Source organism: Hemicordylus capensis, chromosome 5 (assembly GCF_027244095.1).
Source record: "Hemicordylus capensis ecotype Gifberg chromosome 5, rHemCap1.1.pri, whole genome shotgun sequence".
In the NCBI taxonomy this organism is placed as follows: domain Eukaryota; kingdom Metazoa; phylum Chordata; class Lepidosauria; order Squamata; family Cordylidae; genus Hemicordylus; species Hemicordylus capensis.
In genome coordinates, this window is record NC_069661.1 from 65,144,933 (window position 1) to 65,275,649 (window position 130,717).

Below are 130,717 nucleotides of genomic sequence, written 5' to 3' on the forward strand. Positions count from 1 at the left end.
TGCGCAGTATGAGATGATGCCCTTCAGCATCTTCCTATATTTCTGCTGCCCGATATAGGTGTTGCTTTGTTTTACATCTCTGCAATTACTTTGATTGATTGAATGAGTGAGAGAGTGAGTGAGTGCCGTCAAGTCAGTGTCCACTCTTAGTGATCACATTCCTTTGCACCTGGAATATTTATAACTCCAATTATAAAATAAAAATCACTTTCAGCCTTTCAGGTCTTGTATATGCAGGGTTTTTTGATATCAATATCAATTTAAGAAAGTATTCTCAGAAGTGCAAAAATACTTTCCAGCAATGGGAGGTGAACTCCCAATCTGAGGTTATGTTATCCAGCAACACATGAAAACAGAAATACCAGGGTGCTATCCAGACTAGACCCTACAACGGGGTCAGGATGAATCTCGGAAGTATGCTTCCACACTTCCTGTATTGTGATGTTCACATTTCCAATGCCTTGCTGTGAATTTAATCACTGCTATATAGAGCAAGGACGTCTTATATCTGGCATGAAAAATTTGCTATTTTTTCGGGTTATTAGTTGCTTCGAGACTGCTCCCCCTGCTTTTTACATTTCGAATGCGACTTGCCCGAACGGAGGCATTTTGCTGATGATGAGCAGCTAGTCTGTAAAGCAACCTGGTCAATGATCAGCTGGGCCACTTGAGGGATGCTTGGTAAGCAGCTTTGGGTGGGAATGAAATGAGCCTTCTGAGTCTGGGTATTAACTACTACTAGAATCACTGTGTTACCTTGTGATTAGGGATGTGCATGGAACCAGCTCAGTGCTCCCTTTGTGGAGCAGCAAACTGGTTTGGTCTGCCAGCATCCAAACCAGTTCGAAGGGCAGGTGTGTGTCAGCCATGAGCGTGGTGACAAGGATCGGGGCTACAAGCAGAAATGCTGCAGCCCAGTGCACCCACTTTTTTGGAGGGTGCTGGCAGGGGGAAAGTGGCAAGGTGGGGGCTGACATGGAGGCAGCACCCTCCCTATCCCTTAAAGCTACCCCACCCCCTGCCCTCCCAGAAGTGCATGAACTAGTTCCGTGCACATCCCTACTCAGGGGTGTAGCAAGGTTGGAGTGGGCCCAGAGACAAGATTTTAAAATGCCCCCCCCCCCACTGAAGCTCAGCTCATGAAGTAAAGAAATCTTAAATGAGGCTGAATAGTGGTAACAAAAAACATAGTAAAATATCTATATCTATCTATAACCTATGTGCCACAATAGAACACCATCCTAAATTATTATTTTTTTAAGATTTTGTAAATTGTGGACAATGCAAGTCATTTAATGGTACTAGAGAAATACATGCGGTTCTGGTAGCTCCGGGTCTTAACACTCACATCAGTTTTGGAGGATGAATACAACTGAAGGAAGCCTGGGTGGGTGCGCAGCTGAGGGAGTCAGTCATGTGACTTGCCTCGGGGGGGGCAGACAACTGTCTCCCTTTGCCCTATTATAGTTACGCCCCTGTCCCTACTTGTGATGGCAGGCAGGAGATCAGTGATGATGTTCAGAGAGATACTGGCCCATGGCCTCTCTGGGTCCCAGTTCCTCTGAACTCCTGTTCAGTTCCAGTGTTCATACCATCCCCTCAAACACATGGTCAACTCACACAACCATTAATCAAGCATTTTTCAGGGTGTGATAATTAGTAATTTTACCACATGGGATTACCTTGGGGTTACTTCAGAAAGTATTTTGTTATTCCTTACTCACACTCACTTCTTCCAAACTGAAGACAGATTTACAGGTTCCAGCCGACTAGGGATACCCTCATATGGATGTGGGTAACATTAATTAATGTCCAAGCATAAAACATTGAACAAAATGGCTCACAGTAGGATAATGGCTGCCGTGATTTAAATGGGCAGCTATAAGGTGTAAGCTACCTTTGACTCTATGGTTAACCTTTAGAATTCAGTTCATAGGGAAGCAAATAATGTGCTTCACACAGTACATTTACATACATGGAATCAAGACCAAAATCCATTCTGTGTCCAGAGAAAGTAATATGCGAGTCAGTCTTACTCTGATGATGCCACGCATATCCCAAGGTATCAGAGCATGAAGTACAAATGCACATGATTATACACACCCTCCCATCAGAATCAAAATGTGTTGGATGACATAGAGTTAGTACATACATTCTGGCCAACCTTGTTTTCTGAAGGGTAGAAACCCAGGAGGTGGCTAATCTTTCTTGGCTCTGCTGCTACCCCGATTAATCTTTCTTAAAACATTACTGCTTTATAGGTCATCAGTTACAGTTTCTCAGCTATTATCTCTGAGAAATAGGTCAATGATTCATTTACTGGCCAGCTTGTTAATGGATTTACAATGCTAGTATTAATCTGCTAGCTAACAATTGAGCCAGTTGTTTATTTATTAGTGGCTGTGTATATCAGGGTGCTTTATTCGACAGAAGAAAAACAAAGAGCCAAGCTAGACAGAAACTGAGGGGAAATGAAGCGCTAGGCTCCTAACAGCTTGATCCTAAACATGTTTACTGAGAAGTAAGGTGCAATGAATTCAGCATAGCTTTCTTCAAAGTAAGTATGCTAAGTTTGCTGCCAAAATCACTTAACAGACAAATCTTCCCAGAGCAAAGATGATCACCTTGCACTTTCCCAGGATACAAATAATGAAGCAAGCAGGAATTTGGCCAGGATTTAATCCAAGCCTGGCTGGCATTACCAGATCCTCTTCCCAGCACTTATTCTGAGTGCTAAAATATGTAAAGTGATATTTTAAAAAAAGTTTTACTAAAGAAGAATTTTTCTGAGCATATCAGCATCCATATGCAGAGTAGGACAGAGCCAAAGCTCATGTGGAGTGCACACCTTGCATGCAGCAAGTCATTTCAATGGCATCTGCAGGTAAGGTGGGAAAGACCCCTGTATGAAACTCTGGAGAGCTGCAACAGCATAGAATACTGAGCTAGAGGGATTAGTGGTCTGCATTGGGGAAGGAGAGCTGGTCTTGGGTAGCAAGAATGAATTGTCCCCTTTGCTAAGCAGGGTCAGCCTTGGCTTGCATTTGGATGAGAGACTGCATGTGAGCACTGTAAGATATTTCCCTTAGGGGATGGAGTTATAGCTCAGGGGAAGAACATGCAGAAGGTCCTAGGTTCACTCCCTGGCATCTCCAATAGAGCTGGGAGGGACTTTTGCCTGTAACCTTGTAGAGCTACTGCCAGTCATTGTAGACAATGCTGAGCTAGATGGACCAAAGGTCTGACTTGGGATAAGGAAGCTTCCTATGTTCCTATAAAGGCAACATGGTATGGGCAATATATTCAAAGGATAGAACTAGAGGAGACATCTGGAGATGTCTTTTTTTTTAGTAGCAGTCACAGGTGGCAGAAAGAGGAAGCAAATCCTATGGAACTGTGGTGTTGATATATCCCTTTCTAGGCTGAGCTGGGGTCTCCACTGAGGCCAGGATCCCGAAGTGGCATCTGGGTAGCTCCAAGGGCAAAGAAGTCAGAACCTCAGCTACTGCCAAGCAGGGACACAAAAACTAGATATGGCAAGATCCAAAGGATGATGTTCCAGTAGCATCTTACAGCAGACTGCCAGCTTTTATGACTGCTGCCCAAGCAGGCAGAATCAGCCCCTTTTCTTCTCTAAGAAAATATCTGCTTCTTGAAGGGTCCTTGCCTCATTTCTTAAATGCTGGCTCTGATGGGAGGGTTACCACTAAGACTGGCAGGAACCCCTGAGGACCTGCCAGTCTTAGCAGAAGAAACCTTCCCATCAAAGCAGGTCTCCTCTGAGACCAAGTATGAGGGCAAACATGTGTCCTCAGGTTGTGGTGGAGGCGCTGGCACAGGTTCTCCTGGTTCTGCGTGTGGGGGGGGGGGGCGGTCCTGGCAGCATGGAGCCACCCAAGGACTGAGTTATAGGATCCTCCCATCCCATCCTCTGAGCCACCTTGGAGTCCTCAATCTGGGCCATGACAGTTTTTCCCTGCAAATAAGAAATAAGGGGATGGCATTGTGGGAAAGGACATACTTTCTCTTCCAGCACCACGGGTGGAGCTCAGCCCACTCCCTGCAGCTTTTTAAGCCCTTGAAAAGTAGGTAGATCAAATCACAGGTATCCCAATATCATATCTGGTATGCCCTGAGTACCCACAGCTGGCCCATGTCCACCTTATAATATAATTAGGGCAGGGCCTCCCTCCCATAAAGCACAGACTCTGGTTGATGAAGCCCTAAATAATGAGATACCCAGCTCACTAATACAAGTCTTTCTCTGAGTGCTAAAAACTTAAACACACCTCCTGTAAGTTTTCTATTGATTTTTTTTTAAAGACATGATGACACATTAAGGTGCCTATGGTGTTTTTGAAAAATAAATGTACAGGTTGAGCAGGCACTATGGGGTGCAAGAGCAAGCTAAAGGACAGAATTAAATTCACAGTAACAGCACCACCAGCATGCCCCCACTGAAATCCAAATCCAAGACTTGTACATTTCAGCAGTTCTTTCATTCTGTCACCACTGAGCCATAGGCCTCTGAGCATGCAGAGAACAGAAGGGGCAAGTTCCAGCAAGACTGAAACCAGACTGAGGGTGGTGCACTAAAGAAGATTCCCCGGAAGTTCAATCCAGAAGTAATGAAGTTTGTCTGAAGGAATCTGGAGTGAGGATTCAGGGAAGCAGCACCAGAAAAAAGGATGGGCAGCCAGGCAGGCACATAAGTATGGAGAAGCTGGCAGTCAGGAACAAAGGCTGAGAACAAGAATGGAGAAGCAGACAAGGAACTCTAATCTCTGGCTATTGTCCAGGCAGACCCAGAAGAATTAATAATCAGGCCAGGTCTGTAGTTGGGCGGCCTAACTCATGAGGGTGCAGTCTGATGGAAACCTGAAGCTCATGGAGCCTCTGGTGTTCCCCAGTGGACTGGCCCTCTCATGAGAGGGCTAATCCCTGGCCAGCAAGCCAGCACAGGAGCAGGAGTGAGTTGGGGGTTTCTGAATTGCTTTGACCAGGTCTGCCATTACAAGAGCATCTTTGGTCACAGTGGACCAGAGCCCAGAATCCTTTGCCTGCACTTATATACATATTACCTCCTAGGAAGTAATCCTGATCCCTTCCCAGAGTAACAAAAAAATAGTGCACCTCTTCATCCCCCCATTACCAGTGGTCAGGCACTTGCCTGTGTCCCCAGTCTTCAACTGGCTTCCTTCCTCTGCTCCTGTCCAAAGCCTAATGAAGTTGCCTCAGAAGTGTTGGGGGGGAGAGGGTAATTGTCACCCTGTTCCTCCACCAGCTGTCAGGGCGAGGGGTCAGTCCGCTCCTTGCTAGGAGCCTCTAGGGCCAAGTCACTCCTATCTCCCCTGACCTTCTTCATCCCTGGCCATCCAAGCGCTAAATAAAGCCCTGCAATCAGGTGGCCTCCATCTTCTTGGCTCCCCCGACCAGGTGAATAATTGTTTCCTCCCATGTCCAGGTGAGAAATCCCAACACCAGTAATTGTTTGGCCCTGGGGGTATTGCAAGGGCAGCGGAGCAAGTGGTGTGAGGGAAAGCATTTAAATGCTCTTTCTTTGCCAAGAGCAGGTGGTCCATACCAAAAAGGCATGATCACACCAGGCGTGTCCCCTTGGAAATGTGGCCAATGTTGGGATGTCTCTGGTAAGAGATACCCTTCTATTATAGCAGAGTGCACAGAGGGAAAACACAACGGATTCTGCCCAGGCATGCATGTATGCTAAGCGCCAAAAGAAACTTGGAGCCAGTTCATAGTTTCAAATCAATATAAGTAGTATTTATTAGAGAACTCCATTCTAGATAGGAAAGTGGAGAGATAGAATCTCTAATCTATCTATCTAGCTGGATGCAGAGAGATGCTGTCTGCATCTCTGCACACATGGTGCAGAGAGAGAGGCGAGCGTGTGTGATAGGAAGAAGAAGAAGGAAGAGACAGAGAGGCAGGCAGGAAGTCCCTGAGAGTAGCAGTCTACATATCAAAGGGATAGTGTCAGAGCAGTAGAGAGAAGAGATGACCAATGTCTTGACCCCTCTAGCCCTCTGACTCACTAATCTGTCCCCCTCTGTCATTGAGACATGAGGCAGCGCAGAGTCCTTCACTTCCAACAGCCAATGGCTGTCGCCCTACTGACTTGCTGACACCTTGCCTACAGTCCGGCGATGCAAGTGCTACAGATTTTTATTTATTTATTTATTTAGCATATTTTTATACCGCCCAAAACTTATGTGTCTGGTCAGTTCACAACAAGATAAAAACAAAAGTAAAACATTAGTTAAAAACAAAAACAAGAAATTTAAAACACAACAATTAATTTTTTTAAAAGAAACAATATTCTAAGAACATTAAAACAATCAAAACAATATCAGTTAAAAGCCTGGGTGATCTTGCTGGGATGTGGCCTCAGGGGACCAAGAAGAGGGAGGGGCCCCTCTGCCCTGCAACTGTAGGTTGCCTAACTGGGATTGATTCCTGGGTTCAAGAATTAACCTCAGATTCGTCAACCCATGGTTTTACGCTATGTTTGAAAGCGGCCAATGTTTCTGATCTCTGCTACTTCTTTCTTGACCTCTGGCTTCAGATTTGTTTGTCCCTGACCTGCAACTTGCTGTGTGATCCCGATCAGCCCATCTAGTTATTCACTCTTGGCTTTGACTCTGACTCCCTCCTGCCCCTCAGTTCCCGATTGCCTGCCAGAGAGATCATCCCAGTCCTGACCTTCAACCCTGCACCCTTTAGAGGAAGCTGCCCACAGCCAGCTGTGACACATACAAAGACCTGCGAGAAAAATTGTGACCTGGTGGTTCACCTCAAGGGATTTTAGACTGCAGACCAATATAAAGGGACTTTATATTGGTTCACTTCAAAGGACTTTAGATTGCACTTCCATCTAGTCCTGATACATGCACCCTGCCAGGCCAAACTGGTTTGAGATTCTACCCTGGCAGATCAGAGTGACCCACATTTCAAGTGCTTGGAAAGGGAAACTACCCATTAGAGTGTCCCTTGGCCCCAGGCTCTACCACACCTAGGGGGGAAAGTCACTTCACATAACAGAATGTGAAGCATGATTCACTTGCAACTGCTTTGCCCCGCCCTTCTGTCAGCAAGATAACCCTTGTTACATTTGGCTGACACTGCTCACCACAATACTCAGAGGAATGGAAATACATATTTGGTAATATCTGTGTTTTCCAACTCAGGATATGAGCTGTTTTTGAGTAATTCAAGCCTGCAAATAAAACCATGAGACTAGTGAGCCCTTCTTTTCTTTCTCACACTTACAAAAGAAGCTGCTTGGCACAGCTGTAGTCAACAATATCCGGGAATCCCTGTTAGAGGGAACATTGTTTGCAGCTTAAACTTAGCTAGAGCTGCCAAGTCATAGTACAAGGGAGACCTGACTTTCAGTCCCCATTTGGCCATCATGTTTATTGGGGACCTCGGGCAAGTCACTGGCTGTCACCCAGACTAATGTCATGTGTGTGGAATAATGTTTTGTGGGTGTAGCAGGGGAGGCATGATTTTCACTGATACCCCTACTGAGGGTAGATCCCAGGAAAGCATAGAGTTACCCCTGTTTTGTCACACACACACCTTTCTCTGCAGTTGCCTGTGCCTCCTGAAAATATGTTCTTGAGGATCTCACAACTGTAAAGGTAAAGTGTACCATAGAGTCAGTGCCGACTCCTGGCGACCACAGAACCCTGTGGTTGTCTTTGGTAGAATACAGGAGGGGCTTACCATTGCCATCTCCCATGCAGTATGAGACGATGCCTTTCAGCATCTTCCTATATCGCTGCTGGTAAACGAACCAGCGGAAATTCAAACCAGCAACCTCTGGCTTGCTAGTCAAGTCATTTCCCCAGTGCGCCATTAGGTAGCTGTAAGGGATGTATTTTCAGGAGGCACAAATGAGCTGCAGAAGGAAGAGGGGGCAGGATCAGAAAATATATATCCTCCCTGTTTTTTCAAATAACACAAAACACTATTCTGTGTGCCAGATTATTATTCTGTGTGACGTTAGACTGGATGTCAGTCATTATATCTCAGCTTAATTTATGTTAAGAGAGAAGATAAAATGTGATAACTCGACCCTGAACTCTTGGAAGGAAGGGCTGGATTTAAGTGTGTGTGTGTGTGTGTGTGTGTGTGTGTGTGTGTGTGTGTGTGAGAGAGAGAGAGAGAGAGAGAGAGAGGAGTTTAACTGATTAATCAGTTAAAACAATTGACAAGTGTGCCCTGATTAATTGGGAAACTGAAAATAAATATTTTCAACACAAGAACCTATTACAACTGTAGATATCCAACACCATTTTAAGAGGCTTTTTAGTTTTTTCCTCACACAAGAAGCAAAGCTTCTTCTAATATGATGATGACTCCTGCAGCAAAAGTGCATCATCTAAAAACATAGGAAATGTTGCTTCTGCTTCAAAACTACAGTTTGTACTAATGCATATCTATGCAAAAATCAATCTATTGAATAATCAACAAAACCCATGTGATTAATTGACTCAAAATATAATCCGGTGATAGCCCTAACATCATATTAGGACCAACATATTTTCCACGGATGTGTGTGCAACTAAAACAGCTCTATCTAGGCTGCAATCCTAAACACTCAATTGAGCTCAGTGGGGCTTACTTCTGCTTATGACTGCACTGCTAATCACATGTGCATCTGCACAGGGAAATCACCACATATTAAGACAGACAGACTTTGGTGCATAAAGGAAATGTGGAAATTTGCCCCCAGTTGCTCACCAATAGGCTTCCGCTGTATATATTCATGTGCATAGCCCATAGCAGATCTTCATAGGGCTCAAAGCCAACAACAAGGTATCTTCCTCAGTCTTTTGGCTTGCTCACACAATCTTGGACACCCCCTAAGTACACAAAATAGGAGTGAGCTGGGAAAGCATGTAGAGCATTGGCATGTAAATGTTCACACCCAGCAACAATATGCCTATTAAACATATTGCCTGGGTGCCTTTGTGGCAGCAACAACCACTTTGGCAGAGAGTCAAAGCATATGGTGCACGTTGAGGCCTCGTGCTGTTGCTCTATGAGACGTGAACGGCTGAATAGGTGGCTGCTGAGCTTCAAGATCATTGCAGTTTTCAGCCCCTTCTTTGTGCCTTAATGGTCCATGGTGTTGCCCTATTATTTTGCTTCTGACTTATTTATGGGACTTTGTAGCAGGCAGAACACTGGGGAAATGAATGCAATACAGGTGTTTTCTTGACTTATTTACAAGACAGATAAAAGATGTGGCAAACAGAGCCACAGTGTCCCAGTACAATCTTCCTTTATCCGTGACTTTTCATTTGTGAATGGAGTGGCAAGCTGGATGCAGTGGAAAATAAATGCCCACTGTATGGCTGCTTTAGAATGGTTGTTGTTCACATTCTATCCTGCCGTTCCTCTGCGAGGCTCAGGACAGTGCACATGGTTTACTCCTTTTTATCCTCACAACAACCCTGTGAGGTAGGCTCACAGACCGAGAGATAGTGACTGGCTCAGAATAAACCAGTGAGCTTAATGACTGAGTGGGAATTTGAACCCAAGTCTCCTAATCCAAGACATCACTACACATCCTCGCTCTTCTGAAGGTGGCAATGCCTCTCAGCAATCCTTGACCAGAGATTCATTGCCTCCCTCATCTCTTGGAGTACACCAGAACCCAAGTATGACTAAGAAGCAGAAGCCAGGATGCTACATTTTATATACAAGAAGTTCTAGTAGGAACTAATCTGCCTACTTGCCTTTCACTGTAGTCTCAATTGATAACTACCACCTTCACAAGTTAGCCCACTTGCACCTCAAATGTTCAGGCATCTGCCATCTTGAAATGGGGTGGATGACACCACCACAAACTATGCCTTTGAGGTGTCCCTGTGTGTCTCTACAATTGTACCCAATTTGATTCAAATCAGGTAGCCGGTTCACAAGATAGCCAACTTGTGCATCAAATGTTCACGCATCCACTATCTTGAATGGGAGTGGATGACATCATCACAAACTATGCCTTTGAGGTGTCCCTATGTGTTCCTGCAACTGTACCCAATTTGGTTCAAATTGGTCCAGGCATTGCAAAGTTGATGAAGGGGAAAATACATGGACATAGAAAGCTGGGTGAGCTCAAAAACCTAGCAGGCTAATAATGATCACCATTGCTCCAGATTTCCTTCTGTATTCCCATGGCTTTGAGTGCTGAAGACTGCCTTCTCCCTTGTCTCTTAACACAGATCAGCTGAGAGCACCCGCTGAAGCACCACATCTATGCCATATGGAAGACTAGATTCCAGAAGGCCTCCATATTAGAGAGGGCCTATCCTATGACTACAACCAGGGAAAGCACTTTCTGTGTGTGACAAGTTAATGCAGCTATTCCAGAAAGCGTTCAAGGGCCTCCTCCCCAGCTCGGGGGCTTTCTGCCTCTTGAGGCTGACCAAATTCAAACATCGTTTAGAGCAGGGGCTCCCAATCTTGGGTCCCCAGATGTTGTTGGACTACAGCTGCCATAATCCCCTGCTATAATAGCTGAAAGCCTGCTCTAAAGGAGCTCTTCTTATTTCAGCAAGGAGTGACTGGTGATAAGAGTAATTTTAGTATTTTTGTTTGTTTTAAAATTCAGCTCAGATGTTTTCATAATTTTCTGTTAGTATTTAGCTTCTAAAAGTTTGCTATCTGGCCCCGATCGTTTGTGGGCAGAGTGGGTTATGTCTAGTCGGCACATCCACTGTGGATAAAGTTATAAGTCAACTTAATCTTCCCACATCCTTTGAGTGAAAAGGATGTTCTTAGCCTTTTCTCTTTCCCCATCCCTAGTAACCTGTTAAGATCGATAATGTTATTAACACCAATACCAACAGCACAACAAATATTTATATACCACTTTTCAACAAAAGTTTCCAAAGCGGTTTACATAGAGAAATAATAAATAAATAAATAAAATTGATCCCTGCCCTCAAAGGGCTCACAATCGAAAAAGGAACATAAGATAGACCCCACTTACAGTCACATCACCACCAATAGATCAGTTTTGTTAATGGACAAAAACACCATGGAAGGCTTTGCAACTAGATTAGCTAAGCATACAGAAGAAAAAATGTTTGTTTAAAACTGAGCAATCGTATCAACAGCATTCTAAAGTACCAATATTGCCTTAACCTAAATCTTCAGCGGTAGGTTTTCTCCTCATCGTACTTTAGAGTTTGATTACTGCAAGAACAGCGTCCTCTAGTGCCCTATAAGTCCTGCAACAGTTTAGACATGAAGCAAACAACTGCACACTTCAAGTGCTTGGAGTTTTTCATTATTATGACTGTTCTGGAAATGGAACCTTACCCAATGATATTAATTGCCCAGGGTGCAATTCCAGTCTCAGTCTCTGAAGTGCATGTTAAATAATACCGTTCTTTGTGAATAAGCCAAGCAATTATTTGAAAGTCTGGGGGAACAAGCTTAGTCTTTAGTTTAGAATTTTAAGAAGTGGATAATAGTTCTTAGTCCATCCAAGTCCCATTTGAAACTTGTGCAATTGGCTAAAGTTAGATCAGGTTTTATGAATTATGCTGGCCCAAGTTGAGCTTCAGGCAAGGTATTTTAGGACAGCAATAGTTTTCTACATGGTAAATGAGCGTTGTGTTTAAAAGCTGAACACCATAAAGAGATACCTATACACCTTAACAACGCAAGCCTATGTATGTTTACTCTGAAGCAAGTCCCATTAAGTTCAGCTAGATTTATTCCCAGGTAAGTGTGTACATGATTGCTGCCTAAATGACTTTGTGTAATTACTACATTTAACAGTTTCTCCCTAAATTCCTATATCTCTCTTTAGAACCTGATAGAACCCCATTGCTGTAGCTGCTGCAGACCCACCACCTCCAGATGTGGTGGCAAACCCCTCCCTGCTCACATTTACCACAGAACCTGTTGCCAAACTAAGGGGAAGGCCCAGGGGTCACCAGAGGCACCTTTGTAAAGGTGATTCTCTTTACTGAGCAGGGGGAGAGCAACTGGCCCTATTCTTCTCCAGCACAGCATCCCTCCAGTGGCTGTTGCTGGTGTCTATCTTGCCCCCCCCCCCGATTGTGAGCCCTTTGGGGACAGGGAGCCATTTTATTTTACTTTATTTTATTTATATCTGTGTAAACTGCTTTGAGAACTTGTGTTGAAAAGCGGTAAAATACTCACTGTATTCATATTCATACTAAGGGCCCTCTCAAATCTGCAGCCAGCCCTGCTCTTATCGCCAACTCCTAAGGGATTCAAGCCACCACTACCCAGGGAATACTATTCTAGCCAGGGGCGTAACTATAATAGGGCAAGGGGAGACAGTTGTCTAGGGGCCCATTGCCTTGGGGGGCCCCCAGAGGCAAGTCACATGACTGACTCCCCCAGCCACGCACCCACCCGGGCTTCCTTCAGTTGTATTCATCCCCCGAAATTGATGTGAGTGTTAAGACCTGGAGCTACCAGAACAGCATGTCTTTCTCTAGTACCGTTAAATGACTTGCGTCGTCCACAATTTACAAAACCTTTAAAAAAATAATTTAGGATGATGTTCTATTGTGGCACATAGGAGATAGGTAGGTAGGTAGGTAGGTAGGTAGGTAGGTAGATAGATAGATAGATAGATAGATAGATAGATAGATAGAACTTCAGTGAGGGGGGGCATTTTAAAATCTTGTTTCTGGGCCCACTCCAACCTTGCTACGCCCCTGATTCTAGCCACATGTTATGTTTACACTTATTTCATTTTCTACCCTGCTTCTTTTATGAAAATAAGCCAAAGCAGCTTGCGGTGGTGGGGGGAATGAAAACAATAAAACAGTACATTGTCCTTGCAGTTTAAGATATGTCACCTCAGCTAGTAAGCCTCCCCTCTCTCTCTCAAACATGCCTTTGAACAATATGAACACTTTGTCTACATTTGCAATTGTAGTTAACACAGAATGGAGCAGAGAGGAGAGCTATTTTTCATTTGAAGGTACTACATTCTATGTAGGTTGTAAGTTTGTGTTATGGAGTAGGGAAACAAAAACACTCTAAGGCTACAGTCCCATGTGTGAGTGTGTACATGCTGCTGCCACCTTGCTGAAACTAAACACTTTTGGGTCTGATCAATTTCTAAATGAGAGGCTGCCTGGGAAGCTTATGATGATTTGAGTGGGTTGCATGGAAGAAAGATGGAGAACAAATGTAATAACAAACACACACGCACACTCTTAGACGTATTCTTATGACCAAGCAAGTTAGTTCAAGGAGCAGCCAGAAAAGATTCAGAACCATGCACGCTCTCAAAAACTGCATATGTAGTGGCAGAAATCTTGGTCAGAGAGCCAAGAAGTGATCGTCTGCAAGGTACAATGCCGATGGCATCAGCAATCTTAGATCTGATGTCCGGTGGCTCAGTGTGGCACCTGAGTATGATTCCACCTCACACATGATCACTTCCCAATCCTCCACCTGGGATTTCTGCCACTAAACTGTTGGTGTGTGTGTGTGTGTGTGTGTGTGTGGTAACTTTCTTGATTGTAAGAATACAATCTTATGACTGCAGTCCTAAGGATGCATACTGAGGCGTCCCATTGCAATCAATGACTGACAACCTGGCTAAATTACTCAATAGTACTATTCAGTAGTTACTCTAAAGGATTAACTTGAACAGAACTGCTTGTAGTAAATTGAGTCAGGGTGTCAGCCATGGACACTTACTTCTGAGTAAACATGCATAGGTTTGTACTCTTGTTGAAATAAAATGCATTGAAATCACTGAGTTTCAAGTCCAAGTCAGTGTATTTATAGTGTCATGGGTAAAAAACATACCAAGTCCCATAGATTTCTATATGAGTTGCTAAAGATCTGGGAATTAATATGCCATACAAAAAGTCTGTCAAAAGCATAATGGAATAGGATTTCCACACACACTCACACCCTGCCCTGACATTAAGACCCAAGAACACAAGAACAGCCCGGCTGGATCAGGCCCAAGGCCTATCTAATCCAGCATCCTGTTTCACGCAGTGGCCCACCAGATGCCTCTGAGAAGCCCACAGGCAATAGGTGAGGGCATTGGCATTCCCCCTCTCTTGCTGTTGCTCCCCTACAACTGGTATTTAGAGGCCTCTGAGGCTGGAAGTGGCCTATAGCCACCAGACTAGTAGCCATTGATAGACCTGACCACCATGAATTTGTCTAAGCCGGGGCAGAGCCACCATTGGGCGAATGGGTTCAAAGAACCTGGGCCGCCACCAATCAGGGGCCATGAGCGCGGCCCCAGACACACACCCCGCGTCTGATGTCAGATGTGGGAGGTGTTATTTCGGTTCCAAATGGGGCCATGCAGCCTCATATAGGAGAGAGATCGGTCCGCGTTGCATTGGCAGCGTGTCTGGAATGGCTCTCCTTGCCTTTAAGGCAGGGAGAGTTGCTCCGGCTCGCGCTGCCCTATGCAGCACGAGCCGATCTCTCTTCCAAATGGGGCCACACAGCCCTGTTTGGAAGGGAGACCACGCCCCTGCATCTGATAGCAGATGCAGAGGTGTGGCTAGCAGGGCCCTGCATCTAATGTCAGATGTGGGGGAGGGGCCAGGGGCCGTGGGGGCGGCCACACATGGGCTGCCGTCAGCCTCCTTACTGGTCTATGCTCACTTTAAAGCCATCCAAGCTAGTGGCCATCACCATACCCCATGGAAGACAATTCCAATTCCACTAATAAAAGCACCATAAACTCTCAAAGAAAGAAAGAAAGAAAGAAAGAAAGAAAGAAAGAAAGAAAGAAAGAAAGAAAGACCGACCTGTGGGTAGCCAAAGTCACAACACTAGTTAGGAAGGATTGGAATATGGCAACTCTTATGACAAGCAGCATGATAAAGTAGCATGGGTCAACCAAGATGGAAGATCCCAATTCATAGTCAAGGTACACTTTTTATAATCCCACCCTACAAGAATGAAATTTTATTTATTTATTTATTTAGTTAGTTAGTTAGTTAGTACACCGCCCCAAACTTCCATCTCTGGTCAGTTTCCAGCAACATAAAAGTAAAACCTTAACACAATTAACAGCACAAGTCTAGTTAAAAGTTTTGGGTGAATAAATGTGTCATTAAAGACTTTTTTAAAAGTTATCAGAGATAGGGAGATTCTTATTTCAGCAGGGACCGCATTCCAAAGTCTCGGGGCAGCAACAGAGAAGTCCTGTCCCTCTGCAACCACCAGATGAGCTAGTGGCAATTGCAGATGAACCTCTCTTGATGATCTCAATGGGGCTCGTAATGAAGATGACGTTCTCTTAAATCCCCTGGGACTAAGCTGTTTAGGGCTTTATAGGTTATAACCAGCACATTGTCGTTTGCCCTGAAACTTGTTGATAGCCAGTGCAGCTCTTTTATATTAAAAGATATAATCTCTTCGAGATGACCCAGAGACCAACCTGGGTCATCTCAAAGGGACCATATTACTCCTATATTAAAAGAGCTGCACTGGCTGCTGCATTCTGTACCAACTGCAGTTTCTGGAATATGTACAAAGGCAGCCCCTGTTGGTGTGTGTGTGTGATTACTTCTATAGCAGAGTATTTCAGGAGCTAACTCACTCCCATTACAGAAGACATTAACAGGGTCTCAAGAGCAACAACTTGTAAATGATAAGCATGGAGATTCATGTAAAGTTAAACTAATCTACTTTATTCAGAAGTCCATGATGATAGGAAAAGAACTAACTTCTAACTTCATCTAACGTCTGGCTACATGTTGGTCAGAAAGAGACCTATAGAAACATGGTACAAAGAGATCTAGAAGCATTCTGGGAAGAGGAACAAGGAAGTCACTCCCAGGAAGTTCCTCAGTACATTCTATCAATAGACAGGTCATAGAGGCAGAGACAAATAGGAAAAGAGAAGGAGACCCTAACTATCTATCTTTACTCCCCATTAGGGTTACAGGTGCAAAAGGTCAATGCCATCGGGAGCTGGATCTCCAACAACCCCACATAGAGTGCATTGCAGTAGTCAAGTCTGGAGGTTACCAGCATATCTATCACTGTTCTGTACCAGTCCTCTGGTACAGAGCCCGATTTCAGGGATAAGTTAAATATTTTGGCAAAGAGGTCGGCAATTTCACATTTGAGTTCTTTGAGGACTCTTGGATGGATGCCATTCGGCCCTGGTGATTTGTTAGCTTTCAGTTTTTCCAGACAGTTTAGATCGTCATCCCTTGTCACTTCTATCTGACTCAGCTCTCTAGCCTCCATCCCTAAAAAGCCTGGTTCAGGAGCAGGTATATGCTCAGTATCCTCTGCCATGAAGACAGATGCAAAGAACTCATTCAGCTTCTCTGCAACCTCCATATCCTCCTTAATAATCCCTTTCACTCCCTCATTGTCTAATGGTCCAACTGCCTCCCTGGCAGGTTTCCTGCTTCTGATGTACTTAAAGAAGTTTTTGTTATTCCCCTTGATACTTTTGGCTAAATGTTGTTCAAACTCTCTTTTTGCCTCCCTTATTGTCACCTTGCATTTCTTTTGCCAGAGTTTGTGTTCCTTTCTGTTCTCTTTGTTTGGACAGGCCTTCCAATTTCGGAAGGAAGTCTTCTTCCCTTTTATGGCTTCCTTGACGGTACCCGTTAGCCATGCTGGCATCCTCCTGGACTTAGTGGTACCTTTCTTCCTTTTGGGTATACAATCTAACTGGGCTTCTAGTATTGTGGTTTTGAGTAAACTCCATGCACTCCAGAGCGAAGTGACTCTCCTGATTTTCCCCCTCAGCTTTCTTTTCAACATACTCCTCATTTTGGAGAAGTTTCCTCTTCTGAAATTCAAAATATCTGTGTTAGACATCCTTGGTAATTCTCTCCCCACATGTATGCTGAAATTGATGGCACTGTGGTCACTGTTCCCTAAAGGGTCGATGACACTGACGTCACGCACCACGTCCTGGGTGTCACTCAGAATTAAATCCAAGGTCGCCTTCTCTCTGGTCAGTTCCATGACCAATTGTTCTAGGGCACAGTCATTTAGCATATCTAGAAATTTGACCTCTTTGTCCTGACCTGACTGTGAATTTACCCAGTCTAAGTGTGGGTAGTTGAAATCACCCATAATTACAGCCCTGCCTCTCCTTGACGCCTCCCTGATTTCCTCCTGCAACTCCCAGTCACTGTCGGCATTTTGATCCAGAGGGCGATAGCACGTCCCCAGTAGCACATTTCCTTTCCAGCCTTGTATAGTCACCCACAGGGTTTCTGTGGAGGACTCCAGTCCACTTAGGTTTTCTAGCTTGTTAGATTCTATCCCTTCTTTAACATACAGTGCTATCCCTCCTCCAAGGTGCCCCTCCCTGTCCTTTCTATAGAGTTTATACCCAGGGATAACTGTGTCCCACCGGTTCTCACTGTTCCACCATGTTTCTGTTATGCCCACTATGTCTATTTCTGTGTTAGCAACCAAGCACTCCAGCTCACCCATCTTGGCTCGGAGGCTTCTGGCATTGGCATACAAGCACCTATACACTGAATCTCTCCCCTGATGTATGCTATTCTTTTGACTCTTTGACCTGCTGGCACAGGCTCCCGTCTGCTCTTTATGTGGTTCTGCTCTGTCCCCTTCTGTTTTATTTGAATTCTTTGCAGCCTCACACTTTAAAGGATGGCTTTTGCCAAATGGGATACTGCCCAGCTCCCATTGGCTGTTCCCTAGGTGTCATTTTAAAAGCTGCTATGCAACCTTTTTGATTTTAAGTGCCAGCAGTCTGGTTCCATCTTGGTTCAAGTGCAGCCCATCCCTTTTGTACAGGCCTTGCTTCCCCCAAAATGTGTCCCAGTGCCTAACAAATCTAAACCCCTCCTCCCGGCACCAACGTCTCATCCATGCATTGTAGCCCCTCAGCTCTGCCTGTCTCACTGTACTTTCGCGTGGAACAGGTAGCATTTCTGAGAATGCTACCTTGGGGGTCTTGGACTTCAAAATGTTACCTATCAGCCTAAATTTGGCTTCCAGGACCTCCCGACTGCATTTCCCCACATTGTTGGTGCCGGCGTGCACCACGACAGCTGTCTCCTCCCCAGCACTGCCTAGGAGCCTGTCTAGACGCTGTGTAATGTCCGCAACCTTCGCACCAGGCAGGCAAGTCACCGTGTGGTCAACACGCGGGTCACAAACCCATCTCTCTATCCCTCTAATGATCGAATCACCCACTACAAGGAGGCCCCCACCCCCCAGAGGAGTATCCCCTGTGCAAGAGGATATGGGCTCATCTTCCATGGAAGGGGTCCCTTCTAAAGGAGCATTTCCCTCTTCCTCAGACTGATGTCCTCCTTGCCCAAGACCTTCATTCTCCTTGACAGCAGAGGAGCTACCAGCCCTGGAGTGGGATGCCTCTATCACATCCCTGAAGGTCTCGTCCACATGCCTCTCTGTCTCTCTGAGCTTCTCCAGATCTGCCACCTTGGTCTAGAGGGAACAGATTTGTTTCCTGAGAGCCAGGAGCTCCTTGCACCGAGCACACACCCATGACTTCTGCCCATGGGGCAAATAGTCGTACATGTGGCACTCTGTGCAATACACTGGGAAGTGCCCCTTCCCCTGCTGACCTTCTATCTTCATACTGTTTTGGTTGGCTGTTTACAGTATTTAGGGAGCTTATTGTCCGTTTATTAGATAGTTTATTAGGATAGGTCTCAGCTGTAAGGGTCAACTATTTAACTGTCCAAACATTCTTTCCTAAGAATATGAGGGATACGAGGGAGGGATATATACTTACGTTCTCTTCTCCACCAGGCTCCTTGTGATCCTTGTGATTGCAGGGGCTTGTTCCAGGCTCCCCCGCACACTTCCCGCTAAACTTCTGCAAAACGCCTATGTCCTGTTTGCTATCCCTGTTCGCTATGCTCTCGGGCCTTCACCTCATATGTAGAGTAGCCTTCCAACTGTCACACAGGATGTGAGTCACAGGAAAGGAATGTGGGCCTCTCCCAGCCCTAGCTGACTCCACCCCCACCACTGAGTAAACACTGCCTTTAGGTAACCCTAAGAACTCTTAGCCCTGTGATATCTTAACCCTAACAAGTAACCCTAACAAGTAACACACACAGAGATAGAGAGACTAAGACCTACGCCTTAAAGAGAAACAGCCCCTGCAGAACTCCCCTCTTCCTGTTAGTTTGTTTGAAGGGGAAAAGGCTAGATGTTTAGAAAGGCTTCCTCACCTTCTCAGCTGTGTCTGCTCTTCCCAGAGTAGCCTTCCAACTGTCCTCAATAAAGAAAGGCAGCTGGCGTATCAACGGAAGCTGATAGAAAGCACCTCTGGCCACTTCCTCAACCGGAGGCACCAGGGAGAGGTTTGGATCTAGAAGCACTCCCATCCAGAAATTATCTCCCAATTTCTGACCCTGTACAATAAGCACCTCCATTTTATTTGGATTCATCTCAATTTGTTATTCTCCATCCAGCCCATCACTGCTTCCAGGCAAGCATTTAGGGAGGCTATGCCTTCTCCTGATGATGTTGGTATTAATAGATTTTGGTGTTATCACCTTACTGATAACACCCTGCACCAAATCTCCTGATGATATATCCCAACCATTTTATGTAGATGTTAAAGAGCATTGGAGACAGTATGGAGCCCTGCAGGACGTCATATAAAAGTTCACATTTTTAAGAACTGTCTCCAAGTGACACCATCTAGAAACTGCCTGAGAGATAGGAGCAGAACAAAGCTATGCCTCCCACTCCCAATCCCCTCAGACATTCCAGAAGGAGACTATGGTTGATAGTATCGAAAGCTGCTGAGAGATCCAAGATGACCAACAGAGTCATATTCCCTCTGTCAATTCCCTGTTGGAGATCATCCATCAGGCCAACCAAGGCAGTCTCCCAACCCCCGCCCCCAAATAGCCCTCCCAGAAGCCAGTTTGAAATGGGTCTAGTTAATCAGTTTCCTCCAAGACTGCCTGGAACTGGGAGGCCACCACCCGCTCAATTACCATGACCAGCCATGGAAGGTTGGAGACAGGCCTATGGTTCCTTAACTCTGAAGGATCCAATGCAGGCTTCTGCAGATGAGGTCTAATGATTGCCTCCTGAAGACAGGAAGGCATCCTGCCCTCTCTCAGAGAAGCATTTATAATACCTACCAGGTCTTCTACAACAACCTCCCATCAGAGAGTATAAACTAGTTTGTTCAAAGGTCAGGAGAACAGGTGGTAGGCCACACTGTTCCAAGCAGCTTATCCATATCATCAGGGCGTTTTCCACACTGGCCGCTGCAACACAGCCGAAACGTTTTTTTGAGTGCCCGTCCAGATTGCCTTCGGTGTCACCTCGTTGTAATAAGGGGGAAGTCCACATTCCCCATGCCTGGATTCAAATCATAATGATGCAATTTTGCCTTACCACACTTGTAATGTGTCGCAGGAAACTAGCTGTATTTTTCCGTAGTAGGGAGGCTTGATACGGACTTCAGGTGTTACAGTGTTTGGCAGCATGGACTTGCTTCTTTCTGCCTCATCAAGTGTTTAGAACTTATGACAGGGGAGGAAGAGTTGGCGGGCGCTGCACATGGTGAGGAGAGCGATAGTTTCCCTTCCCTTCCACCCCCACTACAGGATGAGGCCGTGAGGGGGAATAGTTTCCCTCCCACCTCTTGCTTTCTTTGCTCTCCACCCTCACCTAACCTCTCCGACCACTGCCTTATTATTTTTTAATGATCATGTAAGGGTTTTTGAACAAAGATGCAATCACTGATGCTTTCGGCTGCTGATCCTGAAAGCATCTGCTGCTATTTTCCGGTCATGTCAACCCTGTTTCTTGGTGAGCAGCTGGGTTAGTCAGGATCTGAAGTGGCACTTATCAACGCAGACAGCTTTTTTTCCCTTCCCATAGAGAGCACTTCAGACTTGCTTTTAGTTTTGCTCATGAGCCTTGTCAGTGCTTTCACTAATTAGACAGCAGGGGGAGCAAACACCTTTGGCCAGTTTTCAAGTTTGGGATTCCAGGGGGAGAAGGGGTCAGAGTTGGAGATGTTCATAAGCCAAGCCATTAAAAAAAATATATCTGTCAGTTTTTGTGCTAAAATGCCTAATTTATGTTCAAATAATTTATTCATCACTGCAATCTGTTAATAAAATCAGTCTATCTGATAATGACATTGCTTTCCACAGTTTTACAGAGTATTCAGTGGGCGGGGGAGTGGGGGTGGAATTTCCCTCTGTGTGTGTGTGTGTATTGCCAAAGGGAGACATTTTCCCACCGCATATATCTGCGCACAGATAGCTTTGCGAAAGCTTTCAAGATCAGAGTAGCTAGTGTGATTGCATCCTGCTGGGGTGTAGGTGTGTGGTTTCAGGGGGCATAAAGGTACTGCTTTTGTGTATGCCAGTCAGTGATAATTGTTGTTCCGGTGGCACAATCTGTCACCTGACCCAAGGCAAATTGACCTGCCCTTCCCCGTGAGAAGGATGCTTGAATTTGTCTTGTACTAAGACCAGATCAAAATATTTTTTTCTACCCTATGGAGATGTTCAGCCAAATCATAGCTTCAAATATCTACTGGGTGAGCAATCTCCTTTTCAATTTCAGCTGCTGTCCCAAGAGCGGATGCCCAGAGGTATCAGTAGCCTCTATCTATGCAAGATCTCAGAGCTAGTAAAATGACAATGGTGTTGAGGGATGGGAACTCACAAGTGCTCCCTCTTGAATAACAGCTTGGGGGAGTAATCTCTCTGCCAAGTGATGCAGGCAATTTTCAAAAGGCGAGGTAAGATATGTACACAATATTCCATAGAAAAGTGGAGGTTTGGGGGACTGCCTGATTTGAACATGCATGCCTGCTAATCATAGGCCATGAAAACTAAAAGTAAATCTAAAAATCACAAATGAAAAGCTGCTGACTGTTAGTGATGTGTTTCCCTACAGGTGCCAGAAAATGATGAGAGTAGACTAGTTACATCCATCTTCAAGTACTGACAATAAACTTTCAAATGAGATCATTGAGTAAGAGAGACACATATATGGGCCTTTCGCACAAAATTTATTGTGGAACAACCAGCAGACTGAGATGGCAGAACGACTAATTAGCTCTTACCACAAACTCGTTCATTGAAAGCTTGTGGCAACATTTGGCTGTAACAAACATTTTACAGCCCATTGCCTTTTTGTGTTTATGGAAGGAGAAAGCCAAGTGATTGGTTGAGTATTCATGGTGCCAGAGAGAGAATGTGCAGCGATGGGATGAAGAGTGAGTGTGTGTGCGCTCACCTGTTTTGCTCTGAGCAGCATTTATCCCCTCTATCTATGCAAGACGTTTGAGTCTATATGGGGAATGGGGTTTGAGATGGGATGTTAAGAGCTGCTTGACGCGTCTTACAGGAAACTGTAATGCCGGGCCCTAGGGATATTAAACTGCAATCAACAAGAGCCAGAGCCTTCTCAGTGGTGTCCCTGACTCTATGGAATGGTCTCCCAGATAATATCAGAGCTCTCCATTATCTTTTGACCTTTCGTAAGGCATGTAAGACTGAAATGTTCTGCCAGGTGTTCAGTCGCTGAGAAAGCTGGTCGCAGAGTGCTCGTGTAATCCATGATTATTATGTCATGTGGAATGAGTATTGTATGGGGTTGTGGTTTATGAGGCTATCTATGTAAGATATATTTTTATGAAATTGTGTTGTTGTGTATATTATTGCTTGTAAGCCGCCCTGAGTCCTTTGGGAGTAGGGCGACATATAATAACCAACTAAATAAATAAACTAAATAAAACTGCTGAGGAGCCCCGAGACATCTGGAAGTCATTATAAAGGGTGGCAGTGTGACTCCGCTACCCTTAAACTTCTTTTGTCTAAGGGTAATGTTGTCCAGAGAGATATCTCAATAGTAGCCTGAGGCACCATGGTGAGGGTGGGGCACTCATCCATTTTAATTCTAGCAACATTAATCCCCTCCATCTATGCAAGATCTCTGAGCCATCAAGGGACAATGGGGGTGGGTAAAGGGAAATCGCCCTTGCTCGGTTTTGAACAACAACTTTGAAATAGATTCTAGCAATGTATGGAAAGGTTGGAAAGATATTTAAGCAAAGCATCGATTAATAGAAAAGCAATGGTGTTTGGTGGAGGCATCCCCATTCCAGCATGTAAGGCAGTTTTCCTCCTTTAAACAAAAACAAAACCAGAAAAGAGAGGAAGCATTTGGAAAGCAAAAATGGCAACTCCACGGGAAGAAGCAGAGTTCGGGTGCGATATGGGCACATACATTGACACTTTTTAAAAAACACATTTTATATCCTGCTCTTCCTCTAAGGAGCCCAGAGCAGTGAACTATATACTTAAGTTTCTCCTCACAACAACCCTGTGAAGTAGCAGGTTAGGCTGAGAGAAAAGTGACTGGCCCAGAGTCACCCAGCAAGTCCCATGGCTGAATGTGGATTTGAACTCTGGTCCCCCCGGTCCAAGTCCAGCACTCTAACCAATACACCACACTGGCTCGGTCATATGTACACCACATATGGCTGGAGGGGGGGAATGTTGCAGGGGACCTTATTCTGGTGACCAGCGGTTCCTATTGCTGCATCATATAAGGCAGGCATGAAACCTGTGGATCCCCTTCAAAGCTTGCAGATGGTGGCTCTGTGGGTGCGGCTAGGAACAATTTCTTGAGGTTAAAGCAGGCATGAAAGAAAGGAGACCACAGCCCACGAGTGACCCACCTGCTGATTACTGAGACTCCTGCAAACAATCCTGAATTAGGTGGTCTTCTCCAGCAACACACTTTTGTTCTTCATCACTTAATACAGATCATGTATGCCATAGCTGTAAAGAGATATTGAAACTGCACTTTGCTTTGCATATTTAACATACATCAGTGGGTCCCTCAGGAATTCTAGTTATAAACTTTAAAAACCCAACCCACAAGGACTGCTGTCAATCATCCCTGAGCTATAGAACAGTCTTCTGCAGAACCCCATGTGATTTTTGGGAAGTCTCTTTGTTACAGTGTGTGTAAGGTACAATTAATTAGTAATGTTTTGAAAATGCAGCCAAGATCTTGTATTGCAAAAGAGAAAAGCAGCAGAATGGCAGAGTAACACATGTTCTGCAGTAATGGCCCCTGCTATCTGAGCAAAGAGCACCTTTAATGTGGTGATTCTCTTATTTAGCAAGGGGAGAGCAACTGGCCCTATCCAGCCCCAGCACATCATCCCTCCAGTGGCTGCTACCCTATGTTACTTTTTATATCACGAGCCCTTTGGGGACAGAGAATCATCTTATTAATATACCATATATAACATTTTCCTGTGTAAACTGCTTTGAGAACCTTTGTTGAAAAGCAGTATAGAAATAGTCATAGTAGCAGTAGTAATAGACTATTTAAAGCAGTACTTAAAAGTAGTCCTGTAGCAATTATCACAAGATCGCAGATGTGTACTGCGGTGTGCAACCATGAGAATAGTACAGTCTGAATCTTGCAGACACATGTGAGGCTTACACAATGTAATGTAACTAGCCAGAAGGCTGATTGGTAGGGGCCTACGGGCAGAATTTTCAAGTTGGGATGAGAGTTTAATAAGTTTGAAGGGAGGGGCTCAGCCGCTCAAGGACGAACAAGATGTGATGTTAAATGCAGTAGCTGCTTGCCTTAATGAGCCAGGGAGGGCCAAATGAGGCACAGCTGCCTCTGGTTCCCCGGCAGTCTCTTTCTCCCATCTTTCCCTGCCCCAGAATTAAGGAGAGCTGCTATGCTTGCAGGCTGGCCATTTGTCAGATAAAGTTACATGGGCTGGTTAATCATTGACCAGCTTGCAAAGCTCTATCTGATGAATGGCCTGACGGCAGGCCGCTCACCTCTCCTTAATTCCAGGGTGGGACAGAATGTGAGAGAGGCACAAGGGAGCTGCCATAACCAGCTGCACCTGTCCCTGCCCCCCTCCCCGGCTTGTTAAGGTGTGCCACTACTAGTTAAATGCCTCATCTTTCATTTTTAAAAGCTTTTTTTAAAGCAGCCATGCAGATTGGGAGTTTATCTGGAGAAGGAAGTTGGTGCGTGGAAAAGTGATTTAACCCTTCCATAGCACAGTCCCAATCTAATAACTTCTCAGGAGGGAAGTTGAAGACCATCTGGGAAGTTTTAAACTGCCTGGATGTTGTCCGACTCTCATATTAATCATTTTAAACAGTTGTCTAGATCTCATAATTAATATGGTCACCCTAGCCCCAGATATTATGATGTGTACACTGTACACAAATTGTACATGTGTTGAACATCATAGTCCTCTTCACACACTCAAAAAAACACCACCACAAAACACACACACACACACACACACCACTGGGGGTGAATCAGCATGTGGGGTGTCTCCTTAATTTTTCATATCATTACAGAATCAAACTGACTGTAAGTAGTGCGGGTGAATGACATTTTTGGACATGTCCAACCAGCTTGGACATAGAGTGCATTTCTAAAGAAAAATTAAATCAAAAGCACAACACATGCTGTACAGTTCTCACTCAGATCTTCTGGGTTGCAAACCACCTTGAGCATAGCGCATTTATACATTTATTTATTTATTTATTTTTCTTATATACTGCCTCCTCGAAAGACTCTAGGTGGTGGACAACAACAATACAAATCACAATTTTAAAAATATAGAATATAAAATAAGATAAAGGGCAAACACCTGGTGAAATATATATATTATATGTTCCAGAAGATTTTGTAATGTCCTGCCATGAAACAAGCCACTTATAGGATTCCCACCCCCATTTTTTTAAAATTAAAAATAAATAAATTAACACAATTTGTCCAATCCACTTCAATTTAAATATACATATATTCCTCCTACCCTGCCGTACATCACTGCTCAATACCAACACCCTATGCCAAGTCATTCCAGGTGATCTCAAGGCTGGGGCAGAAAGGGGGATGTTTTACCCTTTTTTATGAAGGCAAAAGGCAGATTATTCCATATGGGGGTGGAGGGGTTCAGTTCCAGACATTTTTGTAATTTTCTACCATAAAACAAGCCACTTCATAGGACTTTTAAAAAATTAAAAACCAAAAATTTCTCAATCTGCCCTACATTTCCCCCCACCCACGTCAAAGCCCTATGGCAAGTCAGTCCCTAAATATCCATGGCGGGGGAATAACCACAAAAAGTAAATCAGATTATACCTCCATTACTAAGCAGGCTAAGGCTGTGCTGGGCAAGGGCAGCCAGCGCTGGCCACTCTGCCCCCTTCCTTCCTTGCCACCTGCAGCAGCCAGCCGGCACTAGAGTTCAGGCTGCAGCAGGCACTAGATGCCTCTCTGGAAGCCCCGCCCACCTGAACAGCTGAGAGGCAGAGAGGGAAGGAGCTGCAGCAGCTTGCCTGGAGGGAGCCTTTCACTCCCAGGCAAGCTTGCACCACACAAAAAGGCCGGCCCTTGGCTGTGCTGGGACCGGACTTGGAAAGAGAGCAGGGCAGGCTGCAGGGGCCTTGCGGGGGGGGGGGGGAGCAGTGTTTCCTCTAACAGAGATTCCCAGATGTTGTTCACTACAACTCCTATAATCCCCAGCCAAAGTCCACTGCAGCTGGGGATTGTGGGAGTAGTAATGAACAACATTTGGGAACCCCCATTAGAAGGAACATTGTCCCCCCGGACCCTGTGGGCCTGGGGACAATTGTTCTCCCTTGCTCTATTATTGCTACACCCCTGCTCTTCTGCAGTCCATTTTGGATTTATAGCCTTCAAATTCACCAGATTTGGTAGCTTATTAAGAGTAACTTTTCTTCCTCATTTATGGACCTCCTGTATAGGCTCAAGGGTGTGTATTATGTTATATTGTTATTACTTGACTTGTTTTCTGAAGTCTCTTCCATGTTAATTACATGGTATAACTTTATTCCAGTTTAAGCAATTTTTACATTATTAGCCTACTTCCAAAGTGAAGAAGGCTTATGAGATTACAAGGCCAGTGTGTGTGCATTGAATACAATATGCATAGTTGTTATTATCTTCATGTCCTCCCATTGTTCTATAACTGCTTCCCTCATACACAAAGAAAACCTATATAGAACTAACAAAGTTTATTCAGAAACAACTATTTTCTTATTCCCCTCTCTTTTCCTATCTGACTCCACCCCACACACTCTATAGCAGGTATTCTCAACCTTCAGTCTCTACATGTTACTGGACTTAAACTCCCATAATCCTCAGGCCCAATGGCATTTGGTTTGGGATTATGGGAGTTGAAGTCCAGCAACATCTGGGGACCCAAGGTTGAGCACCCATGCTCTATAGAAGGGATTCTCAACGTTGGGTCCCCAGATGTTTTTGGACTTCAACTCCCATAATCCCCAACCAAAGGCCACTGGGGCTGGGGATTATGGGAGTTGAAGTCCAATAACATCTGAGGACCCAATGTTGAGAATCCCTGCTCTATAGGATCCCCACTGCGACAAATTTCTCAAAAACTGCACACACAAGATTACTAGATAGAATGCAACAACCAGAACTGAATTAATTTAAAGTTCAGTGACAGAGTCTTGGAATATTTCAGGTGCTCTCCTGTCTCACACACACTTTTCCTAATTCTTGGGTTCTCTGACAGAGGATTGTCCACTGGTCTTGTGGTAGCAAGCATGACTTGTCCCCTTAGCTAAGCAGGGTCCACCCTGGTGGTGCTGAGGACGGTCCACCTCAACATATCAGAACCAGAGGTACCAACTCAGAAGTATATGGAATATAGGCCTGTGTCTGATTTCATTTTATATTAAGAGTTCAATTAAATGCCTGGACTCAAGGTAAACTGATACCCAGGTCAACTGCTCTGTGAAGGAGGAGGCAATCCAGCATTGTACTGTGAAATGGCTACTCAAGGGAGTACAAAAGCCAGGCCTGAATGCTGAATGCTATATCCAAATGCTAAAATGTGACTCACTACCAGATAATGTCTGTGGAAAAGGCCAGGGGCTGATCTCCCCTCCTGTTGCAAGAAGCCAGCGTTAATCCTTGTCAACGATTAACTCAATTGCTCTCTATAGAGATTCAACATAGGTAAATTCTTACCTCACTGACAGGATGCTTCTGCCTTAGTAAAATGTATTGATTAACTCGCCTCACACATATGCCCCTTTTTGATGTTACTTTATAATTACACACTAGATAGGAGGTACACAAGAAATAATGTAATTGCTGTCTCACACAAACTCTCTCACTAACTCCTGACTTTCAACACCTTTTGGGACCAGGCTAGCACATCTGGGGCCCATTTGCAACTCAGAGATACAGATTTGCTTTGGGCAATGTCCCCTCCTCAAGATAGCAGCTAACAGAAGATGAGATTAAGATTTCTCTGGACTGATCAAATATCCTGAGCTAATTCTGGTAATTAAAAGACAATATTCAGAGGATAGCAGGAATAGATACCTTTTGTGATCCAGAAGACTCAAATGGACATCAAAGAATGGAACCACTATAAGAAGGAGTCTCTGGACATGGCAGATTAGCAATCTTGTGCCTACAGCAAGATCTGCTCACAGCAATGCCAGAGTTTGCTGCTAAGCCGCAGGACTAGAAGCAGGAACTCTGTCCATGGACAGGAACTGTCTCCTACAAGCAGTCTTTTGCCTACAAGCAGTCTTGCGCCTACAGCAAGATATGCTCACAAACAATGCCAGAGTTTGCTGCCCAAGCCGCGGGGCTAGAGGCAGGGACTCTGTCCATGGACAGGAGCTGTCTGTGACTTCTACTGCGCAGTGAGAGGTCAAGACTTTCCCAGCCATGGTGCTCTGGCTCTCAGCCGTGATCTGAGCAACTGCAAATGCTCCTGTCTCCTGCCAAAGGCCTCGCTCCTTCAGCTGGAAAGATCTCCGCTCTCAAGTCTCTGATCCTGGTAAATATGCTGCCCTTACAAGCCTGGAATCCCTTCATCCCTTCCCCCTTCTTCTGCTCCCTTCCCCTTGTCCCTATACTAATCCCTGATCTCCCCCAAACCATGCCAGCCCTCAGCCTTCCTTCCCCCCCTCTTTTCTGCCTGTATATTAGGCTTTAGGAAGATTTAATGCACACACATATGTAGTTAGGAACACTGGTTGAATACTGGTACTTGCTAGGATGTTCTGTTTAAATGCTGCTAGTAATATATTGATAGAGTGTTCTGCTTTCTGCTAGACTATGTGTTATTCTTTTATACTCAATAAAGCCCATTGAATCTTTGAGGACTGGTTTGATCTCCTTTCTTCCATGTGCCCAGATCCTACATGGTCACCATATAAAAGAACTTGGTCACTTGGTGACACTATGAGCCAGGCCTAATTTGGTATGCTAGCTAATAAGCATATTTAGAATATAAATCAGGCCTGGACTGTAACAGTTGCATATGAAAGGGAGACTAGAAGTGTGAGCACTGTAAAAGATTCCCCTCAGGGGATGGAGCCGCTCTGGGAAGAGCAGAAGGTTTCAAGTTCCCTCCCTGGCTTCTCCAAGATAGGGCTGAGAGAGATTCCTGCCTGCAACCTTGGAGAAGCCGCTACCAGTCTGTGAAGACAATACTCAGCTAGATAGACCAATGGTCTGACTCAGTATATGGCAGCTTCCTATGTTCCTATGTTCATCAGCCTCCTCTGGGAGGTCAAAACTGAAGGCAAAATCAAATTCCTTTCTAGTTCCTCTCTTGAGATCAGACTCCCATCCCTTTTGTCTCATACTATACATACTGGAAAGTCTCAAATTGTTGCATTTCTTTCCATCATCCAATATGACAGAATCTCCTTGGATTTGATTATTTGTTTTTGTCCACAATATTGGGAATATCCCTTTCTCACTTTATAAGGCAGCAATATTCAAACAACCCCCCCCCACCTGAAATGTTCTTTTTTTCTCACCCTGTTTCTGATCCACATACAATTTGTATTTTTGTTGCTTCTCCCAAGGGATGTTCACGAAACGGATTTTGCATTTTGTTCCAAGCTCAGAACAAAAGACAAACAGCTGAAACATTTTGTCGAAACAACGGCCGACCTGGCTGTTTCAACGAAACAAAACTCAAAACATTTTGTGTGTTTCAGCTATAGGAAACAATGGGGAAACTCGAAAAACCACATTGTTCCCATGGGTAGTTCCTAAGGACATACAAAACAATCCAAAAGGGGGGTAGTATTGTGAGGTACAATCAAAACGAATAGAATATCCAAATACTGCTGAATAGATATACAAAATATACTCAGAACTACATGTGATACTTCATACAATCTTAGAAAGAGAACCTGGATATATCTGTCTTTAGTTTTTATAAGTTTTAGTTTTTAGCTTTAAGATTTTAATTTGGAATTTTAAAAGCTAATTTTGATTGTGGTTTTAGCTTGGATTTTTAACTTGTTTAATTTGGTTATTTTTATTAGTCTGATTTTATATTGTAACTGTTTTATAAATGTTGTGAGCATTTATGTTTTAAATAAATAAATAAACACACACATTGAAAGTGAAAATTTTTTGTATATACTAAACTCAGAAAAATCATAACTGTCAATACAAAATACATCAAAATGGTGATCTAAATACAATAACTAATTGTCATTATAAAGGAGTAATGATCTAACCCAGCACAACTGTATGTCGATAGCTGAAATCAAGTCAAAGGTGCTGCATATACTGATGTATAGAAATGGCTGGAAGATAGATAGTGCTAATATTCTGTTTCATAATTTTCTTCAATTCCAGTATAATTTCCTTTCCTCAATATATTATATCAAATTTTCTTCTCTCTTTGTGACTCACAAGTCTAAATCTAAATCAACAAGTTTTTGTTAAAAATTATCATGATTATCTGCATAACATTTAATGATGTAATAAATATTAAGTTATATATAGCCAGTTATCAGTAGTCTTCTTGGAGTTCCCGGGTAAAATACCTATATAATCACTCTTTGTGATGTAGATTTTTCAAGTTTAAATGTACTTTGTTTCGTGTTCTCCTCATATATTGTATAAACTTATAACATAAATCATGCATGTATTAACAGGTTTTTTTTATTAAACCTCAAACAGATAACTCTATCTCAATGAGAACAAAATCGCAAGCCATTACCTTATAGTCTTGAAGACCTATTGCTTCTACTGTATTGTCTCTTCTAACAAATGCACTCCTCTAGCTTTGCTAATGTGACTCTTATATAGTTAACAAACATGATAGTCTTGATTGACTTGCTTACAGCTGAGAATAAGTTACACTACTTAACTCGCAAAGCTTAACAAAGCATTAAAAAGGTTGCCAATTAATCTTCTCTACTTCTACTCTGCCAATTTACATTAAAACAACCTCAAAAACCCCAAAACAATATAATGACTGTTTACAAAAATACTGAATAGTCTATTTTATTCTTCATTAGGAATCATACTATTAATTTAAAAAATCAATTTAGTCTCTTTCTGTGTTAATACCTTCTGTTGAATTGGATTGCAAATGTCATATATTTGCTAATATGCCCATAAACAATTTGCAATTGTATTCCAAAGACCTGGAAGATATTCCACCTGGAAATCAAAATCCAGGAGTCTGCTGATCCATTTGGCTATTTTTGCTTGATGACCCCCAAGTAGCAAATAAATCAGACAGGGGTTTATGGTAAAGTGAATTTTTGGATTGAACTGGTTTGGGTAGCGATGCTTGTAAAGGAGAATCTGGTGAGGATTCCCTAGTTACAAGCAAAGGGGATCCCTAACTCTAAAGGGGTTCTAGAGCTCCTCAAAACCAGCTCCTCAATGGTCTTGCCAAGCATTAAAATGTCGTCCTGAAAGTAAGTGATGCTATCCGTAGTCCCAAAAATTGCATGCATCATTCGTTGAAATACTGGAGCTGCAGAGGCTAATCCAAAGGTCAGTCTTTTGTGTTGTCAGTCTTTTGTATTGAAAAAGACCCTCTGGAGCCATGAAGGTTGTCTATTTGCAAGAACCCTTGAGCAAAAATTTAATAGGCCAAAAACAAGTCCAAAGTTCTGAGCACTGAGGCCTCTAAGTAAGCAGCATTTCATTGATATTGGGGAACGGATGATAATCCACTACCATGTGGGAGTTCACATCTCCTAAATCTATGCACATTTGAAATGTACCGTTTGATTTTCATACAAGAACAATGGGAGAGGCCCATTCTGATGAATCAACAGGCTCTATAATGTTAGTTTCTCTTGTCTTAATATCTCCTCTCTAAGTGGTTGGTGCAATGCTATGGGTACATTCCTCACGTTGTGTTGTACAGTTATTGTATTTGCCCAATCAGAATTTTATGTTTGGAATGTATGGCAGTGCCAGGATATCAGCAAAAACATTCATGAAATCAGCAGTTATAGCAGCATATGGATGCTCCATCATCTATAGACTCCATGCTATTTGGGTCTACACTATCCATAGATCTTTTATAGCCATAAATGTTTTATAGCTGCTTAAAGGTTTTATAGCTGCTTCTCTCATAGACACAAAGAAGTCTTATTTAGATTTAACTAAGAGTTTATTCAGCAACAACTCCATTTTTCTCCTTCTCCTTTCCCTTCCCTTCCCTTCCTGATTCCATGCCCCAGACTCTCTATAGGATCCCCAATGGGACAAACTTCTCAACATCAAAGCATAAAAGATTACGAGATAGAATACAACACCCATCTAGTAACTTTTGCATCTGCAGTCCGATAGAAACCAAGTTCATAACACATGGAAGTGGATCCTAGGAGACATTGACGGCAATATTTCTCTCCCCAATCTGTTACGTTCATTTAAGTAGGCAGTCACCCAAAGTATATGCAACACCACTTTATAACCCATGTTCTGACAACAGGGTACAAAACAAATTTACAGAGCAAAGGAGGGGGGTTCTAGGTAAGAATACCCTGTTAAAAGAAGCAGAAAGTAGTTTTACTTAGAACTCTCTCTCTCTCTCTCTCTCCATTCAGTTGTGTCCGACTCTCGGTCACTCTATAGATCAAAGCACTCCATGCTGTTCTATCTCGTACAGCTTTCTTTAATTTGGCCATGGTCATTCCAGTGTCATTTTTTATAATATCCAGCCACCGAGTACAAGGCCGTCCCCGTCTCCTGATGATCATTCCCAGCATAATTGTCTTTTCGAGTGAATCAGCTCACATGACATAACCAAAATATGTCAGTCTTCATTTAGTAATCTTAGCTTCTAGTGATATTATTGGTTTGACTCAATCTAAAACTTCGTAATTCTTACTGTCCATGGGATACGCAACAGTCACGTTAGAACTACTTGTGTTTATCTACTGTAAAGTATGTGTACAAAACACAAAACACATTCGACTGGTGCTTGCACCACAGCTCACTACCCATTTTGAATCTTTCTCTTTCTCAGTCAAACCTACCTGAAGGTTATTAAGAATTTTAAATGCTGCTCTGAACTCAAGAAAGACAGGATACCAATGTATCACTGGAGTACACACTGAGCTCTGGATCAGGGATAGAATTATTGCATACATTTTTTTTAAATGCAGCACACGCATTGGCTATTGTTTAGCATCACATGCATGAGCAGAACTGAGGAAAGCCATTCTTCAGGCCTGCACACACCCCATTCCCCTCTGCATGCGAGCAGAAGCAACTGAAAACTTCTGCTTTTGTTTTAGGAGGAATAAACATCAGTTTCTGGGTAGGTTCAGACTCAGAAAATTGTGGTTTATTCTAGCTTCATTTAGTTATCAAACCAGGATCTGAAACTATGGCTTGATTCTAGTTTCAAATTCTTGTGTGAACTGTGGTTAGAATAAGCCTCCATTACCCAAGTTTACCTAACAGGAAACTATGGTTTATTCTAAACCAAAAATGGAAACTTCCAGGTCTTTCCGCAGGTGCATAGAGGAAGGGGAGTGGTGCACAAGCTCAAGGCTTAGCCTTCCTTTGACTCTGCATGTGCATGTAACACTACGATTTAGCATTATAGTGGCCACAAGCAAACACATCAGGCCTCACAACTTGTGATTCACCAAGACAAACCCTTGGGAGCTGGTGGCAGATCCCAGAGGTTTACTGAAGCCATTGTATGCTCCCATATTGATAGTGGACAGAGTTCAGCTTGGTAAGTCACAAGTTATACAAGCCTGTACTATATATTATTCCTCTTTTTAAAACATTAAACTAACAAATAGCATTCCCCTCTTTGAGTTCTTATTTGCATGCTGCATACTCAATGAAGTTCTCCAGATCTGCTAGGGAATTATGAAAAGATTCATTCAAGTCTTGATTTGTGAGAAATCTTCGAAGAATATCTAAAGCAGTCATAGCCTCATTCTTTGTTGGCAACAGGTGTTCTGTTCCTTGAGAACCACCATCTCCATTTTTTGCATACATTTCATCTGACATACATTTCTTGGGCTATAATATGTCACTGCTAGGGGCCATTTCACAGGTTATCAGATCATCATCCAAAGCTGCATATTCCTCCAAAGACAAGCCTTTTGGAAACGCTACTCCCGCTGCCAGTGCATATGCAGACAAATCTAAACTAGTTTCATCAGTTTCCATATATTCCCCAGGCTGTGAGGGAAACCCTGCTTCGCTGTAACTTTTGACAATAGTCCGTGGAGACACAGCTTTCCAACAGAGGTGCAGCATATAAATGGCATCAAGTAAAGTCAACATGAACTTCTTACCACCTGCTACATAGTCTACACATCTCTTGAGAAGAAGGTGCCGGTATCTGACTTTCAGACTCTAGATAATCCCTTTTTTCGTAGCAAGAAATCTGGAGGCAGAGCTAGGAGGAAAGAACACAAATTTGATAGACCTTAAATGCTTTATCTCCTTGTGAGCTGGGAAAGACTCTACAAATATGACCACTTGACACTGCTGTGTTTGAAATCTCTCATCAAGCTTTCTCATCCATTGCTCAAACACTTCCAAAGTCATCCACCCCACACCATTTGCCCGGAATTCCACAGGTAGTGATTTTATCCCTCGAAGACAATGGGAAGATTTATTTTCCCTGATAACCAGCAAAGGAAGCTTTTCCGAGGCATCCATATTTGTACCAACCACGACAGTTACTTTTTCCTGGTTTAATCCCCCCACTGAGCAGGTTTCTCCTTTAAGTGCAATAGTATGACTAGGCAACAACTGATAAAATAACCTTGTTTCCTGTAAATTAAATATATCATTAGGCTGATAAGTTTTTAAATAGCAAGGCAGGATGTTTTGGCACCAAGCAATTCCTATATTCACTGCATTGGTGGTAGTAGTAGTAGTAGAAGTGGTGGTTGTAATAGTAGGAGCAGCTGCTACAGGCTGAGATCGGAATGCTAGCTGTACCTTGATTTAAAACGATGCAGCCAGCCATAGCTGCATTTAAAATCGCTATGCCCCAGCTTCTGTGCAAAATCATTAGCTTTGAAGTGTAGCATTGGTCCATTCACTGGGACATTCAGGCATGGAGCCATTCTGTACCACTTCACCAGTGTTTCTTCCAAATCTGTATAAAATGCTGTTCTTAGCCTTTTTCTTTTAGGATCAAATTCCAAAGACTCGAAGGCTTCTAAAACTTTATCTTTTTTTTCATAATGGAAGACAGAGAATTTTTCTTTATGCCATATTTCTCTGCAACGTCTGTCTTCTTCTTGCCACTTTCTATTGCAGCAATTATACCAATTTTGTCCTTAATTGATACACTTTTCTTCTTTCTTTCTGCAGGCGAAAGTGAGAGAGCATCTGAAGATGAAGCCATGGCATACTCAGGACTCCTTTGCAAGCTCAAATGCACATAGATAGGCTTGTTCTGTCACTTTGATATCATCAACTGCCTTAATTAGGTTGGCTTTCAGAGCAGTATCCTGAAGTCGGGCTAAAATAAATGTGACCGTGTTAGCCTGGCAACATCATTAGTATATTTCTGCATGTCACAAGCACATAGTTACAGAATTAGCAGAAACAAACCCTCTTAGCATCTTTGTCTAATAGAACTCATTCTAGTAACTCATCTAGATTAGATAGCTTAATTAATAGTCATCCCTTGAATGTCATTTAGGAACTACCCCCTTTCTCTGTCAAATTGGAAAACAAAATACAAAGCATAGTTTCATCTATATTGATATAAAATTCTTCAGTAGAGCTGTTTTATTTTTGGAATTCTGCTGACTGAATTCCAAAAATATGCTTCTATTTGTTACACTAGCTCTCCTCTTGTTGTAAAATGTACCTCTGGAATTCTTCTCTGTGTGTTCTCTTTAACACTACAATCCTATTCTTGAGTTACACCCCATGGATATTGATAGGTTCACCACTTAAATCCTCCTATGCCAGCTAGACTTGATATACTAACATTACATAGTGAACCTTTTCTCTCTATACTCTACTCTCTCTATACTCGTGTGTGCATGTATGTGTATGTGCACACACTCATACACACCTGCTAACTGAGGATGTCATTTCATGCTAACAAGGTAAAGATTAAGAGGCAGCTTTTAAAGTAGTGGCTGGCTTGCATTTAGCAGGAAAAGAGCAAGGCTCCCTATTCAACCCAGCATAGGCTCCCTTCCAGTGGCTGTTCCTGGTGTCTCCCTTGTGTTCCTTTTTAGATTGTGAGCCCTTGTAGGACAAGGAACAATTTTATTTATTAATTATTATTATTATTACAATTTTATAATTTCTTTTACTACGTAAACCGCTTTGGCGTTTTTCACACAGCAGGCTTTACCGTGAGTTTACTGAGAATTCAAAGTTGCCTAAAAACAACAACGCAAAAAGTGGATTTTTAAAATCCTGGGGATAAATCAGGCAACACTCTAATGCGCAATAAAAAACCTGAATCATGTGTGAAGTGCTCTCCAAGAGCTCACAGGGACTTCGGGGTCAATCTGGCCAATATGTGAACACACACCTCCATTCCAGAGGAGATGCGAGCTAAAAGCCCTGTGTGGAAAATACCTTTTTGTTGTTGAAAGGTGGTATATTTATTTTTATTTATTTATTGTTTGATTTCTATACCACTTTTCATTAAAATAATCTCAAAGCGGATTACAATATAATTAAAACCATGCACAATTAAAATATAGAAAGTACAGGTATTGAATATAAATCTTCTTTATATTTATTTCTCTAAGACGTACCCATGGCTAATCCCATGTGTGGCAGCTCTCGCAAGAGTTCGGAGAGCTGCCTGATAGCCATGGCTATAGGCAGGAGGGAAGAAAAAGGTGGCGGCAGCCAGCCAGCTGAGAGACAAAATGTGGAGATGGCTGGCAGGCCAGAAGGTGGGGGGAAGAGAGAGGGCAGGTGAGCAGAAAGCAGCAGTGGGCGGGGGAAGCGGCAGAGGCAGGCAGGGGAAGCGGTGGGTGGGGGGAAGTGGCAGCGGTGGACGGGGGGAAGCAGCGACGAGAGGAAGGGAAGCGGCAGCAGTGGGCAGGCAGGGGGGAAACAGCAGCGGAGGTGGGCGGGGAAGAAGATGGTGACGACAGCGGTGGGGGGGGTTGACAGCGGCAAACTAGAGGCTAGGCCAAGCAGGAGAGCCTGAGGGAGAAAAAACTGGGGCAGGGGGAGAACCAAATGGGGCTGAAAGGGGGGGGGAGAGACAGGAAGACCAAGGGGCACAGATGCTCTGCACCAGGTCAGCTAGTATAAAAATAATATCTCTATTTAAAAGCTTAAAAACCTATCTAAAACAGAAACACAGAAAGCACAAAGCAGCAGCAATAAAAACGGTAGTCTCATATAAAAGCCTGGGTGGAGAGCCACGTTTTAACTTGTTTTCTAAAAACTGTAATGGAGGCTGAGGAGCGGATGCCAGCCGGGAGACAGGCCGGTAACCAGCCTCAAAAAAAACTTTCTTTCTCTGTTGAGTTGCTCAGGACACACAAACTGCACCAACGAAAAAAAGAGCACTGATACAGATTATTATTCTCATAACAGAAATAGCTTATTCTCATAATAGTTAGAAATAGCTAGGTGAATAGCTATTCTCATAAATAGCTTATGCCAACACAGACTTGTGTTATGCCTTTTTAAAGTCTAAGCTTGCATTTGCATGAAACTGTAAAATAAGTGGTGCCTCAGAGGTGAGGTGTTCCCCCTGTATGGGCATCACATTGCCTATCAGGGATGCTTATCCACCTCATGAGTGACAAAGATTTAGCTGAAAAAAAAAAAGGAGTAGTTGCTATTCTATTGTGCTATTCTGAGTTGCTATTCTATTGTGTCCACTGGGTGTCAGTGTCATGCTATTCCTAGTACTCCCATCCCAACCTTCTGTTTAGAAGACAGAACAGCTGCATATCAGTTCTTCTGCCCAGTGAAGGTCTTCCTGCAGCCTGGAGGGGATATCTATGGTCCAAGGAATGCCTGGGTGGGCCAGCTGAACCCTCCTTGTGGCATCCTCCTGGAACTGGTCTGTCTGTGCTTCCTTGCTGTCTTGGGAGAACCCTCTTCCTGCTTTTCGCTTTGGCATTTTCCTTCTCCCTCCTCCTTCACATTCTCTGTCACTTTTTAATGCCAACATAGTGCAGGGGGGCAATGCCAGCCCCACAGACAAGTCTCCACTCTTCTGCAGGTCCTCCAACACAGGCATACCTCAGAGTGGCAGAGAAGCAGGGGCCATAGGGGCCTGGCCGGGCCGCTGCAAGCTTCAACATACCCAGCCTGTTTCTATGACCTCATCTTTCTCCAGAGGAGGCCAACAAGATGGGTCAATGTTGTATTGTGGGCTGCTGAAATGGTAAGGGCAGTATCTAGCATTGTACTCTGGCAATTTGGCAGGGCTGTCCTTAGGGCAAGACAAGCAGGGTGACCATCCCAGGCCCCGCTCTCTTAAGCCCCTTTAAACTTAACTGGAAGGGGCCCCGCACTGGCTGATTTGCCCCAGGCCCCACACCCCATCTGGGCTCCCTAAGGACACCCCTGCGATTTGGTTTCACATGGTATCTCACCACCTCAGTGAGGCTAGATGCAGCTTCTCTGCAATTATGAAAATGAATACAAATACAACAAATATTTATATACCACTTTTCAACAGTTCCCAAAGCCGTTTACATAGATATAAACAAGCAAGCAAGCAAATAAATACAGTGGCTCCCTGTCCCCAAAGGGCTCACAATCTAAAAAAGAAAGAAAGAAATATAAGATAGACGCCAGAAGGGATGCTGTGCTGGGGATGGATAGGGCCAGTTGCTCTCCCCCTGCTAAATAAAGAGAATCACCACTTTTAAAAGGTGCCTCTTTGCTCAGTTAGCCAAGGAAGTTAAAACTCTGCAACTCTGCTCCTAAAACAAAAGGGTTATCCTGTGAATAATGACACCACAAGATTACAGACCATTTGATGCTCAGATAGTTACCTTCCTGAGAAAAGCTTGTAGCTCAGGAAGGCGTATTCAGTCCCCTCCTGTTCCTGTGAAAGGACAGTGTCCAGCCCCACCACTGATGTGTCTGTCTGCAGCTGTAATCCTCACCTTCCCACTCAGCACCTCTCTGGTTACGAATGAGACGAGAGAGCCCGAGCTCAATTAAGTGTGAGAGGGGTGAAGAATAATACAATGAAAACCCCCGATTAGTGATTGGCAATCTCACCCTACTCTGATTCTGTCAGGGGTAAATCCAGTGAACTACTTTTCAGATATATTTAACCAGAACTGGGGTCTATTCAACAAAAAGAAAGAGGAGGTAGTGGGGAAGGAAAGATAAAATGAGTCCAACAAACATATAGTTGAGCCCACAGCAGTGAAACCCCTTAGAGTCCAACAGTTCAGTTGAGTCAGACCTGGCCCTCACTTCACTCTTCTCTTGAAGAGAGCTGATGTAGTATTCCTGCTTGTCTTATCTTCCTGCTTGACTTCTTTGTCTTACATCGATCCTCTCACTCCCGAACTTAAATGTATTCCTTTTGTTCTCTTCTCAGAAAAATTATCCTCAGAACATCTCTACAGCAGCCCCCAAGGACCAAAAACCTTCCACCAGAATGCAACGAGTTCACCAAGGGGCGACACTCATAGGCTGGATTCAGCCATAATGGGGGACTGGAGGCAGAGCAGCTAGAGGTCCCCAAACCTCAATGTCTGAATGTGGGAAAACACAATTTGGACCCAACTCAAACCGAGGGTTCACTCACCAAACTCCAATTTGAACCCTCAGTTTGATGTGAGGTTCTCTGCCCCAGTCTCCAGTTTGTGGCTACCTCTATTACGTCTGAATTCAGCAATGGAGGCAGCCTTCCCTGGGACCAGAAATGAGGGAAGGAAGCTCCTCCCTCTCTCCATCCTGATTGGCTGCCGCAGATGTCCATCAAACAAAGGAGGAAGCTCGAATGCCACTTCCCCTTCCTCTCTGCAGTCTCGTGGACTGCAAAGAGAGGCCAGCACTTACAGCTGAATTCAGACAGGTAAGCATGTGGAGCGGGGGGAGCAGAACCGAGGTTCCATTGGACCGTTGTATTGTGTTATGTCTGAATGGGCTCATAGGGTTACACAAGGAAAAGGTAAGGGAGAAATCAGGCTCCTTCAGGGGTCATGAGAGAATGTTGAACAGCTTATGGAAGGCTGGCAGACAATACTTTAGCTCTGGGGTGATACAATCATTCTTTGACTTTTCTGTCATAATACTACTTATGTTTAATTTAAGTAACAGCTGAGTTGGCTTGCTAGGCAAAGCCAGTTTCGTAGTTGCTGTATGTACTGCTGGACTTCTTCATCTGTTGATTCTGGTGGTACTACCTGTTTTGGGGACAGGACATCAAGAAACCCCTATAGTATGCTCCCATGAAGCGGGAAGAAGGGTAGCATGTGTTTCCTGAATTATAAATAAGAGAGGACTGAGTAAGAGGTCCCATTGTATAGCAGGTGCCACATTTCCACAGCATTGTATTCTGGGTTTGGTAAATTTACCTTCCCTCTTCAGTTAATTGATAATGTGTCTTACTTACTAAAGGCATTTTTTAACAAATTGTGGAGTATGCAGAATCCTGTGATAACTTTATTCTAGCCTTGCCTTTGTTTGTGTCCACATAAGTAACATGAGACTCAAGCCAGGCTTGACATTTCAGAAGCAAGTAGTATCCCTTCTGTTTCCTGACTGACAATACCTGCCCACAGCTGCTTCTGTGTAAACCAAAGTTAGGCTTCAGCTTTCAGCAGGATCATCATCAGTCATCCACATGGATTACTAGTGTCCCTGATGGAGAAGCTGTACCTAGCTTACAGGCATGGGACAATGTGTAAAGATGGCATTACTAGCTTGCATCAACACCCTAATGTTCCCTCTGGTCTCATACATGCAACGGTTTCCTCAGTCATAACAGAAAAAACAGCAACAATTTTCAAACAAGTGGGGAAGTAATTGCCAGTAACTTCTGAGTCTCCCAGTATTGAGGAAGTTAAGCAAAGTCACATTGCACACTAGGACATTGCACAGTAACTGTGGTTTTCCATAATTCTATGCATGACATGCCAAGATCAGATAGCCACAAATATGGTCTCCACTGCCAATGGAAGTTTTTATTCTGCTGATCTGCAGGGAAGGTCTCCAGTATATTCTACCACAGGAATATCCTGGAATAAGCAGTTTTAAAGAAACCTTATTTAAACAAGGTACCCAGACGCATCTTCTGCTGTGATGCAGAAGTTTCAGTGTGCTGCTGGATATGTAGGTAGGGATCTTGTGATACAGCCGCATCTTGTTCACAGTGTGCTTTATACACTATATGACACCAGGTCTCATCAGTTACCAAGGAGTTTCCAAGTGTCTTAAAGGAGGACAGCCTGTCTTTATAATTGTGGAGGAAGCATACAAATGAATGAGGCTGTTCACGTGACCTCATGCTGCCACTGGGGAGGTCTACAGGGAAGGCAGGAGTTCACCTGCCTTCCCCATAGAGACGAAAAGGGGTAACTTTGCCTTTGCAGCACTGCAAACCCACGTGGGTGGTGGCCTGACAAAAGCAAGAGCTGGGAGTGGGAGGACATCCCCGTCCGGCATCCCAGAGTGCCCTGAGCCACAAGAGTGATGGCTGCTCTTAGTACAGCAGCTGCCTTTGCTTCCCCGCAGCTTGCTGCCGGAAATGGTGGCAAGCAAGGCGGTATTATTTTTACCTGGGGGCCATCGTGCACACAATTGCCTAGTGAGGTAAAATGAACCACAGGTTCGTTTTACCACGTTAAAATGCTGGATAAAGAAAACCAGGGCCGCCCTCTTCTGGAGCAGTCAAGAGTGGAGGGCTCCCAGCGCTCAAGACGACATGAGCTGCCTGGGTTACCCCAACATGCTCGTGTTGTGGGAATCGCCTCAATGTCTTCCTCTAGAATGGTTGGCTGGGAGGGGTTGCTCCATCCTACCCACTAATTATGAAGCATGAGGAGCCTATTATATATAAGCTATGAAACCTCCCAAGAAAACACCGTTTTCTTTAAAAGCCCTTTCAATAGAACAATGTTTTATTTGAAATTTCTCCTTTTAATTTGCAGGAGACAGAATAGCTTTGCTTTTTCATTATATCTTCACAATAGTGTAAACTATTTATTTCAGAGTATCACCAATGAAAAAAGTTACCTTTAGAGCTGTGCTCGATGTCGCCAGTACATAAACTAGAACTTCTAATGGCCAAAAAGATGTTACAGGACATTAAAAGGAGAGGGAAAGTATGTGAACTAATTAGTACCACGAAAAATACAGAGAAACTGGGTGCCTTCAGGGTCAGGAAGGGTGTTTAGATGTAACACTAAAGTCTCTCCTCCCCAAATCCCAGTAACTTGTGTAGGTGTGAACCAGTGACTGTAGTAGCCTGCGGCCTCCCTCCCTAACTGTAGCACTTATATTTGTGTATGTGTACATACACACAAATTTAAATGTTATAGTTATGAGGTAGGCTACTCCAATAACTGGCTTATATTCAAATTAAGGTAATCATAAGCAGTCTTATCAAAATTAACAGGACAAGTTTACTCTGACCGTGTGTGTGTGTCCTCCGCCTTTCTCTCAGGTATATCTGAGCAGAAGGACTGCAACATAGTAGGGCTATTCACATGACTCGGAGAGTGCGTGGGGGCAGGGGGAAGCAAGGACGAACCTACTTTCCCCCAGATGATCATCATTCCATTCTTCAGTGCACAACCATACTCCCACACAATCTGCACTACTCCTGGCAGCATGGCTCTCCGGAGGCTGGGACAATGCATTCTGGCCTCCGGATGTCCCACAATGCACTGTGCAATGAGCACAGTGCATTGGGGGATACCCCTATGAGTCAGGCGAGTCTTGCAGCCTGAGCATACACACAACCCCTACACTAGGGTTACGGGCGCGCTCATGCCATAAACCCTGGCAAAAGGCTGAGGTAAAAAGTAGGGATAGGTGGATGGGCAGTGCTGGGATCTGCATGGATCCCAACACTGCACACGAGCAGCCTAACCCCTAATGTGCTGCCCTAGCCTGGGTTGGGCTGCTCGTGAGAATAGGCTTCATGTCTTAACATTTTCCACACATCAACCAGGTGATTAGCACCACCTCCTCAAATCTGGTGCAGACTCATTGGAAAATGTCCCAGCTACAGCAGCTTAAAGGTCAAGTTCAGTCCTTTATTTGCAAAACAATCCATTGTGTACTTTTTCATTTGAATTGCCCATTGTGATCAATGCAGATGGGCATAAAGCATGCATTAATGTTTCTTAAGAGGAGGCAGATTGACTTCCTGGTTCTCTCCCTCCCTCCCAAGGCCTCAGTGTTGTGGTAGAGTGAGGGTTTGAGGGGGGGGGGAGTCAGGCTTGAGTCCCTCAGCCTTCTCCTCTCCTCCCCCTGGGAGCCTGGAGCCAGCACACTGGCTCTGGGTGTAGTGTGTGTCCCCAAGGCTAACAAGAAGCCTCTTCCCTTCCTCCCTGAGGCTGCAGGAAGCAAGCAAGGGGGCCTCAGAATGCCAAGAATAAGTTTTCAGTGGAAGAGAAGGAGGAGGGGAATGGCCTTCAGCCTTGTCCTTTCATCTGCACACACTAGGCTGGGGAGGGGTGCATCCAGGAAGGAGGAATTAAAGAGGCCCAGCATCCCCAACCACTTCCTAGAGATGCTCCTGATGAATTGTAGCCTGATTCATCTCTAAAAGGCACCGTGTGCACCACAGCCCAGCTACAATAATTTACTGCAGATAAACCTGTTCGATTTGTGTCTGATGCACCCCTATGTCAGACACAGTGCTTTCCCAAAATGACACCAACTATAGATATAGTATCTATCTCACAGATATTCTGACTGTAGATATGAGGGCTCCACTCAGCCACCATGGGTAAGAGTCACGTTAAGCTTCCCCTTTTCACAGAACCTAGTCAGAGTCTCCTTTTCAAAAAGCCTGGAGATTCAACAATCCAAAAACTTTTGGTTTAAGATGAAAGTTAAGATGTTTTCAGTTTTCAATCGTATACATTTTGGAACACTGTTACTGAAACTGCTCTGGAGTGCTGGCTGTGCACTCCAGACTAACCTTTTGGGCACATGTGGGGAATCAGCGGAACGAGAGTGAGCCGTTCATTACAGAATAAGTTTGTGCAAGGCTTTGGTCTTGGGAATTGATGGCAGAGAGTTGACATCAAAATATACTCAGGGTAATGAGGGTAGAGAAAGGGAAAATTGATTAAAAAGCAATACGATATTTACTGATAAGACTAATAAGACTAAATTGAAGCTCACGAAGGCTGGCCAGAGAAACGGGCCTTTAGAAAACAGCTTTAGACTTTAAAGAGAGAGAGCAAAGAGGGAGGTGAGCAAAAGAGTTTGGAGCAGAGATGAGTATACCTGTATCCTTCTGATGGTGTGTTGGGCACTTGTTGCTCAGTGGGTGCTGTTGGACCTCTCTCCAGGGACAAGCAGGAAAACTAGATGCAAAAAAGAGCCAGCGTGGTGTAGTGGTTAGAGTGCTAGACTAGAACCAGGGAGACCTGAGTTCAAATCCCCATTCAGCCATGATACTTGCTGGGTGACTCTGGGCCAGTCACTTCTCTCTCAGCCTAACCTACTTCACAGGGTTGTTGTGAGGAGAAACTTAAGTATGTAGTACACCGCTCTGGGCTCTTTGGAGGAAGAGCGGGATATAAAATGTAAAAAATAAATTAAAATAATAAATAAAAGTGGAGACAAGCATACCAGTTGTGAGTCAAGAAGCCAGTAAAAGTCTAAAGGTGGTCTGATTTCAGGAGACCAGTTCTCTGATGCAGTCTAGCATGCTGCGCAGATTGGACCTGGGGACAGGTTCAATTTGGAGGCTGAAAGTGGGATGGGCACAAGGGCCAAGGCACAGCCGGATGGGACAGCTTATGCCAAGACACAAGTCCACGCAGCAGGTGAATCCAACAAAGACACATACTGTTGGATGGGGTTTGTCGTACAAATAGGCAGAATCCTGCCTTGGGGCCAAATGTGGATCACACCTCTTTGCTATGAAGGTTGACACTCATAGTGGACAAAAGAATACATTCTGTCCTGTTCAATCCTAGGTGAGTGTGCTGTAAAGCACAATGAAGTGAAAAGGTTTGGATGTGTGTGTAAAAATGAATAGGCGGACTCAGAGCTTATTTTGTGTTGGGCAGACCTTCCAGGTGGAAGATAGGTATTTCTTTAATATAGTAAGTGCTTTCCCCATGCTTCATGCCAAACATTAATGCATATGTTAGAGGGATGAGCCTGTTGCAATCTTATCTTTTCTTCCTGGGAAGGTGATTAGCTAGAAGGCTAATCCTTTGTGCCAACATCAAGGGGAGTTTTGTCTAAATATTCCTCTAAATAACTTCTCATTAACTCAGGTCTACCTTAGCAAGCTCATCTGTGGTTGGACAGAGAGGAGAGCACGGGAAACAGTTCCCCTTTCAGTCATGTGTTAGGCTTGACCTGGAGTTAGCTTCCCATGCTGCCTGCTAAGCGACTGACCCTCAGGAGTTAGTCCATATAAGCAAATGGTGAACCCACAATCCCATGGGTTCAGACAGTCAAAATGGAACCTACAACCCTGTAGTTCCAAATCACATATAGGGGTGCTGATGGGGGCCCCCAAACAGGCTGTTCTCTTAATAACACCTAGGAAAACCCAGGGATTTGAATGAGTTTGTGTGTGAACCAAATACACTTCTCATTAGCAAGTCCAAAGATTGGTCAGAAGGCTCCTGATGCAGTTCTGCTGCTGAAGCTAAACTGGCCTGGTCCTATAAGCTACTTGGACAAGAAAGCCCTGGGAACCAAATGGATCCCCTCTGAACTCTTCAGAGGAAGTGCAGAGTGTATGCATCCCAACTAGATGCCACACAAATGACTGAACCATCATCTTTCAGGCCTTACTATATGCCCCAGCATTAGTTTCTCCCCGACTTTATTTACATTAGCATCAATGCATCAATGTTTAAAAGGCTGAGGAGTGTGGAGTCAGCACTTGGTCAAACTCTGCAGCCTTGAGCAAAGAATATGGAATGGGAGAAGGCGTCCTGGAAGAGTGGAGAAGGAGAAGTGAGTGAGAGGCAGAAATGTCCCTGCTGACAGAAAAGGGCAAGGAGAGCAGCCCTTTTAACATGCAAGAGGATTTTGGAAGTCAAACAGAGACATATAGGGCTGAGATGGCATGGAGTTGTGAGCTGCAGGGGTAATGAGGGATTGGGGGCAGGAGTGGTGCTGGTGAAGGGCTTTTGGCAGGCAAGAGGTGGAAGGTGGAATTGAAGGCCATTTTGTGAAAGATAAGCACTGGTCCTGCTCCTGGTTTCCTCTCCATCAAAGCCAATAGTTGCTATTTTTGTTGTTTAAAAAAACCCCACACACCTGGGTACATGCTGGATGGAGAGTTTGGGTCTCCGGGGAGTTATTCACACATGGCTTCATGCTGCGGGGTAAAGGTTGAGTGAAGCCACTTCGAATTACAATTGCAGCATTGAGGGAAACAGCCCCTCCCTTCTACTCTTGGGTTTTGTTTTGGTGCAAGTTCACATTGCATGCCTCTGTGTTTTCCTTCTAGCCAATGGTGTGTGGGGGGGTGAGATTTCTAAAGAGCTATAACTGCATTTCTAAAGAAAGTAACCTTCTTATCATGCTAATGATTCTGTCAGGATGCCTCTGAGTACCAGTTGCGGGGGAGTAACAGCAGGAGTGAGGGCATGCCCTCAACTCCTGCCTGTAGGCTTCCAGTGGCATCTGGTGGGCCACTGTGTGAAACAGGATGCTGGACTAGATGGGCCTTGGGCCTGATCCAGTGGGGCTGTTTTTATGTTCAGTGCCTCTCCCTATTTCCTCCAGCATTTTCAGAAAATGTAGCTTAAAATCAGCATTTTAAAAACCTGGAAATACATTGAGATGACCTAGAATTTGGAAGACAAAGCCCAATTTGTGTGTGGAGTGCTTCCAAAGATCTTGAAGGGACTTTGGGGTAGCTTTGGTGTGTGTGTGAGCGCATATACTCTCTTCTGAAGATTCGGAGTAACAGGCCTGTCTGTAAAGCCTACAGTTTACTTTTGATGCCCCCTTTTAAACCCTTAATGTCTGGGGGGAAAACAAGTTAGCCTTGTGTATAAAGTCATTGTTTGCCTCTCAAATGATTCATTACTGGAATGTGAATTTGCTTTCATATGGCCTTCCTTGCTTACACTGACTTGCACAATTTGATTCCTTAGTTTTTCCTTTCAAGCAAATGTCACCATCGTTTTTAATAGACCAGGTTTTTAAAAGGCAGCTATCAAGCATCAGAGATCAAGAGCTCGAAATAGTTAGGGTGACACCAAAGACAAAGAGTGCTTTCATGAGTTTATTGACAGACAGACATATCTAGCTCCTATCATAGAAGAGGTCCTGGATCTTTCTTGCGCTGTTCCCTCTGGTCATGATTGCTAACGTCCCCTATCATGGAAGATGCCTGGTGGTGATTAACAACTAATGCAGAGATGGACTTTCCAAGCAAGGACATTATTTTTTCCCTCCTTTCCAGTAGTAGTATGTGGCACAGACACGTACATACCCTATCCAAAAAAAAGCAAGACAGAACCCATTGTTAAAACATGGCTCCTTCGAGTGTCCAGCAAAATGCCTTCATCCTAATTCACTTGATATTTGCTTCTGTCCCGAGCATTTACGAAGCATAAGATGATTGCCCAATGTAACGCATATAACACCTATTTATTTATTTAACACATTTGTATACCACCCAAAACACAAGTCTCTGGGTGGTTTACAACAAAACAATGAAAACAACCGATAAAAAGATTTAAACATTTCAGTCATTAAAATTTAAAATGTTAAAACTATTAAAAACAAAATTAAAACAATTTCTAATTAAAAGTCTGGGTGAACAAATATGTCTTGACTGCCTTTTTTAAAGTTGTAAGAGATGGGGAGGCTCTTATTTCAGCAGGAAGTGTGTTCCAAAGCCTTGGGAAAGCAGTGGAGAATGCCCGTCCCCGAGTAGCCACCAGATGAGCCGGTGGCAACTGCAGACGAACCTCCTCAAATGATCTCAGTGGGAGGTGTGGTTCATAGCTCAGAAGATGTTCTCTTAAATTACCTTTCTTCTTCTTCAGCGGTGCGTCGTAGATTTTCCTGCACCTCTTGTTCCTCCTGCTTGGAGGAACTTTGCGAAACTTACATTCTGTTGCTGGACTGCTTTTGCAGCTTGACATCTTCCTTGAGGTTTCAGGGATCCAGGAGCAGAGACATAATCATTTGACCATGTGTGGCCAGGCTGTCTGCTCTGATGTTACATGAGTTTCTGAAGAAGTTGTGCCTGGACTCCCACTTTTATTAACTCAGGAACAATGCAACACATTGTTACTGTGTCCCTTTGTTGACTCATATATGACCATATATAGTAATAACCAAGTATTGATGGAGAAATATAGATATGGTTGGTCAAGTCCATATTTTGATTACCTCAACAAAACATTTACCTGAATTTTGTGTGTATTGTTCCAAGTCCAGCAATTACCAGGTTTTAAGGAAGACCAGAGCTTTGCTCTCTTTGTACAGCCATATAGGGAGCATGCAGTGCTTAAATCTCACCCCAGAGGACAGCTTGCTGGCTTCACCCAGAAGACATGTTAGGCCTCCACAGCACCTTTAGGACCCCAAGAAGATGACACGGTATAGGTGCAGGCCCCCTTACTACAGCAGACGCAAAAGCGGGTAGGGGGTTGGAAAGACCAGTGGTAAGGGAGAGGAGGAAAGAAAAGGAGAAGAGATAAGAACTCATCCCTATGGCTCTCTTAATGAAGGCTTGGGCTTTGCCACTTGGAAAATAGGCATTTATTGTTTGTTTGATTTATATACCACCCTTCCAAAAATGGCTCAGGGAGGTTTACATCAAAATAAAAACAAAACAATTAAAATCAAAACTAAATTAAACAATCAAAATCATTTAAACATTAAAATAATTTAAAACCAAAATTTACAATTTAAAACCATAAATGTAATTAAAAGCCTGGGTGAATAAATGTGTCTTCAGTGCCTTTTTAAAAAGTTGCCAGAGATGGGGAGGCTCTTATTTCAACAGGGAGCACATTCCAAAGTCCGGGGCAGCAACGGAGAAGTAGCGTTCCTGAGTAGCCACCAGACAAGTTGGCGGCAACTGCAGACGAACCTCTCCAGGTGATTTTAACAGGCGGTGGGGCTCATGGTGAAGAAGATGTTCTCTTAAATACCCAGGGCCTAAGCTGTTTAGAGCTTTATAGGTAATAACCTATATATTAGGCAATAACCTATATTACCTATACATTTGAATGCAACAACCTATAAATTTGAATGCAGACAGCTGGTTTGCCAATATCAAGCTTTATGTGTGCCTTCTTGAATATACCATGCATTTGTTTGCTGATTTCATTCATAAATTATCAGCAGACATTAATGTTTGTGTTTATGGGGGTACAAGCATCTTCCAATATGTTGTTCTCTTTATTTCCACAGCATTTGTAGCTCAGACTGTGTACTACTACAGGAAGGTGAGATAGCCATTGCGAGCCTCCCTTTTCCAATGTGCAGCTGTTTGGGGAATGTCAGCCAGCACCAACAAGATTATTTCCGCCATAGCTCCAACAGAGACAGATGGACTGACCTGCAAAGATGCTGAAGTCCTTCAGAGAACAGCAATTAAACCTGAAGCCACAATGTCCTTTCTGACTGGCCTGTTTACTTTGATGGTTCTTGCTGATTTGAGGGCTGGGGTGTGCAAAGAACTGGTTTGGTTGGTTTGGTTTGAATTCGGACCGAATTCAAACCAACCCAGCCTGGTCCAGTTCTGGCTAAACTGGGTCCCGTTCGGCCACTGAACCAGGCCACACTGGTCTGCAGGCTGGTTCAAGGAATATACCTGTAAAGGGGAATCTGGCAAGATTTCCCTTCTGCAAGTAAAGGGGCATTCCCAGAAATTCTACAACAGTTTTTACACATTAATATTTTGCTTTCCAGTTATCTCATTCATGTTTTGTTCATTGGTCTTCCTGTCTCTTGGCTTAAACTGCTTCTGATCTTGACTCTACTGCTAATATTTCCTTTAGGCTTTAATCACATTACACCTTGTGATGTTGGGGGTCAACTTGACTTTCAATGGGCTAGGATCATTGGCTGGGAATATGGGGCAACGTAGGCACCACCAGGCACAGATTTTTATTTTTAGTAAGTGTGATACAGTCCTGAGATATGTCACTCCATGTCCAAGGCGCTTCCAGCCCCTTCCCTCTTTTTTGGTTTGAGGGCTCTTTGAGGCACCTTGTTACAAGACAAGTCTTCCTGGGTTTCCCCCAGTCTTCTCACATGGGGACCTCTGGTGGCGGCTCGGGAGTATGTTACCTCACACAGAACTGTCTGAGTCCTGTAGCCTGCTTATGCCTTCTTCTCACCAGGGCTGACAGGAGTCCCTGAGCTGCTTTGCCCAAAGTCCATAGGTTTTCTCCCTGCTGGAGTCCGGAGTTTGAAGAAGCACTCCTCCTCTCTCTGAGCACAATGGAGCCTCATTTCCTTGCCAGCACCACGTTCTTGCCAGCCCCCACATTCCCTCACCAAACATACTATCTCTTCCTCTCTGTCCTTCCCTCTGTGTGTCTGTCTCTCTTGCTTGAATGCTGCTTTTGCATTTTCACTGCTTGCCAGTAGATGGCCCTACCTGTTGGTCTTTTTTCTAAATTCATTTAGAAAATGAATTTGGGATCTGTTGCCCCCAAATGAAGTAATTACCATATTTAGTCACTACCCAAATTGCATATTTAGTGCCCCAGCACTGGCCAGGACCTGCCTTTCTTTTCTTTTCTTTCCCTTAAGGACTTCCCAGGGTCCTTCTAGGCAGACTGAGCAGACTCGCTGGAGATTTGTATGCAAAATGGGAGCACTCTGTCTGCAAACTGAGTTCAAAAGGTAGGTGCCCTGGGTATCTTTCTCCAGTCTCCCCTTCTTCTGAGGGAAGCCATCCCTTTTCTCCTCACTCAGCACCCTGAGTTGCTGAGTGAGACAAACAAGGCGTTCTAACTGAAATTGCTAACTGGACAATTTCAGACTTCTCCTCTTTGAAATGTGTGTGTCTTTTATGTGGAAATATTTGTTTTTATTTCTTAAGGATTCTGATATTATTGCCTTCTCTTCATGGGCAAACTAACAGGCACAGCTTGGAAACCAGGCCAGACCAAATTAATCAAGTAGAGTTTATGCCCATTTTTGTTTTCTGTTGGTTATTTTGTGTTTTACAATGAATCAAAAATTGTAATTTGTTTCGTGTTTGAATAAAGACCTGTTGTTTTTATTTGAACATGAATGTAATCTGCTCAAAACCAGGTCAATTAGATTGGTACTTGATTAGATTCTAAGCGAATCCAAATTGTACTGGGGAGGAGGAGAGCCTCATTTCAGCCTTAAAAACCAAAAACAAAGTAGCACCAGAGGCACCCCAAAATTACCTTTAATGCGCAGAGCCCACAGTCGGGGGGGGGGAGGCGACCTGACCTGCCATCCCCCTTTGACAAAGTAGAGGCATGGAGGCGCCTTGCAGAGCTGACACCAGCACCGGCTGGGAGACAGCAGTGACCTGACCGCCTGGCGCCTGCCATCCCTTTTGGGAAGAAGAGGTGCAGAGGTGCCTTCTAACTGCTCCTGGCAGGCGTGGTTAGACTGCAGAGCTGGCAGTGGCGGGAAAGAAGCGAGCACACCCAGCATCCCTCCCTGCGGCTGGCCACTCAAAACAAACTGACACAGGGGTATTAATCCTGTAAATGGCCTCTGTGCAGGTGTGGGGAGGCAATTTAAAGGGATTGCCCAGAGTTCTTTTAGCTAGAACATCAGTGCCACCAACCGCTCTGCAAGGCATCTCCACACCTCTACTTTGTCAAAGGGGAATGATGGGTCAGGCCGCTGCCTCCCCCCCCCCCCACACACACACACTGTTGCGGGCTCTGCACATTAAAGGTAATTTGGGGGTGTCCCTGGTGCCTCCTTGTTTTTGGTTTTTAAGGCAGCAATGTGGCTTCCCTCCCCTCCCTCAAATCAATTCTTGAATTGATTCAAATAGATTTAGCTCGAATCTGGTTGATTCATTTTTACTAGATCTAATCACCCCCTTTAAGGGTGATTTGATTCAAAGTCAAAACACTCAAATCAACCCATTTTGCACATCTATAAGTAATAGCTATAATTAGTAGTATTGAAAGTATCGATACTATAAATAGTAGTATTGAAAGGCAAGATCCTCCAGCATAAGTTCTTTGAAAAAGTTTGTGATTTATATGATTTAATTTTCAATTTTGATAAAGGATTATCCCTATTAAATGCTACATAGAACTGCACCCAATTCTATACAGTTTATTCTAAGTAAATATTGTGGCTTACTCCCAAGTAATTGCTGTGTGAATAGGATTGCAGTCCACGGGCATATTTATTTATTTGTTCATCCAGCCATCCATTTAAATTTGTAAACCACCTCAAGCTCCAGTCTCTGGGTGGTTTACAACATAAAACAAACCACCATGAACCATTTTGGAGGGGTGGTATACAAATCAAAACAAACAAACAAACAAACAAAACAAATTAAAATGAAAACCACTTAAAACAATTTAAAACCACAGTACAGTTTAAAAGCTTGGGTGAAAAAACCAAGTCTTTAGAGACTTTTTAAAAGTTGTCAGAGATGGAGAGGCTCTTATTTCAGCAGGGAGTGAATTCCAGAATCTCAGGGCAGCAACAGAGAAGGCCTGTTCCTGCGTAGCCACCAGATGAGCTGGTGGCAACTGCAGATGAACCTCTCTGGATGATCGCAATGGACAGTGGGGCTTTATAACTAGCACCTTGAATTTTGCTTGGAAACTTATTGTGAGCCAGTGTAGCTAATATGGTCTCTCTGAGATGACCCAAAGACCAACCTGGCTGCCATGTTCTGTACCAACGGCAGTTTCCGGACTACCTACAAAGGCAGCCCCATATAGAACTGTTGTGCCAGAAGGCACGATTCTTTTCTTGGGTCCGAGACTAAGAGACACACACACAAGTGGAAGGTGAATAGATGTCATAATAATCAGAGAAAGATAAAGGGGTAAAAGGCTTACATCCGTCAAAACACACACTACTGGGAATCCCATTGCAGTAGGAGATGTCCGAGGCACTTGCACACTAGTCCATTGGTGAGCTCTAATTAGCACTCTGAAGGGGCTGCCTTTTATAGTTGATTACAAATTAGCTTCACTTGCTGGCGAAAAGACACACATGAGCAAAGCATGTCCAACACAGGTGCACAGTGAGACAGTATAATGAGCAAGGTTCTCACACAGAACACTGATAAGGCGATGCAGCTAATTATATCACTAACCAAACCAAGGGGCTAAAGCAGAGACGAGAGGAAGAGAGAATGCTTTATACAAGCCACTAACTCTCAAGCAAGATGGCTGTCCTGTGCCTTCTACACAGGGACTGACACATTACACTACATTTCATGGCTGAGATCCTCACACGGACACTAAACTTTCTCTCCTTGTGATATAATGGTCTTGAGCAAGGAGATCCTTCTCTACCATGTCACTACAAGAGTGCATTGCAGTAATCAAATCTGGAGATTACCAGCATATGTACTACTGTTCCGAGGTCTTTTATCTCAAGAAATGGACACAGCTGGTGTATCAGCTGAAGCTTATAGAAAGTACCTCTGGCTACCGCCTCAACCTGAGTCTAGGGATGTGCGAATCAATTTGGGTACAAAACGATTTGTACCTGAATCTAGCTGATTCAGGTGATTTGTAGACAGAGCAAACCACCCCTGTGCTCAATTGCCCATTTTCAGGTACAAAATGAATTATTCCAGATTTGGATCTGAAAAATTCAGAGATTCGGACCTCCATTTTGTGACCAAAGTGGGTTGGATGGTAGTGCCCAATGGGTGGAAGTGACCACCCAAATTTCAAAGAATTAGGCAAACAGGTGATTTTAATTTTTTGAAGTTGGAACGCCTTTAAGCTTTTTCCCATAGGGAATAATGGGGTTTCATCAGCCTTAGTTATAACTCCAGGGGGGTGCACCAGGGTGGCCCAGAGTGGATTGTGGTGAGTGGTAGTGCCCAATGGGTGCAAGGAAGCTACTACCCAGATTTCAAAGAAATTGGGCAAAACTTTTTTTTTTTTAAAGACGTTTAGAAGTTGGCATGTCTTTGTGGTAGATTCGGGGCAGAAAAAGGGTTCTGGGATCAGAAGAGTGGGTTGGGTGGTAGCGCCCCAATGGGTGTCTGCTACCACCCAGATTTCAAATAAATTGGTGAAAGGGGTGGTTTAAAAAAAATTAATTTGGCGTGTCTTTAAGATTTCCCCCCCATAGAGAATAATGGGGAATTTCAGCAGCCTCATAACTCCACTTGCGGGCACCAGGGTGACCCAGAGTGGGTTGTGGTGTAGTGCACATAGGGTGCCAGGGGCATAACTATGGGGGGGGGGCACGTGCCCTGGGCGCCACCCCGGCGGGCCACGTGGGGGGCACCAAAAAGTGGCTCCCCCCCTGCCGCCCCCCCTGGATTGCCCACCAAGTGTGGCGGTGGGCATGCGGGTGGCAATTCAGCGGTGGGTCGCCCGCCGCGCCGAGTGCGGTGGTGGCTGGTGTGGTGGCTGGCCTGGCAGCGATGGGATGGCCTCCTAAGGGTAGCTGTAGCGGCCGAGCGGCAGCGCGGAGTGCAGGCAGCGACACCGAGCCTGCCTTCTGGCCCGGCGTCGCTTCTGCGCATCCCATCGCCGTGGGCACAGTCTTTTAAAGGGGCAAGTGGCACAAACTGCCACTTGCACTGAAGTATTTCTGCTTCAACAGCGCTGCAGTGGGCCAGTGGGGGCTTGGAGGACAGGCAGGTAGGACCTGCCCGCCTCCTCTGAAGGGAACCCCTTACCCTGCGCCGAAATGTTTCGGCGCCTCTCCAGAAGCAGATTTAAGCCAAGAGACAGGAAGGCCAATGAAAAAGAAATGAATGAGAAAACTAGTTACCAAAATATTAACGTGTAAAAGCTGTTGTAGAATTTCTGGGCAATCTTTGTGAAACCAGGGTGAGGCTATTCCCACGATCACTGGAAAGAGAGCTAAGGGAGCTTGGCCCGCTTTCCAGTGATCGTGGGAACTACCAGGTTCACGGGCGGGCCCGGTGCTCCCAAGGTGTGGCTAGCCAACCTAAAACACCCTCCTCTTAAATGAGGTTAACGGAGCAGGTGATCTGTTAACCTCATCTTCCTGTTCGTGTGCTGCCACGGCACATGGCAACACATGAGTAGACCTCGGACTGGGGGGCTACAAGCAGCCTCCCGGAATCGGGGGTCCCCCCTGAATGTCTTGCCCAGTTGCGCGGGGCATCCTGGGACTTCTGAGGGCCATGTGGCCCCTGATCCCTGCAGCCCCCACTGGTTCCATGTTGGAGCTGGCAGTCATGTGGGCGGCCAATCTGGCCGCCCAGGGCTACACATTTGATTGTCTGTGGGGAGATCATGAAAAGAGCTTCAGTAAATCCTTAAAAAACTGCCAAAAGCTCTTGAAACTCCATTGCCCCCAATCCAGCAAGAATTGGCAAAGTAAACAGGCCAGTCAGAAAGGACATTGTGGCTTCAGATTTAATGACAAATTGCTGTTTTCTGGAGGACTTCAGCATCTTTGCAGGTCAGCCCATCTGACTCTGTTGGAGCTATGGCGGAAATAATCTTGTTGGTGCCGGCTGACATTCCCAAAACTGCTGCACATTGGAAAAGGGAGGCTCACAGTGGCTATCTCACCTTCCCGTAGAAGTACACAGTCTGAGCTACGAATGCTGTGGAAATAAAGAGAACACCACACTGGAAGATGCTTCTTCCCCCATAAACACAAACATTAATGTCTGCTGATGACTTATGAATGAAATCAGCAAACAAATACACGATATATTCAAGAATGCACAGATAAAACTTGATATTGGCAAACCAGCTGCCTGCATTCAAATTCCTATTTTCCAAGCCCAGGACTTTGTTAAGGAAGCCATGAGGATGACTTCTCTTACCTCTTCTCTCTTTCTTTCCTCTTCTCCCTTTCCTCTGGCCTCCACTACCCCTCGCTTTGCTGCGTAAGGGGGCCTGCACCTACACTGCGCCATCTTCTTGGGGTCCTGAAGGTGCTGGGGAGGCCTAGCAGAGAAGCATGGCTTCTGGGTGACGCCAGCAAGCTGTCCTCTGGGGTGGGATTTGAGTCTATGAAACTCCGCTGCCTGCTGTGCTCTTACTTAAAGGGCTGGGCAATTATGAAATCGCACCGCCAATAGGGCAACCTCTGTGCCTTCACCATAATCATAGATGAGTGGGCAGTTTTCTGTCTCTTTCCAGGACTGTTAGCTGATTTAAAATACTTTTAAATACTTTAAAAGCATTTAACTGCTAGAGCATGCATTCCTTTTTCTATAGGTATTGTATGAGTAACAGTTGACAACAGAATGAATTCTGAAATTTAGGGGAAATACCCATTTGTATGGGAGCCACTGAAATGCTGAGGACAGAGAAGGAGACCCAGAACCAGCAGAGGGCACAGCAGAGTTTCTGACCATACATACAAATGGGAGAGAGGAGGCAACAACAGAGTGGCTTGGCCAAGAGAGCCATTTCATCACCACAGGATGTGCCCTGGACCTGCAAAAGGGCCCACTACTGATTCCTGACCACTGCTGATCAGCATCAGGCTCTTCTAAACATCCAGGGCCCTCAGCAGCTGTCTCAGGATTCCGACCTCTAACACTGCCCCTAATCATGAATGAGAACGTACAATAATTGGAGGAGGAGGAAGGGAAGGGTGGCAGTGCTTCCTCATTTTGTTACAGATGTAGGCACTGTGATCCCACAAAGAGATAACACGCCGTGATTTACACATGACACAACCCTAGCCCAGTTGTCATTTAAAACATATCATAATACATGATGTCTTGGGATATTATTATCTCTATTACATGACAGTTATATGGTAAAAACTTAATATCCCCCGCTTTAAACTTGAGAATTGCATGCTCCCTATATGGCTGTACAAAGAGAGCAAAGCTCTGGTCTTCCTTAAAACCTGGTAATTGCTGGATGTGGAACAGTACACACAAAATTTAGGTAAATGTTTTGTTGAGGTAATCAAAATATGGACTTCAACAACCATATTTATATTTACCCATCAATACTTGGTTATTACTATATATGGTCATGTATGAGTCAACAAAGGGACATGGTAACAATGTGTTGCATTGTTCCTGAGTTAATAAAAGTGGGAGTCCAGGCACAACTTCTTCAGAAACTCATGTAACATCAGAGCAGACAGCTTGGCTGCATAAGGCCAAAAGATTATATCTCTGCTCCTGGAATCCTAAAACCTCAAGGAAGATGTCAAGCTGCAAAAGTAGTCCAGCAACAGAATGTAAGTTTCGCAAAGTTCCTCCAAGCAGGAGGAACAAGAGGTGCAGGAAAATCTACGACGCACCACTGAAGAAGAAGAAAGGTAATTATTAGGTGTTGTATGTGTTACATTAGGCGATCATTTTATGCTTCATAAATGCTCAGGACAGAAGCAAATATCAAGTGAATTAGGTTGAAGGGATCATGGCTGGACACTTGAAGGAGCCATGTTTTAACAATGGGTTTGATTTGCTTGTTTTGGATAGGATTTGTACGTGTCTGTGCTACATACTACTACTGGAAAGGAGGAAAAAAATAATGTCCTTGCTTGGAAAGTCCATCTCTGCCACTAGTTGTTAATCACCACCAGGCATCTTCCGTGACAGGAGACGTCAGCAATTATGACCGGAGGGAACAGCACAAGAAAGATCCAGGACCTCTTCTATGATAGGAGCTAGATATGTCTGTCTGTCAATAAACTCATGAAAGCACTCTTTGTCTTTGGTGTCACCCTAACTATTTTGTTCTCTTGATCTCTGATGCTTGATAGCTGCCTTTTAAAAACCTGGTCTATTAAAAACGATGGTGACATTTGCTTGAAAGGAAAAACCAAGGAATCAAATTGTGCAAGTCAGTGTAAGCAAGGAAGGCCATATGAAAGTAAATTCACATTCCGGTAATGATTCATTTGAGAGGTCAAAAATGACTTTATATACAAGGCTAACTTTTTTGTTCCAGACATTAAGTGTTTAAAAGGGGGCATCAAAAGTATTAAGGGTTTAAAAGGGGGCATTCAAAACTGGAGTCCCAAACTCTCCATCCAACAAATGCTCAGATGTTTTTAACACAAAATTAATAAACATTGGCTTTGATGGAGAGGGAACCAGGAGTGGGACCGATGTTTATCTTTCACAAAATGGCCTTCAGTTCTACCTTCCACCTCTTGCCTGCCAAAAGCCCTTCACCAGCACCACTCCTGCCCCCAATCCCTCATTACCCCTGCAGCTCACAACTCCATGCCATCTCAGCCCTATATGTCTCTGTTTGACTTCCAAAATCCTCTTGCATGTTAAAAGGGCTGCTCTCCTTGCCCTTTTCTGCCAGCAGGGACATTTCTGCCTCTCACTCACTTCTCCTTCTCCACTCTTCCAGGACGCCTTCTCCCATTCCATATTCTTTGCTCAAGGCTACAGAGTTTGACCAAGTGCTGACTCCACACTCCTCAGCCTTTTAAACATTGATGCATTGATGCTAATGTAAATAAAGTCGGGGAGAAACTAATGCTGGGGCATATAGTAGGACCTGTTGATAAGTCAGTCTCTTTCAAGGCATGGCTTCCTAGCCTTGAAGATGATGGTTCAGTCATTTGTGTGGCATCTAGTTGGGATGCATACACTCTGCACTTCCTCTGAAAAGTTCAGAGGGGATCCATATGGTTTCAGGGGTTTCTTGTCCAGGTGGCTTATAGGGCCAGGCCGGTTTAGCTTCAACAGCAGAACTGCATCAGGAGTCTTCTGACCAATCTTTGGATTTGTTAATGAAAAGTGTATTTTGGTTCACACACAACCTCATTCAAATCCCTGGATTTTCCTAGGTGTTCCAATATGTATAGAGTTGGATTTGGGCCTGGGTTGAAATTTATTTTATTTTATTATTTAAAATATTTATACCCCTCTGCTCCAGTTTACTACTGCTCGGGGTGGCTCACAACATTTATAAAATAAATACAATATAAAATCAGATTAATAAAATTAAGCAAATCAAATTTTAAAAGTTAAATATCCAAGCTAAAATCACAATCAGAATTACAGTTTTTTTAAAGTTTCAAATTCAAAGTTATTTAAAAAGCTATAAACTAAGAATTATAAAAGCTAAAGAACCTACCAAATTTAAGCAACAGGTAAAACAATAAAAAGCCTCTTTAAAAAGATGTTTTTAGTTGTTGTTTTTAAAAACACTGAGGGAGCATGGCAAAGCACTTCTGGAAGGACATTCCAAAGCAGAGGCGCCCCAGCCAAAAAGCTTATGTCTTTAGTCCTGCCAACCAGATCCCTGTTAGTGGCAGGGCCATGAGTTATGAGAGAACAGGGCCCGAGATGATGAGCAGAGGGCCCTGGCAGCTTCATATGGGTGAATGTGGTCCAACAGGTACTGCAGTCCCAAGCCATGTAGATAGCAGCGCTCTTACTTTTGGACTTCAGGGCTGAAGTCCAGGACCTCCACATCCCCTGCCCCGCCCCCATCCTCTTTAGTCTGTCCTGGGTTGTATTATGCCCTCACCTGGGGATTTTGAAGAGGATTAGGGGGCAGGACTTCTAGAGTTGTGTTCGAAAGCCTGAGTCATCGGATATTTACTCGGACTGTGGTGCTTTAACTTATTGTTTCTGTATTCACGGTGAGACTATTTGTTGAGACATGCCATTTACCAGTAAAGCTGAAACTTGAGCTGCAACTACAACTGGCTATTGTGTTATAAATCAGTGCCTTCAGTTGGATGAACTTGTGACAGGTTGTCTGGTTTGTGCCCTCAAGAATCTACGTGTTTAAAAATGCTTAACTTGCAGCGGGTGGGGCCTCCAAAGGCCTTTAGGTCCAGGCTCCAAAATTACCTACCGTAAGTGCACCTTTGCATGTAGAGCTTTAAAGGTCAAGACCAGCATGGTAACCAATGAAGCTCCTGCAGGATAGGTGTGATACTTGTGAAGCAACTTGCACCCATGAACATTCTTGCAGAAGCATTCTGGACCAGCTGAAGCTTCCAAACCATCTTCAAGGGCAGCCCCACGTAGAGCACATTGCAGTAGTCCAATCTGGATGTTACCAAAGCATGAGTGACTGAGGTCAGGTCCGACTTCTCTAAGTAGGGTCTCAGCTTGCATACCAGCTGTAGCTGGTAAAAGGCACTTCTGTACTCTGCCGCCACCTGAGCCTCCAAGGACATCATTGGGTCCAGAAACAGCCCCAAGCCGCTGACTTTGTCTTTCAGAGGGAGTGTAACCCCGTCCAAGGTCAGATTTACCTGGCTACTCGGACGATCCGTTTTAGCAACCCAGAGCACTTCCGTCTTATCTGGCTTGAGTTTCAGTTTGTTTGTCTCCATCCAGTCCAGAACAGCCTCCAAGTGAAATTTTACTTCTGTCATCAAGCAACAAGGGGAAGTTACTATCTCTGCCCATTTCCTTATTTTGAAAATATGACTGAATGTGTGAGAGAGAGCTCAACAAACCAATGTAGTTTCCTTTCAGTGTAGGCCTTTCAGGGAGCATAGGAAGTTGGAATGGGTTAGATGACATCAATGATGTACCATTCTACAAGATGGGCACCTTACCTTGCCACTTCCATGCTTTTTACAGCACAAGTTTCTGGATTACTGAATATGACTTCAAAGTTGTTCACCATTGTAGTGATCAGCCTCCTTGCCCTCTAAAGATTTAACAGGGAGTGAACCCTCCTCTCAACTGACAGGCTGATGAACTCCAGGGCAGCCAATCAGTACACCAGGTGGGTGGGACCTAGATAGCAGTTGCTGGGAATTCTGGGAACAAGAAGGGAGGTCTTTGTTGGAGAGATGCGTGTGAGGAAAGGCTTAGTGAGGGGCATGGAGTTTTTGCTTCCTCAAGGTCAAAGCCAGCATGGAGATTTCTCACATGGAATAACTGCAGATCCTTGAAAAACAGGATTGTAGGAAGCTTGATTCTCATCAGATATTGGGTGAGTTTTCAAGGAAAAGAGGATTCAGCATAGGGAATAGTTTGTTAGTCAGATTTTGCATTAGAGACTTATATTTCTTTGTGTGTGTGCTTTGCATATTCCTGATACTGGTCTATTGTAGTTTACCTGCAACATAATTAAAATAAGAAAACTAGCCTACACCCACCCTATCTAGGGCATTGCAAAAAACAAACAAACCCCTATAAACATTTAAGCGTGCCTAAGACAACCTATTTTTGTAACCTACTAAGTATTTTTGAATGTATCTAAGAAAGCTGGAAGCTTCAAATGGAAACAGTGTGTAGTAGTTGAATAAAACTGGGGTTTTGTTCTTTTCTTTTTATAAGCCTCTCAGAGTTGGTTTTTAACTCAAGAAAAGGTGGGGGTGGAAGGGGGCTTTCTCTGGTGCAAAAGCATCCTCAAGCGCTCAGCAGCTATCAGTTTTTAATCATCCCATGTAGGCATACATGTGGAATGTTTGTTTTTTGTATTTTCCCAATATCCAGTTAAAGAGGAACCTTGGATTAAAGCACCCAATCCACTGGTGCGGTTCTCTACAAGCCTTAGGGTGCTTGGTGGCAGCATTTTAAATCTACCACAAATATAGAAAGGTTTGATGAGAAGCCCGCTCAGGCAGCTCAGCAGGGATGACTGGCATTTTCTGTCCCACAGGAGAGCTAGCTCGGAGACAAAGGCTATAATCTGCTACAACCATAAAAAGGGAAGGCTAGATGTATTAAGCACCTTTTCCCTGTACACACTGTAATAAAGCCGAGTAGAAAACAGGAATTATACGCTTCCTGATGAAACTCAGCTAGTGGGAATTTTAGCTGACATGGGTGATTTTCCCAGGCATATCCCAGGAGAAAAACAACCTTCAGCAAATAACCTACCTGATGGAAAGAATGTTATGCTTAATTTTAAATGTAAGAACCGCAAAATATTTCTATGCTTAATCTCTCATTTTTAAAAACTAGAAGAGAAAACTTATGGTTGCATGTTTTGTGATCTGCCAAAAAAAAAAAGAGAGAGAGCAGCAGTTATAACCTTCTGAAGGAAAGCCTTATTAACACTTATTAACAAGTGTTTCTTATGTTCAGTGGCATTGTGGAGAACCCTGCCTCCCAAGGTAGGTTCAGGCACCAGGATTGTTCCCTTTATTAGGGTTTTGATTAAAAACCCTCCCTCACGTTTTGTTTTTTGGACATTTAAAATCTTCTTGTTTAGAAAGGCTTTTTAAAGTCTTGCTATCGCCTGATGAGTTTTTTCTTCTTTGGGTTTGTTTTTATTCTACATTGTGCTAAATGTTATATTACTTTTATTGCGAGCCACCCCAGCAGTACTGTACTGAGGAGCGAGACATAAATTCTTTAAATTAAAGAGCGGTTTCTTGCAGCTCCTCAAAGGAGAGTCCAGAGCCACAGACCCTAGCTCCCCAGCTTGTTTCCTGACCTTTCACATGCTGCTTTTGCAGTCTCCCAAAAAGGTGCTAGATTTACAAGCCCCGCCAACAACAACCTTTGCTTGGATAATGAACTGGGTGCTTTTTCCCCCCCGCCGCACCCAACTACACGCGGATCTGCCTCGCGCGCAGCATCCCGTACATTCACAAACGCCTTCCAGCCCCGCCTACAAAGAGCTGGGCGACGTGGCCCGTAGAGCCTCGTCCTCGCGAGACATCCGGGTCTTCTGAGCCGATTCTTTTCCGCTTTCGCTAGCCTCCCCCGCTTTCGCCGCGCGTCATCACAGCAGCGCGGGCAGGAGGAGATCCAGGCAGGGCGCCGTTGTGGCCACCGACTGGGAAGAGGGGCAGAGGAGGAAGCCGGGGCGGCCGAGAGGAACTCAGGTGAGCCCCGCTTCATCCCCTCCCCTGTCGTTGCACTGGAGCGCAGGAAGGGAGCACGGCTGGGCACCGCGCTGCCGCCGTTGTCTGGGGCGGCGAGGAGGAGGAGCCGAACTAACCGTAGCCTACGGCGACTAGCGGCCCGGGAGCGCCACCTGGAGCGCTGCGTGCCCCGCCGCCCCTCGTCTCCGTCTCCAGCTCTTCCTCCTGCTTGACCTTAATTCCAGCCCGCTTATGACGACGGGGTGAGGAGGACCAGGTCAGGAAAGCAAGCTGAGGGCAGACACCTGTGGCTGCTCTGGGAATATAGTGGTTTACATGCTTCTGAATGGCTGTCCTAAGTCACTGTTGTCATGGAGGGGCTTGCAAGCAGGTTGCTGTTCCTGGAAGCGCTCTTAGCTGGTGTGCTGATAATCGGCTTTCTTCTTAGATGGCTTGCATACCTTTAAAACTGAAAGTGACTGCAGGTGTTTAATATCTGTAACCGGTGCCCTCCCCACCCTCCCACCCCCCCACTGTCAAGTAACAGGAAGCTTAGTGTCATGTAATCTGCGTGGTCCGGTTTCACCGTCTTTTATGTACAGTGTGTTATCTTGTGTTTTAGATAACATGGGCTGTGTTTACTCCTAATTACTCTGAAGTAAAACATTCCTAACTGGCTGAACTGCTGTAATGCTGATCTTCCTCTGCAAGGTGCACCTTCAGACGTTAAAACTACTTTGTGTTTATGTTCTGTGACTCGTATGTCTTAATGTTTAGACCTAGAACATTTGTGTTCTGATGTAAATGAGTGCTGAAAGCTTCAGTGCTTAAAATATTTTTATTATTTTCTCCAGTGCTTCAAGTCAAGGAAGTGATTGAGAGGAAATTCCCACTGTGTTCCACTGAGTAGGGCTAAGGTTATGGTCAATTATGTTTTCGTTAGGAGAGAGGGTAGGTAGGTTCCTGATCAGTAATCTTTAGGAGAAAAGAGGAAGAGTTAAATAGTTCATTGTACTTTAGCTTGTATTCATGCAAGAAAAAGGGTGGGGCTTTATGGTGTACGTCTAAATTCAAGGAGTGCTGTGAATGTATCCTCAAGACAAGCTTGATGTTGTGGCAAGATCAAGTTGGAACACCCAAGAGTCATGCAATATCAAAAGTAGGCATAGAAAAGTATAACAATCATTGCATTAAGAGCCTATATTAGGAGTGATGACTGCAATCTGAAATGCACTTACCAGTGGGGAATGAGTTCCATTGTACTCTGTATTTACTGAGTAGACATGCATAGGATTATGGTATAATTCCTCTTCTGAATAGATGCAGTAAGGTACTTCTAATGGAGTGGTTTAATACTTTTAAATGGCCCTAGATGCAACTCCTGGAACATAGGCTACTTTGAAATTGGAATAAATGGCATAAAACAACCTTTAAAATCATCAGTTTCAAATGTACTGTATGCATCTCATAACACTGGGAGTGAAGTAGGCTTCTACTGTTTTGTCTAGTATTCACAGTTGTGCAATAAATGGAGAATCTTTTGACTAAAATGTTGTTATGTTTCAAGAATACATATATTAAACAGGATTTAAAGAATCAAAATATAAATTATTATTATTATTATTATTATTATTATTATTAATTCAATTTCTATACCACCCTTCCAAAAATTGCTCAGGGTGCTTTACACAGAGAACAAACAAACAAGATGGAACCCTGTTCCCAAAGGGCTCACATTCTGAAAAGAAACATAAGATAGACACCAGCAACAGTCGCTGGAAGTACTGTGCTGGGGGTGGATAGGGCCAGTTACTCTCCCCCTGCTAAATAAAGAGAATCACCACGGTTAAAGGTGCCTCTTTGCCGAAAAAACACAGAGCAAGATTTGAGAATTCATGAGTACCCAGAATGTTGGGGGGCAATATGCTAAATCATTGTAAACCGCTTAGAGAGCTCTGGCTATAAAGCGGTATATAAATGTAAGTGCTATTGCTATTGCTATGTGCTTGAGATGTTGATATGAGCATCTAAAGCAGCAAAATTGCTCATTGTGACCTTCAGTTGTTTGCACTTGTCTGCCTTTTGTTATGTCCATGTCTGTCTGTAGTAGAATGAATGGTCAGTACTTGTGAATTGGGTGCCTTAGTAGTTTAAGATAATCTTCTAGGTACATTTATATCTTTAATAAGATTTAAAGAATTAAAATATAAATGACAAAACAGAGTCTAGCAGTGCTTAGGAGTGGGCCTTGTGCCTTGTCTGTAGATGTTCCTGGCTCTGGAATGTGCTCCCTATAGCAGTTCGTGATTCAACATATTTAAAGGTAAAGTTGTGCTGTGGAGTTGGTGTGGAATCCTGGTGACCACAGAGCCATGTGGTTTTCTTTGGTAGAATACAGGAGAGTTTTACCATTGCTGTCTCCCATGCAATTGCTGTATCCCATGCACTATGAGATGATGCCTTTCAGCATCTTCCTATATCGCTGTTGTTGGATATAGGTGTTAGGAACATAGGAAACTACCATATACTGAGTCAGACCATTGGTCTATCTAGCTCAGTATTGTCTTCACAGACTGGCAGCGGCTTCTCTAAGATTGCAGGCAGGAGTCTCTCAGCTCTATCTTGGAGAAGCCAGGGAGGGAACTTGAAACCTTATGCTCTTCCCAGAGCAGCTTCATCCCCTGAGGGGAATATCTTGCAGTGCTCACACATCAAGCAGACCCTGCTTAGCTATGGGGACAAGTCATGCTTGCTACCACAAGACCAGCTCTCCTCTCCCATAGTCTGGGAAACATACTAGTGGGGATTCGAACAGCAACCTCTTGCTCCCCAGGCAAGTTACTTCCCCGCTGCACCATTAGGTGGCTATTTACCAGCCTTTAAAAGAGCCCTTAAGACCCATCTTTTTAGCCTGGCTTTTAGTAATCTGTGAATATTTTTAAAATTGTTTTCAATGATGGCTTTATTTTGCCTTTATTGTATTTTGTGAACTGCTTGGAGCCTTCACAGTCAGGTGGTATATAAATTAAAATTATTTATCAGATTTGGATTCTAGTTGAGCTTTGTGAGCCTTTTACAATTGCTGGTCATATGCCATCTCAAAGTATCTTGCATTCCTGACTACTGTCTGATGATTAATGGAAGATGTGCTGAATTAGAATATGTAAACACTTGAAAAAGCTCACAGAGGTCTCAAAGGAATTTCCTTAAAATGCATGCATACGTGGAAGGATGTAATGTATATTCAACTTATTTCATTTTCAGATATGTCAGAACACAGCAAGAATCCCACAACTGTTGATGAACCTCGTCTGGCTCCAGAAGAAATCCAGTCTGACTCTGAGGTGATTGGGTGATATGTGTCTGTGGTACTCTAAAAAATAAAATAAAGATCAACCAATCCAATAACAGGCTCAGACTGGAAAAAAACCCTCAATTTCCCTCTCAATTAAAACCTTGATTGGCCTCAATTTTTATACATATAAGAGGCAGAAGTTTAAAAAAAATCAAACCATTGTTTAACAAAACAAAATGAATTCAATTTGTGTTCTCTGCAGTTTGGTTTTTATATTGCTTGTTAATCAACTTTAGAGCATGGACACATGATGATTTTATAGATGCTCCAGCAAGTGTGTTGGTGATGGGTCTTGTCTCTGTCCTGGGGGTCCTTCTCATGAGTAAGCAAGATAGACTCGCATTCGAGCTGGGGCCAAGAGTGCAGTGGATCACAGAATAGATGTTTCTACTCACTACTGTTCTTTGGCAGGCAGACCTGGTAATGCAGCAAGCTATAAACTCATAATATGGAAGTTGGAGTACTGTTTGATTCATTCATTTGGGAGTTCGATTCATTTGGGAGGAGAACATTGCCTATTCTCATCCAAAATCAGGAAGCTTGTTCATTGGTTCAGCTGTTGCTCTATAGCAAAGCTGCACAACTTCATCCCTCCTGCAGATGTTGGTCTACAGCAACTCCCATCATCCCTGAAGGTTGGCCATTGTGGCTGAGGATGATGGCAGTTGTAGTTCTACAACAGCTGGAAGGACAAAGTTGTGCCAGTTCCCTGTATCTGGAAGGGTAACTTATTTGGTGCCTGATAGATGATTTACAAAGTGTTCTGTTCAGATGAGGAACCACAGGAAGCTTGACAAATTGTGTTATGAGGCTACCCATGAAGACTGTAAAGAAACCTCAACTCATGCAGAACTCAGGTATGAGGTTACATTACCCAGTTTATGCTGTGGTATTTGTGCTGGTTGCATGTTAGTGTAGTGTCCACTAGGGTCAAACTAGTTGCTTTTTGAGCACATGATTGGAGCATATTCGTTTCTTTTTAAATTCAGCAGCTGGATCAGGTCAGGCTGGGGTGGGGCTTAACATCACCCAATCTGAGTTGGGACCCTGCTACAGTCCTGGACCAGGTTGGGTCTCCTGAGGCTGCTTTTTCCCTGCAATTGGAAGGAGGTGTGGGAGAGAAGCTTTTATTGGCAACAGTGGGAACTCCCCCCCCCCCAAAACAAATAGCAGCTGCAAGGGCATGAGCTGGACCAAGGCGGAAGAGACTCTCCCACTATGGAGTATAAGAGTATAAAACATACACCATGGTTTTATTTATTGAATTAAAAAAAGGCTAGCCCCAACCACGTGATTTTTTTTTAAGTTTGAATAAAACCCAGTGTGCAGCAGTGTTCCCTCTAAGGCAGATGATACCAAACTCTTCCGGGTAGTAAAATCTCAAACGGATTGTGAGCAGCTCCAAAAGGATCTCTCCAACCTGGGGGAGTGGGCGACAAAATGGCAAATGCAGTTCAATGTTAGAAAGTGTAAAGTGATGCACATTGGGATGAAAAACCCCAACTTCAAGTATATGCTGATGGGATCCGAGCTGTCGGTGACGGACCAGGAGAGGGATCTTGGGGTTGTGGTTGACAGCTCGTTGAAAATGTCAACTCAATGTGCGGCAGCTGTGAAAAAGGCCAATTCCATGCTAGGGATCATTAGGAAGGGGATTGAAAATAAAACGGCTAACATTATAATGCCCTTATACAAAACTGTGGTGCGACCACACTTGGAGTACTGCGTACAGTTCTGGTCACCACATCTTAAAAAGGACATTGTTGAACTGGAGAAGGTACAGAAAAGGGCAACCAAGATGATCAGGGGACTAGAGCACCTTTCCTATGAGGCAAGACTACAACACCTGGGGCTTTTTAGTTTAGAAAAAAGACGACTGCGGGGAGACATGATAGAGGTCTATAAAATCATGCATGGTGTGGAGAAAGTGGAGAGAGAGAGATTCTTTTACCTCTCACACAACACTAGAACCAGGGGTCACTCCATGAAATTGATTGCCAGAAGGTCTAGGACCAACAAACGGAAGTACTTTTTCACACAACGCGTGATCCACTTGTGGAACTCTCTGCCACAGGATGTGGTGACAGCCAACAACCTGGATGGCTTTAAGAGGAGTTTGGATGACTTCATGGAGCAGAGGTCTATCAATGGCTACTAGTCGGAGGGCTGTAGGCCACCTCCTGCCTCAAGGGCAGGGTGCCTCTGAGTACCAGTTGCAGGGGAGTAATGGCAGGTGAGAGGGCATGCCCTCAACTCCTGACTGTAGGCTCCCAATGGCATCTGGTGGGCCACTGTGCGAAACAGGATGCTGGACTAGATGGGCCTTGGGCCTGATCCAGCAGGGCTGTTCTTATGTTCTTAAGGCATGTGCACGCTCACAAGTTTTTTGATGTCCGCTCAGTTAATTTTGGATCCTGTTCAGGTTGAATCAAGAATGCCCTATTCTGAATGCATGTGTGCACACATGGTCTTGATACTGCCGCCCAGAACAAAATTCATACTGCACACAGATGAAAAAAATTAGAGAGAACACTGGTGTGCAGGCTTTTACCCATCTTGAAAAATGACTTTTAAACAGGCTTTTGTAAAAGCCAGGCTCCTGAAATTAGATTTTAATATGGTTTTGTTCATGGTAGCTACCTTAAAGTTGGAAGAAACCCTTAGATAAACAAGGCTAATGATGCAAATTCAAATATGTAAAATAATCATAGGTGCTAAAACTGAAGCTGCCTTGAAACTGGCTGCTTTGTGTACTACTTTGAGCTTTTAGAACATTTTGCTATTCTGTTGGAGTATATAGTTGTAGAGTAAAATGCTTCTTTAAATTGTAATATAAACATTGTGGTCAACATCCAGACTGACCCTGTGCTGGTGCATGGTTTTCAGTGATCCTTCCTTCCCCTCTGCAGCTGCTTTTGCTTTCCATAGCTATGTCCTTTGGGGTTGGGGAGCCCTGAGTGATATATTTTAGGAGACAAAGGCAGCTGCAGAAAGAAAGGATTACTGAAAATCACACACACACACTCCCTTGTGCAATGGTAAACCCTTGGGCATCCACATCATGAGAGTTTGGGTGTTGGCCAGTGCTTATAATTAGTACTACAAGCAAAATATTCTTTATAGATATTGTTTGAAACTGAGAACAATGTTTTAAATTGCTCGATGGATAAAGCGTTTGAAACTAACAGATCATGCAGTAATGCCATCTTCTCCAGCAGCTACATAGGGGCCATACATCTGTACTCAATATAGAAGGTGGACCTTGCTAAGGCAGGGGCATCTGTGGTAGGGATGTGCACAAATCAGTTTGGCATAGCCCACCAAATTGTTTCAGCCGGGTGGGGAGCAGTACCTTTAGGCAAGAGTAAAGTAGGTCCTTACCTGCTCCTGCGCTGCTTAGAAGTTCCCACATGGCTGTGGGGCTGCACCCAGCAGACTATGTGTGGTGGCAGGATGCACATGGCCACTATGCTTGCATGGTGGCCATGTGTGTCCCGCCATTGCGCCCATGCTGCTGGGCAAAACTGTGCATAGACTTCGGAGTGGCGCAGCACCGTGCCTGGAAAAGAGGCAGGGTGGTGGAGGAGCAGGTACATAGGAAGCTGCCATATACTGAGTCAAACCATTGGTCCATCTAGCTCAGTATTGTCTAGACAGACTGGCAGCTGCTTCTCCAAGGTTGCAGGCAGGAATCTATCTCAGCCCTATCTTGGAGATGCCTTGGAGGGAACTTGGAACTTAGATGCTCTTCCCAGAGCGGTGCCATCCCCTGAGGAGAATATCTTAGTACTCACACATCAAATGTCCCATTCATATGCAACCAGGGCAGACCCTGCTTAGCAAAGGGGACACATCATGCCTGCTACAACAAGACCAGCTCTCCTCTCTTAAGGTAAGGAGCTCCTTTACTAATTCTAAAAAGTGCCACTCCCACCCTGCCAAAACATTGGTGCACATCCCTAATTTGTGGAGACACAAGTGTTCTTCTACCCTGGAATCTTTTACTTTGCACAAAATATGGAAATCATAAATCTTCTGCAGGTTTGGGGACTGTAGAAGCCTTCACTTGTATCTATCGATGAAACGCTGTTGAGATCTAGAATTAATGACTGGTTGTGTCTGCCTTATGGGAACTAACTAAAACCAGGCATAATTTGTCAAATCTGGATAGGCAGAAAACTTTCTCTTAGCTGTTGACGTTTTGGGACCCTTGAACAATAGTTAGTGAGTGATAAAAGTAATGAGGAACAAGGGAGGACAGATGGCCAATTTGGGAAGTTTTGCGCTCTAAACTTCTGCTTAGGTATATTTTAATGGAGTGAAGTTTCATATTTGTGTCAGAATATTTAATGATACATTTACCTCTTAATATGTTCTCCATGCCACTTCCCTCTGAGCAACAAGCTCTATCCTTCCTCCCCATCTTGTAAATATTTGTAGTATTGATGTTGTGTTGGAGTTTTATAGGGGAGAGCGTACATCTCCACAGTTGCATGATGATCTGCCTTTCCTCAGCTCCAAGGTTGTGCAAGTTGTCTGATTTCTGTTTCTCTGTAGTATAGGGCTAAGCCAACTGGCCCCTGCCATCCTGCTCAACTCCAGAGCTGGAAATAACTCTTTACCTTGGAAAAGAGGCAACTAAGGGGAGACATGATCGAGGTAAAATTATGCATGGAGTGGAGAAGGTAGACAGAGAAATTTTTCTCCCTCTCTCACAACATTAGAACCAGGGGTCACCCCGTGAAATTGAAGGTCAGGAATTTTAGGGTCGACAAGAGGAAGTACTTTTTCACACAGTGCATAATTAATTTATAGAATTCTTTGCCATGGGATGTGGTGATGGCCTCTAGCTTGGATGGCTTTAAAAGGGGCTTAGACAGCTTCATGGTGGACAGGTCTATCAATGGCTACTAGTCTGTTGGCTGTGGGCCATCTCCAGCCTCAGAGGCATGATGCCTCTCAATACCAATTGCAGGGGTGCACATACCTCTTGCCTGTGGTCTCCCCAGAGGCATCTGGTGGGCCACTGTGCCAACAAACCCCACCACACTTTTCTGCTCCAAATTTGGAAGGAGTGGTGTGGGGTTGGAAATTTTCCATTGCCATATTTTACCATGAAACATTTTCTACCCCACATCTTTGTTGAAGTCAGACCATTACATGAGCAGATAATAAATGGCAACAGATATTTGGATATGATAAAGATGGTGTAATTTTTCCCCAATGCCTTAGTTTTTTAATTTATCCATAACTCTTTAAATCTGCTGTTCTGTTAAGTTGTCATGTTAAAATATTGAGCTGCAATGTTAAAAATTAACAAGTATTTCAGTATAAATAACTTTCAAATGAACTTTGAATTTGGAATATAATTTTAACCACATTAAGTGAGTGTACTGTATTGATGTTTCCTTGCCATACAATCAATATTTTCATTCAGCTGCTTGAAAAATGTTGGAGTGTATACAGATTGTAACATAATACAGTGTATTCTTGTGTGTGTGTTTGAAATAAATAGGTTGAATAACATGCCAAATCAGATCACAATCTATTTAGAGGTTCAGGAAAATTTGCACAGTAAATCTTCCTGAGAAAATCTTATGCAAATGAAAAAAAATTGCATAGAAGTTTTTTGGGGAAACTTGTCGATTCAAACTTGTAAAAAGCAGGTTTTTTCCTACAAAATTTCCAAGCAATGATATGTGTGTATATCTTGCCTGCCTAGTTCTAATTCAAACACTGGAAAGTGATTATGTTTGGTGGCATCCTAGTTTCAGCTGTATCTAGAGACTTCAGTTTCAATTCATAGTTCTCTGGCTGCATAGTGACGCATGAAACTGGAGTTCCTGAAGTGTCTGAAAGCTGTTTTTGTTCCTAAACAAGATCTCAGTAAGAATATGTGGAAACCAGTTACCATTTTGCTAAATCCCATGGCTTTAGTTCGACTGTGTATGTACACGTGCGGTGTGCTTTATAAAAGGTTGAACAGCTGGTTTCAGACGCTGAAAATACATAGGATAGGAACTATGCTTGACAAGCATCACTGCTTAGCATTAATAGGGCTGAGTGGGGTGTCTGTTCTGCCGTAGGTAGCTGTGTTCTTCAGGTCTTGAAAATCATATATCCTAACTATTGGTGGCTTTCTGTGCCTTGTGATTATTATATATATTTGCTTCTCAGCTGACCGGTGTCTTTGAAGCAGCTCACAAGAAGAATCAGCTGATTAAGGAACAACCTTTGTTCTGTTTTCTTTCCTCCCCTATCCCCCAATTGCTTCCTGATGTGGTCTTTTTGTTCTGTTGCCTTGGACAAGTTGGGACAACCATAATTTTAGTGTAGCCCTCTATATGATAAAGATACATTATCTTTTGTTTTGTTTGTTTGTTTTTTCTTTTTATATTTATATACTGCTCTTCAACAAAATTCTGAAAGCAGTTCTTGTGGTAAAATGAATGTAGACAGGTATAGCACTGAATTCTACATGGTGTAAATATGTGCAGTGTTTTAATCTATTCTGTCAGTACTGATGATCCAGCATCAAAATTGTTTGAGGAGTTTCTTATGAATACCATTGTTAATACTGGATGGGTTTTTTTATTGTGAACTAAGATTCTTCACTCAATTCCACACAGATCTCGATGGTCACCCACAGTTTGTCTGCTCTGCTAGTCTATTAAAAACTGGAGAAATATGGTTCAGGTATATCTAGAAATGGAAGGCATTTGCAGATAGCTTTATTAATCTGTACAAAGAATTTTGCTATACTGCAATGAGTTTAGGCTGGTGTGAGGCAAGTTCTAAGCACAACAGGGATTTTATTAGGATTACATCCATAGTCTGTAGTCCTTTAAGAGAGAAATCTAATATATGCTAAGGTTAATTGCACAGAACAAGGAGCTGTTGTAGGGATAATTCAAGCTTTTTAAACTCTGCTGCAATGGCTGTAACTGCATCAGTTGCCTTACTTGGCCCAGTTGAGATGCATCACTAAACAATGGCTTAGCACCATGTGAATTACTCTCGGGGAGTTGTGAGCTTGCTCACTCCCCCTTGTGTGTGAAAGGAGGAGGAAGAAAGTTTCCACTGAGAACAAACCATAGTCTCCCTGCTTATGAACTCTTGAAAAACTGGTTTGTAAGTTAAACTATAGTTAGAATAAAGCAGGATATCAGATTATTCTAACTGTAGTTTAGCTCAGTGTTTCTCAACGTTTTTGAAGTCATGGACTGGTACATTATTCATGCGCAGTTTCCTGGACCAGCAGTTAGTAAGGGGGTTGCCCCCCTCACCCCTACCCCCACCCACCTCCCAAAAAACAATTCCGGGCAGTTCTCCAGAGCTCATTTCCAGGCAGCCCTCTCTGCTTGATAATGTTCATTTCAAGGAATTTCCAGGCAGCCCTCTCTGCTTGATAATGTTCATTTCAAGGAAGTGAAATGAATGTTATCCAGCAGCACGGGCTGCCTGGAAATGAGCTCCTGGTGGCCCCTGCCAGCCCAAAATTGGATTTTTTTGGGGGGTGGTGGTTGATTTTTATTAGTGATGCCTCACGGACCGGTACCCAATGCCTCGCAGACCAACACCGGTCCATGGACCAGTGGTTGAGAAACACTGGTTAAGCTAATAAACCAGTTTCCTTCAGTTCATACAAAACAGGGAACTGAGGTTGGTTTGTAAAGTGAAAGCAAAAACTCTTACTCTCCTCTCATGCCTGAGAGGAGGGAAAGAAGGAAGGAGCTCCTTATTCCCCTCCTCTCAAGCATGAGTAACAGTTTCCATGGCTTCCATAGACTGCTTCATGTAGTGCTAAATCATGGTTTAGTGTTGTCTGAGCTGAGCCTGTGCATAAGACTAAACTTAAACTTTGGTTAGTATTTAGGACTCGGAATAAGAGGTTGTAGCCCGAAAGAGTTGGGAAATCTTAAATATTCAGCAGCCTTGAACTAATGTGGAATCTGTCATAAGGCTTCCTAAAATCTAGGAAAAAGCAACTTTTAAAAAATCAGCACATTAGGCTACATTTTCAGTGAGAGATGGCAAAGTCTTTTTAGTATACTTCATGTGCCTTTAAGTAAATGGTTACAGGACATAACGTGTTTGTATATACAAACACATGACCATGACCTAGTGTTGTAGCTCGGTGTTCATTCCCACCAAACATTGCATCACTCTGCAGTCCATCAAAAATAGTATTGCTGAAATGGCACCATGCTCGATATCTTGTTTAATTTCAGCAAATTATATTGAGAAGGAATTGCTACAGTCCATCCGTTCATTAAAATCAGGTAATGCTATACAGGGGCTGCCACATGAGGGCGCTCTGTTACTAGCTTCGGACAATCTTTAATGCTGGTAGCTACTGAATCAAGCCCAAAGTTAAGTTTTTAAAAACAAAACAAACCTCCAAATGAGCTACTTCAGATTGTCTGGTAATAAAGTTAAAGAGAATCTTAAATCTGTGTGCATATTGAATGTTTTCCAAAATATTTGGAGTTAACACTTCAGCTTCAACTAAATAACATTGACTTATTTGTGTTCACAGATGTTAAGCAAGTACAGTCTTGCCATTAGCCAGCTGTCTAGAATGATTCCTTCTGGGCAAATAGAGTTGCTACTCAAGCCATTCTGTTACAGAAGGTTTACTTTCTGTGGCTGGTTTTATCCTTGTTTCCTTAGACTAAAGTTGTACAGCTTTGGCCATTCAACTGTTGGACAACTCACATCATCCCCAACCACAGTGGCTAATAGTCAGGGATGAAGGGAATTGTAGCCTAGCTCTGCAGGAGGGCTGAAGTTGTGCAGCCCTGCCTTATATAAACATCTAGCTTGTAATATGGCTTTGATCAAATAGTGCATCTTGCCTGTGAACTTATTTCATTTTAGGCACAAAACTAATGCAGACCGCTTTTGTGAAATCAGGAAGAACCACATGTCTGTTTATGCAGTATTTCCGGCAATTTCTAAATGGGGCAATTTCTTCTTTCATGTTTGAACCCTCTTCTTTTCTACAAGGAAGGTGAATATTCTTGTTAAATCTAAGAGATGATAAAGCAGCCTTTCAGACCTATAGCTGCTGCTACAATCCTAGTCCATGTGTCAAAGCAACAATGGGCAGCCTTTTGACTTTGAAGATTTTACAAAACAACCACCAAGTGAAGTTACAGAATATAAACAGAGCTCTGGATAAACGTAAAGCACTAATTTTTTGTTAACATGATCTGATCTGAGGCAGGGTACATTACTGTTCTAGTGAGCATTATAACTTGCTGCATTTTAAGTTTACCACATCTAATCTTACTTGATCTCAGTACCCATTCTGGCATTTGGAAGACTAAAGGTAAAATATGCTATCGAGTCAGTGTTGACTCCTGGCGACCATAAAGCCCTGTGGTTGTCTTTAGTAGAATACAGGAGGGTTTGCCATTGCCATCTCCCACACAGTGTGAGATGATGCCTTTTGGTATCTTCCTGTATTGCTGCTGTCCATTATAGGTGTTTCCCATAGTCTGGGAAACATACCAGTGGGGATTCGAACCGGCAACCTCTGGCTTGCTAGTCAAGACAATTCCCTGCTGCACCATTAGGTGGCTAAGTTTTTGAAAGAGTAGTAACCATAAAGAGTAACAAGAGTGAACTCAGTGGTGACTTTAGTGGGTCTGTCACATATCCTCTGGCCATGTGGATATTTCCTTCGGTTCTCCTACAAGCCAATAAAACAAGGGCAGCCAAGAAGTGCTTGGCCCTTCATAGATATGCAAATTTTGTAAAGATCAGCTAAAGCTATTAATAACTGTAGAGGTGGCCATCGTTATTTACAGGGGTTCCTTTATTACCTATAGGCCTATATACAGAAACTGTGAATAATGAAACTTTATCCCTTTGGGAATCTAGGGGATGATAATAATAATAATGCCAAAAAAGGCTTAAAAACGGGGAGGGGGGCATAAATAAGAGGGGAAAGTACTCTGCTTTGCTCTTTAGCAATGCCCCATCAAAACCCCAGTTCCTCCAATTTTCACAAAAAGATGTGGGGTTTTTTTTGTAAGAGTCATAAAATGGCTCTGCAGTATAAAATGGACAGAAATGACATGGGAAGTCATTTCTGGCCACTCAAAACTGCTAATAGTTGAATTATAGGTTTTTAAAATATTATATTTATTCATTCATTCATTCAGTTTCTATACCGCCCTTCCAAAAATGGCTCAGGGCGGTTTACATAGAGAAATAACAAGTAAATAAATAAGATGGCTCCCTGTCCCCAAAGGGCTCACAATCTAAAAAGAAACGTGAGATAGACACCAGCAACAGTCACTGGAGGTACTGTGCTGGGGGGTGGATAGAGCCAGTTACTCTACCACAGATAAAGAAGCCAGGTCTCTAAGACGCCTCCTCGGATACATGAAACCATGGATAACAAGGGCCACTGAACAGTGTATTCATATTGGCTAAAAATGTATTAAGCTTTTGATCTATTGTATAACCTATCAAAATGTCATAGTTGGCGCAAGTTATCACATAAAATCAGCAGCTGTTAAGTAGATGTTTGCTAACAAAGGTATTCAAGTTAAATAAACTATCCAAAGTACAGTATCAACATCTGATTCATTTTCAAATAAACCGATATGTTGGTGATGCAATGCACATATTCACTCCAAACTCTCAACAAAAACCTTTTTATTGCACACACAAAGAAAAATTAAAAGTTGGTAAACATAAAAACTGGCCTTCTCGGTCGCTGCCCCGAGATTGTAGAATGCGCTTCCTGCTGAGATACAATCCTCCCCATCTCTTGCAGTTTCCAAAAAACACCTGAAAAACGCATCTTTCTGCCCACGCTTTCTCAGCTCTCTAAATTTTTAGGTTTTAATCTCTGGTTTATTTTTAAATTGTTAAATTTTTAAAAGTTTTTTGTATATGTTTTTAACTTGTTTTATGTTGTTGTTAACCGCCCAGAGACGAATGTTTGGGGCGGTGTATGGATTTGATAAGTAAAATAACATGTTCCGGTGTGACAAACGATCCTCAGTTTAAGTAAAACAAATGAGCACAGATGAAATAAATTCCTTGGACGTGATAACACACAGTTTCCTGACTGGTGGAGAGATAATGGGCGGGGAGGGGAAATTGATCTTCTCAGAGGCTAATAAACTTCATAGCATTGGCCAGTGCCTCCCGAGCATCAAGGCACCTCCGGGAAAAATCATGTGATTGATAGGAAACTTATTATTGTATTGGATGAATTGAACAGACTGTTGGCAGAAGAGCAAAGACATTAAAGGGACAATTTAACATTAAAACTGAGAACTATGATTAAACAACTTAAGACTATGCAAGATGATGGATTGATTAGGATTTCTGTGAGTGATAAGGGGAGTGATTTTGTGGTTATGAGCCAACAGATGGATATGGGATTAACAAGGTTACTTTGGGCTGATGAGACTATTCATAGGAAAGCAGAGAAGATGGATTTCATTAATAATTGCCTTAATGTGAAGACAGCTTGGCAGGGTATTTGTGAAAAGCAAAAAAATGTAAAAGTTTCAGGAGCTCATTGATGATTATCATCCTCAATGTCCTGTATAATACTTAGTGAAAACTCATAAAATGGGAAAGCGTCTTGGACCAAATGTACAGGCAGAGACAAAGATGAATAATTTCAGGTTGTGATGGCCTTGCAGACCGACTTAGTTGGCCGATTGTAACTATATTACCACCACTTTGGATTATGTACCTGCACATTTACAAAATACTAAGCAGTTATTGGAGGCCCATGGAATTGGGATGGTGGGGAGGTACACTTTGAAAGTTTTGATTTTGAGGCACTGTATAAATGTTGACAATGAGGGGGCAAGACAGACTCTGCATTCAGACATTGCACAAAATCAGAGTTACAGGTTATCTGCAAATCCATAACTCCAGTTTAGTGTGATATCTGAATACATGCAACCATGGCTCTGTAACCAAACCACAGGGTTCAGTTTACTTACCAAACTGGAATTTGGAGCTGGGATTACTCCTCAGTTTCACCGCTCTGTTAGAAGTTAGAAGTGGCCTGTTAGAAGTGGCCATCGTGTTGTCTTCATGCATCCGCCACTATAATTGTGGTTTGTTTGCTTGTTTGTTTAACGCTTTTTTATACCGCCCAAAACTTAAGTCTCTGGGCGGTTTACAATGAAATAAAAACAGGGGGGAAAACATTAGTTAAAACAAAAACAAAGTGTAAAACATTACAACATTTTAAGATTTTTAAAACAATATTTTAAAACAGCATTAAAACCATTAAAACAATATTAATTAAAAGCCTGGGTGAACAGATGCGTCTTTAAAGACTTTTAAAAAGCTGTCAGATGTGGAGGCTCTTATTTCACTAGGGAGCGCATTCCAAAGCCTTGGAACAGTAATGGAGAGGGCCCGTCCCTGAGTGGCCACCAGACAAGTCGGTGGCAAATGCAGACGGACCTCTCCAGCAGATCTCAGTGGGCGGTGGGGTTCATAATGAAGAAGACGTTCTCTTAAATACCCAGGGCCCAAGCTGCTTAGGGCTTTATAGGTTATAACCAACACCTTGTATTTTGCCCGGAAACATATCGGCAGCCAGTGTAGCTCCTTCAATACAGGAATTATATGGTCTCTCCGAGGTGATCCAGAGACCAACCTGGCTGCTGCATTCTGGACCAACTAGTTTCCGGACTGCATACAAGGGCAGCCCCACATAGAGCGCATTGCAGTAATCCAGTCTGGAGGTTACCAGCAGATGTACCACTGTTTTGAGGTCATTCATCTCAAGAAACGGACACAGCTGGCGTATCAGTTGAAGCTGATAGAAGGCACTTCTGGCCACCACCTCAACCTGGGAGACCAGGGAGAGGCTTGTATCCAGAAGCACCCCTAGACTGCGTACCTGTTCCTTCTGGGGAAGTGTGACCCCATCCAGAACAGGCAGATCAAATTCGTCGCTCGAGTTCCAACCCCGCACAATGAGTACCTCCATCTTATCTGGGTTCCGTCTCAGCTTGTTATCCCTCATCCAGCCCATTACTGACTCCAGGTAGGCATTTAAGGGAAGTTATGCCCTCTCCTGATGATGCTGACATGGAGAAATAGATTTGGGTGTCATCAGCATACTGATAATACCCTGTACCAAATCTCCTGATGATCTCTCCCAGTGGTTACATGTAGATGTTAAACAACATCGGAGACAATATGGAGCCCTGAGGGACACCATACAAAAGTTCAGATTTGGAAGAACAACAGTCTCCAAGGGACACCATCTGGAATCTGCCCAAGAGGTAGGAGCGGAACCACCTCAAAGCAGTGCCTCCCACTCCCAACCCCCTCAGACACTCCAGAAGCATACTATGGTCGATAGTATCGAAAACTGCCAAGAGGTCCAAAAGGACCAACAGAGTCACACTTCCTCTGTCAATTGCCAATTGGAGATCATCCATTAGGCCGACCAAGGCAGTCTCCACCCTATAGCCAGCCCGAAAGCCAGTTTGAAATGGGTCAAGATAATCGGTTTCCTCCAAGGCTGTCTGGAGCTGGGAGGCCACCACCCTCTCAATTACCTTACCCAGCCACGGAAGGTTGGAGACAGGCCTGTAGTTACTCAACTCTGAGGGATCCAAGGTAGGCTTCTTCAGAAGCGGTCTAATAATTGCCTCCTTAAGACTAGGAGGCATCCTACCTTCCCTCAGAGACACATTTATAATCTCTACCAGGCCTTCTACAACAACCCCCTTGCCAGATAATATAAGCCGTGTCAGACAAGGGTCAAGAAAACATGTGGTAGGTCGCACTGTTCCAATCAGCTTGTCCACATCCTCAGGAGTTGCAAACTGGAACTGATCCAACCTAACCATACAAGAGGAGTCACTGGACACCTCCACATCAGACACTGAAGTAATTGTGGAGATAGTCTAAGTTGGCCTGTATACGAGAGACTTTTCCACAAAGAATTCACTAAACACATCACAGCCGGTAATCAGTGGTTCCAAATTCTGATTCAAGGGTAGTTCTTCTGTATACCCATAGTTCTTCTGTATACCAAGGGGCCAATTTTGAAGCGGGTCAGAGAGGATGTTTAGGAGCAGTCATGTCTACTGCCCCAGTGAGTGAGTTGTTCGAATTCTCCACCAGGGCATCAACAGGATCACTGGCAGAGCCAACACTAAATCCCACCAAGGCTTCTTGAAATCCTGTTGGATCCAATAACCTTCTCGGTTGGACCATCCTAATAGGTCCCTTGCCCCTGTGAAGGTGGGAATTGATTGTGAGTCTAACCTTAACCAGATGGTGGTCCATCCATGACAATGGGGAAATCACAGGATTCCCCACCCACGGAACACAGGTTATGTGACCAGTGAGAGGCCAGCTTGGAGCAGCACCAACAGCGGTTACACTCTAGGGCTTACCCAGCACTCCATGATGTGTTCCCTGACTGAATGCCACTTCCCTCCCTGCAAAGTTCCTCTGCCTGCCAACAAGCACACCAAGCCATGCTTTAATCCTCTTATTATTAAAGGGCCAGCAGTACTACCAGCCACCTTAAGTGGTGCAGCGGGGAAATGCTTGACTAACAAGCAAAAGGTTGCCGGTTTGAATCCCTGCTGGTACTATATCGGGCAGCAGCAATATAGGAAGATTCTGAAAGGCATTTCATACTGCACGGAAAGAGGCAATGGTAAACCTCGCCTGTATTCTACCAAAGAAAACCACAGGGCTCTGTGGTTGCCAGGAGTTGAAATCAACTCAACGGCACACTTTACCTTAGCAGCACTGGCCGATGCTATGAAGTTTATTAGCCTCCGAGAAGAATCAGGTGTTTCCCCCTTCTTCCCCCGCCCTACCCCATTCATTATCTCTCCACCACTCAGGGAACTATATCTTATCATGTCTAAGGAATTTAACAGCTGGGGAACAGAGGTTTTCATCTGTGCTTATTTGTATTAAACTGAGGATGGTGTGTTACACGAAACGTGTCATGTTTTTGTTTACCAATTTTTAGTTTTTCTTTGTGTGCACAATAAAAGGTCAGTCTGATAGTTTAGACGTGTTCAAATATAACAGCAATATATAACCCATTCTATGGCTCATATGAGAACACTGTGGAGGGGTAAGAGAACAGTAGCAGTGATTCTTAAATATATGTTTATTTTGAGGGAGAAATCATACAAATCAGTTCTACTCAGTACTGTAACAATTGGGTGCAAAAGAGTCAGTGTAATGTAGTGGTTAGTATGTTGGAATAGGACTGGGGAGAGCAGGGTTTGAATCCCCAGCTGGCCATGATGCTTATTGGATTACCTTGGGCCAATTGCTATATTTTCCAACCTAACCTACTTCAGAGTTAAGATAAAATGGGGGAGGAGGAAAGAACACCACCCTGATTTCCTTAGAGGATGGGAGGGATATAAATCTAGTAAACAAATTATATATACTCATCATGGATGCTCTACTTTATAGGAGTTAATACCTGAGACTGTAGAACAAGAAACAGTTGGTGGGTATGTCAACAGGTTTCCTGGCAGCTTTCCATGAGCATGTTGCTCCTGGAAATAGACTGTCATCCATCAAAGTAAATATAACTATGGAGCTTGATCATATTAACAGTGTCAAACATACCGTATTTTACGGACTATAAGACGCTACGGACTATAAGACGCACCTTAATTTTAATCCAGTTCTTCAGAGTTTTAACATATTAAACTGTTAAAACATATAAGACGCTCCTGAATTTTGGCGGATATTTTTCGAGGAAAAAAGTGAGTCTTATAGTCCATAAAATACGGTATCTTGTGCACTATGACTGAAGCAGAAGTAACTGTGCAGATCAGCACTTACTTTAGACGTGTCACGTTGGGAAGAGCTTGATCTCCTTTTTGGTCAAAGTACCTACTACTTGGGTTTCTAAGAGACTTAATAATTGAACAAACTGTGTTCCATAGAATCAGTGTGTTGAGATGTGAAGGTACTCTCTTCAGGGTTCAGTGAGTTTCTTTCCAAATGATCACAAATGATCCAAATGATCATATCAAAAATCCAAAAGTTTAATAGCTGTTCAGAGCATGCTAATTTGTATCTTTTCCCATTGTAGGAGTGTTCAATGGCTCAAGAATCTCCAAAAAATTCAGCAGCAGAGATTTCTGTGACAAGTAATGGAGAACTTGAAGATACCCACGAGCACAGTTTTAACAGGGTATGAATGTGTAGTGTGAATTAAATCACCTGAACTGCTTTCTAGTAATCCAATTAGATTAATGCTGAAGCAACCAGGTTATGGGGGAAAAACACATTACCTAGATTAGCCTAACTTTCTGCTTCTTAGAGAAAGCTTGGTTGCCTGAGTTGAATATGGATTTAATCCTTTCAGTTGGCGGACACAGCAAGGGAAGCTGCAAATAATTTTAACTCAAAATTGGGTGATGGTGGAGTAGGTTGTAAAATACTAATGACTTGCTGCTGAAATTCTTATTCCCATCAGTTGAATCTTTATTTTTCTTTTGTTTAATGTTATTTTTTCTCATCCTTGGGGATAAGGCAGGCTAAATATCCAGCTGAATAATTGCACAAGTAAATCTGAAGGGAATAAGAGCTAGGTAGAATCATAACATCTGCTAGACTATTAGATGATTCATACACCCCTCCCCCTTTCTTTTTGGATCAAAGCTTAGTTCTTCTTTGAAAATAAATGTATTAAAATGTAAAAAAATTTGCCTGCTTATGTAGTTAAATGTACATACCAATTAAAGTGTTCATTTGCATTATATATTTGCATACAGGGGTTATACCTTGTATTTGGGTATTTCTATTGTAAAAACAGCATGAAATAAAACATGGTCAAACAATTTTCTGTCCACTAGAGACTGCTCTGATTTAGGAAATATCATTTCAGGTTGTAAAAATAAACCTTATCCCAGTTTATTCTGTTGTTCACTCTTAAAGGCAACATTCAACAGCATGTTACACTCTGTTTTGTTACAAATATGGAGGTCCATAGTTGAAAGAGCTGCTAGAAGGACTAATGCATTTTCTCTTGAAGAGTTGACCCCTGTGCCATATCACCAACTGTTTTCAGAACTAAGGAAAATCTCAAGCATTTGGCAGTGTAATTTTGTGGGGGTGTTATTTGAGGTGGATGGGACAAGTGTAAGCGTTTTTAGGCTCTCTGAACTAGTTCCAAGGCTCTTTGGATCCTGACCTTGGGACCAATGTGGTAAACATTCCCAAAAGCCATTGGCAACAAAAAATGCATTCAGCAACTTCCACCCAAAAGGACTTGATCATTGCCTAGTGCCAAAAAATTACTTACTTACATACATACATATCTGATGTGTACTTCCAGTTTTCTGTAGGATTTTGGAGAATGGATTGATTCCTATGTATGTTTGACAGTTTCAAGCATGCTTAGCTGAAGTGATAAAAGGCCTCAGATGGGACAGTACAACATTTTCACATGAGAGAGGAGTTGATAGCGACTCCATATGAAGTCCATCCCTACTTAAAGCTTATATCAGGCAAGTTAGTCTTCAAATCCTGTGCCTGGCATGTTTTTTCAAATGGGCTCCATTTCAGAGGACTCTTGGCGGGCGGGAGGAGCCACTCCTCCCTTGCTCCATACACATAGGAAAAGTGAGGTGGTACTGATTCATTATCCATGTGAAGTCTCTGCCTCTTAACCTGAGTGTTCTGAAGTGAACTCCTAGGTATTATAAGCCTATTACTATGAAACACTACCTTATTCCTTAAGCAGTCTTTTAAACCTTGCTGGTAGGCAATATGTTGCACATGAGCTCTGCTGATTCAGAACTGACTGTATCAAATGCAGCAAAAATAAAAGTAGCATTCTTACTCATGGCTGCTGTTAAAAGCCTGCGCTTTTAACAGCAGCCATGAGTAAGAATGCTACTTTTTCAAGATCATTGTGTCAGTAGAATAATTTTATTTTGGTTAGAAATTTTAAGCTTCTTCAAATGTAACCTCCTTACCAATGGTCAATAGAACTCAAATAAATCAAAAGACAGTTTAGGAGAAGTTCCCCCATATCTTTATATCCTTATCACGTATTTCTGTGATAATCCTGAGGCTATCAAATTGAGAGCAACTAAAACTGGGATTCTAGTCTGAGTAATGCTAAACACACACAATTCTCACACATACTGCATTTCAAATACAAAAATATGTGCATGCTTTGTGCATCTGTGAGCATATTAGTGGCAGCAACCCTAAATATGATGGGTAGAGCCCTCTGAATCCCTCTTTGTTTGGCACAGGAAATGTAGCCGATTGAAGTACTCCATAGGACAAGCAGACAGAGTTTCCTGACTTGTGTAGTATGAATAGTTTCCACAAGTTACTTTTATTTCAAAAACCGTACCTACTTGCATTCATCTTTGTTTGAGAGCATTTAAAATCAGGTTCAATTGGACAAAAGCATTAATTTAGCCTTGTAGGAATATGCATTGTATTTTGAGTGAAGATTTCCCACAGAACAAAGCATAACTATATAACATCTGGATATAGAAAATATTGGCAACTACAGATTAGGGATGTACATGAAAGACATTTTGCATTCTGTTCCAAGCTTGGAACAGAACACAAAATCCATTGAATGTTCCAATTCAGAACTGTGGCTGTTTGCATGGTGGTACTGACTACATAAATGGCTGCTGTGCCTGCACAGAGGCCAGAAGGGTGCCGGTTTGGACTCCAGAATGGTGCTCACAACATTCAGGGTGTTCCAAGCTCAGAATGGGGTCATTCCGAGCTTGGAACAGGCCCTTGATTTGAAGAGTGTTCTTTTCCAAGCTTCAAGTGTTTTCCAGTTTCAAGTGTTCGGAACACTTGAAACTGCCCAATTCATGGTTGGAATGTTCTGACCACGAACCATTCTGCACATCCCGACTACAGATACTTAATCAGGACAGGTTAGGATGAACAACAGCCCACTGCAACCCCTACATGCAGCCCCAACATAAAGGATGTCCCAATGTGATCTCTGCATATCCTTTAATCATGTGTGGGGGTGATCATCCAAATTGCCCCTCTACACATGCTGCAAAACCCTAGATTTGGGGTGATCACCCCTTGTAGTTAAGGGGCATGCCAAGATTGCATCAGCACATCCTTGAGTGACATTGGGTTGGGCATGTTCTTGCCATGGCCTCAACATTGTTGTTTGTAGAGGCTGCTGTGGGCTATTGTTAATCTGAAACAACCCAAAATCATTGTTCAAATATGTATTCCTTAAGATATTGGCAATTTGCACTTAAGTGTTGTCCCTAAATTATTAAAATGGGAAATAGTAGAAGTGTATTTTCTTTCTACATGGCAAGTCCCCTGTTCCGAGCAGGACTTGCAACAAGCTAGGGAAACTGCATATTTTCTAAGCCCTTAAAACAGTCAAGTATAACTTTAAGATATAGTTACTTTGGCATGGTTTTGTGCCTATTATTGTCATTAACATTGTGGTTTTAAAACTAAAACTGACAGCCTTTCTCAATAACAACTGAATCTCTTGATTAGAGATTAAAGCCTTAACCCCTAATGACTGATCATTGCTACAAGGCTTTGGCACTTACTCCAAAGCAAGGAAATGTTTTCCAAAAGCTGCCAGCACTTGGGTGTGGTAAGAGGATGAGAATGAACCTAGAGAGTAGTGGTGTGCAGATATCCCACAGAGTAGCACAGGCCGATGAAGCATAAGGAGAGAGGGCAAGTAACACAGAGATATATAAAAATTAAGGCTAGACTGGGACAAAAATGAAGAAGTGTAAAGTTCACAGAAGAGAGTCTGGGTCACACCAGTATCACATTCTGGTAGGGTTACTAAAGGGGTTCTTGAGTGGGGTGGGCATCATGGATAAATATGAAATGTCAAAAACTCAGTGCCTACCAACTAGGAAAGTCTGAAGCCATCCTTCTGGTCATGAAAATAATTAATATATTCCTAGGAGAAACCTAAATATGTAGTACACCGCTCTGGGCTCCTTGGTGAAAGAGTGGGATATAAAATGTAAAAATAATAAGTATACACAGTTGAGGGAAATGAAGCAGGTCTGCTTCCCTTCATCAATTCTTTTTCAGTCACTGGCCATAATGTTGGATGACAGGAGCAAGCTACTACTTGCTGAGCAATTGGACAGAATACTGCCTTCATAACTTTCCTTGTTTCTGTAAACACACTTTGCAATTTTAGGTAGTGTTTTGTTTTTAGTAGTGGGAATGCAGAGGTGCTGCCTGGATCCACAAGCCTCTAATGCCTCAGCTCTGGTCTAGACTTTGTGGATCTGTTAATATCATGCATGTTGCTGTCATTTTACTATAGCATAGCATAGTTTGCTATACTTTTAGAGAAATTCTGAGATGTGTGTCCCACATAAATGCATTCACACACAAATTAGGACTCTCTTCAGACATGTAAAACCATTGTTTGACCTTCCAAAAATAGATGCAGGTAGTTTAGAGCTGCCTTCTTGCTTTGATTTTTCTATTTGCTCAGCACACTAGTCTCTAAATTGACTTTCTTTCAAAGATGGAACAAGCATTAATTGGGGTTTGACAATTCAGGCATCATGCAAGCCATAAGTAGCAGAAACCATGGTTTGCACTCACTTCAAGCTATGGCTTCTGCCTCTCTGCCATCCTTGCAAGCTGGGTCAGTACAGATGCTGCACTAATCCATAGTTAAGCTTGATCCTGCTTCCACATTGCTCCAAACCCACAATATGCATAAATGGCTCCAAGACATTTTTGGGAGGCACATCAGACAGCAGATGGAAGTGGGGGTTGGCAAAAAGTGTCTGTCCCTTCCTTACATGGGTGCAATGTCTTTTGGCACATGCAATGTTATTCTGGATGCCGGTAGCTGATCTTAATAGGCCTATATCTTCAGCCTTCCAAAATGTGACTTAAACAACGACAGCAGGCTTGACAATAGTTATTTCTCTACTTGATCGAAGGAAGAGGGAGAATAGGGATAAAACAGACTTACAGACTGGAAGTGTCAGAGCAAAAGTAGATCTTGAGGCCAACAAGCAACCCAAGAGTTGATACTAGCGCTTAACCAAATCAAAGCCCAATTGATAGACTAATATGTCCTCTCACATCAGTTATTCATAATTGTTCCCAGTAACAGGGATACCCAGATGTTGTTGACTACAACTCCCATAATCCCCACCAAAAGGCCCTTGCAACTGGGGATGACAGGAGTTATAGTCAACATCTGTGAAGTCCTGTTACAGGAAACACTGCTCTTGACACTTGCCCACAAAGGCCCACCTTGTGCTGAACTGTTAGCACATATTGTTTGGTTCACACATGTAAATGAAATCTTTGATGCAAACTGCATGAATGTGTTGTGTTAAGTTGTCATAATAGAATGTTATGACACCATAAACTAGGTTCTAGACCACAGATCAATTGGTCAAGATGAGCTTGAAAAGATGTTATAACACCCAAATGTTCACTTATCTTTGATCTTTACATGGATTTCCCTTTTTATTCAAACATTTCTAAGGACTTGAAGCGCTCTATACCAGCTGGACTTGGACTGTCTGAAACCCAAATTACATCTCATGGCTTTGACAGTACCAAAGAGGGAGTCATTGAAGCTGGGCCTTTTCAAAGTAAGATCAACTACTTATAAATGTCTGTGATATTACTAGTACAAGTGTCTTAATGACAAAAAGAATATTCTGTGTGACATTAGTTCTTAATACTCGGACATATACAAAATGACACTTCAGTAGAAGAATGTGTATATTTCCAAGTCACTTAGTCATCTTTATATATAAAAATAGTTTTGAGTTCTAGGTCTAATTCATGGTAGTGGCAAGAAGACACAGCACGGTTGAGATCTGGTCAGTATGCTCCAAATGGCTTGCCATGAGGTACAGCTGCCCTGTGGAGAATGGTAGCAAGCTGATTCTGTTCAAAGCAGAGTTGCAAGTTTGACATATAAGATCCATTCTGGTTTTTCAAATATTTCAAATTTGACCCAGTAGAGATGAATTTTCATGATGTATGTCCCATTTCCAGGTCCCTCATCGCTACCCATGTCACCTGTTATATCTCCTAGCAATGCAGCAGCTAGCAGACTGGCTGGACAAGGGAGTGATTTAATTATTCCCAAAGGTATTTGGAGGTCTAAGCAGATAACACTCTTGCTGATGCAACACTAACTCCCAAATTTGCATATAATTATTTGACCTGTGATTATTGCTGTTACTAAGTATAACACCTGCTTTTTCCTGGTTCTGTCACTTGGCTTGTAACTGATTCTTTTTCCTTCTGCATACTATCTTGCTCCCTCTGAGTATTAAGCATGAGCAAATCAATGTTGTCTTCAGGAAAATGCATTGAAGAATGACAAACCATGCAATTTTTCTACTTTAATTCTTGTACTTATCAGTAAGTAGTAGTAGTGTTCAGTACCCTTGGAATATATGATTCCCTGTCTAATCCAGGCTATACAGCAGATTTTTTTGCTGTGAGCAAGTTTAATTGTGATGTCACTAGCTCAAAAAGGAGGAGTATTTGACTACCTCGGGAGTATTGTGCAGACTGTGTGTAGCATGATGAAGTTGCAAGAATATACTAGTGTGCAAAAATATACTAGTGTGCAGTGATTCTAAGTATTTTTCGAGTGAGGACCACTTTGGCAAAAAACGTTCAGTTGAGAGCCATTTCACACTGTGCTGACCTTTGAACAGAACTGTAGCTTTCTCAGTTCTGAGAAAGCCCTTTAAGAGACAAAGTCCTCTCTTAAGAGCTCTGTGGGGAAAGTGCTGGGAAGGGCTACACTTCCCAGGATTCCGTGTACACCTTCCACGATGATGCAGGGGCTCAAGAGGACACCATTTCCCTTAAAGGAGGCCACTGTGTAGAACAAAATGCAGCACTGCCCAGTGGTAACAGTCGCCTTGGCATGGTGCCATGGAACTATGCAGAATATTCCGCTTTGGCTGAAGCTTCACGCAAGCCCCATAAACAATTAGGGCACTACATTTAGGATTGTTGGGAGCTTTCACTGGCTCCTGGGCCTTACAATGAAGAAAACTGTACTAGTAGTTGGTTTTATAAAGAAATTTCTGAAGGTGTCCAAGTTCTCTACACTCTAGGCTCAAAAACCAAGACCCTTTCATGCCTGGAATACTGAGCTTATGCAAAGCATTGTGATCGAGTAGTTGTACTGGCTGCTTTTAGTGTAAAAATATCAGACTATACAAGAGAATCAGCTGGATAATAATGAATCAATTAAATAGATTATTGCTTTCTCTTTTTCTAATGGGACACTATCAGTTGTCATTTTGATTATAAATAAAACATGACTCTACTGGGTGTTTGCCTTGCATGTAGCAAACATCTCAGGTTGTAGTTCTTGGAACTGCAAAAGTCGAAATGCTTCACAACATGCTCTATCCTGTACTAAAACAACATGATCAGTAGAAGTTCACAGTTCTTCCCTGTGCCTGCAAGTTCTTCCTTATGCCTCACTTCCTTTTTTAGTTTATATATGATTACTGATGTGAGGAAACCCACCCTCCTATTTGCATAGGTGAGGCATATATTGCAGGTTGGAGCACTTTCCAACAGTGCTTTGTCTGTCTTCTAGATGTTTGTCATAAGAGCAAACTTGAAAGATAAAACCTATATTCCCTACCTAAAATTCTTTATTTGAACTAAATATAGCATGCTGATGGTGACCTTCTACATTTGCTGATGTCTGTGCATGGCTGGATTCTACTGTTGTGCCTTGACTTGAGAATCGTGGTGAAGATTATTTTTTACACTTGGGGAACCAAATGAAAAACTTGAATTTGGGATAATGGAACATTGGAAAGGACCATTCTCATTTGTAACTTTGTTCTGATGTGCGTCCAGTGTGGAAATCTTAATGTCTCCCCTCTGCATTCCAATATTTTTGCAGCACTCTATAGTTGCTTCAAAGCAATGTGCACTTGCTCAGGACTGCTTCACACATCTTGCTGAACACTTAAACTTTTGATTGGGCAATACATCATGTGCAAATGGGTAGCGCCATGCCAGTAAATTGTAGGTTTATAGTATATGCCCCTGTATGTTTAGATATGTCTGTCTTCATACTAGGGATGTGCACGATATTTATCGGCGCCGGCGGGGGTAGGGCTTTAAGGGCGGGGGAGAGTGTACTCACCCCCCCCCCCCGCCGCGTTTCCCCCGCCGGCGCTCTCTGAATTTGAAGCCCCTCGGGGCGGCAGCGTTCCTCCTTGCCGCCCCGTTTGCCCCCTCGGCCGGAAGTGGCCGGAAGTTCCAAGCGCGCGTGTGCCCGTCGTGCGCGCGCACGCGCGCTCGGAACTTCCGGCCACTTCCGGCCGAGGGGGCAAACGGGGCGGCAAGGAGGAACGCTGCCGCCCCGAGGGGCTTCAAATTCGGAGAGCGCCGGCGGGGGAAACGCGGCGGGGGGGGGTGAGTACACTCTCCCCCGCCCTTAAAGCCCTACCCCCGCCGGCGCCGAATCACCAAATCTGCCCCGACACCCGAAACGTTTCGGCGGCCTTTTCAATGGCTGCCGAAACGTTTCGGGCACAAGCCTACTTCATACTGCCCTGTGGAGTTGGTAACAAGCTGCCTCTGTTTGAAGCATCACTGCAACTTTGACATACAAGATCCATTCTGGTTTCTCAAATATTTGCTTAGCACAATGCATATGAATCAAGCTAGAAATAACCTGTTGCAGGAAATGTGACACTGCCCTGAGTAACCTCTTTCTGCAACTGTAAATTGAGTGTTCTAGAAATAGCAAGAGAACAAAAAATGCCTATTGGTTCCACTGAGAACATTTGAGCAGCAATCAGATATACTTTGTTGGTATATAACTGTCACCTGATACTTTAACTGTGCATTAAGGACCATGGTCTAGTTCAAGGGAAAACCAACTGCTTTTTGTTGGGATTCCTTTTAAAATAAAAAGGCACCATATCTTGCAGGAAAGGGCCTTTTAAAAAAAAAGTTAGCATTTCAGACTATTTCTTATAGAGGGGTTTTAATTTACTGTGCTTCATTCTGTATTGGCATAAACAGTTGTACTTTTTTGTTTTTTGTTGTGTTAAATAAAAAATAAAGAAAGAAAAGGTATTGAATGCCAGGCAAAAATGCTCCTGAAACCTGATTGGCTCTTAACTTTGAGACAGGTCCCACTATGTCCCACTTGCTCCCAGTTAAGTGTGCATAGTTCGAACTACAGTCACAGTTGCTACACATATATTTGTAGTGACTAGACTTTGTAAAATATCTACATGTAGTGAAGAGATAAGATGCTATACTGGTGGACCTCATCATCCACAGCTCCAGGACACATGGTTTCGTGTATCCATGGTCAGGCCATGTGCACCCAACCATGGTATATACAGTTAAATAAAGGGTTAATACCTGCGGAACTGCAGTTCCTAGGTGTCCAGAAATGGCCTCTGAGGTCATTTCCGGCCACAATTTTGTGAAACAAAGCCATTTTGTGGCTCTTCAAGGTAGGGATTTTTAAACTGCAATTTTTCACGGAAAATCGGCAAAATTTGGCGCGTGGGGGTGCATTGCTGGACAACTGGAGAGCATGGTCTGGCACTTTATTTCTCTGACATATACATTTTAAAGCCATTTTTAGCCCATTTTTGCCCTCCAGGTACCTAACCCCCCAATTACCATATATATACTCAATGCCTTGTTATCTGTGGAAATAGGTGGGAACAGAACACCTGCGGATAATGAGGTCCATCTGTACTTTTTCCACATGCCTAGGAGAATTCGCAATTCTCTAGTGTGCCTAGGCAGCTATATCAGTTTCAGACTATAAACAACTAAACATTTGCAAATACAGTAATAATTTTGGTCTACATTGCAGAATGTTATAATCTGTTGGAACATTTAAGCAGAGACTAGTAACTGTAAATTACTATTAGTAGTAGACTAGGTGCAAATATCCAAGCAATTGTTTTACATAATATCAGGGCACAAATTAGTGAGGTATTCTCTTTGGAATTATATTGAAAATATTATATTTTGTAAACAGCTCACTTTTGTGTTTACACTTGTGTCTGACCTCTTACATGGCTTCTAAACAGGCAGTCTAAGAATGCAGCCGAAAAGTGGACCAGTTGTCTTAGCAGAAGAGGCAAAGAACCCAGCAATGGAAAAACTGGAGCTTGTTAGAAGATGGAGCCTAAACACTTACAAGGTTTGGATTAGTTTCATTATTGTAGTTTAGTGTCCTGGTATTTCATGTATAAAAGGATTTGGTTTCTTGCCGAGACTAGAAAGCAAAGAGAGCCATATTTTGTTTTTAATTTAATTTCCTTCTGCTACAGTAACCTCTTGGGAGATGAAAAGGGTTTTGTTTTTTTTCCAGATAGTGGCATGTAATGGGGAACATAATTTTGCTTCTTGCTGAAGATTATTTTGAGTGCTGTGTGAACTTGCTTGAGTTAAAATAGTAATTCAGAATGGTCATCTTCTAGCAGTACTGGTACTGTTGCATTTGTCGTGAATTAAATCATTGTTAAGGCTTCTGTTTGTAAAATGTTCACAAGAAGATCTTGAGTTTCATTGTTACACCTTTTCATGGATTTCAGCTTGTCTCTTGTTTTGCAGTTTGTGTTTCCATGGTGCTGTTTTGTGATCAGGGTGGAGAATGTCTTATGTCCTCTTGCAGCAGTTTCTCAGTGAGGTTAATCGCCACACCCTTAATCTGGAAGAAATAGTTCCTTACTGTGTCAGGACTCTCCATGCCACCAAGGCTACTTGTGCTACCACAGCAATGTGTATCTTCAACCAAACACTAGCAACCACATTTTTCTTTTCAATTATGAAGCTCTCTCTCCCTATCTAACAGAATTCTCCTACATATTCTGAAAACACTGAAGGTGTTGGTTCAATCTGCAAACAATATGCTGAGATGCAGTTGTCTTCAACTTAGGAATGCACAGTTGCCATTTATCTTCAAATAATCAGTTCACACTCTCAATCTTTCCCTTATCAAGGAGTCCCAATATATGTGTGTGTCTGCACAGAAAAACACAATGGGCCTATTCGCACCGTTCATAAATGTGTGCATATAAAATGTGTCACAGAGCAGACTGAGTCTGCCTTGCCCTCAGTGTTGTGCACCTCAGTTCCATACATCAACATATCATGTACATACAGCTTATCTAGGTTGAATAGGTACATTCTTCATACACATTGCTTTTTTGAGAGGTATGGATTGCATGTGAAATGCATGTATGTTGGAAAGCAGTGCACACATGGTATGGTAGGAACAATCTTCTTGTCCTGTTTCATTACCACTATGCGTACATGAATGTGAGAATTGGTGGTAGAGGCCTGGTTTAGTGTTGCAGCCAAATCACGGTGGTTGTGAATGGGCTTCCACTTCTGTTAACTACCCAGTGTTGTCCTACTGCAGTCAAACCCCTTATATGAAAGGCTTCTAATGCATGTGTTCTAGTGTATGAATGAAAATAGCATAATCAGGTGACATAATTGCCAGCCTAGAGCACAAGCAGATGCAGATACCTACTGTGGTGGCTGTGAACTAGGCTGTGGCAGTAGCTATTAAATCAGTGAACATTATGTGCTTAAAGAGAAATGAAACTAGGAAAAGCTATATCCAACGCTCTGATGTGAGCAGTAGAAGTCATATCTAAAGGCTTGCATCCTGCATAGCTTGAGGTGGCTCACAAAGAAGTATTGTATACATAAATAAACTAGATCTCAACACTTTAAAAGTGTCTGCCACTCTTTTTTACAATCATTGTGGTCAACATACAGCACAGTCCTATGCATATTTACTCAGAGATAAGCCCTACTGTATTCAGATGTACTAAGTGTGTTTTGGGATTCAGCCTTAGTTGTGCATTGCAGCATTGTGGCTTAAGTTCTCTCAAAACAAGGACAACTCTAAAGTCAGCTTGTTTCCATTTTTCAGGACAAAACTGAAATCTTTTTAATGAGCTCTTTCGTTCTCTAATGTCTACATAGCAGCAGTAACCCAAAATGACACATTTACCCTTTAGCCAGAAAAATACGCATGTTCTTATTTTGCAGGCTGAACCAGTTTAAATTATACCAGCCTGTTCTAATTGGCCTTTTACGGAAGATCATTTGCATAATTGGTGCAAGTAGAACTCAACTTACAAGATCACAAAACCACTATTCAAAGTTCTAAATCAACATTTAAATCTCTGTGGTATATTTCAAGATTTTAAACTAAATTTGAACTCTCAAAATGGATTATGATTTGTGAAGAAAACCATGTTAGACTTAGACACAGGCTTGTAGAAGCCACAGAAATGAGGTCCTTGGATCAAAAACTTGGCATTGCTTTGGATATAGCTATAATATTTATAGGGAAGGTGAAATCTTGGATTTCTTATTTAGAAACTATTATGAAGCCTTCACAGTTTCATTTTGACCCCTCATATCTGTCCATATCAAGTAGGGATGGAGAGTGTATGGTTCACAAACAATCCAGTCTGCAGTAGACTGCCGGACACGTAAATTAAGTGGTGAGGATGGCTCTGGGCTAGTAGTATAAACTTCTTATATGTTTCACAGTGACCAGGCTAAGGAAAGATTAATTTTGGGAGCTTGGAGGAGAGTAAATCGGTAACTTTCCAACTGGCTGCATGTAGTCTCTCTCAAGTTTCACCAATCTGCCATTCCTATAAGGCAGTCGTGATGAGTTGTGGTAACTCCTGTATTCCTTTCCCAGTGAGTAGACAGGAGGCATGGAGGGTGGGGATGACAGTAGACAAGAGCTGCACAATTTTGGCTCTCCAGCAGTTTTTGGACTACATCTCCCATCATTCCCAGCCATACTCAATGATCAGGAATTATGGGAGTTGTAGTCAAACATCTGCAGGAGGGCCAAAGTTGTGCAGGCCTGCAAAAGACTCCTTAATGTAATGTTTGGTACTAAGCTGGCCTGCTAACAAACCTGGTTGCTCACCAGGTTATCCAGCTTGAAGCAGTCTTGACCTCATGGAGCTTTCCCATCCACTTCACAAACTTCTGAAGAACATGTTCATAACCGTACTGTGTACTCTCTTGGTGTACTGAGTGTGTGTACTGCTTAATATGAGAATCGTTACATAGATGGAACTGCCTAAAGCTTTTGAGCTGTGTTGATATTTTTGCCCAAGACTGTTTTGACTTGAACTGCTAGTGACTTTGTCTTTCGCATTGTCTTAAACCCCTCTGATACTGTTCAGTTTAATTTTTCTGCCACCCCCCCCCGCCCCCGGATTTGTTACTGAACAGAATATGAAGCTTCAGTCATGACTAGATGCAGGGCCTGACTGCAGAAAAATTCTCCTCTTTTCTTTCTTGTCATCTGTGTTGGCTTATCCCTATCTGTGGGGAAACTGTCAGAACTTGCCTTGTAGCATGAATATTGTGAAAGAATCAACCATACCCTGATTACATTCTACCTCAATGGCATTTATCTTTATTTGCATAGCACCTGAAGTGTAGTTCCAATTCGTTGCCTGGATATTTTCATGCCAAGTGTCCGCCCCCCCGCCCCGCCCCGCCCCCTTTGAACACACAAAGCTCCCTGCAGTAGCCTTTAACTTACTGTGAGATTTCTGATCCCAACCTAAGTTGACATGCTCACTTTTAAGAGTCACTGGTTTTCACTGCAGCTGATGAGGCGTTTTGAGCCATAGGTTCAGCTTGTTTAAAATGGGTTTTTTGAATCAGGTCAGTGAATTAAAGCACAGGTAGCTATTTGGAAAGGGTGATATGCCCATGCAGACATCCCTGGGGCCTAAAGGGAAGGATCTTTATCAATGGCAGATCCTTCTTCCTTGCAGAAAATCATCAGGGGTTGGAATACCACACCTCTTCCATGTGGGGTCAAGGGCTATTATTTGTATGCACAGTTTCCTCATCTGCCAGGGAACATCATGCAAGTGCAAGCCCTCAGTCAACTTGGGTGGGAGAGCTAGAGGCTGAAAGGAAGCATGAAACTTGGAGCCTAATGGGAAGAAGGCAACTTGGGCTTGGATGCGCACTGTGGCACACATCCTCCAGACTTAACAGCAGCTTCCAAAGCATCCTTTCAGCAGTGAACACGCCACCCCCCCCCCTTGGCTAATGGGAGGGGAATGGCCTCAGAGGATGGGCACCCTGTGTAGTGCATCCTCAAGCTCAGGTCCTCTTTCCCAGGGCCCCTTAGGAAAGGCAGCTTGCTTTCCACCTCTGATCATTTGTCAGGCAGTTATGATGTTAATTCATGCCTGATGGGGTTCACCAGACAAGAGTTCTTCACAAGTGTTTGGTTTCTCATACTTTATTCTTTGGGGATAGAATTAAAAGTAGTCCTTAAGAGCCCTTTGTGTGTATAATAGCAATAAGTGCTGTTAGCCTAGTAGTAGTTTGGTTTTGAACACAAATTTCTGAATGTGATATTCCAGAGGGCTCGTTAATTTCTGTCAGTATTTAAGAGGTGTATGGCAGTGGTATGAGGTGGCTGAACAGGGTATATTAAGTAGAATTTTTACAATAGCTTTAACTGATGTACATTAAGATTGTAAACTTAAGAATGTGTATATGCTGTACTTAATAAACTTTAGACATCATTAATTTTAACCATTGGTTAATTAAAATGAACCATTAATTTTAACCATTGTAATTTAACCTTGCAAACTTTACAGTGCACTCGTCAGATAATCTCTGAGAAGCTGGGACGAGGCTCACGAACAGTAGATCTAGAATTGGAAGCGCAAATAGAAGTACTAAGGGATAACAAAAAGAAGTACGAAAACGTCTTGAAATTGGCACAGACCTTGTCCACGCAGCTTTTCCAGATGGTGCATACCCAAAGGCAACTTGGAGATGCATTTGCAGACTTGAGTCTGAAATCGTTAGAACTCCATGTAAGATTTTGATTGTATTGGTTAAATATCCTACTTTCCTGTAAATTGACTACCTTTATACAGTGTGGAAATTTCAATACAGTGTGTTATTCAGCTTTCAGTAATGTTGACTACTGGCTTAATTGAAACAAAGAAAACACAGTTACTAGAAAATATTATGAAATGTTGATAACTAAATAATACTATGAATCTCTGCCAGTTAGATTGAATTTTCACAGTACAAGAGAACATCTTTATCTGTAGGGATACTATTCCACACGGTCAGGGGTGCCGATAGTGAAATGTTAGTGATAATGGGGCATTAGGGTGATGGGAATGCGGGGGGGGCTAAGTTTCTTGGGCAGGGGGCAAAAGGGTGAAAACAGTATGAAGGAGCTGGTACAAATGTTGCAGAAGGGCTAGTGAAGATGGGACAAAAAACGGCCTGAAAGTGGGGGAAATTGTGTGGAGGGGTGCCCTACCATGCTCAGTCTGTCCCCAGCTGTCCAGCAGTGCCTCCAAACACTGCAATTTTCATGTTTTCTGCAAAAAAATGCAGGTGGTTTTTTTTCTTTTTAAAAAACAAAATAAGCCAGAAAATGGCTTCCTTTAAACGAAATGGTGGGTGAGAATTTATCAAATGGCCTCAGAGGTCATTTCCACTCACCTGTCTGTCCCCATAGATATGTGAAAATGTTTTGCTGGATTTTTTTACGTATACTGAGGTTGGGTGCCAATTGCCCGACCGCAGATACACAAAACCATGGATAAGAGGTTCTCGTGTAAGCTCGTGCAGTTCTGATGGTGTTCATTTTGAAAAGCATGTTTCCCCCAGTTGAGAAACCAGTGCATGCATCTGTGTATCTAGGTATAGCAGGGTGGGGAAACACCCATGCCACGTTTAAGAGAGTATACTTGCATGTGTATAAAGAAATGTCTGAAGCATCCCTAAGTTCCTTAAATGGAGAACATACTTTGAGAGAGCTTGACTGAAGATCAACAAGCTTAACTGCAATGGTTGAATTAAGAGTGAGCTTTGAAATCTTTTGACAGCTGCGATAGTACAAAAATGGTTTGGTGCTTAATGAACAGTATTCAAAAACACCATTGATAGTTCTATGCTCTTCTTTTGCAGGAGGAGTTTGGATATAATGCAGATACTCAGAAACTTCTTGCTAAAAACGGTGAAACTCTTCTCGGGGCAATTAACTTCTTTATTGCTAGTGTGAACACTTTGGTGAATAAAACTATTGAGGATACATTAATGACTGTGAAGCAATATGAAAGTGCTAGGTAATGGTTTATACAATATTGTCTCTTTGCATTATATTGCTTTGAGAAACAAGCAAGCTACTTACTATATTATCTAGATATGGTGTGTTGTTCCAGACAATTCATTTATAATTTTATAAGGAGCCATGTATGCTCCTTATACATAGCTTTCATAGTAATTTTTCTGCAGTGGCTCTTTCCCACCGCTGAAGAGGCAAGGTGTTTTACTTAAAAAGTGACTTGCCTCTGAGAGTGGAAGTGCTTTGAAAAATGCTTCCAAGAAAGTTCTGGTTATGCAATCAATTCCCTTACTTCCATGTTAATTACTTTTACAGATTATATTCAACTTCTTATATTCAACTTTAGGATTATCAAACTGTAATATTTCACTTTTTTCAAAGTGGTATTAGGGAAAAATAGGTTTTTCATATAACGGAGTAATATGTCCATTAGAAGAAGAATGAAGAATAGCTTTATTACGATCAGTGATCAGTTATATATACACACACAGATACTACATTCAGATAAGAAGTAAATCATAGATAATATACCAACATAGAAGCCTCATGTAACAACATCTAAAAAGAAGGGCTGGAGGTTAGCTGTTGAATGTCCATTAGAATAGATTTAATATCCTCCATTGCCTCCTATAGTGAGCTCATTAAATAAAAATGGAATCATTACTGATTCTGTTGCTGTTTGCATGACAGCAGAGTAATTTAGAAATGAGAGAGAAGATGGAATTAATGAAGCATGTAAAGTGTAACTAAAAACAAAGGAAATAATGAGTCAATCAACAATAATCCCACTAACTGAAGTGAGATCCCATATCACAATGAGGTGGTCCTTCATAAGGAATGGGGTGAGGTTTAGAGGTTTGAATTTTGGTTTGCAGTGCTATAAAACACAACTGAAGTTAAACCTCATTCAAGAGGATAGAAATGCAAAAAAGTACTATACTATACTGTTTTTATACTGCATTAAAACTAAGCAAACTTATGGTGCTCTCTTCCAACCTACTCCAGTAAGCATGGAAATGTATACTCTTCCACTTTCCATTCTATGTGCATAAGAACTGTCAGGCTTGCAACAGAGGAGGGCATTGTAGCTTCCTCCTTAACTTCATATATGTATTTGAGAGCCAGAATGACGTAGTGGTTGGAATAGGACTGAGGAGACACAAGTTCAGATTCCCACTCAGCCATGAAACTCATTGAATTACCAGTTGCAGGGGAGTAACAGCAGGAGAGAGGGCATGCCCTCAACTCCTGCCTGTGGCTTCCGGCGGCATCTGGTAGGCCGCTGTGCGAAACAGGATGTTGGACTAGATGGGCCTTGGGCCTGATCCAGCAGGGCTGTTCTTATGTTCTTACTCTGGGCCAGTCTTGTATCTCAGGTTAAACTACTTCACTTGTTGAGAATAAACACAACTATGTACTCCACTCTGGGCTCCTTGGAGGAAGAGTGGGATATAAAATGTAAAACTGTTCAAAATAAACTTTGATAGAAACAATTTGTATCTCTTCTGAAGATTTCTGTTACATGCATGATTACTTCAGTCCATGCTTTATGCCCAAATTGGAGAGTCTTTCAGACTGTAAAAATTGTAGAATTGGACACAAGTATTGACAAAGATAATAATGTACTTTGTTTTTGAAACAAATGCCTGTTTTGTGGTTGCTATGTGCAGATTTGTGTGGGTCATGTCAGTTCTTTCTTCTCCTCAGGATTGAATATGATGCTTATCGCACAGATCTAGAAGAACTGAATCTTGGCCCACGTGATGCAAACACCTTGCCAAAGATTGAGCAGTCACAGCAGCTATTCCAAGTACATAAAGAGAAATATGATAAAATGCGCAGTGATGTATCAGTTAAATTGAAGTTTTTGGAGGAAAACAAGGTAAGGAGCTGCTTTGTTTCCAATTTTTTTGCAACTTGAACTTCAGGTTAAAGTAAAATACCTTCTGTAATCTAATCTTTAGATCATAAAGCAATCTATTCTGTTTTATTTTCTCTTCTTAAATTACTTATACTGCTGTCAGAAGTTGGTACTAAAGTGGATTTCTCAATTTTGAACTTGACTTTTAAGTGCTCACCTTCTTGGCCTACTATACACCAACATCTTCAAACAGAGCACCACATCCAGAACGTTATTGACAGGAGTTGATAGTGTATTTTGCCATTCATACAGATCTTCTGAGGCCCTAAAAATAACACAAGAGCTCAAAATAGCTGGTAACAATTTACAGCTGATGAAGGAGTTATGGAAGGAAAGAATGGAAGCCATTGTGGCTGCCTGGATTCCAGGACAAGGACACTTGTTCTAGCCCTTAATGCTTCTGGTCAAGCATGTTGCATGGCCATGCATGCAGCACAGCAATTAAGAGAGGACTTTTGTAGCACTGCAAATGGGAGTGTAGGACAAACATGGCTAGTAGTGGTGATGATCTTCACCTCTGCAACTAGAATAGTCATTGCATTTGGTAGAATAAGAAAATTTGCATGCTTTCATGTCTGGCAAGCAGTGCTGTTCCATTCCTTCCTCCCATAACTAATCTTGTTTGAGTCCTTTGCATTCCAAATCAGATCGAAATTTCACTTTCCTCATACAGCATGACATTTTATTGCATTTGCCCACCTACGTGGTTCAGTTTTTGGACTCCAGCCCAGAATTGAATCGAAAGCTTGCTTTCTGGCAGTAGGGAACTCTAGGAAACCAAACCCTGCAATGTAGGATGCTTTGTCAGTGTATGCTGATCAATATCATTGCAGTCCAATTGAAGCACTGCCATTGGTAGATGTGTTCTGACCAAATGTGGTATTTGGTTAAATATGTGGAATGTAACAGACACCACTACACATTGTTTGGAAAAAAAACACATACATCAGAATTGGTGTACAAAGAACTATATAAGAAGAGACTAATCTTTCCACCCACCCAACCATCAAGACTGGTGTGACGATTGGATCAAGAGCTGGAGAATGTGTGTATGTGGCAGGGGGAAGGGCTCAGAAAGTATGTGTGTATGTGGCAGGGGGAAGGGCTCAGAGCCAGCATAGCAGTGGTTCCCAACCTGGGTCCCTCCAGATGTTGCTGAACTACAACTCCCATCATCCCCAGCTACAATTTATTGTGGCTGGGGATATGGGGAGTTGTAGTTCAGAAACCTCTGGAGGAACCCAGGTTGAGAACCACTGCATTTAGAATATTAGACTAGGACTGGGGAGACGGGAGTTCAAATTCCCACTCAGCCATGAAGCTCACTCAGTGACTGTGGGCTAGTCATGTTTCTCTCAACTTAACCTACTTCACAGGGTTGTGGAGATAAACATAACCATGTTCACCTCTCCAGGCTCCTTGAAAGAAGAGCGGGATATAAATGTAAAAATGAAATACATAAGAATGGCCCGGCTGGATCAGGCCCAAGGCCCGTCTAGTCCAGCATCCTGTTTCACACAGTGGCCACCAGATGCTGCTGGAAGCCCACAGGCAGGAGCTGAGGGCATGCCCTCTCTTCTGCTGTTACTCCCCTGCAACTGGTATTTGGAGGCATCCTGCCTCTGAGGCTGGAGGTGGCCTGTAGCCCTCAGGCTAGTAGCCATGTGTCACGTAACACATGACACACACCTACATGTGCACTAGTTTGAAGCTGTTGGAATTCATCCAGCAGCAAATCTGTGCTGGGCCCCATCAAGTTGGGATAGGAGCAGAGGTGCAAATTGCAGAGGAGGTAGCCACTCCCCCCCCCCTTCCCCTATCCTTTTGCTGCTGGGGAATTGGGTGCACTCAGTACTACACCTCCCCAGAGCTACATCTCAATTGGGAAAGGTATCTGACTGGGAGGGGCCAACCTGGATCTTGCAATGGAAAGCAGGGACCAAGAGCCCTTAAGGTGGAGGGAGAGTTGGTAGGAAGTTATTTATTCCCATTCAGCTCAGTTAACAACTTGGGCACATTACCAGCAATCTCTGACCTGCTTTATAGGGCTAGTGGTGGCAACAGGTGGGTTGCTGTACAAGTTACATGGCAAGATATAAAGGGAGCTTATGGGAGTGTGTGGGGAGAAAGGACTTTTCTCCCTTTATCTCCACACACTCCCATAAGTTCCCTTTATATCTTGCCATGTAACTTGTACAGCAACCCAGCTGTTGCTTACCCCTAAGAATTGTCTTTGCAGATCGTCCATATCCTATTTGATTGTCTCATATTTCCCAGCTATCACACCTTGGTAATACCTCACTCTTGGTTCCTGTGGTATTTGGAAGTTCATTGGAGCTGCAGAAAAATAGCACCCAGTCCCAAATTGCCAGTTAGAAGCAGCCCTAGTTGCACTGTACTCCTTCGTGGGATAGAGGAGTACAGTGTACTCACTTACATTTTTATGTGATGGAGGCCAGGAATAAAGTGGTTAGAATGTAAGTGAGCAGGCTATGACCATGTTTGGACCACTGAACAAAAGTGACTGGCTTGCACATGGGTTATGCCAAAGCTGTAAAGAGCCAGGACCTTGTGGCTCAGTCACTCTGGGAAAGATAGTTGTCACCATGCTAAACAACTATCTAATACCTCCATGCTGAATGTGCCTGGACAATAACCTCTGAAATAGTTCCACACAAGAGCAGTGTTGGCTCTGTGGAAGAGTCATTTTCACAAGCTGTGTGCAAGTTGTAATAGATTCATATGGCTGAAATGTAGAAACGATAGACTCCTTTAAAGCCTTTTCCCAGTGACTGAACATGATTCTTTAGTTCCCACCAAGATTTCAGCTTCACTTTCTTAAAAAATATTATATGTAAGGACAGTAAACTTGAGGTTCCACAATTCTGAGTTGCTTCTCTTGAATGCTGTCACTATGACTTCATTAGGAGGTTTGGCAACTTCACATGTTAAGATAAATTGTTACCTTTGCTCTCTCACAATGAATTAAAAGCTGTAATGACACTGCACATAAATTTGTAAAACATCAAGAGCCCATGATAATTGTTGGCACTATCTGCTACACTGGCCTAAACTGTGTGTGCACTTTATTAAATATAACCAACCATATTCATATTCTTGCTGCTGAAAATTTGCAGAGATCTCTAAATGTGAGGTCATAATATTCTGATAACTGATTGCCAAGAAATTTACGACTGACAGTACTCTTTCACATAGCACGTAATTATGTCAAATTATCTATCATGGGATGTGGTAATGGCCACCAACTTGCATGGCTTTAAGCAGGACTTAAACAAATTCATAAAGTGCAAGGTTATCAGTAGCTACTAATCCTGATGGCTATAGGCTATATCCATGTTCAGAAGCAGATTGTCTCCAAATACAATTGCAGAAGAGGGGCAGGAGATGCTTTCATCTGGTTGCATGGCTTCCCAAGACATCGGTTAGGCCACTGTGTGAAACTGAATGCTGGACTAGATTACATTGTTTTTGTTACATTTCTGTCCCACTCTTCCTCCAAGGAGCCAAGAGCGGTGTGCACGGTTATGCTAGCCTTAGGTCTGATCCAGCAGGGCTGTTTATCATGTTCTTATGAAGTATCTGTTTCTCTACATTTGGGGCAGATATACATCTCTCTAAAGAAACAACTTGTATTTTTGACATGACAAGAATTGGGGAATGCTGTCCCAATTTACACAGCACTTCAGCTGACCTCCTGCTAGAATATCAGTACTGTAAAGGTTTGGTTTTTAAAAGGGGGGCAGAGAATTCCTCCTCAAGGTAACATTCTGGCCAAATTTTGAAGTCTCGCCCAATGGAGTTTCAGAAGGGCCTTTAGTGTCTGGCATTTCTGAAGAGTGTTCCTGTTAGGCTTAGAGAGGGGCCTCCTACGTACCAGTGAGTGTGCTGCCAGTGTTATGGGCACACAAAATGAGATGCAGAAGCTTCTTTCCAGCCCTACAGAGCATCCAGGCTCTGGTCAGCCAGCAAATCTTGGTAAGGTCCATTTGGTTGGAGCCACATCAAGGCTGAAGTCCAGAACACTAAACTCTGGCAACCAAGTTTAGGGCGGGAATTTCTCTGTGCAGTCTCTCCTAGATTTTGGCCATCTTCCTGGTTCAGCTTTAAGGAAAACAGACTACTGTCACTGTGTGTGCATGCGTGTGAGAGAGTGAGTGCACGCACACAGAAATAGCAATAGCACTTACATTTATATACCGCTCTATAGCCGGAGCTCTCTAAGCGGTTTACAATGATTTAGCATATTGCCCCCAACATTCTGGGTACTCATTTTACCGACCTCGGAAGGATGGAAGGCTGAGTCAACCTTGAGCCCCTGGTCAGGATCGAACTTGTAACCTTCTGGTTACAGGGCGGCAGTTTTACCACTGCGCCACCAGGGGCTCTGGGCATGAGCATGAACACCGGGCATGAGCATGAACACCTGAAGGGTAGGGTATAATGATCTTAGTACACAAATAACACAGGCAAACTGTGCCTTCCAGAGGTTGCCCTTCCTTTCCTTGGGGTCATTTTGCATGATTGGGTTTTTAGTCATAGATAGTTGCTCACATGAAACTTTGGTCCAGTGTGCCCTGAGAGGAAGACAAGAAAGGATTCACCCAGGCTAGGGAGCTCTTGTCCTCAGCTCCCAAAAAGACAACGTTTTATTAATCTGTTATTTGCTTCTTTTAATATTGTAAACCGCTTTGGGTTGCTTGCTTCCATTTAGCCATTGATGCAGGTCATTGGAGCCATACTTAATGGCTCTCAGAAAAGATTATGTGGAGAAAACTAAGGCTGGCTTTCCCGGGCATAGAGAATGGCTGATACATATGCATACTTGCTGTCTTACACATGACTTATCCAAAAAGTATATTCCTAATATACTTACAAGATGGCAACTATTGCACCTTTTCATCTGCTGCAATTAGAGAGGAGTGTCATTTGTTTGTTTGCTTTTATATACTGCCCTTCCTAAAGTAGCTCAGGGTGGTTTACATTAAAATAAAAAAGCACATAATAAAACAATTAAAATAAGAAAACATTTAAACCAAAATAAAGCTCATTAAAATTAAAATTGTCCAAGTCCCAAATAACTTTTGAGCATATTATCCTCTGCTGCTTCAGGTTCTGTGTGTCCCTGCTTAGTTGCTCATACAAACAAGGTACAGGTAGTCAATGGCTATGAAAGATTCTTTTGCCTAATTAGAAGGACAATGCTTATGCTTATCACCAGGCAGAAATGGTGCCAGCAGGCAAAGAGGCACAAGCTCTTTCTGTCACCAAATGCTGGAGCTGCCTGAATACCCTAAACTTCAGATTTCAGAGTGGTGCAAAGATCCAGCCAAACCACTAATGGCTAAGCACCAAAGCATGAGAAGTTCTTGTAAAAGTTGAAATAACTTTGGAAAGAAGCATCACCAAATGAGGCAGAGGGAAGAAGAGAGAAAGAACTTGATACAGTGGTGTAATTCTGACAAATAGCAGATGAGGTGGTAAACCTGTGTTTGGATCTTACCTCTTTAGATTGCAGATGGGGACTCATGTTACTAGCAGCGCCTACATATAAAACAATTTCTATGCATTCAGAAAACTAGATGTCATGGGAAAGGGTTCCAACCTCATCTCTGATATGCAACTTTTTCTGTTTCAAAAAGTTTATTTTGTACAAGAGCATTCAGTTATGCAAGTTCCTACCTGTAGTCTATAGTAGTGCAGTCCAGACACAAGTTTACAACCTCATATGCTGTTCATGAGAACTAGGTCCATATGTCAAAAACTAAGGAGCAAAGTTGAAGGTATTTTTGACACTGTCAACAAAACGGCTGAATCAAGAAAGATAATTGAGGAGGACCTTGATCCCGGATACCGAATGACACAGGAATATAAAGAATGTGGGTTGTCTGAAAAAATTGCTGGCCTCCCATTTGGAAAAGATTTCCCTTCAAGCAGTACTGCAAGGCAGTCCACTTAGCTTTTGAGAAGATTTGAGGGAACAGATTGTTTTGCAATATCCTGGTTTGAACTGTGTTGATCCTAGAAGGGTGGGTGGGAGTGATGGGGCCTATAATTTTCTCCTTAAGTCATTGACTTTTCTGTGTTGCTTTAAAACAGTTGTGTCTCGGGAAAGAAGTTGTAAAGTGTTTAAATCTTCAGAAGAGTGAGACTGCCAAAGATTACTTCCGTTCAGCTAAGCTTATAGTGTTTAGCTATCTTCGTTACATGGCTCACCGTTCTTTTAGTTCTATTTTGCAGTTGTTAACCATTCTTTTGAGTATTTTGATGGGGGCTTTAAACCTACCGTTCTGGAAGCAGGCATGTGCAAAGATACATTTTTGAAACCTTTCACACATTCTGAACAATTGTACCTGCTAGTTATGTTTTTAATACTGTGCTAGTAAATGAACTTAATATTGTGTAAATGTACATGATCGTCCCTGTTGGCTACTGGTACTGACCCTTCCTCGAAGTCTGAAGATGCTGTGGAACCCCCATGCTCCAACATCCCATCTCTGGTTCAAGTTGGCTTGCTCTGTACTAGAATGCAGCGTCTGCTAGATTAGGAAAACTTATCTCCAGTTTTGACTCCTGGGTTTCTAGTAATAGAACCTTGGTGACCTGAAGTTGCTTAACCATTCTTAGAGTGCACTTTGAATCCTGTTTCAGAAAAGAGTACAGATGTCCAGTTCTCAGATTTTCCTAGTAATCAGGGCTTGGACAACAAATTTCAGATTTCTAGGTCATGTACAAGTATCCCAACAATTGTGATACCCCTGTGAATGAACTAGAGAGTAAAGCTGGAGTGGTGTGCACACACGTGCACAAGTATAACAATATAAGGCTTTACCTTAAGGATGTGTGCTCTAAAATATGTCAGTGCTGCCAGTTAAAACTTTTAAGCATCTATCTTTTATATATTTAATTCGCTGAGACATACCCATGGCTAATCCCATGCAAGGCAGCTCTCATGGAATTCTGCAAGCGAGGGGAGGGGGAGAAGAAGGCGAATGGCCAGTGAAAGGAAGCATCGGCACTGGGAGAAAGCGCCGGGCGGCGAGAGGAAACAGCGGCCAGGCCAACCACTGCTAGGTGATGAGAGGAAGCGGCGGCAGCCAGGCAGCCTGCCAGGGAAAGGGCTGGCTGGCCAGCTGCCCAGAGGAAGTGGCTGGGGCTGAAGAGAAGGGGGGAGAACAAACTGGGGCTGAAGGGAGCGGGGGAGAATGGCTGAATGGATGGTGGGGAGACAGGTCTGCACCAGGTCAGCTAGTGTATATTAAAAGTACTTGACTAGAGAGAGAGCTTCTCCCCAAAGTATCTTCTAGCTCCTGTATCATGTAAATACTTTTGAGACATTCATCTTCAAGGCTTATCGATGACTGTAATGCTTAGCAGACTCTCACAGTCACAAGCATTGCCAGCATTATGGTCTGGACCAACAGTTATTAGTTGCAGCATGCGGTTTCCTGTACCTTGTTTGTTCCCAGAAATACAACTTAGATGACTACTCCAGTTCTAATTGGAAGAAGGGAATGCTGGAGTGTAGGGTGACCAATGACAAGATTGACTCAGCAACCTGAAAATGCGCCTAAGCAAATGTACCTGGAAATCTGTCCATGTGTCAGGCTCTCTCCTGAAACAAGCTCAAGCTGTCTCAGAGCTTCTGTGCACATAATTGCAGACAATGTTACAAGTGCCATAGTGCTGAATCTGGTAATTATGACCAGCAGTTGATTTCACATTTGATAGGTCATTCTACAAATGTTTGTGTTAAGCCATGCAAAAAAACTGTGAAGAGCAAGAGAAGTATCTGCAAAAGGTATTCCCAACACTATCTTTTGTTTGGATATTGAGGCTGACACCTTCAGCATATGAAGCATGTGCTCTATCACTGAGCTTTCCTCAGAAGTGCATTAATACTTAAAACAGTTCCTGAGCTGCTGTGACTAAGCATCAAGGCCTCATACGAGCAGAATATTTTGAGAGGAGCCCAGTAAATTGGCTTCGGCTTCAATTTTGCATGTTGTATCACACTGGGCAAAGCTTCCGCTATAAGTTTTTCAGGTGCTGATGTTACACACGCTCCAAGATTGGGTTGCTGCTTTTGCATGTTGGTTAAGACTCTTAACTAATAAATAATTGCTGGATACTAATAAATAATTGCTGGATACACACAAGTTTTTGTGCTTGGGCTCCAACTTAGAAGTTTGAAGGAGTTTTTGTGTTGTGTCTTTTGTTTGTCTGCTTTTAGCTATCTAGAAACCAGAATCCCTATCATTTGACTCTGATAAATGGACTTCAGTAACATAATTTCTTACAGTTCTAGATAGAAAGGTAAGCTTTCTATCTAGCTTACAGATGAAACTTGTAGATGAAAAAGGTTGGAGATGAAGTGTTCTAGTCAGTTGAGTGACTTTCACGGAAAAGTAGGATTTATAAAGCACCTGAGACAATAGAGGTTGAGGGGGGAAGGAGAGGCTTACGTGTCTGAATCCTCCCATATATAAAGAATTTTGCTTATAGAAGCTAGCTTGTTAAGGAAAAGGGCACAACCCTTCATCCTGTACCCTAGTTTTTCAAACGTGATTTCCCCACCAGCTATCATACACACCTGCATTCTCCAGTCAGTCCTAGGACGATTGAATCATGAGCTGCTTCTGAATCAGCCCACGGTGTCAACATTGCATGAGAAGTTTTCAGTAGTGACAGCAGGGAATTAGGCTCTGGGTGTGACTATGAGTATATGAGCACTTCAAGAAACAAGAAACATTGGAACAAGTTGGATTATATGATTTGGGGGTGCAAAATGTTGGTAACATGACTTCTGTTTCATGTCTTGTTTTGCCTGGATTATTAATAGTACCTTAATCTTTCATCACTACTAAGCCAATATTGTGGAGACACCAGTTGTTTGGCTGCCTAAGTGTGACTTTATTAAGTCCCTCTGAGCTTTTAAGCTTATGTAGATGCTGTTTCTTTTACTCCTAGTATGTCAGTGGGCTTCTATTGATATGTATGAGTATTGCCAAAAACTACTATATGGTGTCATTAAATCTGTTGTGCATTATTATTGAATACATATATCTAATTTGCAAGTCATTTTAAAATACTGTTCAGTCAGTCAAACATAGTGATGTCTAGGTTTGCTGTCTGAGTACTGTAATCAGATGTTCAGATTTTGACAGTGCATTCATCCCACGTAGTTCACACAGTCTGGGCTTTTTTGGCCAGCATTTAGTTATAAACAACCAGGGTTGCATCCAAGGAAAGTCGTCATGACAAATTCCCACTGAAATTAATGGGGCTTGAGTTAGTCACAACTAACTTGTCTTGCGCATTTCAGTAGCGCTTAATTTCTCTCTTATTTTGATATGGATCTTCTATGTGGAGTGGCCAAAGGATGGTGAAAGGCATGTTTTCATTATTGGTTCAGTTACACATGTATCATGCAAAGCCTTTTGCCACTTCATTGCTTCCCAATACATCTTTAGTTGACCCCCCCCCGCCCCCCACCAAAATTGGATTGGGAAATGTCATATCATAAGTGTAGATTTCAAGACCCGTCCTGCTTGGTGTTGGGGAAACATCCAACACCAACCACAGGTGTTGTGCTTGGATCAAGGAAATATCAAGGAAAGAGTTAATTTGGTTTCCACTATCTATGCCTTAGGTTGCGAGGGAGTTAATGATCTGCTTCCAGCAATTTATTTCCGAAGGTTATTTGGAATATATAGCAGTCTTTCACTGTGCAGCATTACCTGTACCACTTACACAAACACTGGGTGGCATTCATAGCAGTGCATGCAGAACAAAGAGTGAGTGGAAGCAATTCTCCCCTTCTTCCTGCAGTTGGAAAAGCTGTTCCCATGGATCAAGGGGCCCTTAGCCTTTGGGATGCTGTGTTGGAGGCTGCAGTGGGAGGAGGAGGAGACACTGGATACTGCTTGGAGATGCTTTCCACTAGTTCTTTGTGCTTCCCCCACTCCCCCTGCAGCCACTAGCACAGCTTCCCATGCTCTTGCCAAGGGTCCCTTGACTGTCAGGAATTAGGGATGTGCAAATCGATTTGGATACAAATCGATTTGTACCCAAATCTAGCTGATTTGGGTGATTCGAAGACAAAACGAATCACCCCTGTGGTCCATTGGCTAGATTCGGGTACAAATCAAATCGCAGCTGATTCAGTTTGAATTGATTCGGGTTTTGGATCTGTCCTATTAATTTCCCCAGATTCCCAGCTTTCATTTAAAAAAGAAAGCTAAGCTCTAGCCCTTATAGAAGTGGAGTTATGGAGCAAAATGTGTGGTCACTATTTTTCAAGTGTTCGGATTCTTTGGTGTATAATAACCTTCACTCAATGAATCCTTATGAGGATTCATTACACACCTTCATTTCTTCTATTCATTTTGACTGTCTTTTAGACAGTGCCAATTGTCAACTGCCATGTGCCAGCTACAGTTAAGTGCCTAATGGGTAGAGGCAACCACCCAAATTGCAGAGGGATTGGGCAAAGGGCTGGTTTTTGGTGAATTGTTGAAGTTTTCCATAGGAGATCATTTAGGTTTCAGCAGCCCCATAACTGCACTTGGGGGGTGCTGGGGTGGCCCAGAGTGAGTGGTGGTGTAGTGAACAAAGGGCACCAGACACCCCCATGGGTTTCTAGCCCATGGGGTTCAGGGTTCTGTTGTTTCTGAGGTGTTCTGAGAGTAGATTCTCTGGTAGCAAATGAGATTTTCAATACAAACCATGAATCCACTCTCATTTGCTACCACAGAATCTACACTCAGACCACCTCAGAAACAACAGAACCCTGTACCCCATGGGTTAGCAACCCCATGGGAGTGGCTGGCACCCTATGTGCACTACACCACCACTCACTCTGGGCCACCCCAGCGCCCTCCAAGTGCACTTATGGAACTGCTGAAACCTCCATTATACCTTATAGGGGGAAACCTTAAAGATGAGTAAACTTCAACTATTCACCAAAAACCAGCCCTTTGCCCAATCCCTCTGCAATTTGGGTGGTAGCCTCCACCCATTAGGCACTTAACTTAAACTGAGTAGTACCTCACTGCCTTGTGGGTGGGAGTGGGGTGTAGTTGGCACATGGCAGTTGACAATTGGCACTGTCTAAAAGACAGTCAAAATGAATAGAAGAAATGAAGGTGTGTAATGAATCCTCATAAGGATTCATTGAGTGAAGGTTATTATACACCAAAGAATCCGAACACTTAAAAAATAGTGACCACACATTTTGCTCCATAAACCCACTTCTATAAGGGCTAGAGTTTAGCTTTTTAAAAAAAATGAAAGCTGGGAATCTGGGGAGATTAATAGGACAGATCCGAAACCCAATTCGATTTGGATCAGCTGCGATTCAGATCCGAATCGAATTTGGGGTGATTCGGATGGGTCAGATTCGGATCCAAATCGAATCAGGGTTGTTTCTATTCGGTTACAAATCGAAACACAGAAAATCCGAATTGCACACCCCTATCAGGAATGGCTTTCCTAGAGACTGCAGGAGGAGGGTGGAAAGAAGAAAATGGCTTGTGCCAACTCTTCATTTTGGACACACTATTGTTGGAATAACTTTTATGGTAGCTATGGTCTTTTTGTATGCATGCTGCCTGTTTGACTTCTGCAATTCAGATAAATATATGCCCTGGTTAACTAGGGGTTGACTATCTCAGAGGAAGCTATTTTGAATGAATAATAGAGTAGTAGAGCAAGGGCTTCTTTCCTGTAGAAGTACAGTTGCCTGTGATATTTTATGTATACTAGAACTCCGTGTCACTGTGCAAATGAAAGGGGTTGGAGTTGTTGGGTCAGAAAGAACACATCTCTTAGTTTGAGGAAGCAATTTGGGTGAGGAGGAGGAGGAGCCTTGGCACAGTTGTCAGTACCCGGTTGAGCCTACACTCAGTTGAGTCTCAAGTTAAATTGTAACATCAGTCATTGAAATGCATTAATTTTGACAGCTGGTTTATTGCCTAAGTATACAGGCTGCTTGACTGCAATACTTGCTTTAGAACCCACTTGCATGCTTATCTTCTGAAAACTAGCATGAGGATTCTTTTGATTATAAAGTTAAACTCTTTAGCCAAAAGTGGAAGTGTAGATGGATTTCAGCTTGGGGAGTAATGCATATCGGAAATAGTGAGGACACAAGGTCGTGACCTACAAAACTGTGCCTAGGAGGCTGTTCCTCAGCATTATATAGAACGTAGTACAGAAACTTGTTAAACTTATCTATTACATTCCACGAAAGAACAAGATATTTATAACCAATTCAATGACGTTTACATTTCCATTTGTTTCAGACTAAAGCTGTGTTACTTGTCATTTTCAAGATCCTGGAAGTAGCTCATATTCTGTAGCATTGATTGGTGACTGAAATGCAGGGCCATATTTTATCTTATTCAATTGGCTCAGTGTTCTTGAGGAAAAGAAGTTGATTGTCAAGTCAGTCTCCATTGGTGACCTTTTGACTCCTACAGTTCATGAAACAGTCTTAAGTCTGACAGTCTTCTACAAAACCCTGCTTTTGCAGTTTGATGCTTTGCTTTTGGAATTAATTTCTTCTTAATGTCTAATATCAATGGATATTTAATCTTTAATTGAAAGCTTATTGAGTTTAAATTGCTTGCTCTGCATGTGATGCTACATTTCCTGATTTTTAAATAATTGTTTTCATTGATTTGGTCTTAAAGCTTTTAAGAATTAAAGTTGCCCAGAGATTTAACAGTTTGTATAAATGCACCATTTATATGCAGTCCTTCATGTGTTGTGCTGCAGCAGCATTACTCAGTCTAAAAATAACCACCTCTTATATGTACATTGACTACCATATAGACGAGCCCCTCTATTTGCTGTTGCAGATAGGATTTCTGATTGTAGGTGCTCTTCTCTCTCCTCCCCCCCGCCCCCGCCCCCACTCCCACCCCCGCCAATATAAACGTGTCATCCTTTACATGTTAGCATGTGCTATGCTTGAACCTGACATTCTGGGCTCATATCCCCCAAGGTTGCTGAGTAGCTTTGGGCAAGTAAGTCTGGGCATGATTTACCTCTCAGGATGCTTGTGGAAGACCTTATGTGTGCTACCCTGAGCTTGAAGGAAGGACTGCCTGCAAATCTGATCAATGAAAAGCTGCTGAAGAAAAACTGGGGCACTGTTCTTGTGTAGGCTTAGGTGTTTTGATCTGGATTTGACGTGCCAGTTCTCTTAAGGTGAAATGAGAAAGCAAGGAAAGGATGAGAATTGAATGACCTACCAGCCGGTTGGGGATCAGACTTCTGGGTGAGAGTGAGTGTGTCAGTCACGATTCAGTATAGAGACCCACAACTTCATTTGACTAATCTCCTCAAGGCTCTATATTCCATGCAAGAATATCTGGTGTCTGTGGGTCATGTGTTCTTTTGGACATTCTTTGTTGAAATTCAGCCTTGTTTGCAGCTGGGCAATAACTTACTGTTCTTCTGGAATGATCACATTGTAATATTGACTGGTGCTTTTCAGCAACTCTGTACAGAAAGCCACAGTTGCCTTTTTTTTTTTTTTTTGGTAACCCTTATCTGATTCATGCAGCAATTGTTATGTATGTGTAACCTCTTCACGAATATACAGTATACTGTTCTATTGCTATTATATTTAATGACTGTATAGAGTCTGCAGCTGTGGCCTATTGCTGGGTGACAAATTTGCTAAAAGCTGTTGGATGTGGGTTTGAGTGTTTTATCATGATGGCCTAAGAACACTTCAGGCTGCTGAGTGACTTGTAAAACTCTAAACTGCTTGCCCCACATACCTCCAGTGAGTCTCCATCAATCACACCGATGTGTCTACCGTTTCATACTAAAAAGCCACTGATTCCAGGTCAGCCCTGCTGGGGTTATGTTGGCTAGTACCCATGGTGATGCTAGTGGAAGACCAAGCTTTTGGAAGCAGCTTCCCTCTTCACACCTTGCAGCCAGTGTTCTCTCTAATTTTTTTCATCGGAATGAGTTTTGTTCTGAGTAGCAGTATCAAGGCAAGGCATGTTCATGTGCATTAAAAGTGGGGCCTTCCTGATTCAATCTGGGCGGGATCTAAAATGTATTGAGCAGACACCAGAACTCTTGTGAGCGCATGCACATGTGCATGCCTTAGAGGGAACACTGCTTGCAGCTCAAAGCTATTATTGAGTGTTGATGGACCCTCTGCGGTGGCATGGGATGCCACCCTGGTGATGGTTGGAGGGTGGGGAGACCCCAGGAAGATTCCAGAAACGGCACAGAAACACATTCTGCTAGCAGGAAGGGTTTTGTGTGCAAGTCTCACCCATGCCACGACACAGTTGCCAAGGGTCTTTCGGACCTCAGTTGTGATTCTTCCGGTGGCTCTGGGAGCTGCCAGGAGGAGAGTGGGAAGAAGAAAATTGCTTCTGCAAATTTGGTCTTGTATATATATATATATATTCACTAGCCAATGAGTGTGTGTGCGCTCTCAAAGACTCTTGGTTTTTTGTTTCGTTTTTTTAAAACAGCATCAATGGGAAAATAGCTAAATACATCAGCACTTAAAACTGTCACAGCTTGTGGCTTAACTTCAGGTCTTCTGCTTTGCTGTTCAGTTACATGCCTTTTTATCTTTATCCTTGTCTACAGGTCAAAGTATTGCACAATCAGCTCGTTCTGTTCCACAATGCCATCGCTGCATACTTTGCAGGGAACCAGAAACAGCTTGAACAGACACTTAAGCTATTCCATATCAAATTGAAAACACCTGGAGTAGATGCTCCATCTTGGCTTGAAGAGCAGCAGTAAAACCAGGCAGGAAGATCTATTGATCAACCCGGAATCTTGTACATCTAATAAGAATCAAGGAGCTTGTCTAAGGAGGACTGTTTGTAGTGATTCTTGCACAAGCAGCTTTAATTCCGACTCCCCCTCCCCCCCGGAATAATAAATATCATAGTAATTTGGGAGGGTGGGTGGAATTAATGTAACCAAATGTTAATTTGTCATTTCTGAAACAGAGCTCTTTTTGTACATGAGGGTAAACTGTTATTTCTGTAGTAGGGAAATAATATAGATTTGCACTGACAAAGATGTTTGTGGTCTCTAGTAATTGTGGTGGCTAGATGAGATATTTTTTCCAAAGGAAGGCACTCATGATTTGTATCAACATCTGATATTTTATATAAATGTATTAAACTTCTCTAAAGATTCTTTTTCATGTAATTGTGTTAAATATTTTGCACAGTAAAATAAGGCCTTCCTGCAGCATCCACAGTGCCAGTGGCTGGCTGATATGTGGAAGAGCAGTAGATAACTTTTTTTAGAAGTTGACTCTTTCCATTGTACGTTCAAAAACACTAAATTTAGAATTACTCTCTTGGTCTGAAGCTTTGAACACACATTTTAGCATTGTAAAGATGACTTGCTTGGACGCAGCCCTGTGTCCTACTAATTTAATTTTAAACTTTCTATTAAAAACAAAACCATATTTGCCTTAAATTCAAAAAGTGCCTTTCCCCAACACTTTCTACCCAATGTATATATTCTGTAAGAAGCCCTCTTTGGATTTTTTAAAAAGAGACTAAGGCCAGTCGGGGATGTTGGTGCTTCAGTTTGAAATGCAGATCATGTCACTTGAGTAATGCAACGGTTTCTGTTTCTTTTCTCAATCAGTAGTGCAACTATGGTTAAATGTACAATTGTTTTCTCTTATCATAGGCTTTTAAAATTCACTTTTCTGGAGCATCCTCATTTGTACATGTTCCATTGCATTTTGTGTTTATATAAATGAAGTACTTAAAAAGTAACTTATCACAGCTTATATGGATTGTATAGCTATGTATTATATGTTGAAATAGATTTGGTTGCTTAAAATGGTTTGGTTTAAGTCTTAATGTAAACTGTGTATCTTAAATCATTCCTTATTACATTTTAGTCTGAGCCTTCAATTATTTTTGTTGCTGTTATTACTCTTGAGATAATTTTACCATTTCCCAGAATGCGCCTCTATTAACTTTGTATTCATACTAAAGGTGTTTACTGCAGTATCTTTCCTTGACTTCATTGGATTCATGTCTTAATATCCTGCCAGCCAGCAATGGTGTTCTGGTATTACCTTTAACACTAGGAAACAAGGGAGAGAGGGATGATAAGCACTCTCCAGTGATACTTTTCCCATTAAAAATGCTAGTCAATAAGGGAATCAAAGAAGACTTCCTTCAGAAAATGAAAGGAACATAAACTCTGTCCCCAACAAAAATGCTAGGAGACAAAGGATGCCAAAAGTGTGGGAATAACAAAAACTTCTTTAAATATATCAGAAGCAGAAGATTTGCCAGGGAGGCAGTCAGACCCGTAGATGATGAGAGTATGAAAGGGATTATTAAGGAGGATAAGGAGATGCACAGAAGCTGGATGAGTTCTTTACCTCTGTCTTTACGGTGGAGGATACTGACCATAAACCCACTCCAGAACTGAGTTTCTCCAGCTTGGAGGCTGAAGAACTGGGCCAATTTGCGGTGACAAGAGAGGATGTTGTAAACTGGCTTGAAAAACTAAAAATTAACAAATTTCCTCAGCCAGATGGCATCCACTCAAGAGTTCTGAAGGAACTCAAATGTGAAATCGATGATCTAGCAAAAATATTTAGCTTGTCCCTGCAATCAGACTCTGTACCAGAGGACAGAAAAATAGCTAATGTAACATTGATTTTTCAAAAAGGGATCCAGGGGGGATCTGGGAAACTACAGGCCAGTTAGCTTAATCTTGATGAAAAGCATACTCAAGGGCAGAATTGTTTAACATACAGAAGAACAGGCCTTACTGAAGAAGAAGCAGTGTGGCACCTTTGCTCCACTTTGCTAAAAGCCTGAACCAGGCTTACTACTTCCTGAGCAATACAGATGAATCTCATCATTCACAAGGCTGACCTGCAGTTTTACTTATCTTCAATCAGGTAATTGACATCTGACCTTGGCATAGGCAGAAAAAACCCAGTTCACAAAGGGTTAATTTTGTGTATCCGTGGGTTTGAGGTAGCTGGAAATTACCTCCAAGGTCATTTTTGGCCACCATTTTGAGGAGAAAAGCTATTTTGCAGCTCTTTTTCTTTTTTAAAATATTGCAGAATTTTTCATGCAAAAATGCTGGATTTGGGACTTTTGAGGAGTATTGCTATACCCCTGAAGCCATGCAGTAACTCCATCACTTCTTGTCTCCCAGAACAATATAATTCAGCCAATTGCTATATAAGAAGCAGCTTTCAGGATCAGGCCTAAGGCCAATCTAGGCCAGCACCCCGTCTTAGCCCACCAGATGCCTTGGGAAACCACATAACCAGGAGGCAAAGGTATGCCTCCTTATCTACTGCTGCTTCTCTGTAATTGGTATTCAGAGGAATGCTAGAGAGGGCTTGCACTCTAATAGGTAACAACTAGCCTGTTTACCTTTAGATTTTGATAGCACTTCCACTCCTATTTCAGAGTTTTTGGTTCTTGGGGCTTTCTTACCAAAGCTAGCATTGAACAAATATGCATGTATTATGCTTTGATTTGATACAGCAGTCATGCATCAAATTAATAATGCCGTAAGATAGCATCTGCACAAACTTTGAATTGGGTACTAGGTTGTTCTACTCCGTGTAACTCTCCACATCACTTTCATTTCTTTCTCTTGCATTTCAATCCATTGTGTGATATGGTGAATCTATCTCTTTTCTTTATCCTGGAGGATCTCTTAACAAATGTTCCTTATAATGAAAGGTCATAAAAGATCTCTGTCTGGGGATTTCAGATGCCACAATGAGAAACCTCAAATCCTTTAAAAAGAACATAACATATGTAATAACAAATAATCCTCTTTGAACTCTAATTGCGTTGTGATCTAAACGTTCAGCAGGTATGCAGATTGTGACTGTGATAACCTAGCATTTCTGAGGCAAAAAAAAAAAAAAAAGAGCAGGGATTATTAGGGGCTGAAAGACAAGGAAGAGAAAAAGGGGGAAATAAACAGACTGATCCTTAAGAACAAGGAACATCAAGCAACCCTAGTATGAAGGCACTAGATTATTGCTATTTTTCTGATGAAAGTTTACTGACTCTGGGCATTACAGTGTGTTAGTAAAGAAAGCAGATTTTGTAGGTTCTCTTAGGTATATGGATAAAACTTTATGATAAGATCAAAGACTGGGAGTTGATCAAAACCCATTGTGGTCACAATGCAATAAGACAATTTTAAAGCATGCTGGGTCCTTAGGTTTTGTTAAATTTGATGTGAAGGTTTGTATGCTTGTATAGAAAGGGAGGGGGTATTGTGGAGTCTACATGGTTAGAAATATTTGCTTATTCTCTGAGCAAAAAATAACTTACTGTTAAAAAAAGCTTGGAATTCAAGCTTGTGTTCAGCTGATTGCTTTAACTGAGGATCAAACAACACATTACATGGGATGCATAACTGGCTCTTGTGTGCTTTTTTGTAACAGAAATAGATGCAGGTGGCCAATCCACATTGGAACCATAGCATGGGGAGAATGGGCTCCAACCCGTTCCCTTTGCTGTGGTTCTAGTACAGATCAAACCCCATGACTGCTGCTGTTTCCATTAGTGAAAGAAGCACTCAAGAGCCGCACTTGAGTTTTACCATAATGCCCAAACAATTATGTGACAATGTAGTGTAGTTTCACAGGGCTCAGATCACAATATTATTTTCCACTAAATCTGAACTGGTGTGATCTTCATTATCGCTTCCTTTCCGTGCTGTTGTTAGTGCAGAGTGGGCTAAAATGCTATACCTCTAATTGCAAATGCAAAGGTGTGTGTTTTTAACCCTTCATTAATATTGATTTGATGGGCTTCTGATTCGTGAAAACCCAGGCTAGTATCCTGAGAATTGCACAAGGCCTTCCATGAGCCCAAGGAAATTTTGAATATGGGTTTCTTGCATAGCAGCCTCCACCCACCCCAACACACACTCACACACCACTGCATGGCAAACTACTGCTGAAACAGGTAACTTTCAGAAGCAATTTGGAAAATGACAAAGGGATGTATTTTTTTGAGTAATGCCACGGGGTGAGCACAAACTCCTAGGTACACCTAAAGTAAACTTGGATTCAGGACATGAATAGGAAATATTTTGTTGTGATGTGGCTCTTAAAAAAAAATTAATGTTGGTTATGGCACTGGAGATTTAACTAACATTCCAAGAAAGTGTGAGGTCAGAATTTACACCATTAAGAAAAAATCCACTTTTATCTACATCAGGCCTGCACAACATAAGCCAAGGGGCCAGATCTGGCCTGCAAGGACTCTTTTTTAAAAAAAAAAACTTGTTCCTGCGCCCCCCCCAGATATCCCACGGCATCATAGGAGCTAGAAACTGCCTTACAGCACCATCCTTTGCATGTTTACTTGGAAATACAGTGTATCCAGTGAGCATGCCTATGATTGCAGCCTGAAAGTGACAGCAATTTGGGGAGGGGAGGGAGGATTGAGTATTAATTTTGGTCTGGCATGCACTTCAGGTGCCCCACTGAATCAACAGAAATAAGGCCTATTTTCTGGCCATTATCTTTGGTTAAAAAATATGGGTCCCTTAATGTGGGGTAACGGTAAAGTGTGCCGTCGGGTTGGTGTTGACTCCTGGTGCCCACAGAGCCCTGTGGTTGTCTTTGGTAGAATACAGGAGGGGTTTACCATTGCTATCTCCCGTGGAGTATATTGCTGCTGCAAAACATACCATCAGGGATTCGAACTGGCAACCAGGATTGACCAGTAACTAAAACTGCTTTCATTAATATTTTTAATGATAATTTTAATGTAACTATTAATGTGCTAAAAATTACCCACGCGTCAGGTCACAGTTGGTTCTGGCCCAGTGGGACTTCTAAGTTGTGCACCTCTGGTCTACATCCTGCAGTTCTTATGTTGGGAAACAATTAGTAGCAATTAAAACCTTTTTCAGGACAGTTTGCTGTGGATCTAATCAATCTGTTCCAATTGGCATTGCATTAAGTGAATAAGCTTTCAGTTTGCGCTCTAAGCGACATAGCATGCATTAAAGTTACTGTTTGACTCCATACATTAAAGAATTGTATATTGTGAATTAAACTACCCACTTTTTGCAATGAATGGATTGGGAAAGTGTGCCCGATAGCAAAAGGAGTAGAAGAATTGTGACATAATGCCTCACATTAATATCTTGAAGTAGGTTACCAGCATTCAATAAATAATTAGCATAGTGTTGTATTCTATCTATCTAGGGAGAGGGGATGGAATCAGAAAGAAAAAGGGAGAGGAAGGAGAAAATGGAGTCACTGAATAAATTTTTAATCATCTACATAAGTTTTCTTTGTATGAGGGAAGCAGCTATAAAACACATATAGGCACATCGTATAACAAATCACTAAATACTTTATGGCTGAGATGTTGGCAGTAGTAATCTTGATATAAAGCTACACCATTGGTATTTATTTATATTGTATGTATTTATTTTATTTATATACTGCCTGACTCCAGAGGCTCCAGGCGGTTCACAAAGACAAACAAGACCAGTTATTAAAAAAAGAATTAAAAAATCCAACACGTTAAGAAATTACAGCAATTAAAAAATCTAAACAGCAATTAAAAATTTGCTGTTATACACTGACCTTACCACACTGTTGAGACTTTTTGTGCTTCCTAATTTCCCTTCATAATAGGTACCTTGTCTTGACATTTTGGAGAAAATACCTGAATGGAGCTCCTCTTTCCAATTCCTCCACTTATATCATGGTGAGAATGCATTCCTTTGTATTGAAGGGTTACATTCTGTATTGCACAAGCAGAAGGAATTTCATGCAAGGGCTTGCCCCTCCCTCCTCCTAATAAATAGTAATAATTAATAATAATTAAATAAACAAACATTATTTGTTAGCCACCCCATAACAAATTGTTCTCTGGGCCGCTTATAGCAAATTCATAGCAGAGTTGAGGACTTTCTTGGGGTGCAGAGGACTGCAAGAATGTAAGGCAAGGCTGTACGACTTGGTTGACTACAGCTCTGATTATCCTTTACTATTGGCCATGATAGGAGTTGTAGTCCAGCAACAGCTGGAAGGCTGAAGTTGTGCAGCCCTGGTGTAGTGAGATACTGCCCTGCACCCCATTAAAAAAAAAAAACAGCCAAAGACACCTGCGAGCAAAGGTGTCTCTACCTAATTGTTGTAAACTCCACCTGCAGCCCTCATGCCCCATCCACACCTTCTGGAGAAGTTTTGTGGAGCCGCAAGTAATTGCAAGGAAGTTGTTTCACAGGTTTTCTTCAGCTACCACAATTAATAATACCACGAAAGGTTTTTTCCACCTGCATTGGAAACAGAAGACCACGCGACTCTATCAATGTACGTATCGAAACTACTAAAGGTAGGACTAAGAATTTTGACCAAGTCACCTGGAGCAGGGTTTCTCAACGTGTGGGTCCCCAGATGTTATTGGACTTCAACTCCCATAATCCCCAGCGGCCTTTGGTTGGGAATTATGGGAGTTGAAGTCCAATTACATTTGGGGACCCACATGCTGAAAATCCCTGACCTGGAGCAATCTTTTGAGAGTGCAGCACCCTTAGCCAAAGTTAACAAGTGACGCTGCTATGAGTTTGCCCAAACACTTAACTCCTCTCAGAAAGAAGCCATGGCTGCCTCCTCTCCTCAGCAGCAGTGCGCACACACTGCTGCACAATTCTTTTGCGGCACTCAGCATACTACTGTTTTGTCTTGGTTCTCTCATGGGGCTTCCTTTTTCATGGAATTACATACAGGATCATGCAGTCAACAGTAGGAGCTGCTTCAGCAAATGCTGTCACTTCCTTACAAGAGGTTGGGGTGAAATTAGGATGGATGGTGACATCACTATATTCACGATAGTGTGGTGTGAACTCTCCACTAACACTTTGCTCTAAATCACAAAGTGAGTTACTTTTCTGTCTATAGCTGGATATTCCTGAGGTGAATCTGTACTGCTTGAAAAGGCTTTGTCAGAAAGAAGCCCTGTCATGGCAGTGTGCCTAAAGATCGGGCAAGCAAGGGTAAAACTGGCACAGTAGCTGGTGCCCTTCATGTTGAATAGTTTCACTTCTATTCAGAGGCCGTATATAAACAAATTCCACTTTTGCCTTTCTGTGTGTCTGAAGGGTGAGTTCATATCTTCTAAGCAGTTTGTTTTGGACTACTGCTCAGCTTGTCTTAGCTTCTCTAGTAACATACTCTGACCCCAACTACTCCAAGATTTGTCAGAAATCATTAGGGTTTAGCAACTTGGGCATGCAGTTACAAGTATAGCTTTTAATATCCTTTAAACCTTAGAAGGTTTGGTTTATAGTGAAACAAGCAGGACATATTCTGATGATGTTAGTAGAGCAGTGGGTTGAATAGACAAAAGCTCAATAGCTGCAGAAATAGAATAGTTCCTAATGTTATACTTTAGCATTATTAAATCTATACTTATTGTGTCCATGCACTCTAAATTAATTCAGAAGAATCAGTATTCAGAATTGCATGTTTACATTTTCATTTGTGATAAATACAAAAGGAGAGAGCAGAACCATGAAATTAAGAAAAATGTTTGAAAGACATTTAATGATGGGATCTTGGAGGTTTTATACTCACTCACACACTCACATTTTTCCTTAAATTAGTTTTTTGTGACTCAACTTTCTAATAATACACAATAAATCACACACTTAATTTTGCTAAGTAGCACATGTTTCTTTTACATATGGTCTTCCATGCAGCTGGGATGCTCAAAGCACCAAATTGCTGGAGATTCTCAGAAATAACTGATTAATAGTAAGAACTTCATATTTTTTTAGTTTTTTAATGCAGCAATCCATAAAATGCACACAAGAACTTGAATATTTAAATTTGAAATCCTATTTTGTAGCATCTCAAGTTACTGCTTTTTCTTATGGTCTGTTATTAAGAATGCACATAAAATATTATGATTTATGGTAGCTTTAGTTTTCCACTTACAAATGGTTTGGTTCTTTAATAAAACATACTTTAGAAAGTAATGTTTTAAATAAAAAAATTTCAGTAAGACTGCCTGAGTTTTCTAATAAAGATGGGAATATTCATTGTCGGCTAAGTAGCATTGTCACTTAGTCTCTAGCTAAGTCTAAACATGCACAACTAGAACTCAAATGGCCAACACAATTTTGTTATAACAGAATATGGAATTGTGTATTTATATACTATTGAAAATCTAATGTTCAGGAAGAAGATAAAATTGTTTCTAACTTTCTCTTCATGTGAAGAAGAGTCCAACACTATTTAATGTATTTATAAATCTCAAAATACTGTTCAAAGGAGTGCCTGGAGTAATCAAGATCATTATTGTGATGTAAATGTGTTTCCTTAATAAAGGCAACAATTGAAGATGTAATCAATATAAACATTCCTGCTAACAATCTACTACATCACTTTCATCATTACAACACCCAGAATTCTTCATTATGAAGTAATCAGTGACACTTTAGTGTGTGAGAAATCTTTATATGCTTATTGCTATAGAGATTACCAAAACAAAAATAATAATACATCCAACCACAACATCTATATATTGTGATCAAGGGCAGTTAGAAGAATCTGGCACTTGCCTGAAAGACCACTAGGTGGCACTGTGTTCAGGCTGGTACCTACAATTTTGGTAGATAGGCTAAATAGTGCTGTCTCTAGGAGCCTGGGCAGAGTGTGGTGGAGTCACAGAATGGAGGCTCAGGTTGCATGAGCCATCCTAGCATCATGGTTCCTCCTCTTAGCCAGCCCTGAAGCCAAACAGAGTCCATGCAAGTGGGAAAGAGAGGCCTGGTGTCCAGTGATAGCTCACAGAGCATTCCCCATTGACTCTATCCCTTGACACACGGGGCTCCACCTCCAGTTGTTGGATTGGTAACCCAAGGTTGCCTGGGACTCTACAAATCCATCTGTTCCCTCTTGACCATGATAATTATTTAGGCTATAGTCTCTGCTGGCATGGTGTGTCCCAGTGTGCATGCACACTTCCAAATTCTGAAAAAGCTGAAGGCACAGAAAATATTTGCTCCAATCCAACTGTTCTCAGCCACACGCAATACCCATAAAAAGAGCTTATCCACTGCTAACATGTTGTGTGACCCCTCAGTTACCTTTGTGTTGTGTTATCTCAGTTCCTCCCAAGCACAGAGCCAGGCTAACAGTGGCTCTTGGGTCTGGCCCCGCTCGGCGGCCCCTCAAGCAGTGTCCCATGCGAATGACTTGGGCCAGATCTGGCTTTTTCATTTCAGGAAGCATTTGCTGCCTGAAAGCCTCTATTATCTTTTCTCTTCCTTCATCAAGGGAGAAAAAGGGAAATAGGTGCTTCCAGGCAGCAAGCGCTGCCTGAAATAACAGCACAGAGCTTGCTTGGGCTCTCTGGAGCTCAAGGCCACACACCCTTTGCCATTATACAAAACTGTGGTGCGGCTGCACCTGGAGTACTGTGTACAATTCTGGTCACCACATCTAAAAAAGGACATTGTCAAACTGGAAAAGGTGCAGAAGAGGGCAACCAAGATGATCAGCAGTCTAGAGCACCTTTCTTATGAGGCAAGGCTACAACACCTGGGGCTTTTTAGTTTAGAAAAAAGACGACTGCGGGGAGACATGATAGAAGTCTATAACATCATGCATGGTGTGGAGAAAGTGGATAGAGAGAAATTCTTCTCCCTCTCCCATAACACTAGAACCAGGGGTCATCCCATGAAATTGATTGCCAGGAAATTTAGAACCAACAAATAGAAGTACTTTTTCACACAACACATAATCAACTTGTGGAATTCTTTGCCACAAGATGTGGTGACAGCCAACAACTTGGAAGGCTTTAAGAGTGGTTTGGATAACTTCATGGAGGAGAGGTCTATCAACGGCTACTAGTCGGAGGGTTAAAGGCCACCTCCAGCCTAAAACGCAAGATGCCTCTAAATACCAGTTGCAGGGGAGTAACAGCAGGAGAGAGGGCACGCCCTCAACTCCTTCCTGTAGGCTTCCAGTGGCATCTGGTGGGCCACTGTGTGAAACAGGATGCTGGACTAGATGGGTCTTGGGCCTGATCCAGCAGGGCTGTTCTTATGTTCTCAGAGACCAAAGGTCTGATTAAATGTATGATAGATTCCTATGTTCTTATGTAAGGAAAATGTAGTGAGCACACTATTGTAACTTCCACATGCAAGAACCCCATTGTCTAAGCTGCCTCTGCATATGAGCAGTGGAGAGGGAGTAAGAAAATAACTTCTGTGCTAATGTCTGGTTTGAATGTGCAGGCCTGCTGCTGTAAATCTAAGCAGACTCAATGGCAACGCAGTATAGTGAGTTACTCTGTCTTCCAGGCTGTGCTAACAGCTAGCTATATCTGGCCTTAGCTGAGAAAAGCACCCAAACCTGCATTGAAATCTGCACACACACAAAAGCCCTCTGTGTGTGTTGCTCCCCCACCCCACATAGCAGGTGTGTTGTGCATCCTCCATGGCAGTTAAAGCCATCTGTGCAAGCTATCACAAGCTTGTGGCGAACTTTTTCCGTTCACAGCAGCCACTGGGCAGAGAGGACGTGCCCAGCGGTCACTCCCACCATCGCCGCCGCCACCAGTGGGGGCGGGGAGGAAGTTGACTACTCGGCTCCCCGCCACACCTTGGCTATGTGGCAGTTTGGGTTTTTTAAGGCGCTTAGGTTAGCTGTAGCAGGAGGCCCCCCGCAAAGGTTTTGGGGGCCTTGCGGCATGGGGGTACCTGGTGGGGTGGGCCTCGCGGAAGGCCTGGTCTGGGTGCCAAAATCATCTAGGTGCACCCCTAACCCCCTCATCCCACAACACACCTGCTCCATGGGAGGGGGGTGTTAATCTCTGACTTGGAGCTGAGTGTTGAAATGTGTTCATATTATTATTTGCTATGAAACATTTGTCAGCATGTAAACTGCTTCACACTATTCATGCTCACAGCAGTTTTGTGAGATAGCTCACTAATAATCCATTTCACAGTTAGAAGAACGAAGACTGAAGCTAAGTTTTTGACCCAGCAAAACCAGACTTACCCTGGTTAAATTGCCAGGTACCTCTGATCCACGTTTACAAAGTCGGCAAAAATTGTTTTTATTCCCAGCTTCTTGAAATATTTTAGAATATTGAATTCTAACCAACAGCTACTTGGATGTAGATTTGTTGTGTCTTCAGAACAAGGGCCTTATCTTAGGAATCATGGATTCTAATTTCACATTATATTAATGTTGTAAAACATATGTGGAATAAGGGGTCTTTTGTTCTTATTAAATTCCCGCTCCCTCCCATTTCATTTCATTTATTTTCAGCATCAACAATTGCCCTGATCCAGACTGATGGGCATATGTTGATGTACTGCATTCTTGCATACATGAATGCTGTTATACTCATATGACTAGGAGGGGCAATTCCACCACATAAAGGAAAGGGGCAATCCTTGTGTGCATGTATGTGTCGGGGGCTGTGTGTACAGTGGAAAATCCACAGTCATAATAAATTGCTGGATTAGGGTTGGCTCTCTACAAATTTTTTAAATGATAGGGGTGTAACTTGTTTGCAAAGGCTGACCCAGCCGAAAGTGTTCCCCTCCCATTTTGAATCAGGTAGAGCATGTTTTTATGCTACTGCTATCTCAGGCATTAATTTACCTCCCAGCCTTGCCAAGCCACGGAGATAATATGGGACATGGGATTCTCACTGCTAATACTACAGAAAGGATTGGAAATAAGTTTTTTTTTAAAGGTTGGATTTAACTGGAAACAAAAATAGAAGCTACAATGGTTTCAGCCCTAGTCATTCTAGTAAAATGTGTTGGGTTTGTTCAGACACCAGCCCTATTCACACGCTCTGTTCAATGCACCTACTACAGCCTGTAGATAGTGTACACATACAGGGATCTGTGTACATGTACAGTTATCCTTGCATTTGATATGTACACAGTAGTACAGTGAATCTATACTCTGCACCTGAGGGGGCCTGTATCCAGCTTCACTGCTGAGCACATCTACAGTCATTCACACAAAAATATGCCCCTGTGTACAGACATCTGCACACACATACAGCATAATATCTGAATAGGGCTATGTCTTTTATATATTCTAAATACTTGGATGGTGGGCAGTGGCCATCCCCTCCGCTCCCCTTTCTCACTAAGTTGAGTTGGTTCCAAGCCATTTTACCTCTCTTTGCTACAGGTTGCAGTAGTTAGCAGTATGCCATCCCCTTATTTGCTTGCTTTGTGGTGGAGATGCTGCAGGGGCGTAGGACTATTGGACAAGGGAGGACAATTGTACCTGGGCCAACATAGTTTGAGAGGCCCCCAAGGGCAGTTTCCCCGGTCCACGAGTTGCCCTCACCCCACCCCCACCCCACCCACGCTCACCACTACTTCCCATCTCAGGCTTCCCCCCACTCCCCTAATTCTGTGCTCTGGCCACCAGGAACCTTGCTACACCCCTGAGATGCTGGGTAGATTCACTAACACTAGTGCCTAGGACTCTGCTGCTTTGCTGTTCCTTGCCTCCTCCCACTGCAGTAGCACAAGAGCTTCTGATAGAGCTGTTGCTTGCCTCTGCTAAGACAAGGGGGAGATCTTAGCCAATGTCTCAAATATTAGCTGTTCTGCAGATTATCTGGGGGAGAACTGAAAGGTAGGTGACTTCTGCTTGCGTGACTAGATTAAGCAATCTTATGACAGAAGACTGGTTTGGGAGAACATCCAGCAAATACAAATGTAAAGTGATACAAACAAAGTGGAAATTAAAATCAATTATTGCAGAATGCGATGGATGGGAAAACAACAAATCTCAAATCTGTATTATTACGGTCATTCGACCAGCAAAACACAAAGTACAAAAGCTTTACATAAAAGCGAACTTGGGAAAACAACAACAACAACTGTTTATATACTGCTTGTCAACAAAAGCTCCCAAAGTAGTTTACATAGATATAAATAAATAAAATGGCTCCTTGCCCCCCCCCCCGCAAGGGTTCATAATCTAAAAAGAAACATAAGATAGACACCAGCAACAGCCACTGAAGGGATGCTATGCTGGGGATGGATAGGGCCAGTTACTCTCCGCCAGCTCAATAAAGAGAATCCCCACGCTAACAAGTTGCCTCTTTGCCCAGCTAGCAGGATAAGACGCTGAGAAGAATCGGAGCAAGGAGTGGAGCAGGATCAGACTGCTACAGACTGCTTCCCACTCTTTATTTCTGAGGAGGAAATTTAAGTTGGGCCAAAGCAAGAATCCTTGACTGTAATAAGGACGGTTGAGCAACAACAATGCAACAGCATTACTCAGGAATGGAACTTGTGGAATCTGATTTTCTAAATGTTTTCAGGAGCTGTTGTCTCAAGATGATCTTTCTGGATAATCCTTGCAGGAAATTCTGCCACTGCAGGATGCTGGACTCTGACCATCAGGAGCTCCCTTTTGATTGTCTGATAAGATCCTCTCTTCTTCAGTGAGTAGCCCACCTGTTTTAAAGGGATTGCTTTTATGTAAGTATCAGAATAGTTGCGCACAAGGTGTGGAATGTCAGGAATGTGTGTTAATTTGCATTCAAATTGTTATTCAGCTGCCAAAAAAACTAGGATCCAAATACAATTTCTTCCACATTGTGTAATCTATTTTCATCCCAGACTTTTTGGTTACTTATTACTTGCCAAAATCTCTTCTGTTTTTTCTACTTCTTCAAATTCCAGCCTACACATTCAGGGTCTGCTGTCTGTTCTCTTGTGGAGTTATCCACAGGTGTATTCACACACTGCTCCTTTCATGTGTCTCTTTTTCTGATGCATAGACATGCCTTGTTCCTGCTTAGGCATAGCCACCAAGCATGTACATGTATAATGGGGGAAAGGTAAAGTAAGCTAAGAAATAGTTACATACACTGATATAACCAGAGATTGGCAGTAGGAACATATGGACATAGGAAGCTGCCATATACCAAGTCAGACCATTGGTCCATCTAGCTCAGTATTGTCTACACAGACTGACAGCAGCTTCTCCAAGGTTACAGGCAGGAGTCTCTCTCTGCCCGATGTTGGAGATGCCAGGGAGGGAACTTGGAACCTTCTGCATGCAGGTGTTCTTCCCAGAGCAGCTCCATCCCCTAAGGGGAATATCTTACAGTGCTCACATGCAGTCTCCCATTCATATACAACCAGGGCAGACCCTGCTTAGCAAAGGGGACAAGTCATGCTTGCTACCACAAGACCAGTTCTCCTCCCATAGGACTTGGTTGGCAATAGGATATATATGTATATCGGGGGAAACTAATGAAAGCATAATAAAAGTAGTTACAGTTACATCTGCTTTTATAACCAGTGGTTGGCAGTATGGATTGTGGCCCAGGGTACAGCCATGAGGACGGTGTATACAGGTCACCCACCCACAAAACCCAGAGAATTTATGGGACTCTAAAGTTTGGTCCAGCCCAGGGTCCAAAATTGCTAACTATGGCTGCACCCCTAAACAAAACAAGCAGCTGGGTCATTGCAGGTGGTTTTCAATGCAAGCAAGTGTGTGATATTGAGTTCCTCCATATAGGAGGAACTCAAGGGAGATGAGGGAGTGGTATTGGTTTTGCCATTGCCATGGATCCCAAATGATTTACTAAAGGGACCCACCAGTAAAATAGTCTTTCTTCTCTACTTACCCAGTCCTATGCCAGAGACCAAGCTTCCCAAAGCTCTGCTTTGTCACAGTTTCTGGGATTCAGGAAACCCTCCAACCCATGGGGTGGAGCCTGACCTACTTCTTCACAATTCCCGTGCCAGCACTTTGGGAGAAAATCATGTGAAGGATGCCCATCCTTATAATATGGTCACAAGAACCCCATGAGAGCCTAACATTCCCATTTTGCAGCTGGGATACTGCTATTCAGAGATGGTGATGTTCCGAGGG

The 130,717-nt window shown here is 42.9% G+C and overlaps 1 protein-coding gene and 4 long non-coding RNA genes across 10 annotated transcripts; 3 read left to right on the forward strand and 2 right to left on the reverse strand.

Moving 5' to 3' along the window:
- Positions 1 to 40,243: 40,243 nt before the first annotated feature.
- On the forward strand, positions 40,244 to 50,065 carry LOC128328084 (uncharacterized). 2 transcript variants are annotated; one of them, XR_008308992.1, is made up of 2 exons: positions 40,244 to 40,342; positions 49,861 to 50,065. It is a non-coding gene; the product is annotated as an uncharacterized LOC128328084 (long non-coding RNA). The 2 variants fall into 2 exon arrangements; XR_008308991.1 differs by lacking the exon at positions 40,244 to 40,342 and adding an exon at positions 48,822 to 49,041.
- LOC128328083 (uncharacterized) lies at positions 47,701 to 48,656 on the reverse strand. The gene is made up of 2 exons (XR_008308990.1): positions 48,467 to 48,656; positions 47,701 to 47,924 (listed from the first exon to the last, which is right to left on the reverse strand). It is a non-coding gene; the product is annotated as an uncharacterized LOC128328083 (long non-coding RNA).
- Positions 50,066 to 55,979: 5,914 nt separating the features above from the next.
- On the reverse strand, positions 55,980 to 61,224 carry LOC128327905 (uncharacterized). Its single transcript, XR_008308869.1, has 2 exons — positions 61,105 to 61,224; positions 55,980 to 56,191 (listed from the first exon to the last, which is right to left on the reverse strand). It is a non-coding gene; the product is annotated as an uncharacterized LOC128327905 (long non-coding RNA).
- LOC128327904 (uncharacterized) lies at positions 57,510 to 58,274 on the forward strand. The gene is made up of 2 exons (XR_008308868.1): positions 57,510 to 57,879; positions 58,043 to 58,274. It is a non-coding gene; the product is annotated as an uncharacterized LOC128327904 (long non-coding RNA).
- Positions 61,225 to 63,159: 1,935 nt separating the features above from the next.
- On the forward strand, positions 63,160 to 116,813 carry ARFIP1 (ADP ribosylation factor interacting protein 1). 5 transcript variants are annotated; one of them, XM_053257232.1, is made up of 10 exons: positions 63,161 to 63,333; positions 66,577 to 66,656; positions 82,761 to 82,862; positions 88,182 to 88,290; positions 88,703 to 88,798; positions 92,761 to 92,873; positions 97,351 to 97,572; positions 98,687 to 98,844; positions 100,551 to 100,725; positions 115,414 to 116,813. In XM_053257232.1, the coding sequence occupies exons 2-10, from the start codon at positions 66,579 to 66,581 to the stop codon at positions 115,570 to 115,572; spliced, it is 1,212 nt and encodes a 403-aa protein (XP_053113207.1). In that variant the 5' UTR covers positions 63,161 to 63,333; positions 66,577 to 66,578; the 3' UTR covers positions 115,573 to 116,813. The 5 variants fall into 5 exon arrangements, with proteins under 5 accessions (XP_053113210.1, XP_053113207.1, XP_053113211.1 ...); XM_053257234.1 differs by lacking the exon at positions 63,161 to 63,333 and adding an exon at positions 63,436 to 63,589; XM_053257233.1 differs by lacking the exon at positions 63,161 to 63,333 and adding an exon at positions 63,970 to 64,023.
- Positions 116,814 to 130,717: the final 13,904 nt, after the last annotated feature.

What these genes read in the sequence shown, in the direction of transcription:
- ARFIP1 (XM_053257232.1), top strand. Translation starts at nt 66,579, where the DNA reads ATGTCAGAACACAGCAAGAATCCCACAACTGTTGATGAACCTCGTCTG. An exon ending in ACGAGCACAGTTTTAACAGG is followed by an intron (nt 82,863 to 88,181) that starts GTATGAATGTGT and finishes AACATTTCTAAG; the next exon opens with GACTTGAAGCGCTCTATACC. An exon ending in AAGCAATATGAAAGTGCTAG is followed by an intron (nt 98,845 to 100,550) that starts GTAATGGTTTAT and finishes TCTTCTCCTCAG; the next exon opens with GATTGAATATGATGCTTATC.